Here is a 140848-nt window from a genome sequence, read left to right as displayed (position 1 = left end):
AGAAAAGACCTTTTGTTTAGTGACTTAATTCAGTTATGGTACATGAATATGCACTATCAAGAAAATTATAAATGAAACTGCATATACAAAGAATAGAGCTGTAGACTGATTCGAATACGGCGCATTTACCCTATACTTTCACTCCACTGACAGCCCAGACAGAGAGGCCGCCGGTCAAGTTCTTAGATACGGGCAGAACTTTTGCCTCGGGATAACAGGAGGATTTGAAGACAAAATGGTGAGTCATCCCGTTGGGGATCTGCTTGGGACCAGCCCTTTTGGTTTCCCTGGGGGCTAGTGGCTACCTGTGGACCCCGACAGAGAACTCGACAGCACGCGCTCCATCTCGGGCTTCCCTGTCGTTTCAGCCTGCAGCTTTTCACAGGCAGTTGTGGGCTAATTCTTTCCTCTCACTTTGCAAATTACAAAAATATGCCCTTCAAAGTTAAAGGGTAAGGGGGAAAAAAAGCCTTTTTGCAATGCAGCTGGCAAAACCAAAAATTTATACCAAATGATTGCATTATGTAATAATAATCTGACAGCTGTTTAATGTCCCTAATGCTAGGAAAGCATATCATCTGACAACTTTTTCTGACCTTTTCTTGTCAAACATCTGCCTAATTTGGGAGAAAGACAATACGAGATGCTTAAGTCTGCATAAATCAGGCAGCATAAGTCTCTGATCTTTACCTTTATTTTGGGGATTAGGAAGTGTAACAGAACCAGATAAATATGGGTTTGAATTCCAGCTGAGCTGCATATCTATGGGGTGGGACTTTGGGTAAATTATTAAACCCTTTTGCATCTTTCTCATCTACAAAATGGGGATTATTATACCTTACCACATGCTTAAGTGTTTCCCGTGTTCTTCCAAACAAGTCTATGAGGTGGGGACTATTTCACTGAAGGGGAAACTGAGGCACAAGAAGGTTGAGTGATTTTGCTCCAAGTCACTCAGCTACTAAGTGTCAGAGCTGGCACAATATAACATTTTTCATTGAATCAAAGATTCCATTATTGTATGGTGTGGAATTATTATTATTTTTGTACCACTAAGAAAGATCAATGCTTAAACTATGACATACCATACATGGTAAGCTGCAGCCTGATTTTAAATGTAGAGATTAGAGGAAATACCAAGTTGTTGAAAGACGAGAGTAACTCATCATCTTGTTATCCAGAGATTAGCACGAGTAACATTTTGGCTTATCTTCTTTTAGAAAGGGAGAGAGATCAGACTTAAAGCACAGGGAAAATACAAGCGCTACGACATTCAGATGTGATTTTTTTCTTTTCTTCTTTTTTGTTTGCCGCTCTCTCCTCTCCCTCCCCTTCCATCCCTTCTGTCCTTCTCTCCCCTGTCAATCGTCTGTTCTCCGCCTGTTTATTGATCTGGTTTACGTATCTGCTCTTTCACAGATTATACGGTTTGTCCCGTCCGTGGCTAACATGTCCTTCCATTTGTTACTCAGCTTGTAAACTGCAGCTGTTCTAATCTATTTTTGAGCAAAATCGATCAGTGTTTCTCCTTGTAACTCCTTCTGTTTCTGAGACCCTTTAAAGTCAGCTCCAAAGATGTGATAAAAAGAGAAACTCTTATTAACTTCTAGCTGTCTGCTTTTGCTTAAGCTTATTCTTTCATCCACTTCAGATTTATTTTGATAAAGGGTTGTCTGGGAACATGTAAATTTCTCCCAGATGAGGAGTCGGTGGTATCTTTTTTATTTCTTGAGTAATTATTCCTTTCTTCACGGACACATGCTGCCTCCATTAGCATGCATTAAATTATTGTACATACTCCATGCTTTTTCTGAGCTTCTTATTTTTTCCCTTTGAAGTGGCGTTGTCTATTTTTCTTGTAGAACTATGGCTTTATAATATAGTTTGACAGCTCGTAGTGTTAGTTCCATCTCATTACACTTCTTTGTCTGAATTATGTTAGGAATTAATCTTTTAGCTAAATGTAATAATTATTTTTTTCAAGTCCCTCTGCCCTTGTGGGAAAAAAAAATCACTTGGTATTTTGAATGTGATTGTAAAATTAAGTAAACTCACACATTTTGTAGCTTTACAATATATATTCTTCTAGGATGCCTCTCCATCTATTCAATTATTCTTTCACATCTCGGTAAAGGTTTGTGGTTTTTTTCACATGAGTCTGATGCCGATCTCATTAAGCCTTTTTCTTGGTATGTTCTGTTTTGGTGCTATTCACGGGACGTCCTCTTGATGGCTGCAGCAAAACTATAAGAAAGCCTTGATTTTTCTACTCACCTTTGATGACATCACTTACTCTTACTAATTCTAATAGTTTTCCAGTTGATTCCCTCATGACACCTAGGTAGACAGCCATTTCATCTTCACGTGATGGCAACTTTCTCTCTTCTCAAATTCTCCTGCCTCTCATTTCTGTTCTTTGTCTTTGAATTAGCAAGCCCTTCTGGGGCATTTATAAAAAATCTGGTGATACTGGCTTTCTAGATTTGTTCCTGACATTATTCTTTTTTTTCTTTGCATTAACAAAACAGAGTTTGTGGTTTGAGATAGATATTCTTTGCCGTTTGAAGTCCTGGTTCTCCTTGTTGCTCTGAGTGGCACCGTTATTGGGGCCAAAAAGGGCCAAAGCCGCGGTATATCTTGGACCCATCGCTCTTTCCCGCCAGCGCGCGGCTGATGGCCAAGTCCCACGGCTCTGCCTTCATCACGCAGTTTGGCCTGTCTTTTCATTCCAATGCCAGTACCTCAGGTCAGGCACCCGTAGCTTGGCCCCTCTAGTCTATCCTGACTTGAGACCATACGGGACGGGATGCTGACAGGTTGATCCTCTAAAAGCTCAGGTCTGAGCACCTCCCATCTCTATTGAAAAGTCAGCAGTGGCTCCCCAGTGCCCTCTGAATTGAGCGTTGCTGTTCACTGCGGCATTTAAGATCTTCTGTAATATGTCCCCCACTCCCTGTCTGTGCTCATCCCCTCGGGCTCCCTGTTACCACATCACCACCTCCTTGGTCTTCCCTGAGCCCCGGGAGAGCTGCTCCATCCTCTGCCCTCCTACGACCCTTGGCGTCCATGCTGGACAGCCATTCCTTACAGCTGCTGCCCATTTCTATGCTCGATGATCTCTCCTGCCAGTCAGACAACATCTTGAGGTCAGTAACTCGTTTCTGCCTTCCCCATAGCTCTTCAAGGCTCAGCTTTGCATAGGAAAGATGCTCGTTGAAAACCTATTAAAATATGCAGGAATGTCCTCCAGGTTCAGGGTGAGAGAGAGTCAATAAAGAGCTAACTAACGAGAAGCCGACATTTTGGACTTCCCAGCAGGATGGGGTGGTTCTTGGCAAAGTTGCAGGCAGCTGGAGAGCTGCCTAACGAGATTCTGAGTGTGGGCATCAACTCCAGAGGGGCGCAGACCCCCTTGAGGCTCACGAGTGACTATCAGCTGTGATGATGTTGCTTTTAAGAGCACTTCACTTCATGCAATGAGTTTCGGGCAACATTATTTGTAATAAATAGAATATTGATCTGGGTCCTCTGCCCTGAAAAAGAGGAGGAGGGGAGCAGGGACAGGATGAGAAGAGAGTTGGAGATGGAGCCTGGTGTTCAAAGAAGGGAACACAGTCTGCGGTGGCGTGGGGCCGGGGGCCTCAGCATCCCAAAACGGCATTTCTGGGGTACAGAACTGCGTGTTCTCACATGGTCAGTAAGAACAGGGCTTTGAAAACCTCTCTGAACACACCTGCCATCCAGCCAGCAGATTGCCTCTCAGTTCCCCGGCTTGTCCACTCGTGTGACATTTACATTTTTCCTCTGTCATTTCCAGTTATATTTGTCAAGCGACCACAGGACCCTGCTGAAGTCGTCCAAGAGGTCTTGGCTCCAGGAAGTGTACCTGACGGATGAGGTCTCCTACCTGAGCTGCTGGCAGGCCACGTTCCCCGACCCCCAGCTGCGCCTGGAGTACGAGGGCTTCCCGGTTCCGGTGAGCACCGCGTGGCGGGGGGACGACGTGAAGGTGCCGGCGCTCCTGGACGGATGCTGTTTACTCCTGTCTGCAGAACGGAGGCTCAGCGTAGCTCCAGGGCCTCACGCACTCTCTTCTTTCTCATTTGTAACTCGATTCTGACTCGAGGCAGCACCCTGCGTGTGGGTGTTTCTCAGCCCCGGCTGCACATCAGGGTCACCCACAGAGCTTTTTAAAAATACCGAGGCGCACGCCCCGGCCCTGAGCACAGGCTGAGAACCACGGACCCGAGACTTGAGGATTACGACGCTGCTTTCTTCCAGGCCTCTGTTACGCCCTCATTTCTGAAGAGACGGGGAAGTCTCGGGGAGTGAGGGAGACAGCAGGGCCACAGCACAGGTGGATGCAGCGGTCCACAGGCAGCATCTTTCTCCTCCTCATTGCTGAATGTTTTCTCAGGACCCCGGGGCCCTGCAGGTCGGGAGCCCAAGGCACAGTCCTGAAGGGAAGGCAGGTCTGGCCAGCACAGAGCTGTTTCGAAGGCCGGGGACCTTGCTGCGCCCTCCTGAGGGCTCCAGCAGAGGGAGAGAGAGGAACCGGCTGAAGTCACTGGGAGAGCGTGCAATTATAGCAGCAAGAATTTAAAGGGCTGGCCGGCTGAGGTGGGCTTCCAGAGAGGGGGCCCCTGTTACAGGCCACCCCACATCCTCCCACACAGTGCACTTCTCTCCCAGCTCTGCAGGTGGACCCACGTTCACAAGGCTCTTTCCCTCAGTAAGGAGAACCTGCACACGGCCCACGGTGCACACGTTACACAGGTTTCCTCTCTTCCACTGGCCTTTGCCAAGCTTTGCTCTCCTTGGAGCTGCCTCTCTTTTCCGTGATTTAAACTGTCAGTATGTCCACTTCCTTATGGGTAAAATACCCGTGAGAATAATATGTCTTTGTGAGGTTTTTCCAGGATGGAAGGGCTAGTACGTTTATAGTGCTCGTTGGAAAGTGCCCAGCCCACAGACACTGTCGCAGGCGTCAATGATGTTGTTGCTGTTATTATTATACTTGTTGGAGGAGCCGTGGCCCAGGTGCCGGGGGGTCTTCCCATCGCTCACTCGGGCCGTAGCCTGGGGCAGGCTTGAGCCTCTCTCAGATGCCCTTGCACTTCTGTGAAGTGGGGACCCTTGTGCTGTCTGAGCTGCCCTGCGGTGGTGACGTCCTCCAGCCAGAGGCCACCAGGAGCACCCGCGGGCAGACTAGGGGGCTTGATTGATGGCCGCAGTGAGGGAGGACGCACGCCTGGGGAGCCGTGGGGCATCTCAGCGAGAGGATGTGAGAGAGGACCCCGCACAGCGTCTGGGCTTTCCTTGGACGACTTTAGGGAGGGTCCTGGGAAGTGGGGCTCCGCTCTTGGTCGGATGCTGTCGGGAAGCGGGGTAATTCTGTGACTGGGCATCTCGAATCGTCTTACCCGTGGAGCGGGCAGGCCGGAGCAAGGCTAAAGCCGGCATCGTGAGGAAGCAGGGGTCACTCACATCAGGCGGGAGAGGTGGATGTTCGGTGTTTCGGTTGATGGTCGTGTTTTGTCCATGTTCAGACCCTATTACAGAGTGGTCTCGTGTTTGCCTTGACCCATCACAGTCAGAGAGTGGCCTTGTCGGATGCGGGCATTCTGTGAAGTTGATTTCGTTTGACCGCAGAACACTGAGGCCCAGCTGTGAGTGCCAGGCCGGCTCCTGGATGTCAGGGGCTGTTTTTTTTTCTTCCTCTTACAGCTTTTAGTTTACACGGGTCAGGATTTCGAAATAATATGTACTTTTTTCCTGATTATCAAATGTATATTCACTTATAGAAAATCAGAAAAGCACAAAAACTAATATGAAAATTATCAGTAGTTCCACTCTCCAGAGAAGGCCACTCTTTTGTTTTGTTTTTTTAATATCATTTCTGTCCTTATCTATGCGTATGGGTTTTTTTTGGGGGGGGGGTAATTTATTCTCTCTCTTTTTTTATGGAGTGTGGTTTTACCCACAACATTGTGTAAGTTTAAAGTGAAGAACATGTTGATGGGATCCATTTAAATTGCAATATGCTGACACCCCATCACCTCATGTAACTGTTGCTTCTTCTAGTGTAGGGAGCAATTGAAATCTAACCTCTCATCAAGTTTAATGTCTATAATACAGTTTTGTTGTCTGTAATCACTATACTGTCTCTGGGACTGACTTATTTACTAGTTGCGAGTATGTGCCCTTCGACAACCCGTCTCCCCACCCCACTCCTCAGCCCCTGGAACCACCTTTCTACCCTCCGCTTTTATGATTTCAAGTTTTCAGATTCCACATATAAGAGATACGTAGAGATTTGCCTTTCTCCGTCTGACTTACCTCATCTAGCATAACGTCCTCAAGGTCCCTCTGTGTCATTGCAGGTGGCAGGATTTCCTTCTTTCTCATGGCAGAATAATGTTCCATTGTACATATCTAGCACGTCTTCTTTATCCGCTCGTCCATTCTTGGACACTTAGGTTGTTTCCGCACCTTGGCTGTTGTGAATGATGCTTCGATGAGCATGGGGGTGCAGACATCTCTTTAGTAACCTGCTTTCATGCCCTGAAGTGGGATTGCTAGATCAGATGGTATTTTTATTTTTAATTTTTTGTGGAATCCCCATACTGTTTTCCGTAGTGGCTGCACCAGTTTGCATTCCCAGCAGCAGTGTGTGAAGGTTCCCTTTTGTCCACACCCTCTCCAACATTTGTCATCTCGTCTCCTTGGTAACAGTTGTTCTGACAGGTGCGAGGGGAATCTCTCCTTGTGGTTTTGATTCACATTTCCCTGATTCGTTTATTTTTATTTTTTATTTTACAAAATAGGACATTAAGACCTAAATTTGCCACTTAAAAACACCACTGACTGTATCTCATGCTGTCCAATATCATCTCCAATATGACTTTGAATGATTATCTAATGTTCCATCATATGTGCATCTGCAATAATGTATTTAATCAATCCATTATGGTTTGCCTTCTAGGTTATTCCATATATATATGTGTGTGTGTGTGTATATATATGTGTAATTTTTTTTAACTAAATTTAAGTGAATATATAGTATATTTCCAGATTTTTGCTTTCAGGAAATTGGAGGCCTTAACTCACAATGCAAATAACACACTTTCTTTATCTTTAAAGGCAAATGCAAAAATTCTCATCAATCATTGCCACACCAACCGGGGGCTGGTGGCGCACCGGGGTCTCTTCTTAAGGTATCGTACGCCAGGGTGTAGCAAGATGCCCCACTCGGGGGGTGGGGGCTGTGCATATGAGCAAAGAAGCTCAATTTAAAGAGTGTGGCAACGCACACAACAAGTCCTTTGATGATGAAATATTGTCCCACAGAACTTTGAAGGTGTGAGCAGTCCCCTTAGAGCTGCTTCTATTATACGGGTCCTTCCCTCACAGGAGGATGTTGTTATAACGGGATCCCAGCCGCCTCATTGCTGCCCAAACAGGGTGCAACTTCCCGGGGAATGTGTCCTGTTTCAGAGCTCCCAGTGGCTGTACCGGGCCGTCTGCCGAGTTAGCCGCCTCTGAGATGAAGCAAGCAGCTCTCTGAGAGTCGCCGTTTCCTTCCTAATCCGTGTTCCTTCTTTCCCACCCCAGAACCTATTTCGGAAAGGAAGTTGAGGTCGCCGCTCACACATACCTGGATTCACACAGAGTTGAAAAACCGAAGAACCACTGGATGCTGGTGACTGGGAACCCCAGGGAAGAGAGGTCCATCATGCTGGACCAGCCCAAACCACGGGCGGAGGAGCCCCAGGCCCCGGAGCAGGCGGCCAGCCCAGGGGAGCAGTGACACCCCGGCGCCCGGGCTCCTCCAGCATAGCTACGACATCGGCAGCCTCTGTGGTGCCTCAAGCTGTGTTTAGATAAGGCCCAGAAGGCTTTGAACGCTGTATTAAAACATAGGGTGCATCGAGAGTGTGGAATTAGTGGTGGGATCTGGGACATAGAAGGATGCTAGCTCTGGGACAGCTCGTACGTATATTTGAAGGCGGCAGAGGGTATGTCCACGTGGACAGTAAATTCGGAAGAACTCAGCTTCCTCTATTTAGAGCCTGTGTGGCAGCCGCTCCTGCAAGGACCACCTGTCACTCTTTCAAGCTGTGTCCACGTAACGAAGCTGTTGGTGCCACACTGAATTTTTGTCCCCTCCCCACTCTGTACGATGCATTAAGAATCAACCACCTGTAGCGGTGGGTCTGGCCTTTCCTTGGAGCTAAACATTTCCCCCTTCTATTTTCGTTCCTGCCTCTGGCCTTGGGGGTCAGGACCTCCACCCAGCTACTCGCTTGCTATTTTGTAATGATTTCCAGAAGGCAGACTCTCCTTACTGCTACCTTGTCTCTGAAGCTGGCATTAGTTGTGGCACCCACGTGATCGGAAAGTTCCAGACAAAATAAATATGTACCCTTCCGTGTATTGGTTCATCTAGTCATTCTCTGGCAAGCGCCCGTGATGTGGAAGGTGTTGTAATGGGAGGAAGAGACCCCCAGCCCGGTAGGTAAAGGCTGGTCCACAGGTAAATACCCCAAGGCAGAAAGCAAGTCACAGGTCTTGTAAATGCCGTTTGAATAGATGCAGCCTCAAGCCAGTATGGACAGACCCTCCCCAGGGAGGCAGGCACTTGCCGTCAAGGGTGACAGGGTTTGGGCGAGGAGGATCCAGTCCTGGGCTGGGCATTGGGTTCACTGGAGAACCTCAGCGGTGGCTGACACCTGCGCTCACCCCAGAAATGCTGATTTAATGGCCCAGGTGCAGCCTGGTCACAGGGCTTGTTCCAGGTGCGTCTCCCCTGTGTTAGGAGACGGGGAGGAAGCAATGTCCCTCGGGGGTCAGCAAAGGCTTTCCTCACCGGAGCTCACCTGGCTGCCTTCAGAGTTACCTGAGGAATGGGGAACAAGCCGAGGGCCCAGGCTGCGCCCCAGACGTTAAACCAGAGTTCCCTGGGTGGGGGGCGTTAAAAACACAGAGGCTGGCACCCACCTCCAGAGTCCTGTTTAATCCAGGCGGAGTGGAGCCACCGGTGAGTATCCTTAAAACTCATTAATTTCCTTTCGTGTTCAGCTTGGGCTGAGAAGCACTGACTCAGGTGGGCAGAGGTGGGTTTCCCTTGAGTCTTTTGGGGCGGGACCAGGATGCGATGGAGGAGGCTCGGGCCCCAAGTAGGGAGAGACGCTCTGTAATAGTTTGAAAGATCTGCGGCATCTAGACCATGAGGTCAGTGCTGCTCTTACTGTTGGTGTCCACGGAAAGCTTTCAGATGGCACCAGGACTCACGTTCCTTCCTTGAACCATCCTTCAATATTTTCTTGACTGAAAGGTTTTAGTCCACCAGGAGGCTGGCCCACACTGCATGCAGGTAGTTAGTGACAACCACATGGTCACCGCTGCCTGGGAGATGACGACTGTGGAGCACAATCATTTTAATTCAGAGATGTCGAAATGTGAACAAGGAATCCCTGAGCGTCTTGGAATAGATGAAATGCAATCAATAGCTAGAAAGGGCTATGGAACTGGGAGAACCCTCTTAGATGTGTGGCACCTGTGTGACCACATCAGAGCTGCTGCCTTGGGTCTGTTGAGAACATTACAAAATTACGAAGGGCCTTTTGTGCTCATTTTCTTATTTAATTTTCACTGTTTCTAGGGTTGGACTGGATATGGGTCATGGCTGCATCCCCATTTCTTAAGAAACATTTGTTGAGTGAATGGATGAATGAATCCGTGCCTTTTACAGAGGTAGCAATAGGTTTGCAGAAGTTAGCGACTTGCTCAAGGTCACACAGCTCGTAGAGAGCAGAACTGGGCCAGGACCAAGTCAGATCTTCCAGACCACCCAAACCCAGGTTTCCTAACCTCGGCACTCTCTCGATTTTGGGGTCCAGGTAATTCTTTGTTGTGGGGGGCTGTCCTGGGCAACATAAGATGTTTGGCAGCATCCCTGGCTTCTCCCCACTAGATGCCAGCCCCCCCACCCCACTTGCGACCACCAAGAATGTCTCTAGACATTGCTAACTGCCCCCGGGGGAAATCCTGCTGTTTGAATACCATCGCCCTCGATCGTCTAGATGTTTACTTGCCCTCCACGGAAGATGCTGTAAAGGGCTTTGTCCCTTTCTATTTTTGTTGTTGTTGCTGTTCTGTCGAGGTTAGAATATGTGACATCCAGGGCAGATCCAGGTGCACTAATCGTCAGCTGTTAGCATCCAACCTGGGCCTTGATGGAAACCTAGAATTTTGAGGCCCTCCAGCACGAGGTCACTGCCTGGACCCACGGACAATGCCTGGAATGCACACAGGACCGGAGTAGCGGCCTCCAGCGTGGGTCACACCAGACAGCCTGTTGAGATGCGAAAAGTTTAGAACTTGGATGTGCATCATTATTTTATCCTTTAAAATGCATTAATGTCTGTGTTTTCCACTGTTCAAACTGTTAGTTTCTTAAAGTACGTATAGTTCAACGGGCGTGACCAAAACTTATAAATACAAGTATAGAAAAATGTGTGTGTGTGTCTTGCGGTTGTTTGGAACTCACGGGCAACGGTGAGCAGTGACGAATTGCGGGGAGTGCTCTGTGTGCTGCGTGCAGTCGTTTGTCGTGTGTACACGAGTCGCTGTTGCTGTGCGGCTCTGTCCCGCATCAGGGACAATGGGCTGCTCCAGCCCCAAGGCTCACTGTTGCTCAGCTGAATGACCTGGTTATCCATCACTTCCTGTGCTTCACTCCTCTTGCGAGGGTGGTGGAGACAGTGCAAAACAAGGTGAAGATCCTGCACATGGGGGAGAAGAAACCACAAGTGTGAATACTCCCCTGGCCTTCTAGGGTCCCAGCAGAAGAGCCAGGAGGCCACTCATGCTGGGGACCAGCCGATACTCGAGCTAGAAAGGCCACGGAGAAGAGACTTCCAGGCAAAGGAGGTCCATCCCATGTCCCTGGAGTGTGGGCGTTTGGAGCTGTGGGGGGACCCCTTGATTTCCCCTCCATTGACTCAATAACGAAAGTGCTAATGTCTGGCCCAGGAAGGGGCCTCCAGGACCCGGCCCTGGTGCTGTGGCTCGAGTCTGTCTTGTTTGGTTCGTGTCCAGTGATATTCAGGAAAAACTGTGCAGCTTGTTAAATATTTTGAATATCACTCTTGGCTGCATGTCTCAAGTTATTGAATTCGATCTTGAAGCTGGTGCTCAGCCTTCGAGAGAGTTTGAGGAGGAAAGTGGCATGATCTTGTTTTAGACAGATTACTGTGGAAACAGCAGGGAGGTGGGGGATCCTGGGGAGACAGACGAGGCTCTGAATGAAGGCAGCGTCAGGGAACGTGGAAAGGAGAGGATGGATTAGAGAGACATCACAGAGAAAGAGAGAGAGACAGGACTCCATGACTTGGTGGACGTACGGCCAAGAGAGGACAAGAAGGTGGACACCCAGGTTTGGGGCACGTGCCCATCCCTGAGATTCAGAGCACAGAGGACGAGGAGCTGTGCAGGGAAGTTGAGGTGGTGTCCCGGGGATGACGGACCCCGAGTGGAGGCTATTTCTCTGTGGATACAGCCTCAGCCCGGCTGCAGCGGCTTCCTCCGCTCAGCGCTATCCTCTTCTGGGCTGGTCAGCCCCACCGAAAACCCAGACAATTGGTAGCAAATAAAACCACATGGTTGAGTAGTACATGTAAATTTATGCTGGGGGAGCACAGAGGAGTCCAAGCCTGGTAGCTAGGACTGGCCACTTCCTAGCTGGGAGAAGGTGACCTCTGAGAAGCAGTGCTTCGTCCATGGAACAGGGTGAGTAGTGGCCCTTGAAGGTTGCTGGGAGAACTGGATGTGCTCAGTTGTGTGAAAGCAGGTGCTCTAGTCCCTTCCCATCTCCCCTCTGCCTTCGGATGCGAACGTAGTAAGCGGACATCCAAGCCAGGAAGAGATTTGATACAGCAGGTGGAGGTCTGTACTGATGCAGCAGGGGGAGGTCTGTACCGATGCAGCAGGGGGAGGTCTGTACCGATGCAGCAGGTGGACGTCTGTACCGCTGCAGTAGGGGGAGGTCTGTACCGATGCAGCAGGGGGAGGTCTGTACTGATGCAGCAGGTGGAGGTCTGTACCGATGCAGCAGGTGGACGTCTGTACCGATGCAGTAGGGGGAGGTCTGTACCGATGCAGCAGGGGGAGGTCTGTACTGATGCAGCAGGTGGAGGTCTGTACCAATGCAGCAGGTGGACGTCTGTACCGATGCAGCAGGTGGACGTCTGTACCGATGCAGCAGGTGGACGTCTGTACCGATGCAGCAGGTGGACGTCTGTACCGATGCAGCAGGTGGACGTCTGTACCGATGCAGCAGGTGGACGTCTGTACCAAATGCAGCAGGTGGAGGTCTGTACCGATGCAGCAGGTGGAGGTCTGTACCGATGCAGCAGGGGGAGGTCTGTACCGATGCAGCAGGGGGAGGTCTGTATTATTACATGATGTGGAAATCTGTACTGATATAGTAGGAAGTGGGGAGCCACTGCATGTTTGTGAGCAGGGCAGGGGTAGGACGAGTAAGGAAGGCTCATCTGGGAGGAAGTTCAAGGTAAGTTAAAGGCAGAGGTCACTTCTGAGTCCGTAATCACACTGGTGAGGGCCTCCAAAGGCTTGAACTTAGGGAGAGTTGAGTTGCCTCTCTGATTGAAGGGCTTTAGCCGATAAGTTATTTTTTTCCTACTCTCCCTTCAACAAAGGCATAAATACTAGAAACACTGTTTTTTTTAATTATTAAATTCATTCAACATCTCTTGATAGCATCTGGAGGTTTTTAAAAGGAAAATAGCTGCTTTATTATTTTTTTCAAAGATTGGCCCTGAGCTACCATCTGTTGCCAAGATTGTTTTTTGTTTTTCCTCTTTCTTCTCCCTAAAACTCCCTAGTACATAGTTGTATATTCCAGCTGTAGGTCCTTCTAGTTCTGTTATGTGGGACGCCGCCCCAGCATGGCCTGATGAGCGGTGCCATGTCCTGGGCCACTGAAGCAGAGTGCACGAACTTAACCACTCTGCCACAGGGCTGGCCCCCATCTGCTTTATTTTTAAGAATAACCATTTAGAACCATTTACAGATTTGATTATAATTCAATATAAATTCAGTTATCATGGAAATCTGGCATGAGGAGAGCCTGACTAAATTACTGGGTTTGATTCCCAAGAGGAGACCATTGTTCAAAATAAGACAACAGGCCCGAAGTGGAGCTGCTCGTGCCAAGCCCCGCATCACCGAATCGAGACCTAACGTAATTATGGTTGCAGCCCTCCCAGAAATGGAATCCTAAATCAATCAGCCAGAAATCTCCTATACAGCACTGGTTGTGTGATCTGATGCGTTCCTGCCATGCCCTAAAGGAAAGCAATCTTTCCATAACCAACCCATTTTTTTTGCCTAGTATGACCCCTGTTTTTGCCCCCTTCTGCCTATAAAGCTCTTTCATTTTCCCCAGCCCCTCAGAGCTCATTTCTATCTGCTCCATCGGATGCTCCCCAATTCAAATTGTTTTCTTGCTGAAATAAACTCCTAAAAATTTCAACGTGCCTCAGTTTATCTCTTAACACTATGTCGTAAGGAAGGCAATTGGTTAACATATAAAGGACTCGTACAAGCTAAAGAGAAAACTACACATATCCTGTTGGAGAAATAAGGCAAAGGCCCAAAGTGGCAGTTAGGAAAGAAGTAGCTTCAGAATCCAGTAGGCATTTCAGAGCACATTCAAATGCAGACACGTGGTGGCAGCCCGTCCTCCTCCGCCTGGACAGCAGGACCGAACCACAGGGCATCAGAGCCCACGGGGACCTAAGCTGACCCAGCCTCACCAGGTCGTTTCACAGGTGAGGAAAGAGGGCTGGCTGGGGGAAGGGGCACACCCAGCCCCGGACGGAGGGCAGCCAGGCTCGGCCCGCGACCGTGACCACCAGGGTGTGGGCTGACTGACCTCGCCATCTGCTAATCCCTTTGCGGGGACCTGGGTTACAGGCTGACACACGTGTTGGCATCTCCGGGGAGAGATACCTGGTTTCTCTCAGCAGATTCTTGCAGTTTCCTGAAGTGGCCACAAGGTGTCCGTGTCGAAAATGCTACCACATCCAGCCCCGCGGTCGCTCAACTGTCTAGCTTCATTTCAAAATACGGGGGAGTTTCCCGTTTTCAAAATGTGCATTTTAAGAGGGAAAAGGCATAAAAGCGCAGTGGTCAGCGCGAGCTCATTTCTCTCCTTGTAAAAGGAACGGTGTGTCAGGCCATGTAAAAGCTGCTTCAAACAGGACTCAGGGGGCTGTGCCAAGGAGGGGCCCGGCTGAGAGCACGGCCTCCCAGGGACTCTTGACGGACACCCCGTAGCAAGTCTACAGTGCTCCCTGGGAAACTGGACTCTGAACCCCAGCCCGGGGACGCTGGGCTCCCAATCGGCCCTAAGTGACAGCAGCGTGATGTCCCAGGGGCCGTTCCAAAGCCCTCAGCTGCTCCCCAGCCTCGTCCCACCCTCCTCCTGGCCCGCCTCGTGTTTGCTGCTGGGTCCCCACGTCCCCTCAGGGTTGTTTGGAGGATGGTTACCAGCCGGCTCTAGGCTTGGACAACTCAGGGCCACACCGGTCACTTCCTCGCTGGGTGACCTTGACAGTCTCTGTGCCACTTTGAGCCCCACTCATTCCCAGGTTCAAAAAGGCTGAGACATGACCCGTCTCCTGGGCTTGCCCTGCAGATCGAGGCCGCATGTGCTGAGCATCCAACATCTGTTCTGCACCACGTCAGCAACAGTTACTGTCACGACAACCTGGGCGGCTCGCATGTCTCCGCTCTCTTGTGGTCCGCCTGGCATTGCTACATTCTAATCTTTAATATGCATTTTAATTAACATGCAACAATTTAATTAATTTGCAATGATTTAACTAGCTTGCAATTAAATTTAATTAAGATGCAATAATTTTAATATGTTTTAGTATTTAGTCGTGTGTGTTCCACATGACTGTGAGCTCTTCAAATGCAGATGCTGCACGTGCACACGTATAATTTTAATCTCTGTATCCTCAATGTTCATACTGCTAAACGTTAGCTCTTTCTTCTCTCTCATTTTACAGGTAAACAAATTAAGCCCACAGAGGTAAAGCAGCTTGCCCAGCGTTGCACAGGAATTAGCACTCCTGCTGCCACGGCGCTCGTTTCTCTGAGTCGTAGTTGTTGCTTCTCTGTCTACCATGTGTGACTACAAGCTCCCTGAGGGCAGGAAAACTTATTCCGAGTTGTGTCCCCCGTGTTAGGACATCATCATCATTGGCGCTGACATTGTGGAGCACCGACTAGGAGCCAGCTCTGTTCTGAGCGCTGTTCCTGTGTTAATCGATTGAACCCTCACATTCAGCCTGAGAGACAGGTGGCATCATTGTCTGAACTTGACAGGAGGGAGACTGAGACATGGAAAGGTCAGCTTACCTGACGCTGTACAACCAGGAAGCGGACCACGAGGCCGTCCGGTCCAGGGCCAGGGTGCCTACCCACTCTGTGGGCTGCTGTCAGGAGGAAAGCCTTTGATGCCTGTTTGCTGGGCTGAATTACACCAGTAAGACTGGAGCTCGAGCGACACTACAGCGCGTTCAGGGGAACGACCCCAGGGATGCGTGCAAGTCCTCCGTTGACTGGCTTTAAATACGCCGTCCAGGGGGACAGGAGATGCCGGTAGGTGCTGAGGCTCCTCCTGTCTTCCAGCTTCTGCAGCCAGATGGCATCCCAGTCGCCCCCACGATTGAAGGACCGGGAGGGAGGGTGCCAGCAGAGTCTCTCAGCTCAGGAACCGTCCAGTCTGGGGCAGCTGGGAGCAGCGGTGGTGTGTGGGGAGGACTGGGAGCTGCCACGAGCCCTGGTGGGACCATGGGCAGCTCCTCTGGGCAGGAGGCAGTGCTTGGTCCTCTGAGCAGCCACGAGCTGCCTCGGCACTCTGGAAACTCAGTCGCCTCGCTGCCTCCTGCCAGCCTAGGTGGAAGGCGTATGGGGCTCATCCCGGGTACCACCTCTGCCACTGAGTGGAGGTCTCTGGGGCCCTGTGTGAGCAAGACTGGGGACGGGTCCCGTATCAGCAGAGAGAACATTAGAGATGCCTCCACGTGGCCAGGAGGGGCCGTGGGCCATGTTGTAGCCAGCCAGACCCCAGGTCTCCCCTTTCTGATGGACCCAAATTCCTGCAGCCTTTTCAGGCCTCCTGGGGCCACCGGGCAGCCTGGCAGTGGGGCTGTGGGTTCCGTCCGGGAAGCTGGTGCAACAGGCTGATACACCCAGGCCTCCGCCCTGGAATACGGGCACCGTGTGCTCCACGCCCTAACTCGCCATGTGCAAGCCACTCATGAACACCCTCCCTGCCTCCTCCCCAGAGGGAGCAGGAGATGCTGGCTCCTATGGCTGTCCCCAGCTGCTGGGCAACGGGCCCCTCCCTTCCTCCCTCCCTCAGCGTCTCTGTGCTGTGTTATTGTTGGCCGACGTGAACAAGGTTGAACATCTGCCAGACATCTGCTCATGTCTCCTGAATGTGCTCCCAGCCGACGGGCAGGAAGCAGCACCACCCTTGGAGCGAAGTGCCAGGGCCTGTGGGCTGCCGTGCCGGGACGCTGCCTGGCTTGCTCGGGGGCTGGTGGGATCCCCCGGGCTGAGACCCTGTCTCCTTTGGGGTTGGGAGACCTCCTGGTTCTACATCCTTCTCCTTCACCAGAAGGGACAGTGACATTCAATATACAGACGTGCGGGTCAGGGACACTCAACAGAAGGGAGGCCTGGTGGAGACGGAAAGAGAGGGTCCCATTCTCTCCCCCCGACACCCCAGGCCCTGGGGTGTCAAACAGGGCAGGAAGTGGCCTCTACTGCTGGGATGGACGTGGAAGGAGCGCCTTCCGGGTCCCCAGGAAACAGACCTTGAGACGAGGCTGTGAGTGCAAGTGGTTGATTTGACATGAGTCCGTTAGAGATGGTGTGAAACAGAGAAGAGGGGAAGGTCAACCAGAGGTGCCTTACCAAATGGGTGACTTTGGGGGCCGCTGGGACTCATCCTGCAGAGGCAGCCGAAAGACACGATGAGCCTCAGTTCCCTCACCTGAGGATGTCTCTTGCCCCCACCCCACCCGTCTGAGATTGCAACTCCCCTCCATCCAGTTTGGTCCTTCCTACCAATCTGAAGAACGTAGCTCATTCATTCATTCAACAAGTATTTGTGGCGTGTCTACTGTGTGCCAGACACTGTCTTAGGCATTGGACAGGCAGCAGTGAGCAAGGCAATCCAGACCCCTGTGCGTGTGGGGCTTACACTCTAGTAAGAACTAGAACTAATTACTTTCCTTTCCTTTGTGCAAACACTGACATGTCAGTATTTCCCAAAGTGTTTTTTTTCTTATGATAGACATGTCACTAATTATTACGTGGAAAAAAAGTGCTTCTGTGGTCACACATGTTTAGGAAGTGCTGGCTTCCCAATAGTGAAAGAGGTTTCTTTATGGGCTGGGTTTATCACAGAGCCGTTAAGAGGCCAGAGTGCACTGTGTGTTTCCTAGAGAAGGAATGGACGGAGCTGCCCAAGCTTCTCTGACCACAGAATTGGTTGGCGTTATTATTGCACCTGGAAGCTTGTAAGCACGTACGTCTTGTAGGACTGCTGTTCCTCCTGCCCTTCCAGTTCCTGCCCACCCAGAAGACTCACTTTCAAGGTTCAGCCCAACTTGCATCCTCCAGGGTGCATCCATTGACCTCCCCAGGCAGAGGTAGGTGCTTTGTTCTCAATGCTCCTGCCGTGCCCTCTGCCCCGCAAATGATGAACCCTAGAGTGACCCTTGTTCTCCCCGTCTGTAGCCCCTGCAGGGACCCAGCGAGGAGGCATCACGGGGTGCTCACTCCAGGATCCCTAGCAAGCAGCCCAGTCCTGGCATTTAGCTCATGCTCAGTGTGTGTTTGTTAAGTGACTGAGTGGTTAGATCCCAGCCTGGCCCAGGAGGGAGCTCTGGGACGTGCTGACCGAGCAGGCCTCTTGCACAAGGACCTCAGAGACTCCTATTGAAGCTGCCATTTAGGGTCAGATCCGCTCCCCACCTCCTCGCAGTGTTGATGGATCGTAATTGGGAGCAAGAGAGAGCACAAAGCCTGGATCCGTAGACCTGAGCCTGCGACAGCGGGACTTGCAAAAGGTGGCTTTGCCTCTCGCTTTGTTTCGAACGGGCCACTGAGAGAAGCTAGGAGGTGATCTGGAGAACCGCGGCTCAGATGGACTTCTCTCCAGGGAGTCAGACATCCAGGCAGCAGGCTCTCTGGTTCCGGCTTCTATTTTCCCTTGGCGCCGTGTGTGTTTGCAACGCTTGTGCCACCTTTTGCTTTTCAGAACGCTGAGCTGTCTTCCATTCACGTCCTCTCTGCCACCTCACCGTCACCAAGTCTTCCTCAACACCCCAGACTTTCTGCTCCTCGTCCTATAGTTTTTTGAGGAGGTTAATTTTCAAGGAAAAACCTTTGGCTAGAAGGGTGTTGACTTGAGGCGGGGGGTCCGTGACCACGACTGCTATTGTTGGCCCTTTGCAGGAAGCAGGGCGGCCCAGTGCAGATGCTCACAGTGAAGGATGATGGGAACTCTACTAATTGATCCACATTTTTGGAAAATAGGGGCGAAACGGCTGCTTCAGTCCAATGGCTCCATTTTGAGGTGTGTTCATCTACTCATTTATTCATTCATTGCACCCCCGATTGTGGGCCAGGTATTGGGGGTACAAGCAACAGTTAGATACCGCTTGGCTGGCACGTTCCTGTGAAAGATTTCCTACAGCCGTCATCACACGCACCAACAGCACGCGTGAAGCGAGCTCTTGCTCCGCAGCGCCCCCCACCCACCCGGACTCCTCCGGCACCCTGCTCCACGCCCTTCTGGCCACGGACTGCGTGGCTTGTCCTGCTGTGATGCATGCCCGCCTTTAATGTTGGTTTCTATCCACAAGGATTCCCATGCTTCCTGCCTTCTTGCCCCTCACCAGGGGTCTCCCCGGACCCACAGGTGACATGTGGTACTTGAGGCTGAAGAGTTCACGATATTGTGAAGTAGATAAAGAAATGAATGCGGCAGGACTGGAATGTTTCCTCACACTCAGTTCGGGTGTGCGAAACAGAGGACTCTTATACACTGCAGCTACTATGATTTCTTTACAAACCCCAACCTCCCGTAAAGGGGTGACGGGGAGGGGGCTGACGGGGCCTCAGCCAACCCTGGAATCTTATGCCAATGCAGGAATTCAAACAGTCCCTTTGGGTAAAATTTTGATATCTTGAGTTTGTCCCCATCGTCTTTCCCTACCCCGAGCTGGCAGTTAGGGTGCACAGAGGGCTTCCTAGGTGTGCCTGGCAGCGGGGGCAAAGGTGGGTCCATCCTCTGTCCTGTTGGGTCCTCCTTGAGCTCTGCCCTGGGGCTCCTGGACCACCCTGCTCCCCGGACCTCACCTTCACTGTGAGGTGACGTCCCTCTGGGCCGTGCAGGTTGTGTCCTCCCAACAGGTGTCCCCGAGAGGCGAGTCTAGCTTGAGCCTGGCGAGAGCATTTTCCTCAACTTCCCTAAGACATCAGGGTCAATAGTCACCCCCCCACGCTTCTCCTTCCAGTCTTTCCTCCTGCCCCTCTTCCTTGGGGACCGGAGCACGGGCTCCAATGGCTCTATTTCTTCTATGTCACAGCCTCTCTCTCCAGAGCAGCATCTTAGTTCACAGTTTCTCTCAGAGGCCAGAGGGATTTTCTCTACATTCTGAAACAAACTAAGAAATTCTGCATCCAGACCTGCTTCCTGATAAGCCCGGGAGGAACAGAGGTGAAAAACCAACTGGGAAATCCCCTTCTTGCAACACGTCTAGCTGACAGGACGTTGCAACTGGAGATCCAGAAGTCGAGAGCTGAGGGACCTGCTTTGTTTCCTTCCTGGTCCCCTCACTTGCTGTTCCTCCTGCCTCCAGGCAGGTGGAGGCCTCCGGCTGTCTAGGAAAAAATGAAGACCAATGCAAGAGGGGAAAGCACATTAGCCTATTTTAAAATATTACTACCACACCTACATGCTAATATTACATAAATGGGCATGTGGGAGAATGGAGGAGGGAGGGAATCCAAGATGCTTTCATAATTAGGAAGATTTCTCCCAGCAAAGGCCGACCTGCAGGAGCAAGGGCCTACACACCAGTGCAGGACTGTCGAAACGGTCCTTGAAAGGCCCCCACGGAGAATTTGGATCCCAAAGGATAAAGGCAGCTGATCTGTTGAGACCCATACCCCGCAAGCAACTGAATTGCCTGCTGATTTAAGTACTGTAGTTTTCTTCTGATTACAGAGTGGAAGATTGATTCATCGTGGAAAATTGTGGAAAACGAAATAAGTATTGCTAATTTTCAATGTGTTTCCTTCACGTATTCTACATGCCGTCAAGGGCTGCCAGGGTCATATCAGACTTCAAGGGGGCAAGCGAGTGATGTGTTGTGTCAAACCGCTGAAGGTTGGGGTTGATTTGAGACTGTAATACGCCCGAGCTTATTCTGAATCAGTTAGAAATTGATAGTAGAAGCGAGAGGCGGCCGTAACAGAACCTCAAATACACGGCGTTGACGTATTGGTTAGGCAACGCCAGCGAGGACACTGAATCAGAGGACAACGCCAGCTCATTACGCAGTGGTGAATATTTATAAGACTAATCGCCTGAAATAACTTGGAAGGCACATTTGGTTCCTAATGGACTTGTAGCTCCAGGGCAAGAGGCTGGAAAGCAGACCGTGGTCGTGAGTGCTGGCCGTGTTTAACAAGGTGCTACAAGGAAGAGATGAGCACGGACAAGCGTTGACTGGTTTCCAAGAGTAATACAAGGGAGTGGAGCAAAGGCCGGCATGGAAGTTGGAAAAATTAAGTGCCTCTCAATGATACAGTCAGAAATGGGACTAAGAAAGACTTTGAGTGGCCAAAGGCAAATATCCGATTAAGGGTGTGGCACCCAGTTGGAATCAGGGCAAAACTCAAATGGAAGGTGTGGCTCTGACACCTGTTGTTAAAATTCCCTCTGGTTGTAACGTCTCATAGCAAATAGCATCAGACAAGGCTGGGGGCTTCACACCTATGGCTGCAGGTTTCCCCAAGGTATCCACTCTCATATGGAGTGAACGAGGCTTGGGGGCATGGAGTGAAGAAATAAAGCAGATCTGGGGCCCTAGTCTTGAAAGAACAGCGGGTGTGGTTCTTGGAAGATGAAACTGACTACTGAGTTTGAAGCATACTGCCAAAAAAAAAAAAGAAAAAAAAGAAACTAAAAGTAAAAAAAAGATTCTGGCCTTAAAAAGCTTGTGATTACTTGAGCCCTTTAACCCTATATCCACCCTGAGACTCCAACCATCAGGAGCCAGGAAACTGGCCGAGAAGGCTGTGCAGCCCCAAGGAGGACACACTTCCCAGAGTCCACATCAGGTGTGGCCAAGGGGGCCACAGAAAAGGAAGACCTTCCAGAATGTGTCCTGGAGAACAGCGCCCTCCTGAGAGCAGAAGAAAGGACGAATCAGGAACACGCCCACCCTCAAGTCAGAGATCTTCAACGGCGTTCACAGAAGATCTGTTTTCCGACAGGATTCCAGAATCTCCATGGACCGATGACTACTGGGTGCTCCCACTTTCCTCCTCTTTGAATGGCAGTGTCATGGCTGTTGTCTTGTTCCTACAGCACGACTGGATACTAGGTGTGTGGATGGCAGCTGACCTGACCTTTTTGATCAGCATGTGGCAAACCCCTGCCCGCTGGCCGAACCCAGCCTACTGCTGGTTTTTGTCAGTGAAGCCTGACTGGAACACAGCCATGCCCACTCGCTGACAGATGGCCAGTGGCTGCTTTGGGCTCCAACGGAGAGTCGAGTAGTTGCAACAGAGACCCCAGGGTCCACGAGCCTAATATGTTTACTCTCTGGGCTTTTCAGAAAAAGTTTGCCAACCTTGGCCCTAGAAAGGTAGTCTCTGGACCAAGAGGAGCCACGTGTGGCACTGGGTGTCTGCTGGAGATGCTGGTCTTTTGGGTGGGGGAGCTGAGGCTGGACGGGACTATGGGTCACCTCCCCGGAGTGGGATGTTTTCTTTCTGGGGGAAGGAAGGAGAAGAGGGATATTGGTGCAGACTATAGCTGAGGTGTTGAATGTTCGCTCAGTGTCCGTGAGCTGTTCCTCACTGCCTTGCAACTGGGCGTGGGCAGAGGACAAATTCTAGCGATAGGTTGTGAGTGAGACCGACACCTGTCACTCTGGCCCGAGGCATCGACAAGCCCCGTGCACATGGCCACTTTCTCCTTCCCTGTGGTGGAGACACAAGAAGGAGGCAGCCTGGATCCCCGGATCGCCTCTCGGAAGTTGCTGCCTTGGAGACTGGCCTGACTTTCAACAGACTTTGTGTTAATGAGAAATAAACTTCTTTTGGAGTTAAAACAATGAGATCTGAGGATTAACTTTGATATTGCCGCTGGAACTGTATGTTACATCCTCCCGTCTTAGTTATTTTATGACTGGAAGCTTGTACCTTTTGACCCCTTTCATCCATTCGCCCCCTCTAACCCCCACCTCTGGCAACAACCACCAATCTGTTCTCTGTATCTAGGAGCTTGGTTTTTTTCAGATTCTACATATGAGTGAGATAATATGGTATTTGTCTTTCTCTGTCTGACTTATTTCACTCTGCATAATGCCCTCAAGGTCCATCCACGTTGTTGCAAATGGCAAGAGTTCATTCATTTTTATGGCTGAATAATATTCCATTGTGTATGTGTATATATACACACTACATTTTCTTTATCCATTTATCCATCAATGGACACTTACATTGTTTCCATATCTTGGCTGTTGTAAGTAATGCTGCAGTGACGTGGGGCTGCATATGTCTTTTCGAGTTAGTCTTTTTGTTTTCTTCAGATAAATACCCAGAAGTGCAATTGCTGGATCATATGATAGTTCTATTTTTTATTTTTTCAGGAACCTCCATACTATTTCCCACAGTGGATGCACCATTTACATTCACGCTAACAGTACACAAGGATTCCCTTTTCTCCACATCCTCACCATCACTTGTTATTTCTTGTCTTTTTGATCATAGCCATTCTAAGAGGTGTGAGGTGATGTCTCCTTGTGGTTTTGATTTGCATTTTCCTGATGATAAGTGATGTCAGGCACCTTTTCATGTACTGAAACTGCCATTCTGACCAATACAATATACATCACACCTATGTAATCATTTAAAGTTGAGTTTACACTTGTATACAATTGATATTCAATTAAGCAATTTTATATTTGTATTATTAATGGCTTTCCTCACAATGTTAAATCATCCTTGAAAACACGACTTTTAATCACTTCCTAATATTTCATTGTATTGTTTCACTGATAATGCACGACACTTGGGAAGGTGGGGTGAGAAAGACAAGTGCATTCATTGTGTATAAAAGGCAACAGTGTGATTTTCCTGAAATGCAATTTACCAACAGGTTTATCCCCTGTGACGCCCGTAATTTTATTTCTGGAAACTTGTCCTCAGGACATAATAAGAGATGTAGACAAAAACTGATGGGCAAAGATTTTTGTTTCAGCTTTCGAATATCAAAATCAGAAATATTCTAAACGTCCAACAGCAATTCAACAGGTACACAAACGCCAGTGCCTCTCCCGGCCTCGCCTGTTTGTTGGTGCTCGTTTAGCATCAGATGCTTGCAGCTTGAGACAGAATGTGGGTCTGATCTAACAACCGACAGATCAGAGGTCAGCTTTCTCCCTGTACCTATTCGCTCCCTGCTGCCTGCCTCGGATTATGCACGGGGCTCGCCAAGCCCTGTCTCCTTTTCATTTCCCTGGCAACTCATGACTTCTGGCTGCAAAGACTCTTCAGATGGCCTCTTGGACATCAAACGGTGACAGCACAACATTTGGTTACATAAAGTGCCAATGAGTCATGAACACGTGGGTTATATTTCCGTTACAACACACAGGGATTCCGATTCATGGGAAATGGACTGTGGGCTGCACACATCAGCACTAAGTTTGTGAATTGGGTTGGATCTCTGACCGGATCCTCAGTTTAGTTGTGTCCATCTGCTCTTCCCCTCAAGTCCCCTCCTTTGCACCCTAGAAGTGACAGCTGTTGAACTCCAGGGGCTGCTAAAGGCTAGTCTTTCCTCCAAGAAAGATGGGAGGACAAATGAATTTGCCAAAGCTTCCTGGAGTTTATTTATTTTGTCCCAAAGCCAGTGAAGTCTAAACAGAACACAAATGGATCCGCCCTTCCCCTTGGCTCCTGTGTTGGAATTTTCTTAATTTTTATCTCTTTCTTCACTCTCTTCTCTGCCTTGATGTTGACATCACTTCCATTGTCGTCCCTTGACTGCTGGAATTTCCTAAGGTTTCATCCTTAGCTCGTTGTTCTTATTGCATTTTGTGGGTTATTTTCAATCTGAACCCTTGACTTGGACTACTTTGTATACACTGATGATGCTCAGATTGCTACCCCCAGCCCAGATGTCTCTCTCGACCTCAGCCCCTGCACCCACATGCCCACCGGGCGTCTCTGCTCTGTGTAGCCCACAGACGTTCCAAACTCACTCTATCTGAACTGGCCTCCCCCTCTTCCTCCTCATTCAGCCACTTTGTCTGCATTCAGTGTTCTAGTCACTGGAAGCACCAATCTTTCAATCACCATTGCCACCGTTTAATTAGTGCAGAAAACTTTGAGCTTTTGATGCATGCCAGGCACAGAGTTAGCTAAGGGGACACAAAGACGATTAAGGCCTAGTTCTTGCCCTCCATGTCCTCACAGCCTAGTGACAGGTGGACATATAAATGAATAATTATAGGACCCTGAAGAACACAGTGTTAGAAATACGCAGAAGATCTTACACGGGGGCACGAATCACATTGCTGACGGGGGCATAGAAAGAGGGTTCTAGAAGGGTGCCGGCTGAGCTGAGAGTTTGAGGCAGGCGAGCGCTTAGCGGTGGCTGCAGGCTGCACAGGGCCAGGCAATGGGGGGTCACAGCCCTTGTTCGTAGGTTTGGATTTCGTTGAATAATTCACGTGGAGTCTCAGAGGAGGGTCAGCCAGAAAGTATAAAGTTCCCATTTCTGTGGCTGTGGGAGAGCGTGAATCTGAGGAGAGGAAGGCAGAGGAAGGCAGGGAAGTTGGGAGACTGTGGGGTTATCCTGGCTGCACGGCGGAGAGCCCACCAGGAAGCCGGCACAGAGACAGTGCGTCTGAGAGCCGTTGAGGACGTGTGCCCGCAGGACTTGAACTGAAAGTGGAGATGAGGAAAAGAAGGAGTCGGTGCTGGCTTGTAGATGTCAGGTTGGAAATGGGGAACAGAGGACGGGTACTAGCAGAGCCACCCAGGGGGTCTCGGAAACGTTCTCCATGTTGGACCACGGCTCCTGCACGTGTCCTGCTTCACGTCCCTGTCCCACGGCCCACGATGACAGTTCCTCTGCTCAGACATGCTCAGCGTCCTCACTCCCCTGCCCAACTCATCAGAAAGTTGTTCTTTCTGGTTTAGAACAGAAATTCATAGCATGAAGAAACGAGGCCCCCACAGAGGGCATCTGGGCTCTGAGTCTGTGGCGGCTGTTCCCGGGGTGGTCTCAGGCCGGCTTGGCCATCCAATGGCCGCAGCATCATCTCTGGGCCCTGTGTGCCTGTTGGTGAGTGGGGGGCTTCACCTGGGCGAGGGGATGGCCAACACCCTGGAGGCAAGACCAGTGACTCCAGGGTGTGGGCTAAGGCTTTTCAGAGACCGGCTGGGAGGAGCAGGGCAGGTGGAAATCAGACAGCGGCGGGCACAGCAGGGTGTCGATGGGAGGCCACGTACAGGGAGGGCGGCTCAGGTGCGGGGCCTCACTAGCCCTTCCCTCGGTTCCTCAGCAGCTGCAAGGGGATCCTCGCGAAGAGCAAGGGCAGCAGTAGGCTAAGGCGTTGGGGGCAGAGGGTGCGGGGGCAGAGACGAGGCAGCGGAAGGAAGAGGAACGGTGCACCACGTCCCCAGAGGAGCGGGTGTCGTGCCCACCACAGAGCCCGTGGGGGCTGGTGCCGGGGAGGCGGCAGGCCTGAGAGCCTCACTGGTGATTCTGCTGGCTCTGCAGCCAGCATCAGAGGAGCGGGGGTGCAGCCTCGGGGGAGGGGGGATGCTGTGGGGCTCGGCTCAGCCTCAGATCCAGTCTGTGCTCTCGCCATCAGGTGCCTGTCTCTCTTTCGCTGAGCTCACTGTGCACCCGGAAGTCAGTCCAACCCCACACCCCCCCGCCCCATGCTGTGGCCTTAGCTCCCCCATGTCCTCCCACTCTGTCCTTTGGACACAGGGCTGGGGCTGTTCTTTGCGGCGTGGCTCTCGGGCCTCCCTGGAGAACTGAGTTCTGGCCTTTGGCGCCAACTCTCTGTCTTTCCAACTGCCTTGGAGAGGAGACCTGGCCTGGCTGGGTGGACCCTTGGCCTCTTTCGAGTTGGCATCTGCCTGAGCACATCCAGTTCCCCCTGGAGAGGGGTTCAGACGGGGTCCTTCATCTCCCTGGCTGGGCCTTCCGTGTCAGCCTCCCTCCCGGCCCCTCCTCCCCCGGGGGTCCCTGAGTACTGGGGAGTACTGAGTACTGAGTCCACTGAGGACTCTCCCCTGGAGGACCCAACAGACTTGAGGTAGGAAGGGCAGAGCTCGCTCGGCTTTCCCATGATGGGCTCACTGCCTATCCAGCTCCTCAAGGGAGAACAAAGACGGGGCACCCCAGGGCTTACCATGGGGCTGATTCTAGTCCCCAAGTCATTCCTGTGACCCCCAAACTCTGGGTCCCCTGTTGCTTCCTGCACCCCTGCCTGGGCTGGGACTGGAGTCACTGCCCTTTCTGTTCCCTGTGCTATGACAGACGGCCTGGCAGAAACCCCGCGGTCCATCAGCCAGCCGGAGAGCGGCCATGAGTGGCTGCTGACAACTTGCTGGTCCCTCCCCTGCCTTCCTGTCTAGCCCGGAGGAGACAACCAGCTTGCAGGGAGGCAATGGAGGCGCTCCTCAACGTGATGGAGACGATGCCTGTGTTAACTGAGAGACGGGATGAATGTGAACTAGCTGGTACGCTGCCTCGCGCAGAGTCAGACCCAGGAAGTGGTGTACCCACATCACCACTGTCGTCGCCACCACCACCCTCATCATTGCTGTTCATTACAAATACTCGTGTATAGTGTCTCTGTCTCCCACTGTCTGGGCTCAGTCTGGGCGATCACACCGTCGTCCGGGAGTCATTCAGGGCAGCTGGCGGCTGGTGTCTTGAATTGAAGAGTCTGAGTAGGCAGGCTTCACCCCCACAGAGAGAGAAGACGAGCTGTCGTCCAGGCAGTGAAGCTGGAGGCCCCGATGCCTGGGGGCACTGGGTCCAGTCCATCAGTGGTCAGTCTTGAGTTGGGAAGAGGTTGGAGGGGAAGAGCAAGGCTGGGACCACTGGGGCAGAGATCCTGAACAGGGGGCGGCAGTAGGAGGAGGGCTGGGGCCCGAGCCGCCTCATGAGTGCTGGCACCACTGCCATGTCCCCATCCTGCCAAGAGGCAGCCTGGGTAAGACCCGTGAGGACAGAAAGGGAGTCACTGGAGGGCGGGCACATGAGTTGCCTTGCTGCTGAGCTGGGACCCCCACGGCGTGGTGCCTGGTCAGTGCAGGTGCCCGGAAAGTCCTTGCTGCCTTGAACTGACCCACTGATGCCACTATTATTGGGAGTTTCTTCCCTGTGGCCTGTGCCTGCTTCCAGGTTGCTCCTGGGGACTTGTACGTCGTCAACTTAGTGTTCGTGGAATTTTGTGTGTTGGCCATAGGGAAATAACGATGAATATTTCCATCTGTGTGTATATATATGTGGATGTGTGTACATACACAATGTAAAACGCGCACACACAATGCAGAACTTTTGTAATAAAATAACAAAAGGGGGCCGGCTCGGTGGCGCAGTGGTTAAGTGTGCACGTTCCGCCTCGGCAGCCCAGGGTTCGCCAGTTCGGATCCCAGGTGCGGACATGGTACCACTTGGCAAGCCATGCTGTGGTAGGCATCCCACATATAAGGTAGAGGAAGATGGGCATAGATGTTAGCTCAGGGCCAGTCTTCCTCAGCAAAAAGAGGAGGATCAGCAGCAGTTAGCTCAGGGCTAATCTTCCTCAAAAACAAAGAAACAAAAAACAACAAAAGGTCTCCAGAATAAAGCTTTTATACCTTTGGATATGCAGAAAATAGTTCATGACAAATTAAAAATACAAGATGAGATATTTGTGGGTGTGGTTCCAAAAGAACGAAATGCGGGGAGGTTGGTGAAGCCGGTACTGCCCGTCTCCGTGACTTGCTGGGGTGTCTCTGCGTGGGGAGCCCTGTGGACAGAGGACACTGACCGTCATCTCTGGGCCTCTCTTTCTATCTTCGTGCAGCAGACGGTCACCAGGGTGGTTGGAAGGAGGCAGAGGAGTGGTTGGCAGCGTGGCTGTTAGGGCTCTCACATTGCTGGTCCTTGGTCCTTTTCCCCTCCAGGCCTCAGTGTCCCCACGTGTGTGATGAGACAGGGGTTTTCCAGACATGCGCAGCAGAGCTCGAGGGGCTGTGGAGGAGTCTAATGGGGAGGCTGGGGGCCGGGGCTACAGACTTCAACCAGCTTCTCCCCGATCTGTTATACCTGTGGATGTTCCGTGTGACATGTTTGATAAAATGGATCTGGGCCCCCTGGAAGTTTGCAAACTGCGTGAGTTTGCCCATCCCTAAGCCCACAGCTCTGGCTTTCACGGTTCCACGGCTGTGCTCCCCAAGGCTCGGAGCCGGCACCACCTGGGGACACGTGGGATCCTTTTCACTGATGCAGGTGTCCATTTAGTTCTTTTTTTGGTTTGTTGTTTTCAAGATTGGCCCTGAGCTAACAGCTGTTGCTGGTCATTTATTTTTCCTTTTTCTTCTTCTTCTCCCCAAAGCCCCCCAGTACATAGTTGTATTCTAGTTGTGGGTCCTTCTAGTTGTGCTTTGTGGGATGCCGCCTCAACATGGCCTGACGAGCGGTGCCATGTCTGTGCCCAGGGTCCGAACCGGCGGAACCCTGGGCTGCCGAAGCAGAGCGCGTGAACTTAACCACTCGGCCATGGGGCCGGCCCCGGTTTAGTTCTTAATTGTGAAACCATAATAGCCTCTTTTCTGGTCTTTACGTAAAAATACCAGGTGTCTCACGTCCACCATGTCTCAGTTCTGTGACCCCAGGCAAGTCGGTCAACCTCTCTGAGCCTCCATTCCCACGTCTGTAAAGTGGGGAAACAAGGACTGGAGGACGACTTGAGGGGTAGAGTGGATCTTTCTAACCTGCGGAGAACGGGTATCAACCACCATTGCAGTCAGGTGGTTAGCAGTGAAGTGGGCTGCGTGGTGTCCAGCACTGGGCCAGGTGACCTGATAGAATGTCAGGACTTCCTGGATCTGGGATCATCAAATCTGCCAGGTTAGAGAAGCAGCCTGCGCTCTTGTCCTTCTTCAAATGTTATAAGATGCTCAATTTATCCTTAAAGTAAATGTTCAAAAATCATAAAGCATTTTTTATGCCATAACTTGGCATAATGGGCTTTCTCTGGAATCTTCTGAGTGCACAAGCGCGTTTTGACGGCAGTGAACATTTAGAAATGAAAGGGTCAGTTGAATAACAAAATTGATTTTCAGGTCTGTTTGCCACCCACGTGGATGGAGACATTTGGGTTAATGATTACACGTTAGATGGAAGAACAGTTCACTGGCTCTCACGGAGCCAACCCGGGCTCCCTCGGGGTCACGGTCATGCAGGCCGTCACATGTCACTGCATGCATCTGTGAGAACGTGTGGGAAGTGGCCAGGGTTCCAGCGACAATGCTGACCTCATCTGGCGACAGAGCAGGCCGCTTGCTGCACGGGCCCCGAGGGGGAATGAAGAAGAGAAGTCCTGAAGGTTTGTGACCTTGGGAGGATGCTGGCAGGCGATGGCTCGGTTCTTTCTTAAGTGTCAGATGTGATTGGATAATATCAGCAGGAAACTCCGAGGCCCAAATGAGGGGAAATGGGAGGAAGTGGATGGTGGGAACCGGCCCCAGGGGACACCCAGAATCTGTTGTGTAACAGGGCGTGGTGGAGCTGGACTCGGGCCGGGCCGTCCACCCAGGGGAAGGGGCCCGTGCTGGAACCCGCTGGGGCAGGAGCTTGTGGTTTGGCCGAAGGGAGCAGGGGCAGGCTGCACAGTCTGGTCTCCAAGCTAGAGGTCGCTGAATTAGGTGGAATATACAGTCAAGGAAAGCGTTTAGGGCCGGTTCCAGGTCCAGCAGGGCGTGGACGGGCCAGTCAACAGAAGCAGGAGGCCGGCTTGGCAGAGCAGGCCAGCACATGGGAACTGGGAGGACGGAGGGCTTACTCCAGACACGGCCGATCCTGCACCCACAGCCTCCTGGGCTCACCAGCCGAGATCTCGGGGCCTCCAGCATCCTGGCTCCTGGTCAGAATTGTCTCAGGCTCGTGCAGGGCCCACTTTACAACTGGCGGTGTCTGTGTCTAGACCCCTGAGGGGCTGGGGACACGAGGACTAGGTGAGGAAGGGGACCCAATCCTCTGAAGTGAGCCTTATCCAGGAGGCCGACCGAGTGGCGGTGGGGGGCTCCAACGAGTGCACAGTCCTAGGACCGTCATCCTGGAGGGTCAGTACCAGCACGGCCGGGGGGCAGAGGCTGAGAGGAGGACGGAGAGCTGGAACGTGCATGGTTGGGTTATATCTCTCTCCGGGTGATTTAACTAGTAAGAGATGGGACCTCCCGTTCTTTGTTGCAGACCCCGAGCAATGAAAAGACATCCCCTCCATCACCTTATGCCGGGGAAGGGTCCCAAGGAAGTGGCTTTGTTTATGGGAAGAGGCCACATAGAAATGATAGAGGCACAAGAGAGGAGACCCTCCCAAATGTGAGACTCCCCCCCACACCATGTTCTCTCGTAACTTGCGATTATAATGGAGGTCGGGCTGTTTGACACCGTCCTTGTTCACCTGGGGTCGGGGGTTGCATCTTCTGAGAGGAAGGAGCTGTGCCAGGAAGCTTGGTGATTTGGGAAGCTTCTGCCTGGAGCTGATGGAGGCCAGAGACTCAAAATCAGTGTCAGGGCCTCCAGCTCAGACACACCATGTGGGACCCTCCAGCCTCGGGGCGGAAAGCAACGCCCTTGCTGACCCTGTAGCTCCCCACTGCTGCCGACTGCAGAACCATTAACCTCAAAGACCAGGGGGCTGAGCTAGTGGTGCCCAGTGCAGCCTCCAGAACCTTCCACCAAAGCCCCTGGGACACACAGAGCAAGACGGAAACCGTCACCATCAAGACTGAAAAGCGGATGTGCAGTTGTCTTAGCGGCACGCAGATGGGTGGCGGAAATCACCCGTCAAATATTTCTTGAATGTCTTCTATTCGCCAGGGACCATTCTAGGCTCTCGGAATAAATCAGTGAACCGAACAAAGACCGCTTCCTCACGGAGAACACAGCCTCCATTTCTACACACAGCTCTGACTTCCCACGGACAAGGCTTCAGATGTATAGATATATGTATATGTTCCCTGTTTTTTTTTTTTTTTTTTTTTTGCTAAGAAACATACCTGCTCCTTTTGGAAAAGACAAATTAGAAAGTACAGAGAAAAGTAAAGAAAAAGCTCTCATAATCCCTCTACCCAGAGAGGCCTCTGTTCACACCTTGTCATTTAACTGATCGGCTATTTACAGGAAAAAGTTGTGCATTTGTGCATGATCCTGCAACTTTCCTTATTTCTCTGTAATTGAACTTAACTCTTAAATTAACCCCCATTTCTGCGGACGATGCAAAGTTGACTTTGCTGATGCCAAGTAAGCTGAGTGGCTCCTGAGTCTGCTCGGGCTCCCTGGGTACCTGCTCAGTCAGCTCACGGTTTCCCCGCCGGGCTGCTGTGTGATGCTGTGGCTCTGGGGACGGGGCACACAACCTGGGTCCCCTCTCTGCTGGCATTCATGTGCGTGGAGCCTGTCAGCCTCTTCTTTGTCCAGGAGGTTCCACCCCCAAGCTGGCTTCTGAGCCTCTGGTTCTCTGAGCACGCAGGTCCCCCTGCTTCCTCCACGTCCAACGGTCCAGGGCTCCTCAGGTCAGCCGGTGCTTCAGGCAGTTCTGGGTACCTCTTCAAGGCACCAGGAACCTTCAGCCAGACTCCCTCCCCTCATAGCAGACTCAGGGGATGTCCCAGGATCTTGGTCTAAAAATTCCAGGTGGACATTTCCACTCTCAGTAGGCGCAGGACTCTCCCCTCCCAGCAGAGCAGGCAGGGAGTGGACACAGGTCTCTGCCCCGTTGTCCTCTGCGTGTGCTGCCGCCGTGTCTTGGTGCCAACCAGGAATGGGGCAAAGTGGGGGGCTCCTCCTCAGGCCCCAACCTGTGGCCTTTGAACCCCATCCTCCTTCCCGTTGGGCAGACTTTCATCTCCTTTTGGATAAGAAAATAGCTGCTCTTACGTTACGCCATGTTCTTCCCAAATCTCTGGGTTTATGGCGTAAATTTTGTGCCGTGAATCCTCCAGGCTTTGCTCTTCACAGTCAAAGTCAATCTTTTGGCATCGAAGAAACAAACAAAATAAAAACAAACCCTAACGTATTAGTTTCCTATTGACGCTGTAACAAACTGCTACAAAATTAGAGGCTTAAAAAAACAACAAAGTAATACTTACGGTTCTGGATGTCGGAAGTCCAAAGTTGGTCTCGCTGAGCTAAAATCAAAGTGTTGGCAGAGTTCACATCCCTCTCTGGAGGCTGGAGGGGAGCCTTCATCCCCAGCTTTTCCCAGCTTCCAGGGCCTGTGCATCCTTGGCTCAGGGCGCCTTCTCTGTCATCGAAGCCACAGCAGCTCCTTCAAGTCTCTCTCTGACTCTGGCCTCCTCGTCTTCCTCTCTCTGCCCCTTTAAGGACACTTGTGATTACATTGGGCCCATCTGGAGAACCCAGGCTACTTCCTTGATCTTAGAGTCAGCTGATTAGCAAGCTTGATCCCCCTCATGTGTAACACAAAATATTCACAGGTTCCTGAGAACATGCCTACCACATCAAATAATAATTTCTTCATCAAAAGCTTAATTCAGATGATGAAAAGCCGTGCCTTTCAAAATTATACTCTTTGCCGTTGATTTAACAAAAGCCAATGACTTGACTTAAACATTTTTTTTTTAATTTAAAAATGTTTCTATCAGTCACCCTGTGATGGTGTGAATTGAAAACTATTGCTACTGCCTGAATGTGGGGATAACGTAATGGACGACGGAAAGCCCAGTGGATATGGGAAGCTGATGGAGGAAAGACCCCTCGATTTTACGTCTCCAAATCTAATTTTGTTCATGTGTATGCATCGGACTACACACCCTGCATTTGTGACCTGATTCATTCACTTAGCAATAGAACGTAGACCTCTTTCTATGACAATAGATCTTACTTTGCCTTGTTATTTTGATTTCCGCAGAGTGGTCCCCGTTTCCCATTGTTGCCGCCCGGGTGCCACTACACCGCATGGCCGGTTTCCAGCTCTCCTGTTGCTTGCGGCTCAGTGAGTGGGGCCATCCTGCCGCCCTGGGGGCCGGGCGAGGAGGAGCTGGTGGTGGGGAGGCACCTACTCTGGATCCCAGCCCTAGTGCTGCGATGAAGATGCCTCTCAGGGAGCTGTTCTGCCTCCAGGTGCTGATGGCAGGGGTTCTCCGGGCCGTCCGTGGTGCTGCCTCAAGAAACAGTTATGTATCGTGTGTGGGGGGAGGAGAGGGGTCACAGAGACCGGGAGGGGCTTTGAGCAAAGAGATGGTGACTCTGGAGCCTGTGGCTCTTCCAGGCCCTGGGTGGTGGGAGAGCCATGGGTCAAGGTGCCAGAGGTGGCCTCGGTGGGCTCCATCCCAGGAAGACCCGGGTGCACGGCAGGTGACAGGTGCTCAGAGACCACACCGGGGTCTGTACCGCCAGCTTCCCTGGTGAGTTTTTCTCTCTCTATCAGACAAAGCAGCCTTTCCCTTCAGTCCCATCTCGCATTGCGGCGTCCCCAAAAACCGTCACATTCTTCCCCAGTTCTCAGCCCTGACTCTTCGCCACTCATTGTATATTCTTTTGGTCTTTTTGGTGGGGATTCCAAGGGTTTATTTAACCCAGCAATCAAATCGGTCGTTTAAAATAATAGCCCGTCTTGTCCAAGTCTAAAAATAAAATCTCCCGGTATGGGGAAGGCCGGCGGGGAAGTTGGGTCGAGCGGGCTGGGGACAGTTCAGGGCTCGAGGCCACCGCTCCCTCACGCGCGCCTGTCCTGACGAGGGCGGGATCAGAGCGCCTTCTGTCTGTCTTGATGGAAGTCAGCCTCCACCTTCCCGGGAGCCCCGCCGCCTTCCTGGGGACACAGGCTGCATTCACCACCAGCAGCTCTGCCCAAGCCCTTTGCAGATTTTATGAAAGGCGTTTTCACTTGGACTCAACAGGGGCTGTGTCTGTGTGCGGCGTGTGTGAGGGAGAAAATGAATCACTTCAACTTCGGGCAAGGACCGTAGGTGTTGTGTTTGTCCCTTGCAATTACATAAACACAGCAGAACTCATTAAAAAGGGGAGCCGGGAGCCGAGCCGGGCGTCGGGGAACATCTAGCCGGTGGAGCACATTTTCCCTACGTTAGACCTCAGCCGGAGTGGCGTGCAGCCCTCTCGCGACACACTCGGAGCCCAGAGGAAAAAGTTTGAGGTTTTACATTTCTGTTTGTGGTACAGAAAGAGGCGTGTGATCCGAGGGCTCGATTCGGTGAAATCACGTTGCCTTTATACACAGTTGCTTCCCCAGGAGGGCAGGAGTTGGAAGCAACCGTGCGGAGACGTTGAAGATTTGCTGGCAGAGGGAAACGGATTTTTTTTTTCCCTCCCTCCCTCCCTGCCGAGGAAAAACAGTCCTAACGGGGAGTTACTCTGTGCTTTTAACTCGTATTCAAATCCTCCCGGCCCCAGAAGCTGCTGTTGATCGCCGGTGACTTCTCCATCAGGCTCAGAGGGAACTTTCAGGGCTGCCCCTCGTCCCCAGAGAGCGGTCATGAGTTTGCAGAAGAGGATCTTCCCTCGAAGAGAGAATGGTAAGTGGAGCTTGTTCTCAGCGGATCCAGGGGGAGGTGGGGAGGAGGGTGTGACCCTCTTGACACCTTCCGGGAGGGTGGGGTGGAAGCGTGGTTTGGGTTATGCGGTGTGCGTGTGCATGTGTATGTGTGTGTGAGTGTGCATGTGTCCATGCATGTGTGTAGCAACAGGACTCAGTCCCCGTCTGTCGCCTTGTCCTTGCAGAGGCTGGCTGAGCTCTCACCAGGCTGCTTGGCAGAGGGTGTGGGGCCAGGATATCTCAGGACCCCCCCGGGGGCTGCGTGGTGGGGGGCCCGGCCACGGCAGGGGGTCTGCACGAGCCCACACGTCCTCTGTGAGTGTCGTTGGCCACACTCAGGGGCGGGGGCGCCGACGTCTAAATGCCGTAGCTGTCGGGGTCCCCACCAGCTCTGGCTTCAGGGGGAAGCAGAATGGAAGAGGGAGCGGCTCGCGGATCTGAGCGAGGGAGGGGCCCCGGGGCTCCCCAGCCAGACTCCCCGTCTTGCTGCAGGTACAGCCCAGGAGACCAGATCGTTCTTTATAACAGCCTCCTTCTTTTGCCCCAGAAACATAAATAAACAGACCTCAGGGAAAAGAATTTTAACCCCTCTGCCCAACTTTTTGAGTCGACCCTGGCAAACCTCAGCTCTGTTGTAACTTTGGCACGAGAGTGTAAACACATGGTTTTCTTTAAAAGGGAGAACGAAGCAAGTCAAAGCACATCCTGACTTTTCCGGCCCCAGGAAGACGAGGGAGATACGGCTAGAACCCTGGGGTCCACTTGGTTTGGTTCCGTTAAAGGGTCTCTGAGGTCTGAAGAAGGTGGTGGAGCGTAGGGACCTGGACCTGGGGCCGTGCCACCCAGAGGGAATCTTGACTCTGAGGTTCACGGGCGAGTTAATTTGGGGAAAGCCCTTTTATCTCTGTGCCTCAGTTTCCTCCTTTGCAAAACAGGGACCATAAACTCGCATGTCTCAGGTCTACAGAAGCGATAAACAAGACGAGCTCACGAAGGGGCCTGACAGCACGTGCGGGACACAGGGCTCGCGTGGACACCCAGGCGCCGGCTGCTCCCTCGTGGGACATGGTAGCCCTCCCAGGGCACCCGGCTTGGGGTGATGGGGGAGGACCCAAGGCCCTGGCAGCAGTGGCCTCCCTCCTTTGCAGAGAGTGGGCCAGACACAGGGGACGTCCCCTTTGGAGGAAGACCACGTGGATGCGTCCCTTACACTGAGGGTATGACGTGACCTGGTATGTCGTCCACATTCCGTGTCTGGTGGAAGCATGTCCTTTGTGGGTGTCCTGCCACTTCCCGTCCCGGCTGCGTCGCCATCGTTGGTGGGGTTCCCTGGTAGCAGACTGAGATGGAGACGCGTGTGCAGGAGGGGCGTGGGAGAGCGTCCTTGGGAACGACACCCTCAGGACAGGTGGAGAAGTCAGGCTGCGATGCTCTGGCAGACCCCATGGCATTTTGTACCCCTGTAACGAGCCGTCACGGCAGGTGGGCTGCCCCTGGGGCCAGGGCATGACCTTGGTGAGGCGGCTCTCTTCAGCTGAGGGTAATTCCAGGCAACCCGGCTGTGGAACGAGTGCTTGGTCCCAGGCTGGGAGCGTCTCAGGGCGACACCCCACAACGTCGCTCTGTAACGTTGATCCAGAGACGTCGTGTCTCTGAGTTCAGCTGTTAGAAGCTTGGGGGTTAAACGCATGGACACCTGTCCCGTTCAATTCTTACACAGCCATGTGACCTCGGATAAACCCTTTTCCATACCTGGCACTTACCATCCCGTCTGGAAAGTGGATAGAAGTGTGTTGGAGTGGAGACGGCTTCTCAGAGCCCTTCCAGCTCTGCCAGCTCACGAGTGCAGGTTCTGAGCTTGTGCCTTTGCGCGCGGTTGGTCATGTCCCTGGCGACAGTCAGGTCACGTGGTCTGCCCCACAGGTGCCCCGATTCCTTCTGCTGGAAATGGAATCAAATGCCTGGGACCCTTGTGACCTTTCAAGGCCAGCTGTCAGCAGGGAAGGCCGCACCTTACATTTCTCCCAAGGAAAAAGTAAAACCACCCGAGATGCTGCCCTACATCTTTGATAGCTAACAGCTACCTCATGTTGCCCAGGACAAGCACAGCTGTAGCTGGATTTATTTTATCACTCTCCCCAACCCAGCACCAGCTTTGTATTTATTTTTCAATCCACGAGGAATGAAGTCAGTTTCTCAAACACTTGGAATGCATTTTCAACAAATTATTTATTTAGAGCATTCGATGCTCCAGGCACTGTGCTGGGGTCTGAGGATCCAGCAGGACACGTTAGACGAACAATGGCACACACATGAATATAACGGCAAGGACGGTTAAGAGCTATGGGAGGCTCTGACGGGGAAACAGTCCTACTCTGGCAATCAGGGTGGGCCTCCCTGAGGAGGTGCTGTGCGAGCTGGTTTCTGAAGGGTGTTTGGGAGTTAGCTCAGGGCAAGGGTGGAAAAGCAAGTTGTAGGTCAAGGGAACAGCACATTGCAGAACAGGGACGAGAAAAGAGGGTCATCTCACATCCCACCAGCTTGACTAGCCACCGTGAGAGTTTTTAGGGTACTTTATCCTGTCTGTTTTCCTCAAAGCATCTTTTAGAAAATAATCACAGGGACTTGTTAGCTCAGGGAATAAGCTTTTTGCTGGCCGGGCAAGCCCTTCTCCTAAGCCCTTCTCTCCGTGTATCAGCCAGTCGTCTCTGTTCCCCACGCCTGGTGGCCAGTCTCAGTGTGCATCCTAGAAATCGCTCTGTCGTACCCGCGTCACCTCCCTCCTGAGCCCCAGGCGTGATTTAGGACCCTTATGGGCCCCGACTCATTTGATCTTCCCCCAGCCCCGGGAGGCAAGCGCTGCCATCTTTATTTTACAGGTGAACAGAAACGAGGCAGGGAGTTTATGCAAATGGCCGGGCTGAGGTTTGAACCAGGCGGGGCCGTTTCATTCTGAAGCCCGTGCTCCCCGCGTGCTGTGCCGAGGCTGGAATGTGAGATCAGAGGTCCTTCTGCGCTGCTTCGAACGCTCCTCTGTTCCTACAAAGTGATCAGACGCACCACCTCTATGGGCTCAGGAAGCCACATCTGACACCATAACTGACTTAGCCATTCCCCGAGACACTTCAGCTTGCTTGCAATTGTATCTTTTCCAAAGTATTGTTATAAAAAAATGTTCAAACACCTAGAAAAGTGGGAAGAATTGTGGTCAACCAGCGTACGCCCACTGTCTAGATCCTACAGGTAAAATTCTGCTGTGTTTGCCCTGTCACATGTCCATCCATCGGTCCATCCTCTGTCTGTCCGTGCACTCGTCCTACTTTTCTGATACTTTTCCAAGTCAGTTTCAGGCATCACTACCCTTCACTTCTAAGCACTCCCACGTGGATATAATTAACTCGAGTTCAGTATTTGTTTATGGTTCTTTTAGGTAAAATTTGCATCCAGTGAAATGTATATCTCAAGTGCACCACTCAATTAACTTTGAGAAATGGGTACACCTGTGTCAGACAAACTCTTAGCAGGACACAGAATAATCGCCTCACCCAGGAAGCTCTCCCACGCCCCGTCTCCGAAGCTTTTGGCTTTTACCAATAATATATCATGCAGCACTAAATTTAAAGGCCTCGTTCAATAAAGCACAGCACACGCTTTATCCTGCCTCGGCTGTGGGAGCACAGCCCTCGACCGTCAAGGCCCCCAACTCTGCTGGGCGGGCCTCACGGGGGTCAAAGTACAGGCTGTGGCTGGGGCTCTGGGAGAAGGGAGCAGGACCAGGCAGCAGGTATTCTGGGATGAAGGGAAACCAGATGGAGAGAGCGGTGCAGGCTGCCTCCCGGCGTGGGGTTGGGGTTGGGGCTCTGGGCTCTGACAGTGGGGTTGGGGACAGATCAGGACAGACAGATGGAGCAGGTGCCGTGTCGTGGGAGCTGGACCCCTGGGTGATGGGAGAACGTCACAGCTCTGCAGACTCTTGTGTGTTCTGGGACCTCACATGGGGCCCCACGGATCCCGAGCCAGGGGGATGGTGCCCAGCTGTTCCCACTAGGCTGCCTTATACCTCCTGCTGTGGTCCAGCCTGGCACAGGGACTGGCGGCATTTTCCACCGGGAAGATGAACGCAGAAGCAGCCAAATGGGTTGTAGTCCCTGTAGGGTGGACATCCTTTCTCCTGTCTGAGTTGCTACGATGGTGTGAGACAGAAACAGAGAGACCCAGACGAGGGGCTACTGGCTCCTGCCGTGTTGCGCTTCCCTTGCAGACAGGCCGTGGGGCGCTGGGGTGGAGTGGGGCTGAGGTGAAGGCAGAGCTGATGTTCACTGAGCCGCCATCAGGTGTCGGGCATCGCGGCATTCTCATTTAAGTCATATAAAATGCGTTTTACAAACAAGAAGTCTGAAGCTCGGAAGAGGGAGTGGCTTATTCCAGGTCACACAGCCGGTTAACAGCAGCCTGGGGACAAGGACTGAGGCCACTGGGCGCCTGGACCGGTGCTCTTTCCTTGCCTCCTGCGCCTTGAGTGGCCTGCGGTCGGTTGTATTCACTACCTATATCTGTATTCCATCCGTGTCCATGTGTCTGACCAAAAAGGTCCCTCTCCCTCTCTTTCCTTCGTGCCTTTTTCTCCTCTTTCTTTTCCTCTTTTCTTCTCTTCCTCTAACAGCTACTTAGCATCCTCTTTGTGCCAGGGACTGCACAGGGCTAGAGAGAGAGACATAAGACAGTCCCTGGTGTTAGGAAACTCAGTTACTGGAGAAGACACAGCTGAGAGAGATCAGCATGGAGAGCTGAGAGTGCACAGAAGGGCAGCTCCTAATCCAGACAGGGAGCTGGGAGGAGGTGACTTTGAGCCAAACCTTGGAAAACCTCTGAGAGGTGGCCAGGACGCGGGGGTCTGTGAGCCGGGCAGGGCAGCGTGTGCCGAGCAGCGGGGGTGGGAGGAGGCACGAAGGAGCTGGAGGAGCGGCCAGCTTGCGGGGGACATGCCTGTGACCCTCGGTAGGCATTTAAAATTCTTACTTATTGAGTCAGCTGTGTCACGGCAATAAAAAATTAAGAAAAGAAAGTGGGGATTTCTTCATCTTTAAAAATGCTGTTTTCTGATGCAAGCAGGAAGCGGCGTTGCTCAGATAACTGCGTGGGCAGCACGGGGACGAGTGGGGCCTCGCCGCCTCGCACGGCTGAGCACGCTCCGCCTCGGCTCGCCCCTTGTCCGGTCTGAGCATGTACGGGAGGGGCCGGGCCCCCCGGCTGGGGGATCTCTGGGTCCTGGAGAGACAGGAAAGATGAGGGACTCAGCCGTTTCCACGCCACAGACTGAGCGCGCCCGTCCTGCAAAGCTGAGCAGAAACGGTCTCCTTTCTCCCGCCGGGCGTGTCACTCATTAGTCGCGGCCTCTTCTTGCTGCCAGGTGGAGGGGAGGCAGGCAGTGCAAAGCATCCTAGTCTTGGCCTTGAGACAACACCACCCAATTGCCTAGCCCTCCCTCCGGGGGGTGTTTAATCCTTTCCAAACCCCTCCCTGGGGCAGGGCCGGTTGGGATGGGCAGGGAGCTCCAGATTGCTCAACCCGACACAGTTTATTCATTCAGTTTTTATTCCACAAACGAGGGTTGCCTGGCCTGTGTTCTCGGATAACCTCGGGCTCCCGTCCCAGCTCTGAGCCTCGGGAAAGCCATGTGTCAGCCCTGCTTCCTCTCCCTCCTTCCCCGTCGGGAGCGAGGTGACAGCTCAGGGCACCAGCCCTGCAGGTCAACCGTGCAGACAGGTGCTGTGTCGACAGAGCTCGGTACAGCATCCGGCCCAAGGAGAATCCTGTACAGATGGGAGTTATGACAATTCTTCGTCAGTCGAGGTTCTGCATCTCCGAGTGTTTTCCTTCATCCCATCGCTGTGGATTAAACCCACTGGCTCTGCTCGTCCGATCCAAAGGGTTACTGAAGCTCTTGGAAATAAACTCTCCTCCCTTGGACAGAACAACCTTGCTACGTCCCAATGTGTGGCCTTCAGGAACCAGGAGAGAGTGTGTGAATGTGTTTTCTTAAGTTCCATTTAAATCTGAGCCTAATCACACAAATTAGATTAAGAAAACGTCGTCAGAGCTCTTTGTAAACCCTGGAAGACAAACAAAGGCGGAAGCTCATTACATGGCATCAGCCACTTATTTATTCATTCGGTTTTGGGTTGATTCATCCAGTGAATGTTTATGGAGCCCTTAAGGGCCAGGCCTGTCCCAGAGCTGGAGGCCCTGCAGCGAACGAGGGCGGCAGATTTCTCCCCGGGGTGCTTACACTCCTATGCGACAGACAGAGGATACACGAGAACTCGAATAGATGAACAAGACACCCTCAGAAGGTGACAAGGTCTATGAAGAAAGAAAAAAGCAGGATGTAACAGGGAGTGCCTGGGGCTGGTTCAGATTATGGTGGGCAGGAAAGCCCGTGTTTAGGATATTGAGGCAGGAAGGAGCCAGTCATATAAGTTCTGAAAGTGGAACCGTCCTGGAAGGTGGAACAGCCTAGACAAAGCCTTAGGGTGACCCGGGCTTGGCTTGGTCAGGAAAGGAAGGCAAACGGGAGCGGGATCATGTAAGTCTTTTGGGACACGGTCAAGAGTTTGGACTTTATTGTGAAAGGGCGGTGAAGTCTTGGAACGGATGGATGGCAGGGCATAGGCATCTTTAGGGCAGTGGCACACCTCCTGTGTGGTGGAGTAACAGAGGATCCACGACACCGTGTGTTTGTCAAAGTCCACAGAACAAAGAGTGAACCCCAATGTCGACTATAGACTTTTGTTAATCGTAATGTCTCCATATCGATTTACCAAGTGTAAGAACATAGCACACCAACGCAAGATGCCAACAATGGGAACGACTGTGTCTGGAGCGTGAGGGAACTCTCCATACTTTCTGTACAATTTTTCTGTAAACTTAAAACTGCTCTAAAAAGCACAGCTTTTTTTTTTTAAAAAAAACGTTTTTAAAAGGCAATTCAATGTCCTTGGAGGGTTTCATGTAGGTGAGTGTCATGGTCCATTTTATATTTTCAAAAAACCCACCTGTTATTGTGTGGAAATGGCTTATGGAGGTTCACATAGGAGCCAGAAGCCCGGTCGGATGATAAATAATCAGACAGAGGCAACGGCAGCTGGGTTAAGGTGGAGAAAGATGGATTAGGGACGTCTTCTGTGGGTAGAACCAACAGGAACCGCTGACAAATTGGGGGGAATGTGGGAGGTCAGAGACAGGAAGGAATCAGGATTAATAAAAGCTGACACTCACCAAGGGCTTATTCCGGAAGGCACTTTTCTAAGAACTTCACAGGTGTTACTGCATTCAGTCCTACGGCCACCCTGTGAGCTGGTCCTAGAGCGATAACCATCCCGTAGACGCTCAGCCAGTCCACAGAGCGGTGCCTCTTCACCTGCCCTCGAGTGTGATCTGGCCAGGGACACACCTGTGACATGAATCCGGGAATTCTGGCTTCAGAGCCCATGTTCTGAACTCCTTGATACTGGGTTTTTCAGCTTGTGCAGTTGCGTGCATGATGGTGACAACTACGAACATATGGAAGCCTGGGGAGGAATATGTTTTACTGGGGAGCTCAAGAGCACGGTCGGATGGTGTTAATTTTGAAATATCTGCTAGAGCCCAGGTGGAGACGTTAAACAGGTGGTAGGAAAAGAGTGTAGAACGCAGAGGAAAGTGCAAGTCTGGAGATGTGAATTTGGGAGTTGCTCGCATGTGGGTGGCACAAACACCAGTAGGACAGGCTGCAGTGGTTTGTCCTAACTGTATACTAGTGATGAAATATTAGTTTGAAAGGGTGCAAGCCCAGAATGGACAAAGTGAAAGAAGGGAAGGCCGCAGGGAGAGCAACATGGTCTATATAGGAGTCAGCTAGAATTGTCACACGAAGTAAGATCTTTAGTTTGAATCCACATGTTGTGTTGACAACCAACTCTGTTGTCAGGGTAGGAAGGGAAGAGCCTGGAGGAGGAGTCAGGAGACCAACAAGTCCTGACCGCCTGACCCTGGGCATGACCCTGTAACTTGACCTCTATGTGACCATGTAACTTGACCCTGGGCGTGGCCATGTAACCTGACCTCGGGCCAAGAGGGCATGTAACTGGACCTCAGTGACTTCACCCATAAATGAGGACATATAACTAAATTGTAAAATCCTGGCTTCAGCTTTCTCTGATTGTGAGTTGAAAGTGTTAAATATGTAGACAACCCATTGTCATTCTATTATGTGTTACATTTCTAGTTGAAACCGTTGAATTCCATTCCACATCGTGTAACAGGGCAGTTCTCACGACCTACAGCTCACAGCATGAGGAGCTCCTGGCGGTTTTAAAGACAGCCAGGCTGCTCCTGCTTAGACCTCTGAACAGCCCGGTCAGATTACTGAATTGCTGTTCCCGTATTGTGGAGGAAGGACTGAGGTTCAGGATGGTAAAGTGACTGGCCCAAGTTCACAGAGCCGGCCGGTGCTGAGCCTGCTCTGACCCCTCGCCCTGTCCTCTTTCTTTTGCTAACCGATCAAAACAGGAGACGACCCTGTTGCGGGGTTTTAAAAAGAAAGCACTTTTCCTTTTGCCTCTGAATATTTAGATTTGCTCCAGCGAACGTGTATTTCTTTTGTAATTGGAAAAAAACCAAAGGGGAGAAAACATCAGAAGAAAACACAGACATAAACTTTCAAAAAAATAAAATAAAATGTCACCGTAAAAACAGAACTCTTGGTACAACGCCGGACGACACTGGCTCTGCTGGGGGACATGTGAGAAAGGCTCCTGGTCACCTGCTCTGGTCCTGATGGCACTACAGAGGGCTCTGGTACTTTACGCCGTGATTGTCAGCATGCCCCACGCATTATAATTAGGTTGTTAGTTGTGAAACCTTAGCAAGCGTCTGAACGCCTACCCCTCCCCAGACCTGACCAGCATCGTCGCCCGAGGATGCAGCCAAAGGGCATGAGGTACACAGACAGGCTTCCACATGCTGCTCTGCCACCGCAGCTGTGCACCCCAGGGAGGAGCTGCTCGTCTCTGAGTTCCAGGCACCTCACCTGTAAAACGGGTGTGAAAACAGAACCTACTTCACGCAGCTGATGGGAGGATGAAACGAAACCCAGTACACACGGAAGGCTATCGGCACGGGGTGGCCGTTCTTCACAGAGCTGAACATGCAGATGTGTGCGTGTGTGTGTGCACACGTGTGCAAGTACACGGGAGAGATTGCCAGGAGGAGAATTTTGATTGTTTTTCATGCTATGGAAGAATTAAAATAACGAGAAAAGGGGTGTGTGGTCATTTCTGACGCCACATCCTCATAGAGCCATTGGCTGGGTCTCTGCTTCTACCGTTTCGTTCCCTCGATGACATGAGGCTGGTAGCTTTTAGTTTTAATTCTGTTAGGTGGATGAGGAAGCTAAAGCTGAGACACGACCGAGATTCCACGGGAAGACGTCGGCCCAGCTTGGCACGCAGCGCGGCGCCCGGGTCCTCACCCTGGAGGTCGCTCCAGCCACGTCTTCCTCCCTTTCTTTCGTCAGGTGCTGATGGATGGGCCCGTGATGGAGGAAGTGGGGCGATGGGAAGACTGTCCTTTTTCGGGAGGAGGCCCTGGAGGCCACAGGTGTGACGCAGACGCCACCTGAGGTGCAAACCAGCCCACATCCGGGAGGGTCTGGGTGGGCTCTCGACCACAGGGTGGAGTCAGTTCACCTCTGAGAGTGAGTGGGAAGCATCGTCTGATGACAGAGGGGAGATAGGAACTGGATGCAGGGGCCTGCGACCAAGGAGGGTCAGGCCTGGTGTAGGAGGGAGGCCGGGGGCCCTCGCAGCCTGAGGACCTGGGGAGGGCGAGGTGGGCCCTGCAGGCCCAGGGCCCTTCCCTCAGCCATTCCTCCAGAGTGAGGCAGCCTGGGACGGATGCTGGGGCCCGAGCGTGGCTGCGCGGCACCCGGGGCACCGAGAGGGGTGGTGCTGTGAGCCGAGCAGTGGGGCCCACTCTCCCTGCGCTTGAGAAGAACTTCACCACCTCCAGACTCAGCCGTACCACGTGGAGCTGCCCCCACGCCGCTGACAAAGGAGCTTTGTGCCCAGCGTGGCCACGAGCCTGGGTCCCCGGCAGGGGCTAGATCTCCACACCCTTGAGGGGAATTCCGAGGGCCTCCCACGAGGTGGCACCTACGCCCTCATTAAAGCCCCGAGAAGCCCTGAAACATTTGGTGGTGAGCGTCGGAGAACACGCCATTCGCCAGGAGACAGGGCCACACAGGAGGCCCCGCCCGGCTCGGACAACGGCTCCCAGAGCCTGCGCATTGGAGGGACACATGGGAAGCCCTTCAGGGGGCCGATGGGCTAAATGTCACCCTTGGATCAGGCTCTCTGTGGAGATGTGTGGGGGAACAGCACCTTGGTCACTATGACAATCCCGATGGGACAGCAGAAGCGCCTGTCCCCTTAGGCTGGGGCTCCCAACATGCCCTCTGAAAGTCAGTCAGCGGCTCTCAAACCCGGGCCGGCCCCAGGTCACCTGGAGGGCTTTCGGAAAGGCAGAGCGCCAGGCCCCACCCTCCGCGTTCCTGACTCGAGAGGGCTGGGGACCAGCCTGGGAATCTGAATTTCCAGCAGGCGATGCCGCTGCTGCTGGCTTGAGGAGCAGGTTCTGAAAGCTGCTGAGCTGAGCAGCTCCCGAGAGTCAGTTTGTTACTTTGGGGAGAGCCTGGCACAGAGGGGCGACGTGACGCCTTGGGAAGAGCCAGGGCTGTCACGTCAGAGGGTCCTCGTTAGACTCCCGGCTTGAGAACTCGCTGGTTGAGTGACCCTGGGGGGATCGCTGGGTTTTGCTGAGCCTGTGACGGGCTCTGACCCCGGGTCGCCAGGGCTGGTGCACAGTGGGTGCTTGATGAACTTTTGGGCAGCGGTTCTTTCACCTGTGAAATGGGTGTAACATCGCCGGACCGAGGGCAGGGCGTGCAAGCTGGTTTGTGTAGAACTGTCACCGGGCACATTATAGGCTCTGAGTGATGCTTGTTGCCTTCCCCCCTCCCAGCCGCTTCCGGATGTCCGAGGAAGGCACGGGCAGAGGGCCCGCACGAGCAGCCTCGCTGGGGCTCTGGGTTCTGGGCCAGGCTGGCCTCCTGGGGGTTCTCTGCCAGCCCAGCAGATGGTGGACCGCGTGGCAAGGCTGGGTTTCTCAGTGCTGGCAGCCCCTTCTGGACCAAGCCTCTTCACGTGGAGAAGTCAGATGGCTCAGGCCGGGAGCCTTGGAGCAGGCCCGTGCCAGGCTGGACACATTCGCCCCGAGTCACCTGTCCAGAGCGGGTGGTGAATGCAGCGTCCGGCTCACAGCATCCCGGCCTTCGGGGCCTGGGATCTGACTCGGAGCCGGGCCTCCGTGTGAGAAAGGAGCATTTCTCCTTCCTCGCAGGCTCTGCCCCAGGCCCGGGTCCTGGCCGTCCTGGGATCCGTGGTGCCCGGATCCCTGCTGAGCAGCTGGAGAGAGTGGCGGAGGAGGAGGCAGGTGGGCTCAGGTGAGTGAGGTCCCTCCAACCAGGTGGCCGTCGCTGAGGGCAGGAGGCTGGGTGCTCTGACCACGTGGAGCAGGCTCTTGGCTGCTGGAACTTAGTTTCACATTTGTAAGCTGTGCCGGGGCCGGGCAGGAGCAGAAGCCAGGATCATTTGGGGGGCTGGAATCCTGTGCCACCGGCCACACAGCGAGGGGAGGAGAAAGCAGCTTTGAGACTTGTGGGGGTGACACGGATGTCGCTCCACCTGGCTCTGCAGCCCGGGAGCTTCTGGGTCTGGGATTTCTGGTTAACCAGCCGAGGGACTGCGGATGTGGAAGGAGGAAGAAAAGAGGGGAGGTGGGGGGAGCGGGTGCCCAGAGGAGGCCTCCCCACCTCCCGCCAGGCTCCTCCTCTCCTAGGCGGCTCGCTCATGGGTGTCTCTGACTCTGACCATGGGAGAGTGCTCCCTCTGTCCGTCTGTCACTCTGTCCACTTCAGTCAAGGGTCCTGTGACTGACGCCCCAGTGGGTTTGGTCCCAGGGTTGCTGTTGCTCTGGTCGGTGAACCTGCTTGCTTTCTGCCATTGGAGAAGGTGTTGACCCAGCAGACTCCTTGCTCCCCCGGACACAGAAGCTTCCGCTCCTCCTTCTGTTGGGAGGTGAAACCCTCCCCTTCAGGCTGAGCCCCTCAGAGGCAGCACCTTCATCCCGGGAGCCCAGCTCCAAGCCACCGCATGGCCCTCCTGCTCTGTCTGCGGCTCCCTCTGCTTTTCTCTGGCCCCCTGGGAAGGAGAGCACAGCTCCATGCTTTTCCTCCCCTCCGTTCTCCTTTTTGTCCTGCAGCTACGCGGCGGTCAACGTTTATGACCTCAGGACAGGGCACCTCCCGTATCCCAGATGTGATGAGGACGCGAACTATCGGGGTAGGCCAGACCCCTGCTGTTTGTTTATTCAGCCCCTAATGATGCTTATTAATAACACTTAATCCCCGCCCACCGCCCGTGTCTCTTCCTGCCCCGGGCTCTGGGCTAAAGTGTTCGTTTGCACCAGCTCCCTGGGGCCTCTTGTCAGTCCTGACTTAGGCTGCGTGTCCTCAAAACCAAGGGACGAGGTGACTTGCCCAGGGTCACTCAGCTCGAAAGGGGCACCCCCAGGACCTGAGCCCCAGCCTGTCTGACTCCAAAATCCATGCTCTTAACTGCTCTGCTCCTCAACAAATGTTTATATTTCCTAAACACAAAGACGGTCATATACCCACCGGGCAGAGAAAGCCCCGTTGGATGATAATCACCTACAGCAGCTGTTTTCCAGTTCTTTTTATCCACGGAAGCCTCTTTCATAATTGAAATCTTTCCTGAAAACTCCTGTCAACAGTTAGAAGCAGAATTATTCGGGCAGAGGGCAGGCCCGGGAGCTCGAGCCCCGCCCTCTTGCCAGCCTCCCCCCGACCCTTGTCTGGGCCCAGCTGTGGCACCCGGTTTGGAAGTGAAGCAGGGAGGGAGCACTTGGAAATGAAATCACCCCCCAGCGGGACAGCGTCTTCCTTCCTGAGGCGGGTCCCTGGGCTCCGTGGTCGCTCAGCGGCCTGAGCTGGCACCGCGGCCTCTTTCCTCTCTGCTCGCCCTCCGGGCTCTGATGCGAACAAGAGATTCACTCCGAGCTGAAAGCAGAGGGTCTTGCAAGCCTTCTGTCTTTGCACGTGCTCTTCTCGCTCCTTGAAATGCTCTCTCCTGAGCCTTCTGCCTTCCCTTCTTCAGCTTTCAAGCCTCAGCTCATGAGCTAATTCCTCGGTGAGGCCGCCCACAAAGTCACTTCAGACTGTGGCATGGGATTCAAACCTTTATTATTAAACTTTCCACACCAGGAATATTATCCGTGGGCACGTCTCTCTTCTCCAACAGGCTGTAAAGGACCATCTCTGCATCCTTTACATCATCAGTGCCTGACACACAGCGGATCTCAGAAAATATTTGTTGCATAAATAAATGAACAACTTAACAATAACAACAATAGCAACTATAGTAATAGTATCTTACATTTGCCTTGTCCATTTGGGCTGGCAACATGTTTTCATATGTAAGATGCTTTTGATACTAAGAGACATATCAGTGTGAACAGCAGAATCACTCTCATGTAAGAGGGAAAAGAGCATCCAGTAGGAGCCTGGAGCGGGTTAGGAAGAGAGCTTGAAATGAGGAATGTACTTCAAGCTCTTCTTTTGGATTCTGATTGAAACAAGGGCAAATCTATGCTGGTCTTGTAGGCTAGGCAAGGTTGTCCGGTGTACAGAAGAGACATCGAATGGTCTGCAAGAACGAGTGCAGAGCAGATGGGTGCCGAGGACGGCAGGGTGGAGGGGCTGAGCTGTCCGGAGCCGCTGAGCTTGCCACCCTCGGAAAGGCTGCAGGAGAGGGGGCACACCGGGCGGGAGCACTCGCAGGGCTGGCGGTGCCTCTGTGCAGTGACCTGGATGCCAGGGACCACCCAGAGCAGGGATCTCCCTGGGTCTCGCTTCTTGCTGAGACTTGACATGGATGTGGCGTGCAGAGCCGAGCCGGGACGTGGACAGGACATGCAGAGCCGAGCCAGGACGTGGACGTGGCATGCACGGCCGAGCAGGGAGTGCTCCTAAAGTGGACGGCCACAGCAGCTAGAACACGCTGCCCTCGGGTCCCCTGGAGCAGCCAGTGCAGACGCTCTTCCAGAGACCCAGAGGCCCTCCTGGCTGGGTGGTGGGCAGGGCGGGCGCGCCCCTGCTCCCGGAGCTGCTCTCCTCTGCTGAGTGAGCTAGAGCAAGCCTCTTTCCGCCGTCTTTCGTCTGCACATGAAAGACTAGAACGGGGAACTCTGGACCCCATCCCGGCTCCCATGTCTGGAGAAGCACAGGTCTCCTAGTAAACGTGAACCCACGCGGCCAAAGCAACGCCCATGTGAAAAAGACTCGGGGGCTCAGAAGGGGCCTAACGAGGAATTGCAGCCAAGACCCCACACGAAATCACCGTCGGGAATCAGAGGGAACTTTAAATCGTGGTTTTCAAACACGGCCCGTTAGTGGATTGAAAGTCAATTTAGTGGGTTGAGATCACCATTTTTAAAAAATAATAAAAATAGAATATCAGTGCGCATCAGTTTCTTAGCAAAATCGTGTTTTGCCTTTCTTTGTCATGTTTTTCATTATACGATAGCAAGGGTATTGTTTCACGAAACTTTTGTTTTAGTTATAGATATAAAATATTTATGTATATATTTATAAATATTTACCTACGTGCACATCTTTTGTGTGTTCATGTGGGATGCGTCATGATGTAAAATGTAAATTCTTACTGTAAGTCAAGATTTACAAAGTTTCAGAAACAGTGCTGTGGATCACTGGGCAGGATTTGGAATGATGGGGATGCGGAAGGACAGCGTTTTAGGCCCAAAATTTTTCTGATTTTCTCCTTCAACAAGAAGGCCTTCTCCCCATCAGTCAAGGCAGAGAGTCTAACCCTAAGCCGGCTGAGTTGATTCTCTTTCTGCTCTTACCTTCCCCTAAGTGGGTCAGAGGATCTGGAGCCATGCAGCGTGGTGGGTGGGGTGGGTGGGCAGGCAGTGTGGCCTCAGGGCCCCCTCCCGCTCCTTCTCCTCGTCCTCCCAGGGTGGTCGAACCAACTCCAGCCCCGGGAGCAGAGGCTGATGGAGGCAGGAGCCCTGTCGCGTTGGCGGAAGCAGCGTCTGGGCTGTGAGCTTCCCCTGCGTGGGGCAAACTGTCGAGAGCCGAGGACAGAAGTGTGTGTGTGTCTGTGTGTCTGTCTGTGTGTCTGTGTGGTGGGGGAAAGAGAGAAATAAAAATAATCCTGAAAGAGATGATACATAATTTCTCACCAAAACCCAAACCCCAAATAACCATTTACACACACACACACACACCCCCCAGCAGCAGTTGGACCACAAAGTCTGAAAAGTTCTTTCAGGCCAAAGACTCTGTGGTGATCTGCAGCTGTGATTTCATGTGTCTCTGACTCTCCTCTCAGTCCGACGTGGAGCCCCCGGACCTCAGTTTAACACCCCGCCATCAGCTCCCCAGGAGAGGAGCTCGGCTGTGCCCACTGGGGTGTTCTTGGCATCCTTCTTGAACCGGTTTTTCTAGCGAACAGGCCACTCTTTGGGTTTGCCTGTTTTAAATTTGTTATTTGTTTTTACCTTTTTTCTTTTTTCACTTTTAGATGGAAAATGACGTATGCAAATTTATTGCTGATTTATTATATTATTTCGTATTTTAATTTTTACTCCTAAGTTTTGCTTTTGACATAAAGGCTGTGATTAGTAAAATGTATAGTGACCAGTTTGCACCCATCCCCAGCCTGCTCATCAGAGGTAGTCACTGGTAACAGTGTGATGAGCATTCTGAGTTTTTCTCTCTCTAAAAACACAGACACACAGACACACACACACACACACACAGCCCTGCAACATTTTTTGCAGTTCTGTCCATGTAGCACAAGAAGCTTTACCTCATTTTTGTCCTCGCCTGCCAGTGGCGCATGCATCCTCATGGTCACCCAAAACCTACTGCCAATAAGCACAGACCACTCACAGATCTTTCCAGAGACGGGGTTACTACCCGAACTGTTTGTTCCCCACAAGAGGTAGCCCAGGTCTGTAAGATGTCTGTCCGGTTGTACTTTATACCTTTTACGTGGCCAGGGCACAGCTTTGTCCATCAGAGGCAGCCGTCCCTGTCATTTAACACATGTCAATGGGAGCCACCATCTGAGCCAGGCCTGGGGTTCAGCTCTGACCACGATGGACAAGACCCTGCCGTCTGGGAGCTCGGAGCTCAGTGGAGGTGACCAAGGCTGAAGGAGCCACCGAAGGGGAGTCAGCGTCATGGGGTGCTGGCGGGAGATCTAAGGAGACTTAAAGCAGCTGCCAAATATTGGTGGTTCAGTCTTAAGACAGCCATTAATGTGCTTCTTCACCTTGAGGAATCAGAAGAGGAACGAGACCCAGGAGTGCCAAGGAGCTGGAAAGCCGTGAATAAGCAAGATCCACTCTGGCATTCAGAGACCAAATGATCGGAAACTCAAGAGAAGCTATTAATAGTTACTAGAATTAATAAGAGATCTTCAAGGTTGCTAGTTATGAAAGAAGTGGGTAAAGGTCATAACTTACATATGAGCAATAACCAGCTAGAGAATACACTTTACAAACGGTTCCATCAAAAATAGGAACAAAAGTGCTGTGAAATACGCAATAAGGGATATTTAGATCCTCTATGAAGAAGAATATAAAATTTGACTGAAGATCTGAAGAGAAAATTGAAACAATCATAAAAACAAAACAATCATTAAAAAATGCTCCCAGATGGGAAGACTTTCTCCCCAAATTAATCTGTGGATCTAAGGCAATCTCTGTAAAAATTCCAACCAGATATTTTAGAATCTGGGAAAATTATTGCACAGTTAATCAGAACTACTAGTAGACAAAAATTATCCATAAACGTCAGTTGTGTTCCTCAAAATGGAAAACCTTTATTTTTCTGGTTATAATTGTGATACATGTTTTAATAAGAAATCAGGCGCAGGAAATTATGAAGTAAGAAGGAAAAGCTCCTTGTAAATATCATCCCCCAGCACCTTACTGAACCTTCCAAAAAAGTAATTATCACCAATTTCGTGTTTATTCATACAAACACATTTTTATAAATAAAACTAGTCTATACAACTATTTTGTAGTATTTCTTAGCTTTACACTGTATCGTGGCCTTCTTTCCACAGCCACATATGTAGATCTGTTTTATTCTTGTTCTTGGCTGCGTAATGTTCCCCTGTGTGAATGTACCTTAAGGCATTTAATAAATCTCCCACTGAGGTACGTTTAGGTTGTTTAAACTCCTTTACTTTTTGGATTAAACTCTTTTTCAGTCGTGCTGTGTGTCGGGCAATAAGCTAAGATGCTCTGCAGACTGTGTTCTGAAGCCCACCTAGGGGTGAGGGTGGTCCAGCTAAGCCATCAAGGTGTCACACCCTTTGCCTGTGGTGGCAGCCCTGCGTCCACACTAGGGTCACCTCGAGTCTGAGTCCTGAGCCAGGGCCTTCATCCTGCTGCTGGTTGCTCCTCCCAGCTGTCAACAACACTGTGTGGATGTCGTGTGTGGCTTTGTGCAGTTGGCCACTTATTTCCTTCTGTGTCAGTGTTTACTAGGGGCATCCTATGTGCTCTGGGCACTGGAATTTAAGGAGCAAGGAGGCTTAGTCGGTCCCTGCAGAGCCACGAGGAGTGGACGTGCCTGTCCTGAATTTATCTGCATCCTCCTTCAGGTTAATTCTGATCTCGGCCTTGCAATCTTGGAGCGAACGCATATGGAGGGGAAGGGCCTGACCTGCCTTGTCCTCTCTCAGGGGCCGCAGCCTTGTGCCTGTGCACGGATGGATTAGGGTCACCCTCCAGGATGCTGGAAGGGCGGGCCAATGTAAGGGCTCCTCCGAGGATCCGACACGCACCTCCAGTGCTGTCCTGAGGAGTCAGCTCCAGAACGTCCTTCCCAATGGTTCTTACCCGCCTTATCCTCCGAGGTGCAGCCCCTGCAGCTCCTTGTCACTTTGGTGCCAGCTGGGTCCCTGGAGTCCTTTGTCCCATGGTCCCAGGTGGATGTTTTCCCTGGTGCATGAGCCCGGGTTCTCCAGAGAAATGGAGCCAAGAGGATAAATAGACGTCTAGAAGGAGATTTATTATGAGAGGCTGGCTCACATGATCACAGAGGCTGAGACGACCCAAGACCTGCTGTCTGCAAGCTGGGGGCCCAGGAGAGCCAGCCGTGGGTGCAGCTTGAGTCCAAGCCCCGAGGCCTGTGAACGAGGGGCCGATGGTGTAAGTGCCGGTCAGAGTCCAAAGGCCCAGGAACCAGGAGCACCGGGGTCCAAGGGCGGGAGGCGGTGATGGCCCAGCTCAGCAGGGTGGATTTGCCCCTCCTGTGCCTTTTCGCTCTATTCAGCCCTCGCCGGATCGGACGACGCCCACCCACAGTGGTGAGGGCCGATCATCGTTACTCAGTCTACCGATTCAAACGCTCATCCCTTCTGGAAACATCCTCTCAGACACACTCAGAAATAATGTTGTACCAGCTGTGGGCAATGCTCAGCCCCCTTGACTCATCAAGTTAACACATCTGCAAAGCTTCCACCTTACGCTGGTGTAGGAAGGGGCAACTGACAGGGCCTTCGAGGTGCTCACCCACCGTTCATTGACTCAGGGGACATGCCAACGCCCCCACTGTGTGCCGAGGCCCAGTGAGGCTCGGGAGGAACAAGGATGATCCCTCCACTCCAGGAGGAACCCACGTGGAGGAAGAGGGTCGACGGGTACAAGACGGACTTCAACACGACCTGCTCCCTTTATTAGCTGGGCGGGGGGCCCAGAAGCTGTGCCATTCATCTGGTCCTGTGCCCCCTGCGTAGAGGCGTGCACTGGACCAGTCCCGGCCGTACATCCCACAAAATCCTGCTAAAGATGCTCTTTTAGAAAGAGAAGGAACAGTAAATTTTCTCCTGTCATTTCTTATCTCCTGTCACAGTTCAAGACGAGAAATACCCCAGGGCCGGAGTGACCAAACTTAAAAAATTCCCTTTGATGTAGGACACTGTCGGAGAATTCAGACATGGGAAACACGTTCCATCAATGAGCTCCCCCTTCCCCACACGGTTATTTACCCTCGAGAAGTTCTCCAGCGGATGAAGTGCGTTTTATCCACCAGGAAATGTGGCGGCTGCTCCCCCAGTCGGTTAGCTTTGCTCGGCTTGGGGACAGACGCTGGACAGATTCCCCACAGGTGCTGAGTGAGACAAATGAAAAGGCAGAGAGGGAGGGGAGGACAGAGAGAGGAAGGACTTATTGATCGTGCTGCCCGCACACAGTCTGGAAGTTTCTGAACCCCTTTCAAGGAAGGAAGGACCCGTTTCTCTGCAGTGCAGCCCCCTCCTTCCAGCTCGGCGCCGTCCATGCGGGTGACAACTCGGCCACAGCTGGTGTAAGCGCTGGCTGAGGGCTGCGGTGACAGTCGGTCCCTGTCCCTCTTGGTGGCACCATCCTCCCACCCCGCTCTCCAAGGGGGACACACCTGAAGGGCAGACGCCGTCGTGCTCTGGGGAAAAGCCCTCTAGGGGGCGGGAGAGCGGGTTCCCGGGGAAAAGCAGAGCCTCTGGGTTTCCCGTTGCTCCTGCACTGCAGACCTCCGCCGAGCGTCCCCCGGAGGCGCTGGAGACGCACGAGGCTGTCTCGTGGAGGATCCACGGGGGGCAGAGAAGACCTGAGAAGTGTTTGCCAAACGCTCCAGGAGCCAGGGGCAAAATCAGGGTGAGCTCGTTGGTTCCAACCTTTGAAGGACGCTGGTGCTAGGGGGCAGCTCAAGCGGCCCCCCGATCTGCTGACACCCGTTCCGTTAGGGTGCAATGGCTGTTCCCAAAGTCCTGGGCACAATCGCCAGGCCCACACGGAACCATGTGACCTCCCTGCTGTGTTTCCTATTATTCTCTTCCTTCCCTCTCTGTGCCAGGCCTGGGGAAAGCCGTCTCCCACACAAATCCGACTCTGGCTTCTCCGCTATAGCCCTTTGGCAATTGTTCCCTTTTTTTAAAAAACATTTTTCCACGGTGACAAGGCTCGTTTTGAAAACCGTCCTTGCTCCCGACCAAAAGCTGAGCCCTTGCCGCCAGCGCATCCGCAGCCTCCCATTGCCTGGGTCCTGCCGTCCCACATGAGGGCCGAGGCTGCAGAAATCGTGAGTCCCTCTGGAAAAGCTTATTTTTAAAAACTGACAGGACTCAGCAGACACTCCTGCAAATGGTCCCCTGGGATTAGCAGTTTCCACCCAGGAGTCCTAACCCTCTGTTCGTCTGGGAGCTCCATGTCGCCAGCTCATCCACCACTGAGCAGACATGGAGGAGAAAGGGAAGCGGGTTTACAGCCCGAGAATCCATGTGGATGGTGGCGATGGGGTGGAAAAAGAATGCAAGAGGCTATCCTACCAGAGCCAGCACTGGGGGCAGGAGAGTTTGGGCCTTGACTGAGCGTGACTATCTGCTTTCCTAGTCTTAGGGTGGGATAAAAGACCTTTTCAAAAGTCTCTTGGCCCTTGGATGTCACTGTTTTCCGTGCCTTATGCCAGTAGCATCAGAGAGAAGAACAATTATTCTAGGAGGATCTTTTTTCTTTTTTTAAGTAGAAAGAGGAACCTATTAGTTTGCATAACTGAATAGATAGTATGGCTTCAGGCATGGCTGGATCTAGGTGCTCATACAATATCATCTAGACTCACTCCTTCTCACCCTTTCTCTGCCCTCTTCCCCTTCTCTCGTCTTTTCGCCACACCTCTCCCTGCCTCTTCTGTACCCTCTGTGTTGGCTTCATTCTCAGGCAGCCCTCTCCGCATGGCGGCCCTCAGCAATCCCATATTTATATTCTCCCTGTTTAGCGCCAGCAAAAGTCCAGAAGGGTTTCCACACAAAACTTTGATTAACTTTCAATTGGTCAAATGCCTAATGGAGCAGTGCTGCCTGAGAGACCAACACACACACACACAGACACACACACACACACACACACACACACACTTCCTTCTCAAGAGTCCCAGCTGAACCCTGAAGAGTCCTAATGAAGCTGAACGAAGAGGAAAGAGGTTTGAATATACTGAACCTCCAGTGACGTGGGTGTTGAGAGTCACTAGTTCAGGGAAGTGAGGTTGGCAGAATGAGAAGGAGCTCCTGTGCTGGGCGACGGTGGCAGGAAGCAGGGCAGCTACAATTCGGATCTGAAAGGCGGCGTCTGGAAGTAAAGGAGAGTAACGAGAAGAGTAAAGTAACTTTAAACGCTTGACCCCTGTGTATTCCTCAGCCTGCAGACCTGAGTGTTCCTATGCCGGTCAACAAATCCTCTCAGAATAAAGCAGGGTTTAAGCAGACAGATTGTGCCCTCTGGTCTTGGGTTCATGACTTGGGGGCACGTAAAATGCAGAACGGATAAAGCGATAAAGCGAGTCTGGGCGGTTTCAGAGGGAGGGTTCTTACCACAATAAAAGAAAAAAAGGAGACATGAAGGGGACAGGACAGAGGCGGGTGACAAGAGGGGGATCCGCACTCAACATAGAGGATTCGAGTGTGTTTAAGGGCTGATGATAAAGACCCGGCACAGAGGAGAGATCGCGGCTGACGGCGAGAGAGACCATAATCGACCGCAGTATAGAGCAGAGGCTGAGGGCGCAGGCTCCAGGGTCAGAGCGCCTGGTTTAATTCCTGCTTCCACTGAGTCCTGGCTGTGTGACCTTGAAGTTCCTTAACCTCTCTGTGCTTCAGTTATATTTTTTTTTGTCAAAAGAGGATACTGATGGAGCCCACAACAGGTTTTGTGAGGACTAAATTGTAAGCAGTTAGAACAGCACCTGGTGCATCATAAGCACTAAATAAATATTAGTCGTTATTAGTTTTATCGTTGTTATGCCTGAAAAGACCAGAGGAGCAGAATCCAGAGAACGGATGGTGGACGGGCCTCAACAGGAGGGCAGCTGCGTCATCACAGAGGGTGTGCACGGTGTGGGCACACTGCAAACACGTTTGTAAATTCAGTGGCAGAAAGTGGGGGGAATTGTACCCATAACTTTTAAGTTCTTCTGGGAAGAAGGAGGCGACCTTGTCGGTTTATGACGAGGAGAGCGGTCAGTCTAATTTTTGAGAAAGTGACGTTTTGAGACAGTCGCTGCTGAGAACGTGTGATTGAGCTGACTATGGAAGCACAGGGCCGCTTGGCCAGTGCTGGGGGCCCGGCTGGGGCCGTGAATGTCTCGTGCACCAATCCGCTCAGGAGTGACCCCGGGAGCAGATGCCTGCGGTGGCCGTGCGCGTCAGCAGAGAGCTGGAGTCGTCTGGGGCTGAGGTTTTACTGTCATTTAAGGTGGAAAGACACAGAGGACGGGACTTGGGGATGTTGGTGCGAGGCTCCTCAGTGAACTGGACCAAAATTGAGTTAACTTGCACTGAAGCCTCGAGAACAGGGCCCGATACGCAGCAGGGTCTCCAATATTTACTCATTCATTTTAATTCATTGCTGTTGGTTCATCTAGATGGTTGGTGAATAAATTGATACAATTAAAAGGCTAATAGAGAAAATGATAAATTTGTGCAACTTGGCTATTAAAAAACACGTTTTTTTTTTCTTTTTTGAGGAAGATTAGCCCTGAGCTAACATCTGCTGCCAATCCTCCTCTTTTTGCTGAGGAAGACTGGCCCTGAGCTAACATCCGTGCCCATCTTCCTGTACTTTATATGTGGGATGACTGCCACAGCATGGTGTGCCAAGTGGTGCTATGTCCGCACCCGGGATCTGAAGTGGCGAACCCTGGGCTGCCGAAGTGGAACGTGCGCACTTAACCACTGTGCCACTGGGCCGGCCCCCCAAAACAGTCTTGTTTAAGAAGAAACTGTTTTTGAGGGACTCTGTGAAAGGTTCCTGTTTAATGAAATGCTGGGCGGCTCTGTGTTTTCTGTTCAGTCGTGGACGCACACAGACAGCAGCGCCAATGGCTGGGAGCATCCTGCAATCTGTCGTTCTGTTAACAGCCTCGTTCCGTGGCTTGGGCCCAAGTCACAGCCTCTTTAAACCCACATCGGGGCCCCTCTCATCACCTGCCTCCTGGGCACTGCGTGCACGGAGGCCCTCTTGGTGCACCTGAGCTGGGCTGGGCTGGGCTGCTGCGCTGAAGCGGAGGGCAGTCTCTGATTCATCGGGCTGCGAGAGTCTGATCTAGAGCAGGCGGGTGATGGAGCAGGCAACCCTGGGCCTGGCTGCGACCTGGGGTCCAGGGATGGGTGCACAGGTTCACCGAGCGCCCGTCACGTGCTGAGCCCTCGCAGGCACCTCCCTGCTGGTTCTCTGACCCCGGCATTGCCCTGCAGGTCAGCGTCAGGGGACAGCCTTTTCCCCGGCCATAGGCTCCTTGTCTGTGCACTGAGGACGTGGACTCCAGTGAGTTTCAGACCCTCCGTGAATTCGGGTCTCTTTGGAGCTGCTGGAGGAGTCACATGGGCAGAAGAGGGAGACGGGCAGGCGCTGCTTGGTCTCCCGCCCTCTCTGACCTGCTCTGTGGATGGAAGGGCGCCTAGACTTCGTCTGAGAACGGCTTTTCAGTTTAAAAGTCTCACGAGGCGCAGGTCTCTACAATTTCCAAAATCCCTTCTGGGACTCTGATTACCGGCTCTTCTGTGGGTGCCCTGTGTGGCTCTGGGTTTGCACATCCCTTCTCTGTGCCTCAGCTTCCCCTTCTGTAGAGTGATGGCTTGTAAAAGATCATCTCTGAGCTCCAAGAGGCTGGGAGTGGAGAAGTGGTGAACACCTGGGTCAACTGAGGCCCGTGTGGCCAGCAACCCGGAGGGGCTGGCCACCCATCTGTCCAGCCCCCCAGGCGCCGGGCACTCCCACCTCGGTTCCAGGACTCTGTCCAGCTCTGCTCGTAAGAGCAACTCACGTTGCTTCTTCCTGTTTCCTCTTTCCCCCAGGGACCCGTGAAGCGGTGGCTAAGCCCTGTCCAGTCGCCACTCGTCCACCGAGGTCCAGAGAGCCAGACAGGAGGAAAGGCAGCTGCACCTCGTCTCTGAGGATGGAGCCGCACAGCCGTGCCGGAAAGAGCAGAAAATCCACCAAATTCCGGTCCCTCTCCCGGTCCCTGATCCTCTGTCATGCTAAGACCAGCGACGAGGGCTCCAGCCCTGACGAGAAATATCCTGATCCCTTTGGACTTTCTCTGGGCCAGGGCGAGGAGGGGATTTTCCACTCATCTGTGCAGCTGGCAGACACGTCGGAGGCCGGGCCCAGCAGCATTCCTGATCTCGCACTGGCCTCTGAGGCCGCTCAGCTCCAGACGGCTGGGAGCGACCGAGGCAAGACCTGTAGGAGGATGTTCTTCACGAAGGTACGCCCAGATCCGTGGGGCTGGTAGAGGCTGCGATCGGTGTCTGGTGCTATCAATGAAAGTCTTTGAGCCCTTTTATTCCAAAGTCAGGAAGGCGGAGTGTTCTAATTCTGAGCAAAAGCAAAGAAAAATTCAAGGCAGGGCCCCCCTTAATGATCACAATGAGCCCGGCAGAGAATCAGGCTCAGCTAACCTCAGTTGAGAGATTCAGCAAGACGCTGTGTCGGTCCACAGTAAACTGAGCCTGGGTCCCTGCTGGAAAAGGGCAGGTGCAAGGCCAGCATCCGGAGAAGTTCTTTCCTCAGGCAGGTGACATCCAGCGAGCCGTGGGCCGGTCAGCTCACGCCCAGGAGAGAACCTGCTGGGTGCGGACTCACAGGGCCTGGAGAGAGGAGGAGCCTGGATGCCAAGCGGGATACAGAGGGCAGGATGAGCGAGTTCGCTCCCTGGATGCTGGCGGGAGTGTTTTCCAGGTCCCCTGCCAGCTCCCTCGCGGCCCACACAGTGATGTCCAGCCCCCAGGGGTTTCTCCCCTACGCTGCCCTCAAGCCCGGCTGGGCACGGGCACAGGACTGTCAACAGCATAGGGAAGGTGCTCCGGGACCTTCCAAAGGGTCTGGTACTTTTGCACAACCTGCCTCCCTGAGCAGGAAAATCGTTGCTTAACCGTAGATAGTAAACAATACCACGTACCATTGTATTACAGGTCAGGAGGTCAGGCCGGTAGAAGGCCAGCCCGGATCATCTCCAGACACAGGCAGGTCCTCGAGGGCCCCACCCAGGCCAGGCTGCTCTGTCACCTGCAATGCGACTTCCGTGACCCAAGCTCACTCATTAGGGTAGAAGGAGGGACGGGCAGCCCGGTGGGACTGGGGGAGCCCGGCCAGGCTCCTAGTCCGTCATAAATGACGTTCCAAGCAGAAGGAACAGCATGTGCAAAGACAGGAAGGAAAGAGTGCTTGTGGAGCATCAAGAACAGGAGCCTGCAGAGCGTATCAGGGGAGGGCGGGAACGTAGACGACAAAATTGGGGCCGGACGTGGAATTTTGTTCTAAGAAGGATGGGAAAACGCTGGGCGACTGAGCAGGCGGTGACACGACCCTTTTGGGGAGCACTCAGCCGCTGAGCAGAGAGCAGAGTGCAGGGAGACCATCGGAGGCCCGGAGGTGACCTGGCGGAGGCGACATAGCTCGGACTAGGATGGCGGCGGAGGCTCTGGGAACGGTCGGGGTTCACGTTCCGGGCAAAGCCAGGAGGCTGGACCCTGAGCGCGGAGAACCAGAGGGGCGCGTTTATCAGCTCCGGGAAAGGAGACGGGCATCACCAGGGGCGGGAAGGATGGCGAGGACGAGGGAGACGCTCCTCGAGTGACGCAGGGTGTGAGAAGCAGGGGTCGGGGCGAGTTCCAGCGGAGAGATGTGGGAGGAAGCCGGGAGCGCGGGGCAAGGGCCGCTGTGCGGAGGGCGCGTCCGGAGCCGGTTCTTGGACCTGTAGGCCCAGGGGGCTGGGCAGAGCCGGATGAAGGCGGTGGGGGAGGCTGGCAAGAAGTCGAAGAAACTGCACCCCTACCGCTCTTGGTGATTCACATGAGCACCACGCTTTGGTTCAAAAAGTTTTCACAGCTGTGTCTCCTTGTCTCCCTTCCCCTGCAAACCCTGGCGGGAAGGCAGGTACAGCAGCGTTAGGATTTGTGGGGCGCGGCGGTTAGGGGCTTATTAGTCTGACCGGGCAGGTTTGAGTCTAGCTTTCCCATTTAGTAGCTGTGTGATCCTGGACAACTCACTCTACCTCTCTGTGCCTCGATTTCCTCACCTATGAAATGCGGAACGTTAATAATAGTATATACCTCGAATGAGTTTTGTCAGGATGAAGGTGTAAACGTTTACATGAGCAAATGCACCCAAAACCGTCCAGCGCACACAGTAGTTGCTTAAGAAACATTGTTATTTCTGTGTTAGGACTGGACAGTGGCCTATACTGTGTAATTAAGTAACGAGTGAGTGCAATAACGTTTATTGGGCGCCTTCAACGAGGCAGCACGTAAGAGTCGGAGCTTGAGCGATGCTCAGAGGCTAACGACGGAGAGGCGACAACGGGGATCGTTCCTATTCGGGCCGCGGGTACGGACAGTGGGGGAAATCACGGACGCGGAGGAGGGACGCGCAACTCTCTTCTGGGAGGGGGGTCCTGGAGGGTGTGGAGTGAAGTGCAGACCACAGCGAGCTCCGGGGACGGCGAAGGGGGGCGGGGCGGGAACGCGGCCGGCGGCGGGAAGAGGGGAAGCGCGGTGCGCAGCGGCGTCAAGCTGGAGGCGCGATGAGCTGGTGGGGAGAGGGGCGCTGGCCGCTCAGAGCCCGGCATCTGTTTCCTTTTTCGGGGGCGCAGGTGGTCCTTTCGGATCCACTCGTGAGTTCTAAGCGAGCGAGGTTCCCCTGTCCGAGCGGATCCCGCGACGCATGAAAGCGCCGGTGCGCAAAGCTGAAGGGCGCCCGCGGGTGCCGGCGGCCCTCCCCGGGGAGCCCCAGGGCCCTCCGGAGCGCCCCCTCCCTTCTCGCGGGGACACTCGAGTCCCCGCCCCGGCTCCTGCCCTGCTCTGCGCCCGGGCGTGGCTCGCTTGGCCCAGACGGACTCAGCCTCAGCAACGCCATGGTTACGCTGATGTCAAAACAGCATCTGGAAAGATGCCCTGTGGCGTCAGCCTCCTTCTAGAAACGCCTAACAGAAAAAGCAAAGAAGAGGAAGTTAGATAAACAGCCAGAAGGGGGGAAAAAGCCTTGTTGGATGCGCTGTGTTTGGCACAACTAGGGCTGAGTAAGGCGCTGCTGGGATGCGTGGAAGCCGGGCGGGGATGTGCGTGGTCTGGAGAGACCATCTGCCCCTGGGTCGTGCGTGCACGCGCTGACCAGGGGGCACCAGACCCCTGGGGACGGATTCAAGTGGAAGAATGGTAACAGCCAGACTCCCTAACCCAACAAAAAACACAGTCGATCAGACCCGGACCTTGAAAGAAGGAAATGCACAGACTCCCTGGCTACTGCAGACCCGCCGTCTTTTTTTCAAATGGAAAAAGTATTTTAAACGCCCTCTAAGTAGGATGTTGAGGCCAGAGGGAAGGCCACCGAGGCGGGTGGAACCGAAGCTTACCAAACAGCCCCTTCTCTCTCTCCTCCTTCCTCCCTCATTCCTTTCCTCCTTTTTCCTCCAACATCGGCAAAGTACCTGCTCTGAGCTATCCTCCAGGGGTAAAGAAACACATTTAATACTATTCCTTCCCTCAGGAGCTTGCTGTCTAGAGGAGGGGACAGGAGCCAGCGAGCTTAGGTCAAGCTGAGGTCTGTCCTGTCCGTGCTCCAGGAGGCCCAGCAGAGAGGACCGAGGATGAAGACAGTGCTTCCCGGGAGAGTGAGGAGGGAGCCAGAGTGCTGGGCTGCGCAGGTGGGACTGGGGTGAAAATGCAGAGGGAGAGAGTTGGGGGGTCAAGGGAGGTGGCAGGAATGAGAGAGACACATCTCACAAGTCAAGCCTGGCTCCAGCGTGACAAAGGGAAGCTCTTAAAGAAATCATTGTTTACCCCAAGGTCATAAAGATATTTTCCCATGTTCCTGCTAGACGTTTTGTTGTTTTATCTTTCACATTTGGATCTTTAATTCGTATGAAGTCGAGTTTTGTATATGCTGTGAGGTATGCATTAAATTTTTTCCTATATGGATGTCCAGTTGTCCCAGCGGCACTGTTTTTTGAACGCCTGTGCTGGCCCCACCGCACAGCACTGCCGTCTCTCTCATGAGTCAAGGACCACATGTATCGGTGGGTCTATTTCTCATCTCTCCATTCCGATTAGTCTCATTTTTTTTTTTTTTTGCACTAATACCACACCGTTTTAATTATGGTAGTTTCATAGGAAGCTTTTTGAGATCTGGTCATGTCAGTTCTCCATCTTTGTTCTTCAGATCGACTTGGTTATTCTTGAGGTTTTTATTGGAATTGCCTTGACTCTGTGGGTCAGTCTGAAGAGAACAGATATCTTTACCATATTGAATCTTCCAATCCATTTGCATGACGTATTCCTCCGAAACTTGATTGTAGATTTTTTTGGTTTGTTTTTCAGCATACACAATCATTTTTTTTGTTCTGTTTTTGAATCATAGCTCTGTTTCTTCCTGTCAATTTTTATTACTCCCACTCCCCCATCTCACTGGCTAAGGCCTACGGCACAGTGTTGAGCAGAAGCTGTGACAGCAGGTGCCCGCATGTCATTCCTGATCTCAAGGGAAACGTTTCATTATTTGACAAATAAGTATGATGTTTGTTGTAGTATTTTTGTTGATACTTTTTATTGGGTTGAGGAAGTTTGGCTCTATTTGCAGTTGGAAAAGAAGCTTTACTTTTCCCCTCATGAATTTGTTAGGTTTTATCAAATGACTTCTTCTGCATTTATTGAGACAATCGTATGGATTTTTCTACTTTATTCTTGTGAATGTGGTGAGTCACAGTGATTGACTCTTTTGAAAGTTAAGACAATCTGCTTTCCTGGAGTATTCTCAGCTAGGTTATGAAATAGTATCCTTTTAATATAACTTTGGATTTGACATGTTAATATTTCGTTTGTGATTTTTGCCATTTGTGTTTGAGAGAGAGAGATTAACCTGAAATTTTCCTTTCTTGTAATGTCCCTGTCTGCTTTTCATATTACGGGTATGTTGGCCTCATGAAATGAGTTGGGAAATATTTCCTCTTTTCCATTCTCTGGAATAGTTTGACTAATATTGATGCTATCCTTTTTTAAATGGTTAGAAGAATTCACATATGAGCCAACTGGGCCTGGAGATTTCTTTGTGAAAAGGTTTTAAATTACTGCTGAATCTATTTAATAGATACAGGAATATTCAGACTTTTTATTTCTTCCAGTATCAGTTTTGGTAAGATACATTTTTGTTCTAGGAATTTTTTTCACCTGAATTTCCAAATTTATTAGCATAAAGTTCTTCAGAAAAATCTTAGTACATTTTAATTGAAAGATAATCATAGATTTACAGGACGTGAAGAATAACGTAGAGAGGTCCTGGGTGCCCTCTCCTGGTTTCCCCCGAAGGTAACATTTGGCAAAACTGTAGCACAATATCACAACCAGGGTGTTGACACAGACACAGCCCACTAATCTTCAAGTTTTTAATCCCTTTTGAGTTAATTTTTGTGCATGGTGTAAGGCAATGGTCTACACTTTCATTCTTTTGCACATGGCTGTCCAGTTTTCCCAACACCGTTTATTGAAGAGACTTTCCTTTGTCCACTGTATGTTCTTGGCTCCCTTGTGGAATACTAGCTGTCTACAGATGTGTGGTTTTATTTCTGGGCTCTTGATTCTGTTCCATTGATCTTTGTCTCTGTTTTTGTGCAAGTACCATGCTGTTCTGGTTGCTATAGCTTTCTAGTATATTTTGAAATCAGTGAGTGTGGTACCTCCAGCTTTGTCCTTTTATCTCAGATTCCTTTGGCTGTTCGGGGTCTTTTGTTGTTCCATATAAATTTTAGGATTCTTTGTTCTATTTCTGCGGAAAATGTTGTTGGAATTTTGATAGGAATTTCATTGAATCTGTAGATTGCTTTAAGAAGTGTGGACATTTTAACTATATTAATTCTTCCAATGCAAGAGCATGGAATATCTTTCCATTTCTTTGTGTCTTCTTCGGTTCTTTCAACAAGGTTTTATAGTTTTTTGTGTACAGGGCTTTCACCTCTTTGACTAGATTTATTCCTGGATATTTTATTCTTTTTGTTGCAATTGTAAATGGGACTGTATTCTTAATTTCTCTTTCTGCTACTTTGTTGTTAGTGTATAGAAATGCAGCTGATTTTTGTATGTTGATTTTGTATCCTGCAACATTACCATACTCATCTATTATTTCTAAAAGTTTTTTGGTGAACTTTTTAGGGTTTTCTGTATATAAAATCATGTCATCTGCAAATAGTGACGGTTTCATTCTTCCTTTCCAATTTGGATCCCTCTTATTTCTTTGTCTTGCCTGATTGCTCTGGCAAGGACTTCCAATACTATGCTAAATAAGAGTGGTGACAGTGGGCGTCCTTGTCTTGTTCCTGTTTTTAGAGGGATAGCTTTCAGCTTTTCTCCACTGAGAATGATATTAGCTGTGGATTTGTCATATATGGCCTTTATTGTGTTGAGGTAGTTTCCTTCTATACCCATTTTATCCAGAGTTTTTACCATGAATGGATGCTGTATCTTGTCAAATGCTTTCTCTGCATCTAGTGAGATGATCATGTGATTTTTATTCTTCATTTTGTTAATGTGATGCATCACATTGATAGATTTGAGGATGTTGAACCATCCCTGCATCCCTAGAATTAATCCCACTTGATCATGATGTATGATCTTTTTAATGTATTGTTGTATTAAATTTGCTAGTATTTTCTTGAGGATTTTTGCATTGATGTTCATCAGTGATATTGGCCTGTAATTTTCTTTTTCTGTGTTGTCCTTGTCTGGTTTTGGCTTGAGGGTCATGCTGGCCTCGTAGAATGAGTTTGGAAACTTCCTCTATTCGTTCATTTTTTGGCAGAGTTTGTGAAGGATAGGTATTAAATCTTCTTTGAATGTTTGGTAGAATTCACCAGCGAAGCCACCTCATCCTGGACTTTTATTTTTTGGTTATTTTGATCTCCTAACTGGTGATTGGTCTATTCAGATTCTCTATTTCTTCTTGATTCAAGTTTCGAAGGTTGTATGATTCTACATTTTGATCCATTTCTTCTAGATTATCTGATTTGTTGGCATCCAGCTTTTTGTAGTATTTTCTTATAATCTTTTGTATTTCTGAGGTGTCCATTGTAATTTCTCCTCTTTCATTTCTGATTTTATTTATTTGAGTCTTCTCTCTTTTTCTCTTGGTGAGTCTAGCTAAGGGTTTGTCAATTTTGTTTATCTTTTCAAAGAGCCAGCTCCTGGTTTCATTCTTTTTTCTATTGTTTTTTTAGTCATTTATTTATGCTCTGATTTTGTTATTTCCTTCCTTCTACTGATTTTGGGCTTTGTTTGTTCTTCTTTTTCCAGTTCCTTTAGGTGCACTGTTAGGTTGTTTATTTGAGATTTTTCTTGTTCATTGACGTAGGCCTGTATTGCTATAAACTTCTCTTTTAGTACCACTTTTGCTGTATCCCATAAATTTTTGGCATGTCATATTTTCATTTTCATTTATATTTAGGTATTTTTTTCTCCTTTGATTTCTTCATTGACCCCATTGTTGTTCAGTAGCATTTTGTTTAATCGCCACGTATCTGTGGCTTTTCCAATTTTCTTCCTGTAGCTGATTACTAGTTTCATAATACTGTGGTCATAAAGGATGCCTGGTATTATTTCAATCTTAAATTTATTGAGACTTGTTTTGTGGCCTAATATGTGATCAATCCTGGAGAATGTCCCATGAGCATTTGAAAAGAATGTGTATTCTGTGTTTTTTGGGATGAAATGTTCTATATATATCCACTAAGTCCATCTGGTCTAATGTGTCGTTTAAGGCCAGTGTTTCCTTATTGATCTTCTGTTTTGATGATCTATCCATTGGTGTAAGTGGAGAGTTAAAGTCTCCTGCTATTATTGTGTTACTGTCTATTTCTCCTTTTATGTCTGTTAACAATTGGCTTTATGTATTTAGGTGCTCCTATGTTGGGTGCGTAGATAGTTACAAGGGTTATATCCTCTTGTTGGGTTGTTCCCTTTATTATTCTGTAGTGCCCTTCTTTGTCTCTTGTTACAGTTTTTGTTTTAAAGTCTATTTTGTCTAAGTATTGCTACCCGCACTTTCTTTTCTTTGCCATTTGCATGTAGTATCTTTTTCCATCCCTTCACTTTCAGTTTGTGAGTGTGTTTAGGTCTGAGTGTGTCTTTTGTATGCACCATATATAGGAGTCTTGTTTTTTTATCCAATTGGCCATCCTGTGTCTTTGATTGGAGCATTTAGCCCATTGACATTTAAAGTAGTTATTGATAAGTATGTACTTATTGCCATTTTGTTACTTTTTTTCTGAGTGTTTTAGTAGTTCTTCTCTGATCCTTTCTTCTTCTCCTGCTCTCTTCCCTTATGGCTTGATGGCTTCCTTTAGTATTATGTTTCTGATCCTTTCTCTTAATTTTTTGTGTATTTATTATAGGCTTCTGGTTTGTGATAACCATGAGGTTCATTTATAATAACCTATGTATATAGCAAACTATACTGACTGAAGGTCTCTTTAGTTTGATCTCTTGCTAGAAGCTTTAGTCTTTTACTCTCCTCCTCCCACCTTTATGTTCTTGATATCATATCTAACCTCTTTTTTGTGCATCTGTCTCTATTACCCTCTTATCATGGAAATAGATAATTTTAGTACTTTTGTCTTTTGACCTTCATGTTAGCTTCATAGGTGGTTGATCTGCTACCTTTACTGTACATTTGCCTTTACCAGTGATTTTATTGTTTTGCTTTTTTGGGGTTTTTTGGGGGGATAATTTTCTTATTCCTATTTGTGGTCTTTTCTTTTCCACTTAAATAAATCCCATTAGCATTTCTTGTAAGCCTGGTTTCTTGGTGATAAATTCCTTTAGTTTTTGCTTGTCTGACTAACTCTTTATCTCTCTTTCCATTATGAATGATAATCTTGCCAGGAAGAGTATTCTTGGCTGTAGGTTTTTCCCTTTCAGGACTTTAAATATATTGTGCCACTCCCTTCTAGCCTGTAAGGTTTCTGCTGGGAAGTCAGCTGATAGCCTTATGGGGTTTCCTTTGTATGTCACTTGTTGCCTTTCTCTTGTGGCTTTTAGGATTCTCTCTTTATGTTTAATCCTTGACATTTTCCTTATAATGTATCTTGGTATGGAGCTCTTTGTGTTTATCTTGTTTTGTGCTCTCTGTGCTTCCTGTACCTGGATCTCTGTTTCCTTCCTTAGGTTAGGAAAGTTTTCAGGTGTTATTTCTTGAAATAGATTCTCTGCCCCGTTGTCTCTCTCTTCTTCTTCTGGGACACCTATAGTATGGATGTTTGTGTGCTTGATGTTGTCCCAGACGTCCCTTAGTCTGTCCTAGTTCTGTCTAATTCTTTTTTCTGTTTAGTTTGGGTGATTTCCTCCAGCCTTTCATCCAGCTCTCTGGTCTGTTCTTTTGTATCATATCCTCTGCTATTGAGTCTCTCTAGTGAATTTTTCATTTCCAGTATCATATTCTTCGTTTCTGATTGGTTCTTCTTTATATTTTCCAGTTCTTTGTTGACATTCTCACTGAGTTCATCCAGTCTTCTTCCAAGATCAGTGAGCATCCTTATGACTATTTGTTTTAACTCTTCATCAGGTAGATTGTTTATTTCTGTTTTGTCTAGTTCTTTTCCTGAGGATTTGTCCTGTTCCCTTACTTGAAATGTTTTCCTTTGCCTCCTCATTTGCCTTTCTCTGTGCTTATATCTATGTATTAGGTGGGTCAGTTACATCTCTTGATCTCAGAGAGGTGCCCTTACATAGGAGATGCCTTTTGAGGCCCAGCAGTGTGCTTCCTTGTCATAGCCAATTTTAAATGTTCCAGGAGTGACCCCTGTTTGGGTTGTGTGTGTCCTTCTGTTGTGGCCACGTTGCTCTTGCTGCAGGTGCCCAGGGAGACTAGGCTGTCCCCCTGACTGGTTGGTTGTAATACTCAGCTGCATGTGGCTGCTATGGACCCTCAGTCACTTTATTGGGGGTAGTGAGCCCCAGCACAGTTGGCTGCAAGGTCTAATAGCACATTCCTGTTGCAGTTTTTCTGTTAAGTGTGTAGACCCCCAGCGTGGCTGGTTGCTAGGCTCAGGGGCTCACAATTGCTGTAGGCCTTCAAGCCACAAGGCTGTTGTCAGCTCACTCAGGATTGCAGCTGGGTGGGGCTGGCCCCAGGTGAGGGAGCACCCAGTTGTTTCAGGCTTTGGAAGGCGGGGCTGATCCCCTATGTGGCTTAAGATTGCTCCCAGCCATGACGCTCTGTGGTTAGACATGTCTTTTTCCTCTCCAGAAAGGAATTTATGCCTCTTCCACCTGAGTCTAAAGTGTCCCTTGTTGGGGGGGGGGTCTTTTTATCCAGTTTTCAGTTCTCACTCAGGGGTAATTGTTCCCAGAGTAGTTGTAAATTGCTGTGTCCATGGCAGGAGATGAGTTCAGAGTCCACCTACCCCCATCTTCCCAGGAGTCCCCTGTGTTTTCTGTTGAATTTCCCTGTGTTCTTATCCCTGTTACTGCCTTTCTTCCACATTCTCTATGTCTAAGTTTTTGTCCTTTTTTTCTAGCTTTTTGAGATGAAAGTTTAGCTAATTGATTTTTAGGTTTTATTTTTTTCTAATAAATGCATTTATGGCCAAAAATTTCCCTCTATGTTCAGTAGCTTCATTCACAAATTTTGATATTCCATATTTTCATTATATATAGACAGATACAGATATGTATTTTTTCTATTGTGACTTATCATGTGACTTTTAGTTTATTTAGAAATGTATTCTTTAATTTCCATGCAGTTGAGGGTTTTCTAGTTAACCTCTCTTTCTCTCTCTCTTCCTAGATTGATTATTCTGAAGTTGGAGAAGAGAACATATTTTGAATGATTTTAATTCTAATGACCTAATCATCAGAAATTACATATCTATAATTATATAAAAATATGATATATTAATATATGTAATATACATATTTTATATATAAAAAGTATACACATATATAATGTTCTTGTTGAATGTCATGTTCTATATATGTCTCTTGGGTCAATTTGATAATCGCATTTTTCAGAACTTTTTTATCCTTACTGATTCCATTCCTCTGTTAGTTACTGAGAGAAGTGTGTTAAAGTCTCCAATTATGATTGTAGATTTGTCCATTTTAGCTCTGTCCATTTTTCTTTATATATTTTGAAGCTATGTTTTTATATGCACATTTAGTATTTTTTAAATGTTTTCCTGGTGAATTAACACTTTTATAATTTTGAAATAGTTCTTTTTTTGTCTAATGAGGACTTTTGCTAAAATTTGATCTGGTATTAGGACAGCTTCACTCCTGTCTTTCGGTTACTGTTTACATCATACATCTTTTCTCGTCCTTTTACCTTTAATCTATGTTTATATATTTAAGGCATAACTCATGTAAGCAGCATATAATCAGGTTGTTTTTCTACCATCTTCTTGTCTTTATCTTATAATAGTGGGTATTGATACCACTTACATTTAGTGTAATTTCAGATGCGTTTGGGTCTATAGCTACTCTCTTATTATTTGGTTTCTACTTGTCCCCAAAGTTTTGCACTTGGTTTTCTCTCTCTTCTTGCTCTCTTTTAGATTAACACATTTTTCGCTTCTCCATTTCCCCTTCAATTAGCTTATTTGTTATAAATTCTTTACTATTCTTTTAATCTTTAAGATGTACAACATATGTTCTTACTGTATTAGAGTCTCAGATAAATTAATGCTTTTTATCAGTTCTCAGATGATGCTAAGACCTAGAACACAAAACTCCACTTACAGCTGCCATGCTTCCTGGCGTTGTTCTCATGCATTCCAATTCTACTTATATTTAAACCCAAGAATAGGTCATCATTACTATTCTGTGGAGTCAATATTCATTTACACTAATTCATGTGTTTCCCCCGTCCATCCTTCTTCATTCCCTCCTGCATTTCTGCGTTGAGATCACTTCCTTCTGCCTGAAGCCCTCCTGCCTGTAACACGGGCAGGACCCAGGATGAGAGGACAAACGGAGATCTACAGGCCAAGTGTCTAAATATTTAAAAGTTACAGCTCAAGGTAAAATATGCTTAAAAATAAATGTTCCATCCTTCTACCTTGACAAATACACCTTTGTAAGAACTTGGGTAGCCAAGGTTCGATAAGCTCTTGGGTGTCTTGGAGTTCTGCGCTGGAATGTCGGGGGGCAGGAAGAACCATTTCCTGGCTCCTGGACACTGGCCATGATCCCCTTTCTCCTACCACTCCTGGCACTGTCCAGCCCCACACGGGGTCTCACATGCAAGCAGGTGACACCTGCAATTCTCTAATCCCAACCCCCACACCCCAGCAAACAGACCCCCTTCCCGTCTCAGCCTGTGCACTCCAGTGGTGTGGTTTGCTCTTGATACGATAGACCCAGGGTAGAGGTGGGGTTGGGGGCACAGCTCCCTTGATGCAATCCTATGCTCCTACCTCATTTGTCTTTAGGTTCCTCTCTAGCTAAATATTAGCAGGTCACCAAGTATGCCTGGAGCCCTATATTTACTCACCGTGGAACTGGTTCTCTTTTTATGGCACTGGACAAGATTGGGAACTGGCACAGAGTAACAGCTCTATAAATATTTGAGGAAAGAATCGTTGCCTAAATGAGTATAATGAGGCTGCCCCCTAAGGCAGAGGGTCTATTGACATAGCCAGAGCTTGCCTGGGTTTTTTGAGCCAACACGTGGGTTTGCACTGGGCATTGCTGTGGGTATTCCCGCTGGCTGGGGTCTAGAGTCACTGGACACTCTATCTGGGAGTAGAACAGGAACAGATGAGACCAGGCTTGTGGGAGGTCCTCCCTCTGGGGCTGCCCTCCTAAAAGGATGCAAAATGCTCTGATCCACATGGGAATGGCCTCTGTAATATGTAAAATCCTGCTTTTCTTTACAAATTCAAACTATTGTTTAGGCAAAGTCACCACTCCTGTGGCGTGACTCAGGATGCCATGAGGTCAGATCAACCGTCTGACTTTCTGGCATGTGCTGTGGGTGGAGAGAGGGTGGTCAAGGCCCATCCTTGAGCAGACAAGTCCCTTCATTTTGCTGCCTGTGAGCAGCTCAGCCTGTGGCTTTGAGGCCCAGGCTCCCTTGGCAAGTGGGAAACCCAATGCTTTGGCTGCTTGCCTCTTCCTGCCACAGAAGAGCAGCTTGTGGAGGCTGAGAGCAGCTATGGGGAGGGAAGCTCAGGGCTCCAGGACTCCCACGGAGCCGGCCACCTCCCCTGTGAGTGGGGATGGGGAGGGAAACAAGGGTGGTCCACGTGCAGGAAGCTGGAGGGACAGCCCACAGGTGTCATTAATGAGCACTTGCTGACTGTCTCCCCAACTCCACGTGAGTCCTAGCTGCTGTTTTATTTGTCAAAGACATTTGGAGCTATTTTCCTGGAGCTGGTCTTTTGAATCTTATTTGTTCTGGTAGGATATCATTTGGTTATTGGAAAGGGGTTTGATAGAAAGAAGCAGAGGAATAAGGGAAATTGGGAAAAAGTAGAAAACTGTCTACCTTTTCAATTCTGTTTCTCAATATGACCCTTCATATGGGCATTACAACCCACCCCAGGCTTCTTCCTATTCTTTGCATACAACCCACTGGTTACGGCCCCCGAGCCTCTGCCCGGAATACCTTCCTGACTCTGACCTTCGTGAACCCAAATCTTAGTCATCCTCTAAGGCCCAGCATATCTACCACAAAGGTTTTACTGACCCTCTCCTTATCCTGTACCCCTAGCTTCCACCGTCCCTATTTGAAACAATCTTCTCCCTCTGGATTTCTAGGGCATGCTGTGCCTCCCTATTTTGCTACAGTAATTTATCACAGAAACACAAAGTTACATATTCCCACTAAAGAAACACAAAGTTATGTGTTTCCACTAAAGAATGAATTCTGGGGTCATGGTGGTTAAGTTCGGGTGGTCCACTTTGGCGGCCCAGGTTCGTGGGTTTGGATCCCAGATGTGGACCTACACAACTCATCAGCCATGCTGTGGCAATGACTCACATATAAATAGAGGAAGATTGGCACAGATGTTGGCTCAGAGCAAGTCTTCCTCAGCAAGAAGAAAAAAGAAAAAAAAAAGAATGAATTCTGGGTACTAGCCGTAGGTAGGAAGAATTTACTGAATCACTTTGTGCTTCTGGCACCAGCTTAGGAGGATGACTGAAAAAATGTAAGAGGCTGCATGAGATTCCATCACATGGATTTATCATAATTTATTATTTTAGGATCTTTAAAAATATATTATTAAATATTGAGAAGATAAAAATAAATTTATAAAACGTATACTCTAAAAAGTAAAGATGCCCTGAATATCTGTATATCAATCATCAAATCGGAGAAACAAATCATACCATAAACTTTGAGGTCCTGTGAGTGCCCCTACCCAATGCCACCCCATTCCCCACCCTTTCAGAGGGAACCACTATCCCCCATCCTGAGTGCATCGTGCCTCAGCTTTTCTTTAAAATTTACCATATCTGTTTGTATACCTGAATGATGTGTTGTTTAGTTCTGCTGACTTTTGATTAATCTTTGTGTATCTTTTTTATTTTTTACTTTTGACCTACCCATGTCACTATGTTTTAAGTGAATTTCTTATAGACAGCATATAGTTGAGTCATTTTAAAGTTTTATCCACCCTGCCAATCTCTGCTCTTTAACTGGAGTATTTAGACCATTTACATTTAAAGTAATAATTAATATGTTAGGGCTTGAGTCTGCCACTTTATTATTTGTTTTCTGTCTTAAGTATTTCCTCTACATCCGTTAAGCCCCACATCAGTGATGTTATAACTTTTGCTTCAACCATAAAATATGATTAAGGAAACTCACGAAGGGAAAGATAATCTATTATGTGTATTTCTATTTTTACTCATTCTACTGTTTTTTCCTTTCTGAAGGTCTCAGCTATTTTATCATGATCTTTCTATTTGGAGAACTTCCTTTAAGAGTAAATCTTCTAGTGACACATTCTCTTCATTTTTCATTCATCTGAGAATATTTCTATTTCTCCTTCATTCCTGAAGCGTGTTTTCAATGAATATAGGATTTATAGTTGACATGAATTTTTCTGCCCATGAAAAATGTTGTGCATCCCTTCTGCCCTCCATATTTTCAGATGTGAAATCTGTCATTTAACTCAGTGTTTCTTCGTAGGTAACAGGTCATTTCTCTCTGATTGTTTTAAAGAATTCATTCTTTGTTTAATTAGGAGGCATCTTGGTGTTTATTTCTTTGGGTTTATTGTGTTTGGTTCTCTAATCTCTTTTTGCTTCTTTTAAAAACACCTTCTATTTCTTTGTTGATATCTCCTAATTTTTCATTTGTTTCAAAAGAATTGCAAATGATTCTTGAGGCATTTCTATGATGACTGCTTTACAGTCCTCATCAGATGAATCCCACGTCTGATTCATTTCTGTATCGGTGTCAGTTGTTTGCCTTTTCTTGTTCAAATTATGCATCCCTGGTTCTTGACGTTAAAAGTCACTTTTAATGGTATCTTGGACATTTTCATTATTATGTTAGAAGTCTCGTGATCTGATTTAAATCTTCTGTTTTAGCAAGCAGCCTCCTGTTTTGGTTTGGCGTGTAGTTCTGAACTGCTTTGCTGGGTTTCTGTTGTAATGACCTTTTCGTTTTCAGAGCCCTTGCAATGCTATTCTGGTCTGCTTCACTTTTCTGGCGCTGCTGGAGCTCTTGCTCAATCTGGAAGGAGCTTCCCTGGCCTGGCTGGTTTCACTGGGTGACCATCTGCTGCTCAGCGTGGGGATGGGCAGAAGCTGCTGTACCTGGGTCTCTTTTGCCACTGGGTGGAGGGCGGGAAAATGAGGCCCTCGTTGATGCTGCCCCTGCAGGTGGATCAGCCTCCTGCCTGTGCCCCAGTTACAGAGTAGGGGCTGGATCAGCCTGGGGCTCTGCTGCTGCCCCAGCTACAGGTACATGGACGACCTGCTGGCGCCCTAGCTGTGGATTGAGGGCTGGGAAATCTGCCAGGGTTTGCTGCCACCAAGGCAGGCATGTCGGACCTGCTGACAGTGCCTTGATCATGGGTCAGGGGTCTTGGGCTCCCACTAGGTCCTTGGTGAACCTCCCCCTTTCCTGGTCTTTCGGCCAGGCCAGAGAGAACATTGTTTTTGTTTCTTGTCTTTGTCTATTGGCAGTTGTGGGTTGCTGGCCTCCCCAGTGCCTAGTTGGGGTATATTGTAGTTAAAAACACAAAACAAAACAGAGAACTCACCATATTGTTATTCCTCAAGTCCTGAACTCCCTAGCCAGCTAGCTTTCTTCTTCCTGGCTCTCAGAATCCCTTGCTGTTTCTGTTGAATAATATCCAGGGTATTCAGTTGTATTTAGCAGGGAGCCAGCACCATTTTGTTCTGGAACTGGAAGTCTCAGTTCCACTTATTTTTGAACATGATTTAAATGCAATTGGACAGTGATCTCCTTGCAGTAGACTTGCTTGTACACCTCAGCGTTACTCTCCAAACATTTATTCATGCTATTTCATTGTGTCGCAGCTCATCGATTTTCACCGCTTCCTAGAGTTCTATTTTGTGAACACGTACAATTTGTTTATCCGCTCTGCTATTGATGGATATTTGTGATATTTCCTTTTCTGCTCTTTAAATAAGAGACAGTACTGCTGTGGATGTCCTCGTGCATCTCTGCAAGTTCCAATAGGATACAAGCTGGCTGTGGAGTCGGTGAGTCTTAGGGTATGATAATCTTCGTTTGTGCTCAATAATGCCAAATTTTTTTCCTAAGTGGTTGTGCCAACCTACACTTTCATTATCAGGTGTAAGTTTCTTCGTTACTCTGCATCCTCATCAATTCTTGGCATCATCAGGCTTTTAAACTTTTCCAGTCTGGGACCTATTAAATCATTTTTCATATTAATTATCATTTGTATTTTTCTAGTTAGTAGTAGGGTTGCACATATTTCCATGTGATTATGAAACTTTTGAATTTCCTCTTATGTGATACGCCCATCCAAACTTTTTCTGTTTTTCTTTTGGGTTGTTGAGTTTTTTTCTTTTTCCAGCTTTTAACTGGTCATTTTACTCTTTTAATTGATGAGTACAAGTTGTTCATTTTAGGGTGGAATTTATTCAGTCATATCTTATATACTTTGTGCCTTTTGCATCTTGTTTGAAAATTTTATCCTTTCCCAAAGTAAACACATTCTGTTATAATTCTATTCTCTTCTATTGTCTTCTGAACATTTTATAGTTTTGCCTTTTGTATTTCTGTTTTGAATCCACCTAGAATAGGTGCTTGTAAAGTATATGCTACATTGTCATTTTCCCACATGGTTAACTAGATGTCCCAGCATCCACCCTCTAGTGTGATGTTCTGAAACACACTTGACATTGTGGTCAGTAGTGTATTAAGTTTATAAACGAATCTGGGGGGAACAGACATCTATACAATATTGTGTCCCATTCTCAAGGACATGGCATATCTCTCCATTATTCAGGACTTATTTAATGCCTTTCAGTAAGTTTTGTAATTTTTTTTCTGAAAGGGCTTACATCTTTTGTTAGGCTAATTCCTAGGCATTCTTTATTTTCTGGTGAAATTGTAAATGTTATCTTTCAATAATTCCGTTTTCTAACTGCTATTTTCTTGCATATGGAAATGCCATTTTAGATTGTTTTGTAAATTGAATCCTTCATTTCAAGATTATTGTAGATTCACACGAAATTGTAAGAAAATAATACAGAGAGATCCATATACCTGAGTTTCCCCCAATGGCAACATCTTGCAACGCTGTAGCACAGTATCACCATCAGTTGCTGGTGTTGACATGTCAATATATGGGGTATTCCCATCACCACCAAGATTCCTCATGTTCCCCTTTTGTGGCCACATTCGCTTCCCTCCCACCTCCATCTTCCCTTCCCCCATGGTGGCCATTTCTATTGTATAAATCGTGTCAGACAGTATGTAACCTTTGTGGACGGGCTTTTTCACTCAACGTAATTCTCTGGAGCTCCACCCTGGTTGTGTGTGTCAGTAGTCAGCTCCTTTTTATTGCTGAGTAATAGTCCACCATATGGATGCACCACGGTTTGTTAACCATTCACCACTGAAGGACATCTGTGTTGTTTTCAGTTTCAGGCTATTATGAGTCGAGAGGATAGAAACACTCCCATACAGATTTGGTGTGAACATGAATTTTCATTTCTCCAGGATAAATGCCCAGGAGTGCCATTTTGGCTTGTACGATAGTTGCATATTTTATTTGTAAAGAAACTGCTGAACTGTTTTCCAGAGTGACTGTAACATTTTACGTTCATGTAAACAAAGTAGGAACAACCCAGTTTCTCTGCTCTGAGACAGTGTTTGATGTCCTGTTTTTATTTTAGCTGTTCTGGTAGTTCGTGTAGCGATATCTCATTGTGGCTGTAATCTGTGTTTCAGTAATGGCTGATGATGTCGAACATCTTCTCACGGGCTTCTTTGCCATCTGTGGATCCTTTCAGTCAAATGTCTGTTCTTATCTTTTGCCCATTTTCTACTTAAATTGGTTTTTTTGCTGTTGAATTTTGAGAGTTCTGTATATATCCTCGATACTAGTCCTTTGTTGGATGTGTGGTTTGCAAATATTTTCTCCCAGACTGTAGCTTGTCTTTTCATCCTCTTAATGGAGTCTTCACAGAGTGAAAGCTTTTAATTTGAACGAAGTCCAATTTATCAATTTTTCCTTTTATGAATATGCTTTTTGTGTAAACTTTAAGAATTCTTCGCCTGGCCCTAGATCCTGAAAATTTTCTCCTATTTTTTCTAAAAGTTTTATCACTCTACAGGTAAGTCCATTTTGAGTTAGTTTTTGCATAAAATAGGAGACTTGGGCCAAGTTTCTTCCTTCCTCCGTGCCCTCTGTGGCTGCTTAATTGCTACAGCACATTTTTTGAAAAGAGTATCGTTCCTCCATTGAATTGCTTTTGCACCTTTGTCATAAATCAGGCGAGCATCTTTGTGTAGATCTGTTTCTGGGTTCCCTATTCTGTGTGTATTCCCCAATACCACACATTCCTGTTTACTGTAGCTATATAATAAGTCTTGAAATAAGGTAGACTGATCGCTCCCACTTTATTCTTTTTCAAAGTTGTTTCTTCTATTCTAATCTCTTCGTATTTACATATACATTTTAGAATAATTTCGTCTATATATACAAAAAACCTTGCTGAGATTTTCATAGGGATCATATGAAAGCTGTATATTAATTTGGGGAGAGTTGATCTTTACTAGGCTGAGTTTTCCAATCCACAAATATGGTCTGTCTCTCTATTTATTTAGGTCTTTGATTTCTTTCATTAGTGTTTTTTAGTTCACGGCATACAAATCCTATACAAGTTTTGTTAGATTTATGCCCAAGTATTGTTTTGAGTCATTGTAAATGGTATACACTTTAATTTTGGTGTCCATGTGTTCATTGCTAGTGGAAAGAAATACAGCTGATTTTTATGATTATTTTGTATCCTGCAAATTGTTGAACTCATTAACTAGTTCTAGGAATTATTTTTGCAGATGCCTTGGGATTTTCTACATAGACAATCATGTCATCTGTAAGTGAGGACAGATTTATTTCTTCCCTTCTGATCTGTGTGCCTTTTATCTCCTTTCGTTGCCTTGTTGCAGTGGCAGGAACTTACAGTACCACATCGAATAGGAGAGTTGACACTGGGCCTTCTTGTTCTGTTCCCAGTCTGAGGGGGAAAGCATTCAGTTTTCATCATTAGGTGTGTTCTTAGCTGTAGGTTTTTTTGAAGATGTTCTTTATGAGGTTGAGGATGTCCTCCTCCAGTCCCAGTGTGCAGAGTTTATATTGTGAATGGGTGTTTAGTTTTGTCAGATGCTTTTCTACACTAATTGATATGGTTGTGTGATTTTTTTCTTCTTTGGCCTATTGATATGATGGATTATGTGGATTGATCTTTGAATATTGAACTATCCTTGCACCCCTGGAATAACCCACATGGTCATCACGTATAATTCTTTTTATACTTTGCTGAATTTTATTTACTAGTATTTTGTTAAGGAGTTTTGCCTCTGTATTCATGAGGGGTATTCGTCTAGAATTTTCATTTTTTGTACTGACTTTGTCTGGTTTTGGTACCAAAGTAATACTAGCTTCATAAAATGAGTTGGGAAATGTTCTCTGTTATTGTATGATGTTAATTCTTTAAACACTTAGTAGAATTCTCAGGTGAAACCATCTGGCCTTAGAGTTCTCTTGTTCGGGAGTTTTAATTTACAAACTCAACTTCCTTAATAGTTACAGGACTATTCAAATTATCTTTTTCATATTTGTTAAGTTGTGGTAGATTGTGCTTTTAGAAGAATGGGTCCATTTCATCTAAGCTGTCGAGTTTATGTGTTAGACATAGAGTTGTTTGCAGTCTTCCCTTGTTATCTTTTTGATCTCTGCAGGGTCTGTAGCGACATGTTGTGCATTCCTGTCATTGGCGATTTGTGTCTCTCTCTTTTACTGCATCAGTCTTGCTAGAAGTTCATATCATTCATTGTCACTATTGTTTTTTTTCTGTTTTCAATTTTATTGATTTCTGCTCTTATCTTTATTATTTCCTTCCTTCTACTTGTTCTGGGTCAGTTTCACTCTTTTTCTAGGTTCTCGAGATGGAAGTTTAGCTTGTTGATTTCTCTAATGCATGTATTTAGTGCTATACATCCTACTCTCAGTATTGCTTTAGCTGTATTATAAATTATGATATGTTTTATTTTAATTTTCATCCAGTTCAGTGTATTTGTTAAATTTCCCTTGAAATTTCTTTTGGGATGCATGGATTGTTTAGAAATGTGTTTAGTTTCCATGTGTTTGGAGATTTTCCTGTTATCCTTCTGTTATTGATTTCTAGTTTAATTTTATTGTGGTGGGGAAACATACTCTGAATGATTTCAATTCTTTTAAATCTACTGCAGTTTGTTTTGTGGCCCAGGAGGGGTCTATCTTGGTACATGTCTGTGAGCACTTGGCAAGAATGTGTATGATGCTGTGGGTTCTGTACATGTTGATCAGATTCTCTGGGTTGACACTGTTGTTGATTTCCCCCGTATCTGTGCTTTCTGTCTAGTTATTCTATAATTTTTGAGAGAGGGTACTGAATCTCCAGCCATAACAGTGGATTTATTTACATTTCTTTTCAGTTCCATCTGTTTTCTCTTCGCATATTTTGTGGCTCTGATGTCTGGTGCATACACATTTAGGATTCCTTCTTGATGATCCTCCATCTCTGGTAATTGTCTTTGCTCTGAAGTCTACTTTGTGTGATATTAATATAACCATTCCTGCTTCCTTTTTTTTTTTACTTTTTTTTTGAGGAAGATTAGCCCTGAGCTAACATCTGCTGCCAATCCTCTTTTTGCTGAGGAAGACTGGCCCTGAGCTAACATCTGTGCCCATCTTCCTCCACTTTGTATGTGGGACGCCTGCCACAACATGGCTTGACAAGCGGTGCCATGTCTGCACCCAGGATCTGAACCGGCGAACCCTGTGCCACTGAAGCAGAACATGCCCACTTAACTGCTGTGTCACCAGGTGGCCCTCATTCTTGCTTCCTTTTGATTACTGTTTGCATCCCGTATCTTTTCCATTCTTGTACAATCTGCCTATATTATCATATTTGAAGTGAGTTCTTGTAGGTGGAATATAGTTGGATCACGTCTTTTAACATATTCTGCCAATCTTTCTCTTTTAATTGGTGTATTTAGACCATTTATATTTAACAGTTACTAATATGTGAGGAGTTGTTTTGCCATTTTATTTTTTGTTTTCTGTTTGTTCTTTCTGTTTTTCTTTTCTGTAGAAAACTTATCTTTCTTTATAATCCTTTACCCTCCCTTGCTTATAACATAATTGTCTTAAATCTTTTTTCTACATGCATTTAGAACCACATCACAGCATTAGCATTTTTGCTTCAGCCATCAGATGTAATTGAAAACACACAAGACGAGAGTGAAATTTATTGTATTCACCCATATTTTACTTTACTGTGTCCTTTTTTCCTGCCTGATGTTCCAAGACTCTTTCTTTTATTATTTCCCTTTTGTTTAGAGAACTTCCTTTAATTGTCCTTTCAGGGTAGGTCTGCTGGTGACAAATTTTCTTAATTTTACTTTATTTCAGAATGTCTTAATTTCCTTTTTGTTTTCAAAGGATATTTTTGCTAGATAAAGAATTCTGAGTTGAGTTTTCCTTCCACTACTTGAAAAATGTGCCACTTCCGTCTCTTTCAGATAAGAAATCTGCTGTCATCTGAATTGGTTTTCCTTTATAGGTAACATGTCATTTTTTTCCTGGTTGTTTTAAAGATTATTTAGTCTTTAGTTTTCATAAGTTTAATTATGAAGTATCTTTGTATGAATTTCTTTGTGTTTATGCTGTTTGGGGATTTCTCAGCTTCTCGAATCTGTAGATTTATACCTTTTGCCAAATTTGGGAGGTATTTAGCCATTATTTCTTTGACTACTTTTTCAGCCCCACACTCTTTTTTCTCTTCTTCCAAAACCCTGATGACACAAACATTAGATCTTTTCTTATAGTTCCACAAGTCTCTGAGGCTTTGCTCATTTTTTTTCTAGTCTATTTTTCTCTTTCTTGTTCAGATTTGGTAATTTCTATTGTACTGTCTTCTAACTCATTGATTCTTTTCTCTGTCCCCTGAGCCAGTCCTTTCTGGTTTTTTAAATTTTTTATTTTAGTTGTTATACTTTTCAGTTTTAACATGTCCATTGGTTCTTTATACCTCCTATTTCTTTGCTGAGATTTTCTATTTTTTGTTTGTTTCAAGCATGTTCATAATTGCTTATTGAAACATTTTATGATGTCTGATTTAAAATCTTTGTCAGCTAATTCTACTATTTTCTTTTTTTCCTCGTGTTGGCACCTATTGATTTTTTCCACTTAATTTGAAATCTTTCTGTTTTTTTATATAGTGAATGATTTTCAAATGAACCCTGGACATTTTTGTGTTTTGTTATGCAACTCTTGATCTGTCACTTTAGCTGTCTTTCTTTGACACTATTCCTGCAGCAGAGGGGGAGGGGTCATCACCTCGTTACGGCCAGGTCAAGGTGGAAGCCCAGGTTCTCCACTTGGTCTCCGTTGACATCCAGGGTGGAGGGCTTCTCATTCCTGCTGGACAGAGATGAGAGTTACAGCCGCCCGCATGGTCTCCACTCATTCTGTGGGTAAAGAAGTCTCGTTACCAGATGGCAGGGGTCAAGGTCCCAGCACTCTACTTGGCCTTCTCTGACACCACCCTGGCGGGGAGGTCACAGCACATCATTACACACTGGCAAGGGGACGTCTAGGTTCTCATTCCACCATCACTGGCTTGGGTAGGGCTGGGGCCACCATGTTTCTTGGCTGGGGTGGAGCAGTTACTGTCTAAGTTTTCTGTCTTGCTAAGCTGCCCCTTTCCTGGTCCTTTGGCTCCAGAGAGCAGGCAATCTTTCACTGAGACTTTTTTATGAGCATCTGTTGGCAATTCCAGGTTGCTCGTTCTTCAGGGACAATTCTGGATACATGAGGCAAAAAGAATTTCCAAGAAACTCACCATCTTGCTTCTTCAGTCCCGAGGTTTCCACCTGGTCTGTCTTCTTCTCTCTACCTTTTAGAGTCTTATGTTTGTTTTGTATGCAATGTCTGGGGTTTTTATTTGTACTTAGGGGGTGGAGTAGGGAAAAGTACTCCATCTTCCCAGAAGCAGAGCTGCAATTTGTTTTTGTACGTTGGCATTATATTCAGCATCTTGCAACCTCTTATCAAATCTAATATTTTATCTATAGATTTCATTGTGTTTATTACATAGATAATCATATCACCCATGAATAATGGTAGTCCCCTTTGTAGTCCAACCATCTCTTCATCCCTAATCCTGGACAACCACGTATCTGCTCTCTGTCTTCTGTAGGCCTGCCTTTTCCAGACCGGTGTATAAAATGAATCCATATGCTCTGTAATCTTTTGCGATAATTTTTCTTCTTTAGTCTGTTCAAGTGGTAAATTATCTAACTTATTTTCCAATGTTAAACAATTCCCTGGATCTCTGGACCCAGTTGACTACCATTTTATTTATGATTTATATGTTCATGAGGGCGACTGCTCTGTAATTTCCTTTCTTGCCTGGTTCCAAGCTTATGCAGATATCAACATTTCTTTGCTTATCTCTTTTACTGGTATCAAGGTTTTTCCCCTTGTTGGGTATCTCAATTTGCTAGCCCGATAGAATGTGAAGTCTGATTCCTCCTTTAGCTAACTCTAGAATATATTGTCTATGATTGTAATTATTTATTTTTTGAATGATTTATGGAACTTACTGTTAAAACCATCTAGCACCAGTGTTCTCCTGGTGGAAAGATTTAAAACTGCCCAGTTTCTTAACTTTTACAGACCTAGGAAGGTTTCCTAGCTTTTCTTGAGTTGATTTTAATAAAGTTAATTTTTCTCATTTTATCTAATTGTTCAAATTTATTCTATAGAGTTGTTTACAATATATTCTTATCTTTTTAATCTTTACTGTGACTGTAATTATGTCCCCTTTTCGTCCTTCATGTTATTTGCGTTTTCTCTCGCTCTCTTTTTCTTTTGAGGAAGATTAGCCCTGAGCTAACTGCTGCCCATCCTCCTCTTTTTGCTGAGGAAGACTGGCCCTGAGCTAACATCCGTGCCCATCTTCCTCTACTTTCTATGTGGGATGCCTATGACAGCATGGCGTACCAAGCGGTGCCATGTCCACACCCGGGAGCCGAACTGGCGAACCCCGGGCCGCAGAGAAGCGAAATGTGTGCACTTAACCGCTGCGCTGCCGGGCTGACCCCTCTCTCTTTTTTACTTGATTAATCTTGCTGAAGGTTCATCTGTATTTTAAAATATGTTCACAGAACCAACAATTAATTTTTTCAATCCTTCTATTATATGTCTATTTTTATTTTATAAACTTTGTTCTTATCTTTATTTTATCTCTTTTCTACTTTCTTTCATGATTAGCTTATTAATTATTTTCAGGCTTTATCTTTTTTAATAGAAGCATTTAAGATGATGACTTCTCCTGTAAGTATTGCTTATCTTTAGCTGCATTTCACAAGATTTGATGTCTAGATTTTCATTATCATTCAGTTCTAAATTTCCAATATGCTTTCTTCTTTGACCCATGAGTTATTCATGTGTGTTTCTTAATTTTCAGACATATGGAATTTTCCAGTTAACGTTTTAAATAACTTTTTATTTTGAAATAATCATAGGTTCACAGGAGGTTGCAAAGATAGCACAGATAATACACCCTTCACCCAGTTTTCCCCAAGGATTACTTCTTACACAACTGATGTACAACATCAAACCCAGAAATTTGACATCAGTACCATGTACGTGTAGTTCTGTGCTGTTTTATCATCACAAAAATCTTCCTAATGCCTCCCCTTTATGGTCACACCCCCCTCACACCACCCCTAACCTCTGGCAACAGCTAATCTGTTTTCTCTCTCTCCAGTTATCTTATTTTAATGTTTTATAGTTTAAAGCATTAAACTACAGTTTATCATGTTGTCAGAAAATGTGATATGTATTATTCCAGTTCATTGAAATTGTTCAGAATTGTTTGTTTGAGGAGAAATTGTATTTTGTTGCTTTTAATTTCATTGTTTAAAAATTCTGTTTACGTACTGATTTTTATCTGCTTGGTCTAACAATTTCTTAGGGAGCAGGTCAAAAATCTTCTGAGAGATTTTCCTTGAGGTTAAGTCAATAATTTGAAGCTATGTTATAAGGCGCAAAAAAGTTTAGCCTTCTTATATCTTCTTCATGATTTCAAGCAGTTATCATTAAAATAGTGATGTTACCTCTATTAATTCCTTTTGTTTAAATCTACTTTGTTGATAAAGTGGCACCAGCTTTATTTTGATTAGTTTAGTCTATTTATCTATATCTGTCTATCTATCTATCTATCCTGTTTTTATTCTTTTGTTTCCAAATACACACACACATATATATATATATTTATATATATATATGCTTTACTTTTTAAACTTTTTCTACTACATTTTAGATGTGGAACTCTTCAGTGGTTTATGATTGGATTTAAAAAGTAAATCCATAACAACAGCATGAAACTACGTGGGGCAAAAATTGATAAGACTGCAAGCAAAAATAGATGAATCGACTATTATAGTTGGAGACTTTAGTGCCCCTCTTTCAGAAATGGGTAGATCCAGCAGGCAGAAAGTCAGTAAGGACAGAGGCAAACTCCAGACTCACAGTTTTCACCCAATTCCTGAAGGTGGGATGGATTTATTTCCAGTTCACATTTAAAATGAGGACATCATCCTTTGGGGCTCCCTCTGTTGAAGAGGAGTGTCCTAGTGGACCCCCCATTTTGAGAAGGAACCAGGACTTCCCTGCTGCTCCTATCATCCCATAAAGCTGCGGAGGACAAAGCTCAAGTCCAGCCCGTTCATCAAATGACCTCAGGGCAGCAGCCAGCTGGGGGCTCCTCTTACTTCTTGGGAAGTTCCTGGTGAAGCCTTTGTTTACTTTGTGGCCTCCAAGAATTCCTTACTCATTTGCTATTTCATTGATGTATTTACATCCCATTCAACAGTTTTACTTGTTTTTAGCAGAAGGACCAAAGTAACTAGTCCATCATCCTACCAGAAACAGAAGTCTCCTGTCATAGCCTCTTCAATCATTTCCTTATCATTGAACATTCCCCCCCATGTTTTCTATTACAAACAATGTGGCGATGGACATCTTTGTACACACATCTTTGTGTATTATGTCTAATTATTTTCTACAATAAATTTCTAGACCATGAAAAGGAAGAGACAGAGCTGAGGAATATTTGGGAAATGGACTGGCACTCCTTGGAGACTGACGAAATTCTGAACGTTCTTGCTGATCATCTAACCAGGTCCTTTGCATATATTATCTCATTTAATCCTTCCCAAAATCCCACTGGACCTAATACGATAAAAATCCCACTGAGGAGCATTTCTATTAAATAAGTAGAAATACAGACCCGGCTTTTGGAGAAAAATATCCAATTTTTTTGAAACGTGCTATTTCCTAAAATTGTTTTTAAATTTAGGGAAGCTCTCCCAAAATTAGTAAGAGGAATGATTTTTTAACTAGACCATGTGATTCTATAACATGTTTGGAAAAACAAACATATAAGAACAGTTGGGAAGAAGAGCCATGAAGGTCTGGTCCTATCAGACATTAAAAGCACTGTAGACAACCAGCTCAACGTCACTCTACTTTTGAGGTGCCCTTGGATGTGATTGGCAGAAGGAGTCCACCTTTTTTTCAGGACGCAGGTGTTTTTCATGAAATACATTTGCATCAATACAAAGGTAAATTGATTCTTGAAGAAAGCAGGGAAACAATGATGGGTGACTAATAGATAGGACAGCACACACAGAGTCCACTGGGAGGAAGTGTGACCTACTGGGGCAAGGTTGGCTTGAGTTATCCTAGGTATCAGGAGGAAGGACCTTCAATGGCATGCCAGGTAGTCTGGATTTATCTTAAATCCATCAGAGATGGATCCACCAGAGATTTAATCAGAAGTCTCATGAGTAGCATTTGCATTTTTACAAAAGCATGCTGGCAGGTGAAAAGATGGGGGGCGGGGAAATTATGAATGAATGAATGAATGAATATTTCTTCTTAAGTGATTTTATTAAAATATAACTCACATGCTATACGATTCACTCATTTAAAGTGTACTTTTAAATGTCTTTCAGTACATGCACAGAGTTGTGTGACCATCACCACTATCTGATTTTACAACATTTTCATCACCCCAAAAAGAAACCTTATACCCGTTAGTAGTCACTCCCCACCCTAATCATCCACTAATCTACTTTCTGTCTCTACAGATTTGCCTATTCTGGACATTTAATGTAAATGGGATATTATAATATGTGGCCTTTTGTGGCTGACTTTTTTCACTTACTATAATGTTTTCAAGGGTCATCCATGTTATAGCATGTATTAATACTTCATTTCTCTTTATTACCAAATAATATTCATTGTATGGAATGCGTGGGCTTACCACACTTTGTTCATCTGTTTATCTGTTGATGGACACTTGGGTTGTTTCTACAATTTGTCTGTCACAAATAATGCTGCTTTGAACATTTGTGTACAAGTTTTCATGTGGATGTGTGTTTTCATTTCTCTTGAGTATATACCTAGGAACGGAATTGCTGGACCATACGGTAATTCTATATTTAACTTTTTGAAGAACTGCCAAACTGTTTTCCAAAGCATCTCACCATTTTACATTCCCACCAGCAATGTCTGAGGTTCCGATTTTCCACATCCTTCCTATATTAGTGGATGCTAAGTGGGTGTGACCATAGCCGTCCTAGCCGGTGTGAAGTGGTATCTCATTGCGGTTTTGATTTGCATTTCCTTGCTGGCTAATGATGTTGGATATCTTTTCATGAGCTTCGTGGCTTCTTGTATATCTTCTTTGGGAAGATACCTCCTCAGATCCTTTGTCCATTTTGAAAACTGGATCATCTCTCTTTTATTGAGTTGCAAGAGTTCTTTATATATTCTTGATACAAGTCCCTTATCAGATATATGACTTGCAAATATTTTCTCCCATCCTGTGGGCTATCTTTTCACTTTCATGATGGTGTCCTTTGAAAGACAAAAGTTTTTAATTTTGATGAGGCCCATTTATCTACATTTTTTTTGTCACTCGTGCTTTTGGTGTCATATCTAACAAGTCTTTCCCTACCCGAAGGTCTTGAAGATTTACCCCTGCATTTTCTACAGAGTTTTATAGTTTTAGCTCTTACGTGTAGGTCTGTGATTCAATTGGAATTAATTTTTGTGTGTGGTGTGAGGACGGGGTCCAACTTCATTCTTTTACAGGTGGGTATCCAGATGTCCCAGACCGTTTGTTAAAGATATTTTTTAAAAAACACAACTTTTCCTAGACCCCCCTAGGCCGCTGTAACAGCCTAACCTAAAAAGGATACTATGAGCTACGGCATAGCCAGTGAGAATGGATGCGCTGGGGAAATTCGAGAAGGTTGAATTGCAAGGAGCTGGTGACTGAGGTCATGTAGGGACCACAGGGGGAGAAGGAGGCCTGGAGGGCGACTCCTAGGTCCCTGCTCTTACCCTCCACGTCAGGAGGCCTGCGGCCTCGGGATCCCACGTGACCACACGGCCATCCCTGAACCCATCTGCTGGGGCCACTTGTTTATCCTTGTGACTTCAAGATCAAAGCCTGTTGTTGCATGATCAATCCAACCACAGGAAACCAGCCTTGATCAGGAGGACAGTCGAATTACATTTCGTGGTTCCCTTAGACTGAAGCAGCCATCGCATCTCAGTTCAAAGAGAAAATGGAAAGGCTTGTATTTAAGAGGAATGCAGGCAGCAAACCCCAGAGGCATCAAGCCTCTGACAGCAAAGTCAGGGGTCCATGCACAGAACGAACACTTCTGAGGGAGCCATGGAGCCTTCTAAACCTTCAGGAGTTTATGCTCCTGAAAATCTTGTCTGTAGGACACAACACGCCAGAATTCTTTATTCTGGGTTCACTCCTCGATGACAGAGGATCTCGGGGTCTCTCCATTTCCACATTCAGTCACCAGTGGGACTGGTCAACGTAGGGGTTGCCACCCAGGCAGGGAGGGGGCATGCCACCCACTGGACTGCTGCCCGTGCCCACAATTTCCCACGAGAACAAGGGAAAATGTGTCTGGAGACGGCTTTGCCAACCCCTGACCTCAGCTCCGAGAGCAGCCCCACCTTGGGAGCAGGCACAGAAGAGGTCTGTTCTGCGTGCTGGTGAGGGAGCCGTCCGTGCAAATGTTCGCTGGGCTCCTGCAGACACTCCTTTGATGAGAACCCCTCTGCCCAGGACATCCTTGCCCAAGAGAGACCAGGCTCCCCGGGGGGCCCAGGGAGGCTGTTCTGTCCTTGTGATCATCTCCTGCCATATGATCCTTTCAGAGAGGTCAGCAGCCCTCCAGCTCTTTAAACATAATCAGCAGTTACGTTCAAAAGCATGGGGCTGAACGTGATTATAGACATTGTTTAGTTCACTCCCTCCACCCACAAAAAGGGAAACTGAGCCCAAGCAATTAAGTGACAAGCCCAGCCTCGTGAGAGATTTAAGGCTGGTGGTTTCATGGCCCTCTCTGCTCTACCCCACTGTGTATTTCTGGTGAAGAAAACATTAAGCTTACGAGGTTAATGGATTAAAGAGAAAGAACAATGCCTTGAAATGACCCCAGAATATGGATGAATGCTGGGTTCTTGTTGGTGTCCAGGAAGCGGAAGGTCCACAGAACTTGGGCATCGACTCTGTTCCGGGAGCTTTTCGGAGACACGGAGTTTTTTACGTCCAACAGGAGATTGCTACTTAGGTACTGGGTACACGGCAGAGGGGGGCCAGCCACCTGTCATCTGCATCTGGGGCAGTCTTGGTTGGAGGACAGAGCTGTGAAGAAGGACTCGTCCTTCGACCTTGTGCATGCAGAAGCACCTCCGCAACTGCCGTGTGCGCCGTGAGGCGGCTGTTCCTGGTTCCCCGGCCAGAGAAGGCGAGCCCCTGGGATGCAGAGGACGGATGGGCCGCGGGGTGGATCCGGTCCGTTCAATTTCTTTTGGATGAGGTCTTTTAATGTTCCTTCTTCTCAACGTGTCATTAACCATTTCCAGGTAATCCAGACAAAAAGAAGCTTCACTTTCTATGATTCGCCTGCCATCTATTGGCCTTACTTGCCAAGCAATTTCTAAACCATGTTTTGGACAGGGAACTTTTATAAAGAGGATTAAAAGAAAGAAATTAAACCCTAAACGCGTTTTGTCCTAAGTCTACTAGTGTGGCAATTGAAATAAATGTAAAATTAATCGTTTCTTCCTGGTCTGAGTGTAAAAGTAATATGTGCTCATATAGAAATACAGAAAGTTGTAAAAAAATAAATAAATGTGTATAATCCTATCGCCCACACACATTCCTGCCAGCTCCTGAGAGCGGGACCCCGTCTTGTCCGCCGCCATATTCTCAGCACTTGGAATAGCACCTGGTGCATAGTAAGTGCTCAGTAAAGACTTGTTGAATGAATAAATGTTACTGTTTGGTGTATTTATTTCCAGTCCTTTCTCTATGCCTATTTTGCATGATTGTAGTCAGACTCCATTCATATCATGCTATCTTTTCTTTTTTTACTTACCAAGGTAATACAGGTACATCTATACCACAAAAACCCTTTATCAACGTTGTTTTTAAAGATGTTTAGTATTCCAAGTTTTGCGTACACCTCATTTACGTTTACTCGTTTAACTTCATCTTACTAGATTTTTAGGGGAAATGCACATTTCAAAGGTACTTCGGACAAGTAGACACACTGGCTGTGTACTAGGCTCTCTTATGTTGAGTGAACCCTGAAGAGCCACTTAAATCACAATCTGTTATTTACTTCCACAGTCCCACTGGAGAGCACGAAGAAGTGGGAACAGTACAGAGGGAAGTCTTGATATGACCTCAAGGGACTATTTAGTTAAAAAAGATCTTTTAAAAAATTTAATTTAATTTAATTTTTTTATTGAGATTATGATAGTTTACAACATTGTAAAATTTCAGTTGTACATATTATTTGTTAGTCACCATACACATGTGCCACTTCACCCTTTGTGCCCACTCCCTTTCCCCTGGTAACTGCTAATCTGTTCTCTTTGTCCATGTGTTAGTTTATATTCCACATATGAGTGCAATCATGCAGTGTTTGTCTTTCTCTATCTGGCTTATTTCACTTAACATAATACCCTCAATGTCCATCCATGTTGTTGTGAATGGGACGATTTTATCATTTTTTACGGCTGAGTAGTATTCCTTTATATATATATATATATATATATATACCATATCTTTGTCCTTTCATCTGTTGATGGGCACATGGGTTGCTTCCATGTCTTGGCTATTGTGAATAATGCTGCGATGAACACAGGGGTGCATATGTCTCTTTGAATTGTTGATTTCAAGTTCTTTGGATAGATACCCAGTAGTGGGATAAGTGGGTCATATGGTATTTCTATCTTTAATTTTTTGAGGAATCTCCATACTGTTTTCCATAGTGGCTGCACCAGTTTGCCTTCCCACCAGCAGTGTGTGAGGGTTCCCTTTTCTCCACATCGTCTCCAACATTTGTTATTTTTTGTCTTGGTCATTATAGCCATTCTAATGGGTATAAGGTGATATTTTAGTGTAGTTTTGATTTGCATTTCGCTGATGATCAGTGATGATGAGCATCTTTTCATGTGCCTATTGTCTATCTGTATATCTTCTTTGGAAAATGTCTGTTCATATCCTTTGCCCATTTTTTGATCAGATTGTTTGATTTTTTCTTGTTGAGTTGTGTGAGTTCTTTATATATTATGGAGATTAACCCTTTGTCAGATATATGATTTGCAGATATTTAAGAAATATCTTTTGAATATTATATTTATGGAGCAATTAATTCAAAGAACCAGTCCTTATGCTAAGTTCTAGAAATGTAGTGCCTCAAGAATTCAACTGAACTAAACCACTTTCTATCTAATCTCTGTTCTCTCTCCTTTTAAAACGTCCCTGGATATACCCGTTAGAGAAGATAATTTTATTCAGCTTAATGTAGCGCCATCTGCTGCTGAAGAGGAAAATGAGTGCCTAGGAGAGCTGGTCTCCGATTTTAAACCCTGACGTGTAGGAGAAATAAACGGAACTGCTGTGGTTTCTTGCAGGATCCCCTTGTGTCAGAACTGGATACAGTTTTAAAAAGAAAAAAGGCTGTGAGTGGACTTCTGGCTCCAGAGCACACTTTACTAGTTCCCCTGCCCCCTTAGAAATTTCTATCAAAATTAAAAAAATACATACGAATAGGGAGAAATGCATGTCAGAACAGGGAGCCATGGAGAGGGCCAACCACATTGGGGCAGGTGGGCCGTGGGCACGTGGTGAGAGGCAACAGTGGGCCTTCCTTCCACTGTGGGAAACGCAGCAGCTGATGGAAGGCAGTGCACACCCGGCGCGAGGTTAACCAGGCACCGCCAAGCCCGGCTTCCAGTCGAGGCGGTCCTGCCAGCTAGGAGACGGTGCAGCTGCCCCTAACACACCTGTAGTGCTAGAACGCTAAATCCCAGGTAACATTTGAGCCAACTACAGTTTGCAGATCGAATAACCAATACCCAAACGTTCCATACACAGCAAATCACATGAGTGTGCCAACCACAGACAGACATTCTCAGACATGCAAATATTCAGAGAGCTCTTCACCTGCACAGCTTTCCTGAAAGAAAACACACACACACTCACTCTTAAGGATTATGGGGGTGAGTAAGGAAACCAACATAATTCAAGAATTAAGTCAAGATCATTGTGGCTGATAAAGTTATGAAATAGAAAAGCAACATAGAAAACATTTCATACCATCGTCTTCATTATCACTCTCTTTCCTCTGTCCCTAAAAATCCCAGGGTGAGGAGAGGGAACAGAGTGAAATTTGTCTCGAATTCTCGTCTTACCTGAGGAAGAGTCGTATGTTTTCTGTTTCATCAATGACCCTGATAGAGGGTTGAGCCCAGGATGCTGTGTACCGCATATAGACTCAGTACAATGGGAGAGTTTCCAAATTATTAGTATAAAACAGAAGCAAGAGAAATTTGCTCAATATGGCAAGGTAGAAAAAGAATAACAGAACAATAACAAAATATAACCCAAGAATGTCGATTTTTAAAGTCCTAAATTAAATCTTCATGGAGAGAAATCAGCAATGTAAAGAAATCATAATACTCTCAAGACAGCATGGATGGTTCAATATTAAGAAATATATTTACTTAATATTCATTCAATGAACATTTCTAAGTGCCTATGAGGTGCTGGAACCATGGCCCTTACTTGACGTCTTCTCTGAAACTCACCTCCCAGGCTCCCCGTTCGCGTCCCTTTCTAGTTCTTTTCTTTGTAGCACTTACCGTTCTCTGTAATTATCTTTCCCCTTTATTTGTTTGCTTGTTACCTTTAGTTTTCCTTTGATGAAATACCATTTCTCCACGATCAATATCCTAGTCTATGTTGTTCACTCTCTATCTCCAATGCCTGATAAAGAACCTGTCATTCGCTGACATAATCATCCAACGTTTATTGCATTAGTTCCATATTTAGGCAATATTTATTCATTCAATATTCTGTTTGAATGAATTAACGTATCTATGAATTAATGAGCGACAGTAATTCGAAACCCCTGCCCCACAGAGCATATAGCTTAGCAGAGGAGACAGACCACAAGTGCTTCCACGGTCAGCGTCAAAATCTCCGTTTTCTAGGCGCGTCTCTCTCTTCTGACTAACTTGTTGAATAAAAGACGGCAATTGTTTTGCAGGAAGCTTCTACAACTTCCTCTCGAGAACAGTCCGGAAAACTAGAAGCACAAAGCAGTAACTTCCTGCTTCCCAAAGCCTGTCACCAGAGGACACGCAGCAACTCAACCAGTAAGTGTCTCGTCAAACCGTCTTCAGGATCAGGGCCAAGCTGGTGCCGAGTATGGGGAGTATTGGCGACGTGGGGAGGTTTGGGCGAGGGTGGGTCTCTGCCCGACCAGTTGGACAAAACCAAGATGGCGGGCTGCCTGCCTCTCTGAGCGCATCCTTCATGGCGGTGCGTGTCCTGCCAGCTCGAGGGCCTCTGCTTTGGCCGTTCGGGCTCTCTGTGGTTCCGTCAACTCCTCCTCTAGCTGCCCTTCAAGTGCCACGCTGAGAAGACCTGACAGAGGATCCAAGACGCGGGCTTCGCTCCTGCTGTCTTCTGACTTGCCCCTTGACCTTAGGAAGGCCACCCTGTCTCCCAGGGCCTCTGTCACCTCACCTGTGACAGGACGGAAGTTGAAGCTGAAAAACGTCATGAGTCTTGGTTGTTGCGACTAGAATAGACTAATACACAAAGTGAGGAAAATCGGAAGAATGCAGGAAAGCATGAAGAAATTAAAACCACGCCAAATCCTAATATCAGAGACAATCTATGTTAACATTTTCAATTTCCCTGCAATATATGCCTGTAGAAAACACACACCCACACATCTTTACCTCATTGGAAATTCTTTTGTAAATGCCATTTTTAGTGGATACGTAGTATTTCGTTATACGAATGTACATAATCTGGTTCATCGACTTCCTGTTATTAGATAGTTGAGTCATTCTCAGCTTTTCACTAACAAGATCAATGTTGTTGGGGTTGCCCATGGAATTTTGTTGGAGTTTGTGGCGATTTTCCTAGGGGACGTCTAAAGGGCGCTGGCCTGGTGTGTGTTAAGGCCACACTTAGTGCCATGGTGCTGGCTCTGGATCCTGCTTCCAGAACCAATTATCTGTGTCACCTCCGGCAAGTCCCTTACACTCTCTAAGCCTCATATTATTCTGTTTTAAGAGGCACCATCATTAAATTAATCATCCCCTACTTTTGGACCACCAGTTGCTTTTTTATCACACGTTTTTACTTTCTTCTTCTTTTAGCATAATTTTCTAGAAACGGAGTTTCAAAAGGAAGCGATTCCTCGGACCTCGATCTGTGCTGCCAAGTTTCGCAGCTAACCCTCCAATGGTGTCCGTGAACACCTATTTCTTCCATCATAGCCCACACTGGATTATAATTCAAATTTTTTACTGGAGGTATAATTGGCATATAACACTGTAATCGTTTCAGGTGTACGACGTCGTGAGTCAACGTACGTATCCTTGTGAAGTCATCACAATAGGTCTAGTTGCTGTTCGTCACCATGTAAAGTTTCCTGTGTTTTTTCCCGTGATGACAACTTTTGAGTTTCACTCTCTTAGCGACTTTCAAATACCAATGCGGTATTATCGACGACAGCCACCATGCCGTACTTTACATGCCCAGGACTTACTCATCTTATAACTGGAAGTCTGTACCTCTTGACCCCCTTCACCCATTTCACCCACCCTCCACCGCCTGCCCTCTGGCACCCACCCCTCTGTTCTCTGCATCTGTGAGCTTGGTTTTGTTTGTTCCTTTGTTTTGTTTTTCAGATTCCACATATAAGTGAAATCATGTGGTACTTGTCTCTCTCTGTCTGACTTATTTTACTGGATTACAATTTTTAAAAAAATTTGCCAGGCAGGTTTTTCCTCTATTTCCCTCTTCCCTGCTTTGCACCCAGGACCATTTGTGGGGATTAGTGTAAAAGGAAAATGTGGGGCCCCTGTTTGAAAATTAGTAATTCCCACATGGCGACAGGTCCTGAAGTCTGGGACTCTGCGCTCCCCACATGTCGCACGCCCACCAAGCCAGCCCTGCGTGCGCCCCGGGCGTTGGCCCTTTCAGGCCACAGGCCCTGTCTCTCTGGTTTCCAGTTGAGTTCAGTCAAGGAGTGGATCAAGGGGAGAGTGGAGGGTGGAAGAGAGAGCCGCTGGGGTATTTCTTCCTCGGTTCCTCCCGCCTTGCCGCTGCAGCTCTGGCAGGGGCTGTGTCCCTCTGTGACTATTACATCTGGTGAGGGCACCTGCCTTCCGCGGTCCCGACGCTCGCCGGGTCTGGTAACGCCATTTCCTTCTTCTGCCCCTTCAGGCCTGGGGACATAATAGCTTCTGGCTCCTGCCAATTCCTGGGAACCTCAACAGGCCTTGTCATTTCCCTGAACTCTGTCTACCTTTTGCTTCATCCAGTCTTTTCAAAAATTCTAGCTGCCACATTTTCCGTTTGTTGTCAAAATCCTGACCCGTGTGTTTGGCTATAAAGCAGGCGGAAAGAGTTTCTCTCTGCACAGGTGCAGTTAAACGTGCCTTCATTTACTTATTTCCCCTTCCATGAGTTCACCTATATTCCTATTGGGATGATCATTTCATCATTAATTTATAAAAACCCTCTTGGTTAAATGAATATTTATTAATATTAATATAATTAACGTTTGGGTGTCAGAGCTGTTGAACACACTTTCTTCAGTTTGTTGTTTTTCTTTTAACTTTTTTTACGCGATGTTCTCATCTTTATATAATCAAATCTATTGATTTTTTTCCTTTCTAATGTTAAAGTTTCTTCCACATCCAGAGAACTATTAAACATTTGACAACATTTTCTTCTGGTTTTTAAATGATTTACCTTTTTTTTTGTTCAAACTTACTATGCCTGTAATTTATTTTTGGTGTTTGATATGAAGCAAGGATCTAGACGGATTTTGTTTTTCTAAATGGCAGCTGATTCCAGTATCACTTATTGGGAATCAGTTTCTGCCCATTTTTAAATTTGCCTCTTTCTGTTTATTTTGTTTCTCTGGCAAATATGGGCAGTTAGATCTTGAAAGCAAATTTGATAATATTTTTAAAGACAGAAACTCAAACCACTGACATTAGTATTAAGAATGGTATCTGCTTTTACTTATAGTCTTTTTATACTTTGTCTTTATACTCACTTATCATTTGTTTTCTGCCTCTTGCTGTGTGTGTGTAATTAATTTTTGCAGCAATTTGAAAGGTTTACTCAATTTTCGTCTCCACTTCTGGTTTCCTTTAAGGTAAATCAATCAATCACTTAGGTCTAATTAATAAATCAATTAACAGTTAAGACTATATTTCCCAAATTGTCCACTTTATGAAAGATGGTTATTCATCTCTAGTCCCTTTTCCCATTTATTTTTCCATTTCATCACTCAACTTAATCTTAAATTACAAACTCACATTATTACTTATTATTATACAATCATCACAATATACAGTTTCCCTTTCAAAAACCGTTTTGGCTTTTTCATTGGATTTCACAACCACATTTTGGATGAACTCACTCGACGCTGTGTGTTTAACTGGCCTCAGCTCTCTCCACTTGAGATGGTAATTTTGATGCGTTTCCCTGTGGCTGGAGCATCCTTGAGTAGTTTTCGGGAAGAGCAGAGAGCTGCTGTCCTGCCTCAGCCCGCGTCCACGCAGATCAGAATGCGCGGTGGGAGTGGGAAGGAGCCGGAGGATGGTTGGTCAGGGAGGCAGCTCAGCACGTGCCGGCTCTGCCCTGTGGGCCGCCCCACCTGGCCGCCCATGTGCTTATCCTCGTTCCCCTGAACTGAACCCTGTGCAGCCACCCCTTTGGACTGCAGGTCACCTGGCACTGCTGTGGGTGGAGGGATCCGGGCCTGGTCTTGTCTCCTCACTGACGAGGTGGAGCTGAACTCCGTCAGGGCTCCCGGAGGACCACTGATGGGCGGGCTGCATCACCCGGGAGCTGATAAACACACAGACGCCCCCAGACCCTACCTGCATAGATGTGGACTCAGGAGATCTGGGCGGGGCACTGAGTTCTGCCCCACTTTCTATAAACACTCAGATAAATATGACGCGGTGGCAGATTTAGGACAAGAGCCTCTGTGGCCCCCCTTCCGTGATGTGTCCCTTCCTTCCGGTGCATGGTTTCTGAACCTCCTGGTCCCCCTGGGAGCAACCGGTCCCTGTAAGTCAGAGAGGACCACCTCCTCGTGTGGGACGGGCTGCCGGGAGCAGGTGTCCAGGCAGGGAGATGTTTGCTGTGTGACTCTGAGCCCCATGGACCAAGACCCCTGCGTCTCCCCGTCCTCTGCCCCTTCGGGATCTCACACCCCCAGGGACGCACATCTCCTCCTCTTTCCTCAGCCCACTCTGGCCAGTGGCTTCCTTTCTTCAGCCTGTAGAGAAGCTTAAGTCTTTCCCATCCTAAGCACAAAAGCAAACCCAACCCCGGCTCGGACCTGCCTTCCCCCTGCACGATCGCCAATCTCACGCCTTCCTCTCGCGGAATTTTCCACAAAAGCCTCGTCCACCCCCTTGAGCTGAGGGACTCTAGGAGAACCCTCTCCCTCTCTGGGTCCCAGAGCCGTGCTGTCCAGTACAGTGGCTGCTAGCCACACGCTGAGCCCGTGAAACATGGCTTGTCCGAATGGAGATGCGCGGGAAGCGCCCGAGATGCACCAGGTTTAGCGATTAAGCACAAAACTGAGAAAGAATGTAAACCGTCTCTTTAATAATTTCATGTATTATTTATATGTTGAAATGACGGTAGTTTAGGCATATTGGACTAAATAAAATACATGATTAAAATGAATCTCCCTTGTTCCTTTCGACTTTTTAAATGTGGCCACTAGCAAGTGGTCAACGACGTATGTGGCTCTCGCAGCATCTCCATGGGGAAGCGCGGCTCTGACAGTGAGGAGCTTTCTTCAGCTGGAGGCAGCACAGCAGCGTTCGTGGTCCGATGAAAGGAAGTCAGGGGTCCCCAAAGAAGAGGAAGCCGATTGCTTTGTATTTTCTTAGATGCCCAAAGATTCGAGAGTTGACTCTGCCTGCCGGTGTCTGGTGTGCAGGTGCCTGTGTGTAAGAGGCGGTCACATCCTTTTGGAAGGTTGGATGCTGCCACGGCAGATCCCCAGCTTCCTGCCCGGTCTCTCCTCTGGTTCCACCTGTCCTGGCAGCCTTTGTGCTTTTCTCCTCCTCGCTCCTCCACCGGGATTGAAAGCTCCCCACCGGCAGGGCCTGGAGCTGACATAGCCTCATGGTTTCCCGAGAGCCCAGCATCTTGACTGACAGGTGGGGGATGCCTATCAAGTCTTGTTGGGTTGACCTGAGGCGGAATGGAAGCGGGAGTTCTGTCTGCAGCCTGGACGCAGAAGACACGTGTGGGGAGAATGAGAAGGCTGCCATTTCTTCCTCCCCCTCCGCGCCCCCGGCCCTGGGTGCCCAGTGGTTCGCACCCACTCTGCTCCCTGGCTGAGGAGGACTGGCAGTCGGCAGGGGCTGAGGTTGTCCTCAGTCGAGCTTTGCTTCTCGAGACCACAGACGATTTCCTCCTTTTTCCCTCTCCTCGTTTAGGTGTCAGTCCCTACTGCCCAGGAGACATTGATTTTCCGCTGACCGAGAAATCCGCAGCGTGCGCTGACCGGCAGCAGTACTCCCTCTGCAGTAACAGGAAGTCGCTCTCACAACAGCTGGACTGTCCTGCAGGAAAGGCCGTGGTAAGGATGACGGGAGGGCCCGGGAGAGGAGGGAAGGGAGGGAGGGGTCCACACGTGGCAGCGGCTGAAGAGACCATGTGGATCCCTTTACTTCACCCACACGGTGACCCCAAGAGGCGTACGAGGCAGCTGGGGCTCGCACCTGTCAGGGAATGCACACAAGCTTGGTTGCTAAGACAAGGCAGCTGGGACTGGAAGTCGGGTCAGGACTCCAAAACCTGTGCTTTTAATCCCTGGGACGTAGTGACATGCTTTGCACACTTGCCTCCGATCTGTAAGACAAGCTCAGACAGGAAGGCACGACTAGCTCTCTGTTCAGTGTAGAAGCTGAGCCTTGGTGAGCTGAGCGGCCATCTGGGTTCAGGCGTCTCAAAACCTAAGGGACCGGCATTGGCACCAAGCCCCATGTGGCTCCCAGTCCGTGCCCTTCCCGCTATGGCCCTCAGCTGGCAGACGGGAGCTACGTAGACGAGAAGCAGTGTCCCCACACGTGTCGCTGCCTCCCCCTGTGGTCCCCTCAGCCCCCACCACATGCCTGCTGTGCCATCTGTGACCCCACGGTGCCCTTGGCCTGTGGCCCGTCCTTGCTCTCATCTCTGTCCCTGGAAACAGTACCGCATCCTTCAAAACCCTCTAACACCGACTTCTCCAGTGCACGGACCTCACCCTCCTCCTCGTGCCCCTCGTAACACGTCCGCCGTCTCCTACAGCTCTCGGGCAGTGAGCTCGCTGGTGCCCTGATTCACGTCAGTGTCTTATCTCCCCAGCAGACCGTGGGCTCCGCAGTTAGGGACGTTCGATTCTCCCGCACGGGACATAGGAGACGCTTGAAAATGTCATTCCTCTCTTCCCTTCCCCTCCTTGAGTTCTCAAGTTTTTCATTCCCAAATGGGAAGCATTGGCCATCCAGTGTTAGAAAGAGATGGCTTCCGAGGGACAAGTGATTTCACAGAGGAGGAAACTGAGTCACGGAAGAGTTAAGTCACTTCCCCAAGGTCACCAGCTGATAATTGGCAGAGAAAGGAGAACAACCCAGGCCGCGGGGCTCCAAAGTTTAGGATTTCACCTATAACCTGAGCCGTGTTGTTCTCCAGGAGGCAGCTCGGTGGCACACGGAGTAGATGCCTACGTGGCAACTTTGCTTCTCCTGGGCAAGTGGTTATCACCTGTCGGCCCCCCTGGAACTTAACGTTCTGAGTCCTTAATGCTGTGGGTTCTTCCTCCTTGTCTGCCACCCTAGGCCCGGCACAGAGAGGTGTCTCGGGAAATGTGTCCTGACTTCCGTCCCGGGCATTCTTGGCGCCTGGCTTCCCACCTGCCACTTGAGGCTTTGGTGATGGGGCTCACTGTCCTGGGGCAGCGCCGTCTGTGACGCATCCCTGGACCCGCTGCCCCGGGGAGCCTCTAGCTGCTGGTCTGCAGGGAGGTGGGGTCCTCAGAGCCAGCTCCGGGGACCAACATCAGCTGCTCTCCGGCGACCTCCATCCACACCTCATCAAACTCGTCCCGGGCATCAGGCTGGGGCCCTCAGGAGAGAGGGGATCTGGGCCCTCTCCCTGGCTGGGCCGGCCCCTTCCCGAGAGGCGTGTGCTGCCCTCCCGCTGACTCCCTGTCTCCCCTCCCTGGTCCTCATTGCAGGGCGCCTCCAGACCAACGCGGTCGCTGAGCACTGCTCAGCTCCTGCAGCCCTCAGGGGGCCTCCAGGCTTCCGTCATCTCCAACATCGTGCTGATGAAGGGCCAGGCCAAGGTAAGCGAGGCCCGTGCGGGCAGCAAGGACTGGAAAAAGTGCGGTTTTTGAGATGCTGTCGTGTCCAGGGCAGGAGAAAGACGAGAGGGGCGGTTCTGGCTCACGATTTGGAGGCACCGTGGATGCAGAAGGAAGGACGGCCGGGTTGGCCCCTCACAGCTCACAGGGGGCAGTTGTTCCCAGTATGATGCTTTCCAGGAGTTACGTTCACCTGATGGTTAGAATCAATCATTTAAATTGTGTCTTAGTTCAGGCTGCCATAACAAAAATAACACAGACCTGGGGGCTTCACAACAAACATTGGTTGCTCACCGTCTGGAGGCTGGAAGTCCAAGATCAGGGTGCCGGCAGACTCAGTGTCTGTCGAGAACTCCTTTCCTGGTTCATAGGCGGTGCGTCCTCTCTGTCTGCACGAGGTGGAGGGGTGAGGGAGCTCTGTGGGGTCTCTCGTATAAGGGCACTAATCCCACCGTGGGGGCTCCACCCTCATGACCTCATTGCCTCCTATAGGTCCCACCTCCCAACCATCACATGGGAGCTCGGTTTCAACATGAATCTTGGGGGACACACGCATTCAGTCTGTACAAATAGATTTCTGCTTCCTGATTTTGCCCCCACCCTTCGGGTGTCGGCAGAATAATGCACGGACCCTCATCTAGGTATTAAAAATACATACCACCTGCTACATGTCGATCATTCAAAGGTGTGCAATGCTTTTGCTGAGATTAGCGGTTCTCTCATCGCAGGAGAGTAACTGCCCCCAATGCTGACTTTTCCCCAAACAGCCCCTCTCTCTGATGAGAAATCCACAATGCTTCCCCTCCTCGAATTTACGTAGAAGCATTTTTAAAATAGTTGACTTTTAAATAGTTTGCGATGCCCAGAAGAAGGCAAAATGGAAAAGGGCACCAAAACTCAGGCAAAGACGACCCAAAATGGTTTATGTTATCTTGGGGTATATACAATGTACATTCAGGAGGTATCCTTTATGGGCAGATGGAGCTGGCCTAGAAGGGGCTGGGGGTGGAACGAGGGAGTTACTTGCTGTGGGAGGCCTGGAGGAGAGAGCGGGGACGGGGGTGTGGACTCAGAGATACGGCCGGCCGCCCGCTCCAGCTGACACAGCCTGGGCACCTAAGCGCTCAGCACGAACAGCATGAGGGTGGGAGCGAGCCCACAGCTGATTCAGGAGGATGAGGACGAGGAAGGAGAGCTAGAAGGATCCACAGGGGTTTGAGGTGGCGTCAAAATTCAATCAAACAACAAAGCCAGCTACCCGACCCCACGCATGTGCTAAGGGCTTTGCGAGCGCAGATCCTGGAACAGCTCCCTCCCAACAGTCCTATTATTGTCAACCCTATTGGGCTGCAGGACTTGCCCCAGTTCACCTGGTTAGTAGCAGCCAAACTAAGACAATGACCCAAGACTTCCTGGCCCCTGGAGCTTGTTCTTAACCACTGCACCATCCTGCCTCACCGGGGCGGGTGAGAGTTTGTGTCTAGAGCAGTTATTTCAGCCCGGAAAAGCGGGGGGCCCACAGAGGAACCTTGAAGCCGCTCCTTCCTCTGTGCTACTCCCGGTCACGTTCACCTCTCCCCTCCTGGATGCACACTGCCCTCACCAGAGCTTCGGATCGCCCCTGGTCCATGGGGCTTTCCGACTGGCCCGTGCCCGCCTTGTCCCTTATGGCAACCCAGAGAACTGCCAGGCCCCCCACCTCTGTGGTACCGGGAGGGGATGCCCCGAATCAGCTCCAGCCTGAGAGATGCCGCGCCCGGGCAGCGGCGCTGTTACGATGGGGGCCACCACTTCGAGGGTCTGTCCAGGAGCCAGGCTGCTGTGTGACCCTCCAGCCGACCTTTGTGACTTTGCTCCACATCGCGTGCTTCCTGAGCACCTGCCAGGGGCCAGACCTGACGGATGAGAGGCGTCCTCCACCTTCAGGGGCTCACGGTCCAAGAGGGTGTCCGTTGAGACCAAGCTGAGCCTTCTCAGGGTGGAGGGAGCTCCTCAGTCTTCAGCAGATGCAGCAAGCGTGTGTGTCCCCTCCTCCCGGGGTCGGCCCAGCTCCTTCTCGTCACACCCCGCAGGTCTGCAGGGCGTGCGGCACCCTCCCTCCTGTCTTCCCGCTGTGGCCCTCACTCACCTCCCACTGGCTTCCTCTCCCTCTGGGCTTCTCTCTGCGGCCTCCCAGGTGCAGGTGCAGGATGGGAGCCATCTCCCCGAGAAGGATGGGGGGACGCAGGACAGAAGGGGAGGGAACGGCTTGGTAGGAGAAGGGGTGCTTCTTCCATTGTAAGCGCTTCTATTATTACAGTAGTTGAGGCTTCGGTTGTTGTTGCTACGTATCTCACTGAATTTTCAGACACGACCCTGGGAGCTAATGGATTCCAGCATCATTTTGCAGGTGGTAAACTGAGGCTTAGAGACGGGAAGGTATCTGCCCAGAATCGCCAGCTAGAGGGCGGAGGCAGGATGAGGACTGGTCCATACATGTCCTTCGGCGTGGGGAGCATCAGACTCGTGCAGAAGCTCCAGACCCTGCACAGCCCTCTGGCCTTAGAGTCACAGCTTTCCCCACTCCTTTGTTTAGTCCTGCGACCAAGACCAATGGCACTCTCCTCCGAGTCCTTTGTTCCGGGCCGGACTGGCCCTGGGAAATGTAGGCCCAACGGACAACAGGGAACACTCCCAAATTCGACCCCTCCTCTCTCTCCCCAGGGCCTGGGCTTCAGCATCGTTGGGGGAAAGGACAGCATCTACGGCCCCATCGGAATCTACGTTAGAACCATCTTTGCGGGTGGAGCCGCGGCAGCCGACGGACGCCTACAGGAAGGTAGGTGTCCCATCCCTCAGGGGACCGAGTGTGGGACTCGAAAGCGGAACCGCTAGGCTGGAGGAGATGCCGGCAAAGCCGGATCTGTCTGGAGTCTTTAGAATTCTGCTGGTGTGGACTCTGGGGTTGGCGGGCAGGGGCACATCCCCCTTGAAGACTCCGTCATGACTGGCGCGCTGGCTGTGTGTCTGCCCGCTCAGTCTGGTCCGGCTGCCAGCCTGGGACAAAGACTGAGGCGTCTGCCTCTGCCCCCTCTCATCTCACTGCTGCCTTTCCCTTTCCTTTCGGGGTCCCCTCTGGGCTGCTGGCATCCAACGACATCCCCCTCTCTTCATTCTCTCTGCCTTCCCCAACCACAGCCACAGGGCAACCAGGCCCAGCCCTTCTAAGGAGCTGAACAAACATCCTCCACGAGCCCACTGCATTCTAGGCTCCAGGAATATAGAGAATTATCAGACATGGTCCCTGTTGTGAGGAGCTTGTGGTCCCTCAGCTGCCGTTCCTCCTTTCTGCCCACCTTTCTCCCGTCAGCAGCCTCCTCTCGGCTCCTTCGTCTCGTCGTGGGAGGGAAGCACCTGGCTGAGCTGGCAGCAGGGGCCTGGGCGCAGAGCTGTGTCCTCCGCGCCCTGTGTCTTCTTGTCCTGGAGCGGCCGGGCTTTCTCCCCACCTCCAACTGCACCCCGAAGTCCTGTTTGGGTTATTGGGCAAGAGGCTTGGTCTGAAGGGGTCTCCAGGGTTCAAGAAGGAGGCAAAAGTCTGGGGGGGGGGGTGGGCGGTCACGTCAGAACAAAGCCACTGCAGGCCAGACACTGGGTGACACAGGGACGTTCGAGGAGAAGTGGTTTCGCAGCATCCCCGCTCTTCTCTGTCGGGCCGGTTTCTGTAGCTGTGCTGGGATCCTAAGTGCCTTTAGTAACCTAACTTGTTTAGGGTGGAGATGGTAAACCACAGCCGGATCTGGCCCACCACCTATTTTTAGACTGCTCAGAAACAAAGAATGGCTTTTTTTTTTCTTTTTGAGGAAGATTAGCCCTGAGCTGACATCTGCCGCCAATCCTCCTCTTTTTGCTGAGGAAGACTGGCCCTGAGCTAACATCCGTGCCCACCTTCCTCTACTTTATATGTGGGATGCCTACCACAGCATGGCGTGCCTAGTGGTGCTATGTCCGTACCTAGGATCTGAACTGGCAAACCCTGGGCCGCTGAAGTGGAACGTGCGAACTTAACCGCTGCACCACCAGGCCAGCCCCCAAAGAATAGTTTTTATGTTTCTAAGCAGTTAAAAAAATCAAAAGAAGTTTTGACTCTCCTGTGGCATGTGAAGATTAAATGAAATTCAGATTTCGGGGTCCATAGAGAAGCTTCACAGGGCCCGGCCGTGCTTGTTCATTTACCTGTTGTCTGCGGCCGCTTTTGTGCTACAATGCAGCATTGCGGCAGAGAACACACGGCCTGAGGAAACTCCAAGCGTGTGCTATCCGGCTGTTTACGGAGAAAGTCTGCCGAGCAGCATGACGCAGAATTACTCATGTGGATCTGCTGTGTGGACAGTGGGAGCCTTCGAAGCTTCCTACGGTTGGGAGGGAGCAGCTATGACCAGAGCTTAAGGTGATTCAGGAAGCAGAGTGTGGGAACGGAGTGGGCTGGCAAGAGACCCAAAGCAGAAAAACCAGTGAAGAAGCTGTCATGAGAGCCAGGCTCCAGCATCTCCGGGGCTGCGCATGGCAGTCACCCCAGGAGGCGGAAGATGCTGGTGGGAGAAGTCATGACCTCCGTGGAGACGGCAAATGAGGGGTGAGTCAGAGAAAACCTGAAAGTTTCTGGCCTTAGCAAACTAGAGAAAGACGACGTGTTAGGAGAAAAAGGAAAACAAACGAGGATGCTTAAGTTTGAACAGAAGAGTGGACGGTGAGGTGTCCAGGTGACCGCTAGGTGGGGCTGTCCAGCAGGCGAATGAAAATTTGGGCACCAGCTCAGGGAAGGGAGTAAGGGTTGCAAGAAGATTTTGGGGTCATGGACAGTTGGAAAGTAGCTGAAGTTACAAGTGGATGAAGGAGGCAGGGAAGAGAGGAGAGAGGAGAGGGCGAGGCCGGGTCCAGGGGAAAAGCTGAATCTAGGAGGCGGGCGCAGAAGAGGAGCGGGTGAGAGAGAGGAAGACAAGTGGGCTCAGAATGCTGAGAATGTGCCCTTGTTTACTCCATTATCTTTTGTACTTTTCTGTGTTTAAACAGGAGGTGGGGGAGGAGTCAGGGTGGCAAGAAAGGAGAGTATTGTGTTTTGTTTTCTTTCCTGAATGCGAGCCTGCCCAAGACAAGCCGCTTCTTTTTTCTTTTCTTTTTTTCTTGGTATTTGTCTCCCTCAGTTAACAGCAATCGTGAAATTCCAGTGAAGACATTCAGCTACTCCACAGTCCTTGATTCTAGCCTCCAGGAATTGACCGAATCGGTTTCTGTAACTTCTTCCAAAAGTAAAGTTCAGAATCTGCCCCTGAGTTCAAGGGGGATCCATCAGTTGCAACACAAGTTGGGTGCACAGGTCAAGGGTTTATTTGTACTCCCTTTCCAAGAAATGATTGTGTAAGGGTTATTTGGCAATACTGAGGTTACTCACCTCCCACCAGATATAGTCAAACAGGACTAAGGACTCTCTGAAGAGGCTGGGGTTGGGCTACGTGGGCCCCGTGGGGACAGATGATCCAGCAACTTGAACTTGAGCCTCTCGTGGAATTACGAGCGGGCGTTTCTGAAACCTGTTCTTTGTGCAGCCCTCCTTGAGCACGTACTTAGTCCTACTTTGGTTATTTTTAAAAATTTGTCTCTTTTCACCCCTAAGCTTGGAATCTCACGAGGACGAGGACTGAACCTTTCATTTTCACTCTAGTTTTAGCAACCTGCCAGATTACGCTGATCTGAATCCTCCCCCTGCCCCACCTCCATTTTTATTTTCAACATGTAGACATGGTGGATAAAGCAGCTCATCTGAGCTCCAAAGAAAGATGGAGACGCCCAGCTGCTGGAGAAAAAGGGAACAACTCTGCATCTGAGGGCGGCGAGCTCAGGCGCTGATGGTGTGACGGCCTGGAGAGCCGCTGCCTTAGGGCCCAAGGGTCAAGGGCTGGGACTCGATGCCCACGCAGGGACGGACACGAGGCCCTGAGCCCATGGGAGCCTCTGAGAACATGCATACGGCCTTGATATAAAGGGCTGCCCCTCACGAGAAGCCAGCAGGCCCCAGAGAACCGATGAGGACACTTAACCATGTCCATAGCTCTTGGGTGGGGAAAGAATATCTCCCACCAGAAAATTCAGACCCAAGCCTGTGTCACGTCTGAGTGCGCGGGCCACGTTCCCAGTCTCTGTAGACTGCAGGGATCCCCGAGCTGAGAAACTAGTGTGAACACTTGTCCTGAACCAGTGACACCCTTGGGGCGCCCACGACAAGTAAAGGGAAAACGATTTGGTAGCAACTTGGGGCTGTGGGAATCCCACAGAGAAACAGGCTCCCCTGAAGAATGAGTTCAAAATAAAGATTTCTTACTGTACCAGGAAACGTCCCCCATAGACGAGAGGCAGCAGCAACAACAGACGGCAGGGTCGGCCCTCAAAACCTTGACAGTCCAGAACAATCTAAAAGAGACAATAGAATTACTAGGTTTAAAAAGCTCTTTGAAAAGATAAAAGAGGGAATATAAACAAAAGGAAAGACCAGAGCACGATGAAAATATAGGCGGATGTGAAAAAAATAACATAGAAATTTAAAAAAAAAAACAATCATTGAAATAACTCGATGGATGGTTAAACAGCCAATTAAATGCAGCTATAGGAGAATCAGTGAGCTGGACATTGTCCGGCAGACCACACAGAACAGCACAGAAGAAAAAGATGAGCGTCAGAGAAACAAGGAGAATAGGCTGGGAAGGTCCAAAATGCCTGTCATAGGAGTTCCCGAAGGAAAGAACGGAGTGAACGAGAATAGGCTGAGACATAAGGGCTAAGAATTTTCCAGAACTGCTTTGAGGCACGAAACTTCAGGGTGAAGAAGTGCCTGGCAGATCATGGGGAAAACTCAGGCTTATCAAAGACAAAGAAGGGAAAGGTCTCAAAGCAATCACAGAAAAGCGATGGATTATCTACAGTGGAACCATAATTAGGTGAGGGCCAATCTCATGGATAACCATCAGGCCAGAAGTCCGTGTGCAAAACGGCAGTTGCCTCTGAATTGCCCAGCACGGTGTGGCATACAGACAAAGGCGCCCCGTTTGTGTATTAAGTAGATTGAATGAAAGGGAGAAAGTGGTTTCTGACAACACGACAATGGATTTCTGAATCAGGAGATGTTATTCTGTTAGGTGTAGGGTGTCGTGAAGAAATGACTTGGGGTAAAAAGAACCGAGTCCTGATTCTTTTTACCGCGTGACTTTGGGCTTCTCCGAGCTCACCATCCTCTCCTGTAAAATGGAGCAAACTTGCGTTCTGAAAACATCGCCTCTGACTCACACTGACCGAGTGCTTTGCAGGCCTCACCTGGAATTGGCCCTGGGGACGTAGCATCTTATAATTCAGAGCCCTGTCCCCAGGGAGCCACCAGCCTGGAGGAGGCAGACTTCCACGGGTCACTGATTGCCATGTGGGGCGATGGGTGTGCTCATGGCGGCAGATATCGGGGGCTGTGAGGAGCACAAAAGGAATGAAGGCAGCAGGGGCTGAAAGATGAAGAAGGGGCAGGTGGAGAAGGTACGAGAAGTACGTTTTAGTTGAGAAAGTGGCACAGAAATAAGCACTAACCTGCACAGACCGTGGTGGGAAGGCTGGCTGTGCTGCGTCAGAGACCGTCCCTGGGAGCAAATGGTGTGAGGCCGGGCGGACGTGACACCCAGGGGTGGGCAGGGACCATGCTGCTGCCCTGCCCGCCTCTCAGGGGCCAGCTCAGAGCGAGGAAGGGTCCTTCACGGTGCCTTGTGCCTCGTACAGATGCTGGGCAGGTCGGCGAGACCAGAGTTCAAGGAAAAGACATTGCCCCTGACCGGGAACCCTACTCTCAGCTGCCATTTCTCTGTCTCCCGATAGGCGATGAAATTCTGGAACTCAACGGTGAATCGATGGCCGGACTGACGCACCAGGATGCCCTGCAGAAGTTCAAGGTGACCACCTGTCAGCAGTATGTGGCCCAACGCTGGGCCTCGGGCACAGGAACCGGCTCCCAGCATCACGCACCTTCATTCAGCCCCACACATTCCAAACCTCATCCTTCACGGGGGGCCCAGCTGATGCTAATCTTGGCCCCATGTTGGAAAAAGACCTGACTGGGAAAATAATAGTGCAATCAGGATTATTGCAGGGGAGGTGTCAATTATTTAACATTTATAAGGACTGTTTTAAAACATTCCATGTATTTATATGGATATATTTACAAATCTGTTTTAGGTTTTTAAGACAATCACTAAAAGATATTTTTGAGTCTCTATCTAGTTTTTTCAAGACGATCTGGCATATATATGTATAGAAGCAGGTATGTCAATGTGATATGTTCTATCTATGGATATACATATAGACATGTGTCATGTATATGTTTGCACACATTCACGCATTGCCCTCTCCCTCTCACACATGTGCACACACACACACACACACACACACACTCCCTTAAAAACTGTCCTACTACTGTCACTCACGGAGGCCCATGTTCTCCACTCGCCCGGGTCGCTGCAGCTCTCTTTCTTTGCAGCAAGCCAAGAAGGGGCTCCTGACGCTCACAGTGAGAACCCGCCTGACGGCCCCCCACGCCCTGGGCGGCCCCCTGTCTCCCCCGCTGAGCCGTTCCCTGAGCTCCAGCACCTGTGTCGCCAAGGACGGCAGCGCCTTCCTCCTGGAAAGCCCCGCGGCTCCTGCCAGCACCGCCAACTATAGAATCATGCTGGAGGTGTCTCTGGAGAAAGGTAGGGGGGCCATGTTCCAGAAGGTTCTGCCAGGTTCCGCCATCCTCCCTCCTCCACACTCCCACCTGGGCCTGCCACCGCTGAGGCTCCCAGACTTCCCTCGTCTGGAATCAGTCCAGAAACAGGGCAGGCCGTTGTCTGTTAACAGATTTTACAGCTGAGCAGCGAGGTCTGGTGCTCTGTTTGTTTATAGAACCCCGTCCGTGTGTTCTGGTGCAGTAGGTAAAATAAAGCAGAACAGAGCAGACACAAAACCACACACACATGCACCGAAACGATGGACCAGGAGTTGAAGCTCTGCAGCTCACACTAAGGGACCTTGGGCAGGTCACTTCCCCGCCCTGAGACCCTTTATTCTTACTGTGGCTGGAGAATCAAGGTCTTTTCCAGCTCGCACATTTGGGGATTGACATCCACTCCCTTCGCCACCCCCAGGAGGCTGCTGACTTCAGGGGGCTCGGCAGGCCCTCTCTGCCACAGTGAGAGGGAGCCGAGCCATGAAGGTGCAGAGGAGGCAGCTGGCATGGAGCTGGGCTCCAGCAGTGGGATCAGCACGGATTCTGGGCAGAGAGGGCAGGCCAGTGTGGCTGCGCGAGGCGGGCGGGGTGAGGAACGAGGGCAGAGTGCCCAGCGGAGACAGACTCTGCAGCTGGATTCTCTTCTCATTGCAACTGGAAGTTCTTCAAGGATTTCCCAGCAGGGGAGTGGCGCAGTCAGGTTATGCTTTAAAAAATATCTCCTAGGTTCCTCTGGAGAGAGTGGCCTGAAGTGTGACAAAGGCAGAGGCTGGGGAACGAGGTGCCCCCCCTGGCTTGGAGAGGATGGGAGATGGAGAGGAGAGGGCAGGTCTGAGAAATATCACAGAAGTGGGGCGAAAAGGGTGTATGATTGGTTCCTTGCCTCGGGCCTTGTCTGGTACGTGTCTCTGCTCTGCTGGACTGAGAGCCCCCGAGGGCCACACACGTCCCAGCCTGCAGGTCTGGCCTGGCGCCTGGCACACGTCCTGGGCGCACACGGGTCCATGCAGGCACGGTGCCGACAGCTGTCTCCAGGGTTCCCACCATGAGTCTCCTGAGCAGACGAGGAACGTGGGGAGGACCCAGCTCTCCTGGCCTCCCTGTCAGGCTCTGTGACCCAGTGGGCAGCGCCTGGCCTGGGAGCGGTGTTTGCTCTGATCACGGGCATCAGGCACGCCGTAGGCAAGGCTTTGTTTGATTGTCTCATATGACGCAGCTTCTTAATTCCCACCCCCAGAGGTTTTGCTTCAACAGTGTTAGGGGTAAGGCCCAGGGGTCTGCATTTAAATAAGTACCCCAGCGATTCTGGCACCCACTGGGCTTAAGGACTCTAGCCCTAGCCAGAAAATCTGGACTGTGGTCTGACCTTTGTGGTCTGTGTCATAGCCCGAATTCCTCATTCATAAAATGGTTGCTCTCCCTCACCCGTGGCGTTCCCCGTGGTACCGTTGGCAGGACCAGCGTGGGAGGTGGAAACATTCAGGAACGTGCTTTGTAAACCATAAGTGCGGGAAGAAAGCCCCTGGAAGGTTGTTCTCCTCCTCCCTGGCCACCCCTCTAGTCCCTCTTGCTGGTGGCTCCTAGTGTCCAGTCCTGTCAGAGCTGGAGCACCCCGGGCCTGCTCCCCACACACCCTGGGGCATCAATCCAGGCCCGTGGGCTGGACACCACCTCCATGCTGCCAATTGCAAACACTTGTCTCCCACCATGCCTTCCTACTGGGGTCCGGATTCGTCTATCCAACCTCCTACTCCACACGTCCACTTGGGTGCCTTGTAGGCATCTTGAGTGCGTCATGGGCAGAACTGAACACCTGTTTTGGTAAACGGCACCATCGTCTCCCCAGTCATTCCAGCCAAAAGAGCTCTGTTATTTTTATTTTTATTCATCAAATGCCCATATTTAATCCATCAGTAAGTATCTTCAAAATATATTGCCTGTGTATCTAACGCTCCCCATCGTCCTTCCTGCCCTTCTTCCTCCCGCCCCCCAGCCCCTCCTCGCTCCTCCCTTCCTTCTCTTCTTCCTTCTTTCCTTCCTAGTCTTTCTCCTGTTGAACTTATCCCTTCAAGGTCCAAGCCGCCGTTGTCTGGCTCAGTAGAGCCTCATAACTGGTCTCCTTGCTTCCGTTTTTGACCCCTCACGGTTCTTGCTCTTCGCGGCAGTCAGTCGTTTGTAAAAGTTGAAATCGGATCGTGTCGCTCCCTGTTCGAAGCTCTCCGGTGGCGTCCGCTTCTCAGCAGAGAATAGTGTCCTTTCACTGACCCACCTTGTTTGCAAAGCCCCACGTAAGCCGGCCCTCGCCTGCCTCCCCTCCATCATCTCATACACCCTCCCTGTGACCATGACAGCCCCGTTCCGGTTACACTGGTCTCCTTTCTGGTCCCGACACACCGCACCTGTCTTCTTGCCTTTGGGCCTTTCTTTGCATTAGTGTTTCCTCTGGGGATGCTCTGCCCCCACTCCACATCCCACGTTTCTTCTTCTCATTCATATTTTAGCCTAAATGTTGCCCCTGTGAGGCCTGAAGTGGCCATCCCGGTGCTTTCTAGAACATTCCCCATTAATTCTCTGCATAGTATTTATCGCTCTCTGACATCTTTCTCTCCTCCCTTCCTCCCTCATTACTTCTTTCTTTCTTTCCTTCCTTCCTGGTCTTTCCCCACTTGAACTTATCATCCCCTATCTGCCTGGGTCACTGTTGCTGACCCCAGGGCAGGGTCCACACACAGTGGGTGCTCCATAGATAGGGGGGTTAGGGTTAGGGTTAGGGTTAGGGTTAGGGGTGGGACGAATGCCATACTGATTAAGGGACAATGACTGACCCGTGACCCCCTTTGGACACCTAACGGACGAGCATGAACCTGGGACAGCTCAGGTGCGAGTCCCCACCACCTCCCATCTCCGTTCCAGAGGCCGGCGTGGGGCTGGGCATCGGCCTGTGCAGCGTGCCCTACTTCCAGTGCATCTCCGGCATTTTCGTGCACACCCTCTCTCCGGGATCCGTGGCTCATCTGGACGGACGACTCCGGTATGCCCTTATTTCTGTTTTTGGAAAGACCCAGATTTACAACAAAGGAAAGAATTCCTTAGAATGTCAGGAGACCGACTCGGAGACGAGATATTTAGAACGATCCAGCACGAGCTGGAGCCTTGTTCCTCGAAGTGAGGTCCCTGGACCACCGGTGGGAGTTGGTTAGAAACGCAGCATCTTAGGACCCTCAGTGAAACGCTAAATCAGAACCTGCATTTTCACAAGACGCCCCGGTGTTTGCACGCACAGTGTGGTTTCAGAAGTATCGTCTCAGAGAACACCAGTCTGAGATGGAAAACATGAATTCAGATTTAACTAATTTGGAATTTATAGTGACGTAAGTAGGAGCCTTGATGAGGTTTACCTGTGTCCTCCATATGGAAAATAAAGCTTCCCACGCAAATCCAGAAGTATGAACTCAATTTCAGGCACTCCAGATATATTTCTTTACAAATAACTTCTGAAAGAAGTACAAATTTAAATTTTCTTTTCAATAAGTGATCTGAATTTGGTGACAACATTTTATCCCAGTTTAACTTGTTGCAACGCTTCATACTCAGTGCAACGTTCATGTATCGTGCGTCTTCTGTCATACGGCAGGTCCTCACGTATGTCTTTCCCACGGGGTTTGGGTTTTGCTAAATCGGAAGAGTTTTGCCGTATCTTTGAAGGTTTTCCTGCAGTTGCAGTGTATTCGAGGGAGAGCCCTGCCTAGGATGGTACCTTGGTGGGGCTTCTGAATTAGTGATGGGTTTGCTGCTGTCACGTGCAGGAGACTGACAGCTGCCTCGCTGAGCTCCTGTCCTGTTACCTGGGACACAGTTGCAGAGTCAGAGTGATGGCCTTAGTCCCAGTACCTGCAGACGGAGTCCTCTCTGCTAGAACTGCAGCCGGTGGGGATGGTTCTGGAGGCCTCCTCTTTCCTCGGCTGGGGAAACCTAACTGAAACCGTGGTCTTCAGTTACGTCGATGGAGATGTGCACGTTTTTAGCAAAGGTGGAGGGGGAGCAAGTCAGCAGATGCAGGAGGAGGCGGCAGCAGCCAGAGCAGAGGAAGAGTGAGATCAGCATCAGGGGACTTGCCTTCCAGCCCCGGCCCGGATACCCAGCTAGCCCAGGGGTCGGCAAACTGGGGCCCACCACCCGTTTCTTTAAATAAAGTTTTACTGGAACACAGCCATGCTCACTTGCGTACGTATTGTCTGTGGCTGCTGTTTTCATGCTACCACATCAGAGCTGAGTAGTTGCGACAGAGATGGTATGGCTGCAAAGTCTAAAAGATTTACCGTTTGGCCCTTTCCAGAAAAAACTTTTTGATCCCTACACTAGGTCTTACTGAGGAGATAATTTCACCCTCTGTGCCTCAGTTTCCCCATCTATGAAACAAAGGGGCTGCAATGTACAAACCCTCCATGCATTGATGCAACCCTATTTTTTCCATTTTGTTGTTTTTTTTTCTGCTTAGGTTGCCAGTAACTCACTTCCCGCCTTACAACAGGAATGAACTCCATCACCTTCTCTCCTTATTTCTTTTCCCGAGAACCTCAACTGCTCCCCTGTCCGGTTATTTCTTCTTTCCTTTTTAGCACATACCATCCGTCCTTCCTCCTAACTATTCTCCATATGGGGACACTGAGGCCCAAAGAGAGGACATGATTGGTTCAATCATAATTTGTTGGTTAATTGGTTAAAACATGCCCTCAATCCTGATGGAGGGTAGTTAAACCAGAAAGGGAGGAGGAGGGTTACAATTTGCTCATGTCCACTCACTCTGGGTAGGAAATATCTCCCACTGGGTGGTCGCACAGCTAGGGGGTGAGCCGTGCGCTGGTCCATCTGCCCTGTTCTGAGCTTCAGCCAGGTGCCTGAGGAGGTCTACTTAGGGGTGTGATTTTTAGGTCTCATCCCACAGCCCAGGCAGGAATGGGCCCCCAGGGGAGCCGCGTTGACTAGCCCGCTGACGGCATCCTGTCGGTGCTTCTGCAGGTGTGGCGATGAGATTGTGGAGATCAACGATGCCCCTGTGCACTGCATGACGCTCAATGAAGTCTATGCCATCCTGAGCCACTGTGACCCCGGTCCCGTCCCCATCATTGTCAGCCGACATCCAGACCCACAGGTAACACCCCCTGGGGCATCCTGGTCTTCCCAGGCTTACTCTTGGAGTGCCCAAATTGGAACAAGAAACGGATGAAAATGGAGACATTGCCAGTTGGGTTTGGACCTGAATTTCCACAACTTGTTCCAAGCGTCAGCAGTAACAAACGTCTGGAGCAGGGGTCCACTGACGAGCTCCTGGAACCAGAGGCAATTGGCATTAGCTTAGGGAAGCTCTTGCAACTGGGTTACAAGCTCCTGGGCAGGAAAATATAGACCCAGGGTCCCTGCTTGCAGATGGGAGAGATTCATTCATTCATCGTCTAGTGGGTACCCACTACGTGACTGTCTGGAGCCAGGCACTGAGCATGCAGGCACGAGAGCACACAGTCCTGCTCTCCCGAAGCTCCGGGTCTCGCTAGAGAGATGACACAGAAATAATTGCAAACAGGGTAGCCAGTACTATGGGAACACAGGGATACAGAAGGGAAGGTTACATAAAGCAAGAGATACCAAATTGGTTTTTCACTGGCAAGGAATTTGAGGAAGGTCATTCCAGGCAGTGGGAACACAAAGTTCAAAGCTATGGAGCGATGAGGGACCCGTCATGGAAGGAGTGGTAGGTTCTGTGGGGCTGGACGTAAGGTACTGGGTGAGAGTGTTGAGAATGGAGTTCGACAAGGCATTGGGGTTATGGCGTAAAGGGCTTTAAACAGGTGCTGAAGAGTGTGCATCTCATTCTGTGAGAGTGAGGAGCTAGGGCGGGTCTGTGGCTGTAGACAGAATGGGTCAGATTTTATTTTTTTCCACCTTTGATTGCACTGGCGAGGACAGGATGGAATAGGGGGAGCCTGGAGTATGTACGAGGAAGGAAACAGATGGTGCGGGCCTGCCCTCAACAATAGACGTGGGAAGAGAACAGAGAAGAACAGGCAACACTTGGGAAGAATCGACAATTCGTGTTGGCTGCTTAGCTCTGGGGTGAGAGCGAGGGGAGAGCCTAGGACGATCCGGGCGTTTTCAGATCGAAAGACTGAGTGATGGTATTGCCAGCACCGGTCCAGAGGATGGAAGAGGGCAGTGGGCTTGGGAGGGAAGGGAGTGACCTCATGAGACGGAGGTGCCTGTGGGACGTCCAGGTAGAGATGCCCAGTAGGCGGTTAGAGATTTAGGGCTGGTGATGGCTGGTAAGTGGGACCCAGTTTGGGGTTCGACTTGGAGTTAAAGCCATGGCGTAGTGAGATTCCTTTGGGGAACCTGGTGATTGTCACCATCACGATTTATTTCATCCTTCGTGTGCACCAGGCAGTCTCCGGGAGCCATGACATACGCGGCTGGATTTATCTGTGGAACAGCTCTCTGAAGCCGGGGTGGTTTTCCCTCCATTTCGCAGACGAGGAAGCAGTTTAGGAAGGAGAAGGAACTCGCCCTGAGGTGGAGCCACTGAGTGGAGACTTAAAACCTACGGTCTTCCCTAACGGACTCCCAAACTCCCCGCGGAAACAGGACCGAGAATGGAATAAAGGGGAAGATCGACACCAAGCCTGGGGTGGGATTCGGGCCCCGCCCTCTGCAGTTATAGAGTGTTAAGGATAAGCCAGCCAGGGAAGAGCAGACTTCTGACTTACGGTGAACATTTTGCCGAAACCTCTGGACAATGGAAGAAAAGAAAGGGATCTTAGTTAGTTGATCCTCACCTCTTGCTGCTCTTGAGTATGATGGGGAGAGAGCAAGCAGGGGGCCGGGGGCAGCGTGCAGGGCCGAGGCTGTGGCCCCCGGCCTTGAGGAGCTTGTGTTCTGGCTGGAGGCATGAGGCATACACGGAGGCCACAGAGGCCATGGGACGAGGGAGTCAGGGACCCAGCGGCTCAGATGATGGAGCCGGGTCATAGGGACAGGCAGGGTTTGGGGCAGCAGAGAGGCACGGGCATTGAGGGCAGGGGGCAGAGACCAGAGGGCGCAGGGCGTGGGGGCAGGACGCCTGTGCCCAGCTTTGCTGCTGACTTCTGGTGATGCTGGACATCGAGCTAACCTCTTGCAGCCTCTAGTTCTTCAGCTCCGAAGTGAGGGAGGGGTCTGTACCTTCCAGCACTGCCGTCATGGGTAACTCTCATCTACTGAGTGTCTAGCACTTGCCAGGCCCTGCGTCTAGCCTTGAAATGATTTACTTAGCATTACTATTTTTTTTTATTGTGATAAATACATATAACATGAAATTTACCATCTTAACCATTTTTAAGTGTGCAGTTCCATGACACGGAGGACATTCACACTGTTGGGCAACCATCACCACTATCCATCCCCAGAACTCTCTTCGTCTTGCAAAACTGAAACTCTGCACCCACTAAGCAACAGCCCCCCATTTTCCCCTCCCCCCAGCCTCTGGCAGCCGCCATTCTCTCTGTCTCTATGTGAATTTGCCCTCTCTAAGTGCCTCATTTAAGTGGAATTGTACAGTATTTGTCCTTTGGTGACTGGGTTATTTCACTTAGCGTGTCTTCAAGGTTTTCCATGTTGTAGCAAGTGACAGGAATTCCTTCCTCTTTAGGGCTGAATAATATTCCATTGCATGGATATACCACACTTTGTTTACCCACTCATCTGTTGATGGACGCTTGAGTTGCTTCCACCTTTTGGCTATTGTGAATAATTCTGCAATGAACATGAGTGTACAAATATCTGTTCAAGTGTCTGCTTTTCATTCTTTTTGGGGTATATATCCAGAATTGGGATTTATGGATCATAAGGTAATTCTATTTTTAGTTTCTTGAGGAACTGCCATGCTGTTTTCCACAGAGGCAGCATTCCCTCCAGCAGTGCACAAGCGTTCCAATTTCTCCACATCCTCACCAACCCTCGTTTTACATTCCCTCCAGCAGTGCACAAGCGTTCCAATTTCTCCACACCCTCACCAACCCTTGTTACTTTATGGTTTTTTGATAGCAGCCATCCTGATGGATGTAGGTGGAATCTCATTGTGGTTTTGATTGGCATTTCCCTAATGATTAGAGATGTCGAGCATCTTTTCAAATGCTTATTGGCCATTGTATGTCTTTTTTCGAGAAATTTCTATTCAAGCTCTTTGCCCATTCTTTCATTGGGTTGTTTGGTTTTTTGTTGTTGAGTTATAGGAGTTCTTTATATATTCTGCATCTTAACCCTCTATCAGATATGTGATTTGCAAATATTTTCTCCCATTCCATGAGTTTCTTTTTCACTTTTTTGATTGTGTCCATTGATGCATAGAAGATTTAAATTTTGACTTGGTCCAATTTGTCTACTTTTTGGTTGCCTGTGCTTTTGGTGTCAAATGATTTACTTTTTTTAAAACGCTCTGTCCTCACTGTGAGGTAGGATAACTATTGCTATTATTTTACAGAAGCAGAAATTGAGACTTAGAAGGTTAAGTAACTTGTCTAAGTGTACACAGCTAGAAAGCAGAAAAAATGGGGCTTGAACGCCAGTCCGTTTGGCTCCAAGACTCCAAGACTGTTGACTATTAGCCTAGGATGATAACAACCTGGGAGGCACAACCCAGACAATCAAATGGCGATGGCGATGGTGATGACATTGCTGTTGATGACGGTGATGATGATGTCATGACAGCATCGCCAAGAATGGAATAGCTCCCAGAGGTAAACTAGGAAGTGGTAACTTTTCCTACAGTTCTGCAGTCGGTAGAGGAGAGAAGGTTGGAGAGTTGAGACGGGCCACCTGGGAACCCCTGAGTGACGGACTTGGACTTTACCTAGAAGATGCTGGGAAACCACTGACGGCCGGCATATTTCTGGAAGTAGAATTTGTCAGCAGTTTGCAGGGTAGATTGGAAAGAAAGAAACTGGAGTCCAGGGGCCCAGCTTGGGAGCTGGTACAGGACTTGGACCCTGAGGCGTGAGTTTCCCGTTTATTTGAGGAGGTGATCGATATTTTCTAGGTCTCTGAGCAGCAGCTGAAAGCAGCAGTGGCCCAGGCCGTGGAGAATATCACGTTTGGGAAGGAGAGGCATCAGTGGAGTCTGGAAGGTAAGGGAAATAATGAACTTTGACTTGAAATAGCTTTGCCTTCTTGGAAAGCTTAGAGTTTCGCCATTAACTCACCTCCGACCCCAGGAATATCTAAGAGCAGCCGTCACAGATGAGCACAGATGAGCATGGACAAGGGTTGAAAGCTAGTGGTCCACCAGCTAGATTTGGCTCACAATTCTGCTTTATTTGGGAGGCGCGAGACTTTAAAGGCATCTGAGTTTGACTTGTTTAGATGGGCAGGTGTTCTCCAGTTCCTCATAGTACCCCCCACTCCCTGTTATCTCATACCAGGTTGCCATTCACACAGTTGCCGCCGAGGGCTTTTGAGTTTTCCAACCCTAGTTCACAATAATAGAAATAATAATATCTAATACTATGCTATTTAATGTTTATTGAGTTTTTATCATGTCAGACGCTGGGCTGACTAATGCAATATTTTACCAAATCGTCACATATAATTTTTATGCACATTTTACTGTAAAAAACGAGGCCCTGAGGGGCTCCTTTACCCAAAATCACACCACTCAGTGCCCAGAGGGTCTGGGAGGGGAACCAGGCTGGTTGCATGAGGGCCCAGGCATCCGGCGTTGGCCAAGCCTTCATGGAACGTCCACATGATACAACAGCACGCAACCATTAGCACCGATATTGACAAGGAGGTTAAACAGTCGGGCAAAACATTCAGAGAAAAGGACAGGACACAAAATTTTACTTCAGCTCTGTTCTACCCTTTGCACCCACTCAACATGCACATACACTCAGGAAAGACGGCAGAGCGACTCACCAACATTCTGACAGTGGTTATCTGTGGCTGCTGGCACCGCAGGCGAATTTTTGCTTTCATCCCTTCCTTTTTGTGGCTGAGTTTTCTCCAATGAGGATGCCCTATTTTATGACCAGGAAAAAGCAAAAGACAACTTTTTCTCTAGAGAGCATTTGAATTACGAGCTCAGCTGGCCGTTGTTCCCTCCCACGGGCTCCTCCAGCCCTCCTGGCCTCACAGACGAGCTGGAAGTTACCCAAGAGGCTGGGCCTCCATCTGCTCCCACTCCTCTGAGCCGTGATTCTGGGAAAGGGGCATCTTTGACAGTTTACCACCGGAGAGAAGGGCCTCTCGAGGATGTGCGATGGCCCCAGTGCTGGGAATATGGGAGGTGGGGTGAACTAGGAAGAAAGTCTGGACGGAGAGGGCAGAGAAAGAGGGGGCTGGGCTCAGAATCAGTGGCTTTTCTGGCCTTGCTTCAACCTCAGTCGGAAAGAAACAGGAACCTCGTGGTACGAGGGTCAAGCTCCTTCATGGACATCCTCTGTCTTTGATGCTGAGCTTCAAAACTGTGGGATCATCTTCTCTGTCTCACAGATGAGGACATGGACTGTGGCAGGCTGGGTTCTCCGGGAGGCTGACTCTGCCTCTAGCATGCAGGCTGCTTATTCAGAAGCATCCTGGGGATCACACCTGTGGAAGGGACAGAGGTAGCCGGCCCGGGCGGAGGGAGACAAGGGGCTGAGATGCACACCAGGCAGCTTCAGCCACCCCTGGAGCTGAAACTGCCCCTCCTTCATGGCCCATCTCCATCAGGCACTGGAGATGGGCTGCCCCCTGATGGAGGTGGCTCTCTGTAGCTGAGACAGTCCCTCAAGGGGCCAACAGCTGCAGGCCGTCTGCCACCGGCAGCCCCCTCACTGGGACACCAAGCGCCTCCTTGCTGGGCAAGCCGGGGGGCGCCTCTCCGTCTTCATCGCACGGAGACTCAGAAAGGTTAGCTGATTTTCCCCACCTATAGTTGTACCGCTTGCCAGGGGCCGAGCCCAAGGCTGCCAGGCTCCCCATCCAGAGTGAGCTCCCGTGAGAAGCAGACGCCTGGTGTGCACGGCGCAGCCACGAGCAAGGCCAGGGCGTCTGTCTTCCCCAGCTCAGCTGTGTGCTCCCCTCGTGCTCCCACTGCAGGTGTCAAAAGGCTGGAGAGCAGCTGGCACGGGCGGCCGACCTCGGAGAAGGAGCGCGAGAAAAGCTCTGCGCCCCCACACCGCAGGGCCCAGAAGGTCATGATCCGCTCCAGCAGTGACAGCAGCTACGTGTCCGGGTCCCCAGGGGGCAGCCCCGGCGTTGGCGGTGGCGAGCAGCAGCCCTCCGACCTGGAAGTCGGCCCGCACGGCCCCAGCCTGCCCCTGGGGCGGGGGCCAGGGGTGCCTCCCGTGGCATCACCTGGGCCCCCCCAGGAGAGTCCACCGCCCCCAGAGAGCCGGGACAGCCACCCGCCCCTGCGGCTGAAGAAGTCCTTCGAGATTCTGGTGAGGAAGCCCACATCATCCAAACCCAAGCCTCCGCCCAGAAAATACTTTAAAAGTGATGGTGAACCCCAGAAGAGTCTGCAGGAGAGAGAGGACGCCTTCTGCCCTCAGGGGCACAGCTCGCCCCCCTGTGCCCAGGTGAGAGGGCGTCTGGCTGCCTGAGGTTCTCCCCAGCTGAGCACAATGCTCTGGAGCATCAGCAGCAGCCTTCGCGGTGGTGGGAGGTGCTTCCTGCTCCATCAGAGCATGGGGCTGGCTGCGGAAAGATGGGTTCGAAGCTTGGCCCCCACAAGGTGAAGCCCCAGGCCTGCTGACTGGCTTCTGGGTGCCCATCCGGAGTACACCCGGATATGAGATTGCTTCCGTGGGGGTCGTTTTTGATGGAGCCACCCTGGAAGATCGCTCTGGGGGATGGGCAGAGGGTCTCGGGCATCGGCCTCCTGGGAGAAGACTGGCCTAGATCACTAACAGTGGACAAGAGCTTGTCACCCTTTTACAAGAGAGTTCACGATGCGCTGGTGAACAGCTGTGTCCCGTGTCTCTCCCAGGCGGCTTTGCTCTCCTGCTTCCTTAGATGCGGACTTCGGAGGGAGCCCACGGCCTCGAAACCTCAGTGTCCTTATCTGGTAACTGGGGCTGAGTTTGGTGGCTCCCCCGAGGGGATGCTGCTGTAAGCATTAAACTGAACCACTCACGTGAACGCCCAGCAGCCGCCTGGGCAAGACAGTGTTCCCTGCTGTCACTGTGCCTCCATTGCCCCTCTTCACGACCTCAGCTTCCTTCCTCTGCAGCCCTGTCCCGCCCCCCATGGGAGGGCACCCCGACAGCCAGGTGGCGCCACGTCTTGGGCCAGTTTTACACCCCAGCGCTGTACTGAGCTTTTCCTGTGCCTTGTCTCAGGTCAGCCTGACAACCAGGAGGGGTGAGGGGCCTGAGCGTGAAGAGAGGGGCCCGAGGGACTTGCTCCAGTTTCATCGCGGGGGTAGCCAACCATGCAGCTACATGGACTGTCACATCTTTACCCCGGTGGCTGCCTCCACCCAGCAGGGGGTACTGGGGCCTCTGGAAATCCCCTCTAATTATCTGTAATCAGAGTCGACAAACTTCAGGAGAGGAAGAAGCTCCCAGGCGGCGGTGACGGGTTGGGGAGAAGGTCTTGACGGGTGGGGGAGAAGGTCTTCAAGAGGAGGGAGGCAGGTTACTGAGCGGAAGTGAGCTGGGCCGAGCGCTGGCAGGATGTGGCTGGTTAGCAACACGCGATGCACTTATTGAGGCGGATCTGTGCCTGCCCCCATCCCCCCCCAAGCAAATATTTCATTTTCCTTCGGGCCTGAGACCGTGAGTCCAGAAGGGCAAATTAGGAACCGGCAGGCTGGGAAGCCAGGCTTTTTGCTTGGTTCCTGGAGACCCAGGAAAGGATGTGTGGCATTGCCAGGGCAGGTCTGTGGGGCCCACAGGGCTGACCGGTGATGCCCTTGGCCTGCCTGGCTGGGCTGGGAGTGCCCCTAGGTGAGGCGCCTGGAGCAGGAAGGGGTTTCCGCAAGGAAGGCAGACGCAAGCAAGCAGCTTTCCCTCATCTTTGGCAGCCATCGCCCCTGCCTGCACCCTCCCGCCTTCTGCAGCTGCTCTTCTCTGTCATTCTGCTTCGTCCCACGTGGCCAACAGACCCTTCTACAGCCTTTCACAAACGCACAGCCAACACAGCGTACTTTTCCTGGGCACCAGGAGTCACAGAGAAAGGATTATAGCACGAGAAAAGCAGGAAACAGCTGCTTGATGTCACTCTTCAAGTTTCCTTGGCCGTTCCTGGGGATTTCTCACTGGATGCTCTTCTCCTTGGCCCCAGTGTACAGCATCTCTCCCTCTCCTCTTCCTCCTCCCCCTTCTCTCTCTCCTCCTGCCCCTCCTGCAATCCTTTCTCTCCACGGTCCCAAGACCCTTCTAGACTGTGGTGGACAACCAAGTCTTTCCCATCCACTGTAACTCAAGGGGACTTAACTTCCACAACCAAACGACCTTCGGGGTATTTTCTCCCACAAAGGCCAATTCTCTCCCTTCTAGAAAATCAGCTCAAACTATCACTTGTGTTTAAAAAACCCTTTCCCCACTTCAAGTCCACATCTCTGGCCCCTCTCTTTCTTCCCCTCCCTCAACCACCGAGCACTGTGCTGGGGAAGACGACTTAGAGAAAAATTTGAGTAAAATCAAATTTATTTCGGGGGCTAATTAAAAAAGAAGTCGCCCCATGAAGAGGAGGCAACACCACATGTGTCGATGCAAAGACAACACACATCTGTGTCTGTTCCAAGAGGCAAAGTTGCTTTCACGACTGTGGTTGGGGCCAAGAGCGTCAGCCTATAAAAATGTCAGCAATTCATGAATGTAAACAGGTGTCACCTTACAGTCTCCCAATGGGGTAGAATTAAGTCTCAGCCACGTGTCATTTGTCCTGTGTGTGAGAGCCTTAGATGTCATCAGCCTAATATTTTAAGCTTCCAGAGCCATGGCCAAGCCTTGCTTTCTTAAAGGACTGGTTCCAGGAGCCCAATGATTCCTTTGAGTTGGTTGGTCTCTCAGTATTTCCAAAATGCTCTCCTAGAGCTTGGTTCTACAACTGGGACCTGGGGCTGGGGCCATGCTTCGTGGACACATTTCTAACCTCTGCCGAGCTTTCATTCTCGAAGAATGTTTATGGTCAACGTAGATATTACGTCTCAGTCCACAGACATTGGCTGTTTCTCTTTTAGTCCCAAATGATGCATTTACCCCTCCTTCCTTCCTTCCTCTTGGGAGGAAGCCCACAGTCCTGTCAAATAGTCGGCCCACCCTTCGCTCTGACTTGGGAGTGAACCGAACACAGAGGCCACCCGCAGGGTCGCCAAGTATCCCCCTTGCAGACGATCAAACATGGGAGGCATCGTTTCGATGACGTCTGCCTTACCCTCCTTTTTTCCCGGGCTGGTATCATGCTTGTTCCTCCCTCTGTGTATCTCTCTCTCGGGAACACGGTTTTCCTGCTTCTCTGCCTGGAAAATCCTTACTCTTTGTTCGCACACCAGACAAAAGCCCTTCTCTGTGGAGCTTTCTCCACCTGTCCGGGACAGACCTGGTGCTGATGGGTCCTCGGGCCCTGGCGGCATCTCGCTCCTGCTGGATGCAAATCCACACCCTGGTCGAGTGTTACACGGTGGCTTGGTGCCTGGTCCATCTCACCCCCAGGCCGTTTTATGAAGGAGCCTGAGACCGCATCAGGGCTCAGAGGGGAAAAATGAATCTGCCATCGATTGGCGACGTCACTTGAGGTGCTGCTGGAGGAAGCAATGGCACAGGCCCTGAGTACTCGTTGTCCTCTGCTGCATGCTCACTAAATGATGACTAACAGTGGAGAAAGTGACCGACACCCCTTCTGAGGGTTCCAGCTGGAACTCGGTGAAGCCTAGATGGCAGTTCTTTGCCCGCTTATTTCTACACTGTTCTGTCTCCTCCGGGGCGGGTGGTTCACCAGGATGCAGTGGTAGATGAAGCCGTGCCGGCCCCCTTCTGCGCCCTGAGCCCCTTTTCCCATCACTAGAGCCCGCGTACGCCAGCGGGATGAGCCCCCGTTCTGCATGCGGCTCCTGGGTCCGCGATGCAGCCAGCTCAGTGGAGGAAGGGCCTCATTATGGGACCACGATGAGCTTCTCGTGTTGCCGCTCGACAGCGGCTCTGCAGTCCCAGTCGAGGCTTGCCGGGCCGTCTCACAGCTGGAGGCCACCGTATTGACACGGTCTCGCTTCCTGTTTACACCACAGGAAGCCAGAGAGCGGCTGCCAGCACAGGAAGACGCAGCAGGGAGAGCCCCTTGTGCTGCCGTCTGCTGCCCAGGACCTGCAGCCGGCCCGCGGACAAGGTCGTCCCCAGAGGGCGAGCCGGGGAGGAGAGGAGCCGGCCCAGGTAGGCTGTCACTGAGCTCTTCTGGACAGAAGGACCTTCGGGATGAAGGTCCAGTGAGAAGGTAAGGAAGGAGCTTGCCCTGAGGATTGGAGGGCTCCACACGACACCACAGCTGGACTCGGGCTGATGACCGGTTAGGAGTCCTGAGGTGCTGGGGCAGCTGGACAGCGGGGGTGCTGTCCAGGGCGGGAACCCCCTGGTGGGGTTAGTGATGCTGCAGTGGCAGGGGATGCAGACAGTGAACGGGAGGATGGAGCCCTGAGGAGGTCCAGACACGCCCCCCAGCCACGGTGGGCAGCTGCCTCTCTGGGGTGACAGCATCCCGGCACGCTGCATCTCCAGGTCTCAGAACGCAGGGTTGGAAAGCTGTGAACAGCGTTGGCTGGCGGTCAGCACCTCTGTGAGTGACGGGAGGGGCCCGGTGCGGCCACGCGGTGCAGCTGGAGATGCTGAGAGCTGAGCCAACGATTTAGTGGCTGGTAGGAAGAGCAGGATTGGGGCTCAGGGCGACCAGGGCAGGAAAGCTAGCTCTGCCCTTCGCTGATGTGGCTCTGGGTGACTCTCGCTGCTTTTCTAAGCCACGGTTCACTCATCAGCAGGGCGTGGAAGATCACAAAGAACCCAACACACGGGTTCAATTCAGCAAGAAGGTACTGAGCGCTGCCTTTGTGAGGCCCTGTGCTGGGTGCTGCAGAGAGGGAAAGGGGGACAGGGAACAGGGGGATGGGGGGCAGAGGGAGAGGAGACAGCCCAGCCCCTATCATCAAGGAGCTCCCAGTAGTGGTGGAGAAATAAATGTGTAGGCTGCAAACCATGTGCCCGTCTGAGAAACATTCCCGAGAAGCAGGTGAACAGCTCCAGGAGGGTTAAGGGGCGTCGTGAACGGAAATATCTGGCACATCTCGCCCGGAGCAGATGCCCCTCCCTCCCCTGAGTCATCCCAATTGAGGAACAGACCGGGGAACGCCTCCATGCCACTCTCAAGAGCTCCTCACCCGCCCTGCAAAAGGCAGAACCTCTGGCTTCTGAGTCTCAGCAGCCTCCACAGCAGAGCCGTTCACAGATGCAGGACCAGGCTGGGAGGGCCGGACGCACCTGCCAAGGCCCTGGGGTCAGTGCAAACACTCAGGGCCTCTGGACTGTGCAGAGAATCTCTCTGGCGTCCTCAAGGCTTAACGCTCTGCACGGCCTGGCAGGGGAGACGAGGGACAGGGGGGTTCAGTCCTCCTCAAACGGGGTGCATTCCAGGATCAGGCACCCCCGAGCCTGAAGCAGAGCAGGACACTCTCAACCAGGGAGAGGTCCGAGCTGGGGCCACGGAAGGGCCGCACGTCCACTCGGCTTCTCCACCACGTGGGGCACAGGGGCCGGCCTCCCTCTGTCCCTGGGAAACAGAGTCAGGGGGCAGAGTCTGCCCACCCACCCAGAGCTGGTGCGCGTTCCACAGCTTCCGAGAAAGACCCCACGTGCTGCCCTGCGGGGAGGGGCTGATCTCCAGGGCGGCCCACACAGCGCAGGTGCAACCATCTGGGGAGCTGCTCACTCGCAGTGCTCCCACTGTGTCCCAGGTATTAAGTCAGGACGAGGGGTGGGTGTCAGAATACTGTAAGGCCATCCAGGTCCCACTGTGGAGCCCAGGGTGAGAACCGCCGCCACACGGCTTTTTTCTGCCTGGAAGCTTTTTCCCCTGCTCTCTGGGCCGGGAGCGCACTCCTTGCTGAGTGAGCTGGTTAATCACCTGGGAGGAGGGAGCGGAAAACTCACACGACCTCAGGGGCCAGGTGGACACGTGTGAAAAGCCGAGCGGGTGCGAGAGGGTTAGGAGCTGGGTGAAGCCGAGTGGGCCCCCGTCTGAAGGCACCCGAGTTCATGCTGCTTTTTAATGACGTGGGTGGTCCAGACCATATCCGACCGCCAACTTGCGACCTTTGGCTTAAAAGTTAAGAGGCTCGCGCTGACTTTGACAGTTTTTAATGAGCTATCTGGGAGGTTGCTTAGTGCCGTGGAAAGGACACAAAAGTGGGGAACCGGGAGACACGGGGTCCCGCCCTGGCTCGGCCTGCAGGTGGCCCCTCACCCTTCTGCATGTCGGATTCTTCCGCTGTAAAAGGCCAGACGTGGGACCAGATGTTGTCTGCCAACCTCCCAGCTCTAAGACGCTGGGATGCTGTCAAGTTAAGTCCCACCTCTGGTCCTCTGGTCTTGCCTGTTGGCCCTGCCCAGTGGCCCCCCGCCAGATGCCCACCACTTCTGCTGATCTCTCTAGAGTCCTTGTTGCTGTTCAGCTTGATACTAGGACTTGGGAAGAAAACTCACAGGTTAACCCTTGGCCTTGGCCTTGTTTCTGCTCCCCAGCGACTCAGACATCCCCAGCAAAGCACCCTCTGCTTAAGAGGCAGGCTCGGATGGACTGTAGCCTCGACTCCACCGCCGAAGACCCCTGGGTTAGAATCTCTGACTGCATCAAAAACCTCTTCAGCCCCATCATGAGTGAGAATCACGGCCACCTGCCGCTCCAGCCCAACGTCAGCCTGGGTGAGGAAGACGGGCCGCGGGGCCACCCCGATGGGACCCCGCTGAAGCTGGATGCCCCCAACGGAGCTCCCAAGCTTTACAAGCCGGCAGATGGCAGCATGGTGAAGAAGGGGCCTCCCGTGGCCCCCAAGCCAGCCTGGTTTCGCCAAAGCTTGAAAGGTCTGAGGGGTCGCGCTCCAGACCCCAGGCGGCTGCCGGATGCGGCCTCCGGAGCCCAGGCAGCACCCACCCCCAGGGAGCGCCCCGGGGTCCCCGCACGGGCCGCCTCCTCCATCAAACAGAGGATCAGCTCCTTTGAAACCTTCGGCTCCCCTCAACCGCCCGACAGAGGCCTTCAGAGACTGAGCCTCCACTCCTCCTCGGGCGAGGCGGCCAAACCCCCTGAGAGGCAAGAGGCGGGATGGGTCTCCGGCCCCGGGAGGCGAGGGGCTCCCCCCACCGCTGAGCAGACGCAGCCAGAGCAGGAGCGGCTTCCGCCCGCTTCCCCCGCAGCCTCGGAGGCTGGTGACCCCAGTGGGTCGGGGTCCCCCGCCCCGGTGCGGCAGCCCAGTCAGAAAGCCCTCCTGGCCGACCCCGACCCCCTCTCGAGGCTGCCGTCCACACCGCCTGAGGGGTCTCGGGTCACCGTGGTCAAGATGCCGAGCCAGCGGGCACGCAGCTTCCCGCTGTCCAGGACCCAGTCCTGCGAGATGCAGCCATTCGACGAGAAGACCAGCAAGCTCTACTCCATCAGCAGCCAGGTGTCCTCCGCTGTCATGAAGTCGCTGCTGTGCCTCCCGTCCTCCTTCTCCTGCGGCCAGACTGCCTGCCTCCCCAAGGAGGCGGCCTCTCCAACGTCACCGTCTGGGGAAGACCCGGCTGCCAGCAGCTCTGCCGAAACGCTGGCCTCGGACACGGGCTTCTCGCTCAAGTGAGTGTCTGCGCCGGTTTCCCCTGCTCCTTGCTCGCCTTTCTCTCATAAGCCTACATATCCTTCTGAAGTTTCCCAGGATCCTCAAGGATTGTGCCATCTGTTCCTTTACGTGTGTGTGTGTGTGTGTGAGACACCTCTGCCTCCGTATTAAGAGGTGTTTTCACAGGTGGGCTTGGGCGGGGCTGGGAGCTGGGGCAGACCTGGCCCCTGGGCGAATTACCCACAGAGACTTAGGGATGGATGCCAACCTGACATGTCCCACTGTCGCTCAGGAAGCCCAGACTGAGGCCAGGAGATGACCCCTTGGAGTTCTTGCTGCCCACCCCCCTCCCACGAAGGAGTCCACTTGCACTCTGTCCAGGGGTTCAGTTCCCCGGATGGGACGTTGGGACGTCGGGGTCCCGGTCCCAGCTCCGGCAGTGACTTCCTGACTGCGAGCGGGTTCCTTCCATGCTCAGCCTCAGCTCGAGGCGAGACTGGCTCCACCGACCGGGGTCTCCCGCGGCAGGTCTCCCCTCTAATCAGAACGAGTCTGCATTTGTTATTCTGTGGCTTGTTCCTCACTGCTGAGAAATGTTTGAGACCCATTGACCAGCCGTCCCATCGGGTTCCAGCCCCTGCAGCCAGCCCTTGAGGGGACAGGAATGACCCTCAGAGACTCACCTAGAACGGGGTCTGGGGAGCCGGCCGGTCGGTGTAGAACGGGGTGCTTACAGTGACGTCTCCCAGGCGTTTGCTCTTTCTGGCTGAGAGGCTGCTCTCCTGCTGGAACGGCAGGGCTCGCATCGGCCTCTCCTGCTGTGGGGCCCCCTTCCCCTTTAGCAGTCAAGGTCCATCAGTCAGAGGGACGAACGATCCCCTGTTACTGAAACCACAATTTCATGCAAAATGTGAAGTGTGGCTGCAAAATATAGCTACAGATAACAGAATGAGTTCCAAAGAAAGAGGAAGGCCAGTTGCTGGCCAAGGGGGCGCCTTTGCAGTCATTAGGTGCTGATACAGGACAGCCAGGCACTGGCGACACCTGTGAGGGAGGGCAGAGGGCGCGATGAGCACCAGGGCATGGTGGCTGGATCTGGCAGCAGGGTGGGTGAAATTAGTCCCAAGGCTCAGTTCCCCCGGGGCAGGTGCGGAGGGTTAGAACACGGCCTTTGGAGTCAGTCACAGAGTGATCTGTGATTTCGGATCCTGGATCTCGGCATTTCATAGCTGTGTGGCCACAGACAAGCTGTGTAGCCTCTCTGAGCCCTCATCTCCTCATCTCTGTGGTGGAAGGATGCCCACATCTACTCAGATTTGTTGCACCAAATAACGGAATGCACGCATGTGCTCAGCCCTGTGCCTGGAATAGAGTGATAATGCTTTAGACGTTAGCTCTTATTAATGCCATGATTCATCCCCTGATGCTGCTGCTTCTCCCCATGAAAGCCTTTCGGAGCTGAGAGAATACACGGAGGGTCTCAGCGAGCCCGCGGACGCCGACGACTTGGACCACTGTGCCCTTCAGTCGGGCCAGTCGGTCATCTCCCTGCTGAGCTCCGAGGAGTTGAAGAAGCTCCTGGAGGAAGTGAAGGTTCTGGATGAAGCAACGTTAAAGGTAGGTTTCTCCAGGGAGCCCCTGCGGAGACGGGGTCCGTGCTGTGAGCTGCGCCGTCACCCGGCTCAGGCGGGAGGGGAAATGACTGGAGTAGCCCAGGCTCCTTGGGGCTCGAGAGATGGCAGCGCCCAGGGGCTGACGCAGACCTGGGTTGTGTCCTGCCCGCGGTGGAGGGCGCTGCGTCCCTGGTGCACAGTGAGACTCTCCCTTTAAGGGAGTTCGTAGTTACAAAGTGCTTTCAGTCATGGGCTTGTTGCATCCTTTCGACCACCTTATGCGTGAGAAAGGTGAGCTCGAGGTCTCAGAGCCCAGGTTTTCTTTCTCCACCTTCAGTGCTATTTCCACTCCCCCCACCCGCCTTGCGCGTGTCTGCAGGGAGAGGCAGCGTGGGAGCGTGGTTCTGACTCTCACCCAGAGGACTTCCCCTCCACACCGAGAGCGACCGATCCCAGGGCTCGCCACGGCCCCCGCACTTCAGCCTAGTCATTCTGAAAGTCCCACTTCCCACGCTCTTCTGAGCCCTACCCAAAGGTGCGCGTGGAGAGGAAGTGGCCAGGCAGAGCCCAGCCAAAGGCACGAGCTGGCGGCCTGCTCCCTCCGGGGCTGCCTGCGTCTGTGCAGGCGTCTTGCGCTGGAATCATCCTGCCTGGGATAAGAAGATAAGGAGGCAACAGAGCTGGTCTTCCCCAGCTCAGGGGTGTGGGTGAGCCTGAGGGACACAAGGTGCCCTGGACCGTGGCTCCTGCCCGTCACCCTGGGAGTACCATGTCCCCAGGGCCTTGTTCAAATTAAATAACAGAGGACGGTGCTGAGTAAGCCACAAGGAGCCGTCCTGCCTCGGGTGTTACTGGGAGAGTGTTCCAGTACTGCAGCAGAGGCCGGCAGCAGGTCCGCTGGTCCCTTCCTCCCTTCTGGGTCTTGGGGCCTCCAAATCAGAGGATCATAGAGCCAGCCTCACGGCAGGAGCTCTGGTGGTGCCAGAGGGAGTAAGGCCACACACCAGTGCCCAGGTGCAAACTGGTGGTCTGAGAGCCAAGTGGATCTGCAGGTGTATTTTATCTGGCGTGCACAGTGATTTTTAAAAAATTATTAGATTCGAAGTATTATAAAACCTGGATTTTTGGGTTCTCTCATTCTTTCAAAGGGAAGGGTCTGGTGGCACCGGGTCTGCATTCACAAGCAGCAGCTGGTCCTGGAGCAGATGTGCCCCCCAGTTCTCTGCGGGTCCCCCCACCCCTAAACGTCCCCCATCTGCCCACCATGTGCATTTAAGTGGTCTGCCTTGCCCCCGTGCGCGCTTGAGTTTGAGACCCCAGATGGAGACCAGAATGGGAGTCCCTGCCTTTAGATGTGCGGAGGGACTGTTCTGGCTCTGGGTGAGCCCACGTCCAGGCTGGGAGGGACCGTGTGCCTGGGTGGGCTTATGTGTGTACATGTGTGTGTGCACGTGTTCTGGAGCAAGGTGGCAGCTGGGCTCCTAAACGCTGCTGCTGTGCCCCATGGAGAAGGGAGAGGGCAGGAGCAGGACAGCACTGACCCCTGGGTTTGCTGGCCCAACACCCTACAGGCTGACCTGTCCCACGCTGAACCATCAGAGCTGCTGTCCAACACGCTGGGACCTCCAGCCGACTTAGTGGCTCCCAGCACTGTCGGTACAAGTGTGGGTGTGGGGGGGTAAGTAGGAGAAAAATATATATATACGTGTGGATTTACACACATTTTTCTTTTCTTCTAAGCTTCCCAAGACTCCAGAAGGTACATATCCTGTCTTTACAGGTGACAGACATGTCTGAGGAGGTGACGTAACTGGGAGCACGGCCAAGCTGGGGTTCGAGACCAAAGCAGCCTGACGTTAACACGCTGCCTAATGTGTTCATGCTGCTGTGGTCAAATGTTTTCTAACGTATGTACCTCCCTCTGCAGCAACTAGACAGCATCCACGTCACCATCCTGCACAAGGAGGAAGGGGCCGGCCTTGGGTTCAGCTTGGCGGGAGGAGCGGATCTGGAAAACAAGGTGATCACGGTGAGTGGCCAGCGACGGGGGGCGTGTCAGAGCCAGAGGCCCTGGCCCTGGGAGGGGGGCCCTGCCAAGAAGGGGCCTGGTGCCGGGGACCAGGAGAATGCACGACACCAGGCCTCTGGGCAGGCAGTGAGGGCAGGACCTAAGGGGAGCCGTCGGGATGCACGCTTTTCAAGAAGTGTAGTAATCGTCACCCGTGGGACCCTGTCCAACCCTCCTTGTGGCCCTTAATTTAACAAGAAGGTCTTGGCATGCCCCAGACAACTTTAAGACACCAAAAGAAGTCCACTGAATGCCTTGTGGAGCTTTGAAAAGGATTACAGGTGTCTCAGCCTCGCTGCAGAGTGAATGAATCAGAATTTCTCCAGTTGGAGCCCCAACGCCTGTCCGAAGGGTCTGTCCGGAGGGACGTTTTCAAAATTCAACCCACTAAATGTCACGGAATGGTACACTTCAAAAAGGTGAATTGGATGTCATATGAATTCCGTCTCAACAACAACAACAAAAAGAAAACAGTTCAAAGCAAATTTTATTCAGTGTCAAGTCTCCCTTTGGAGATGAAGACCTGAAACCTGTCAGCCTCCAAACATCAGACAAGAAAGATTTGTGACCACGGGGCTGTTATGGGAGGCTGCATGGCCGGGATTGAAAGCTGGACGTGATGGGCAGCACAGCACACCGGGATGGAGAGGGGCCTCCGCTGATGGAGAGGGGGCCTCTGCTGATGGAGGGGGCCTCCGCTGATGGAGAGGGGGCCTCTGCTGATGGAGAGGGGCCTCTGCTGATGGAGAGGGGCCTCCGCTGATGGAGAGGGGCCTCCGCTGATGGAGAGGGGGCCTCTGCTGATGGAGAGGGGGCCTCCGCTGATGGAGAGGGGCCTCCGCTGATGGAGAGGGCCCTCTGCTGATGGAGAGGGGGCCTCTGCTGATGGAGAGGGGCCTCTGCTGATGGAGAGGGGGCCTCTGCTGATGGAGAGGCGTTCTCTGCTGGATGGAGAGGGGTTCTCTGCTGGATGGAGACGGGGCCTCCGCTGATGGAGAGAGGGTCTCTGCTGATGGAGAGAGGGGCCTCCGCTGATGGAGAGGGGCCTCCGCTGGATAGAGAGGGACCTCGCCTGGATGGAGAGGGGCCTCCGCTGATGGAGAGGGGCCTCCCCTGATGGAGAGAGGGGCCTCCCCTGATGGAGAGGGGGCTCCGCTGATGGAGAGTGGCCTCCCTGGGATGGAGAGGGGGCTCCCCTGGATGGAGAGGGGCCTCGGGAAGGTAGGTCCTGTCTAGGAGGCTGCTGTCCTGGTTTTGCCCCCTTGGAGAGTGGGGATATTGATGTAGACAGTTGGGAAGCTGATCCGATGGCTGGTTGAGGGCCATGGGGCCACACTGGAGAGAACAGCAGCAGTCTTGTAACCTGTTGACAGAGCACAGCCTGGGACACACCCTGAGGCTTCGGATCTCGAGGCCCAGCCCCCCGATCTCTCAGGACCTGCGGGAGCCTGGGGCAGGCGTGGGCAGGTCAGCGTCTTCTCCTGTGGACCCCATTCTTCTGGCTCACACAACCCAAGTGGCACTGGCTGCTGCCCTCTGGCCCCTCTTCAGGTCGCCGTACCCGACCCCGATGCTTCCCGTCCTCCCAGCTTCTCGGACGGAGCAGAGCTCGTCCCGCAGCTGTGCTGTCTCAGTGCCTTCCTCATCGGGCTCATCTGAATCTCCCTGCCCCGCTGAAGACAGACCCTCCCGGCACAGTGTCAGCGCGGAGTGAGCACACCGCGCCCCTCACAGAGGTGACCCGGCCGTTCCTGTCGGCCATGTCAGGGGAGCAACTTTCTTCTCTGCGGCAAGCTCTCTGCCACAACAAAGCACATAAACCAATAAGGACCTGTTTCTGCCTCTGAGCACACGGGAGAGCATCATGAAGAGGCTTCTCATTGTCAGTTTACTTTCTATTGCGGAAAGAACAGCGCTTGGATCTGTGGGTCTGCCCTGGAGCAGCCACTTCCCTCCACCCCAAGTGGCCAGCTACCCCCAGACGCTGCAGCCACTCGTAAACCAGGAGCAGAAACAGGCACCGGCCAAGTGCACGCACCGGACTTCCTCTTTCCCCTTCCATGTGTGAGCACTTCTATTCCTTCCAGTTTGTTAAAAGGGAACTAACGTTGAGCCACTGCCCAAGGCCAAGGGCCACGCCGGGCGCTCGCTGACTGACGTGTGGTCTAAATTCACGTTCCCCCGGCCCTCAGGAGGGGGAGCTGGCGGGGTTTGTGCTTCTGGAGGAGGGACAGGGGGTGCAGACCAGCACGCTTGCTTGGGTCTTACAGCCTGGGGACCTGAACCGCGTCTGACCCCATAACAGAATTTTTCCAACACCGAAACCATTCGGAGAAATAAAGACGCTTGTTCACATGACACCAGCAAAGCAGCGTGTGGCACAGTTTAGGGATTGCCCACACAGCTTTCATTCAGTCCTCTTAATCGTGCATGTCAGAATTTACCTCGTCAAAGGCTGACGAAAGACATGAGATTTGTTTTTATCCCACATATTTTGTAGCAAGAGGACCAGGACCCTTTTAACTGGAGTTAAAGGATCAGAGTTTCCCGGGCAGGCGCTTTAAAAATGTCTAGACTTCCCAGGATCCTGTTTCTCAAAAATGCCTTCTGCAGAAGATGGGGCCTGAGAATTTCTGAAAAAAGCGATTCTTTGCGGGAACACTTTTGGGGACCGCTGTATGATACTGCCCGTCCTTAGCGTGGCGTCATGCAAATTTGCACGGTAGAGTCTCTGAGACGTTATTTTTAAACTGTAGGCATTTTCAGAGTTGTTGTTCTATCCAGTGTTCTCAAATTTCTTAGACCTGAGACACCTTTTCTCATACGATACCTATAAAATGGCACAGAAACGGTGCTTCACGAAAACTACTCTTGGAAACGCGGATCTGGAACGGGTGGGACCAAAGATTTCCACTGAATGTCAGCTAGGATTGCAGTGACTTAGTCTAGGACGCTGGGTTGAGAAGGATTCTGAGGGCCACCTAGCCGTTGCTGCTGGAGTCTCTGCTCTGGGTAGAGAAGTGGGGACGCTGGCCCCTGTGACAGCAGTCCTGAGCCAGCACACAGTTTTGTTTTCTTTGGCCTGAGAATCTGCTCGATTTGACTGACTGGTCCAGATCCTCCTCCAGCGAGAATCTGGGCCCCAGGTGGGTGATCTCGGTCCCCACCCTTCGCTTTGCTCAGGTCCACAAAGTGTTCCCGAACGGCCTGGCCGCCCAGGAAGGCACGATTCAGAAGGGAAACGAGGTCCTGTCCATCAACGGCAAGTCCCTCAAAGGCGCCACGCACAATGACGCCCTGGCCATCCTCCGCCAAGCCCGGGACCCTAGGCAGGCCGTCATCGTCACCCGGAAGCCAACGCCGGAGGCCGTGCCCGATCTGAGCCACTCCACCGGCTCCGTGGGCTCAGCCTCCGTGGCCAGCGACACTCCTGCAGAGTCCAGTAAGTGCTCGCAGCTCCGCGGGGGCCCCTGGCACCAGCCCTGGGGGGCCGTTCAGTAATTTGTGGCCCCAAGGACCTGTGGCCAGCATCGCGTGCGGCCCGAGATGCGGGACTGTGTTTGCACGCACGTGTGCAGGAGCACAGCGGGCTCCCTGAGGCCTGGGCACCGGTGGCCGGGAGGGGAGGGTGTCCCGACCAAAGCCCTGTGTTCTTCTGCAGCGGAGGCCACGGTCTGCACGGTGACGCTGGAGAAGACCTCCGCGGGGCTGGGCTTCAGCCTGGAGGGCGGGAAGGGCTCCCTGCACGGGGACAAGCCTCTCACTGTTAACCGGATTTTCAAAGGTGAGGTGTGTGTACCTAGCTGTCGGCATTCTCCCCCGGTGGGGGAGGGCGGGGGCAAGCCCTCAGAAGCTTCCGGGCACCTGCAAGGCCGTGTCGGCTTCCTGTGCCCCCTGAGAGGCAGGCCGGCCTCTTAAGGACTCACTTCTTTTCTCCTTGGCTCTGACATCCTGCTAAACCCTCTATTCTGCTGGGTCCTCGTAAGCGACTGAGCCCTGGGCTCAGGGCTGGGGCATGGGGCAGGGGGGCAAGGGAGGCACCACCCTCTGTGGTGCAAAATGTAAGGTGGCCCCGACATACTCAGCCATCAGGACAAATACTATTTCAATGCGCTATTCTTAAAAGATAAATGCCCATAAGAAACAAAACATCCAAGTTTTTTCTTTTTTAAAGATTTTATTTTTTTCCTTTTTCCCCCCAAAGCCCCCCAGTACATAGTTGTATATTCTTAGTTGTGGGTCCTTCTAGTTGTGGCATGTGGGACGCTGCCTCAGCGTGGTTTGATGAGCAGTGCCAGGTCCGCGCCCAGGATTTGAATCAACGAAACACTGGGCCACCTGCAGAGGAGCGCGCGAACTTAACCACTGGGCCACGGGGCCAGCCCCACAAAATATCCAAGTTTTAAATAAAGACAGAGCCCGACTTTCCACTTGCACGCCTCGTCCCCACCGGCCTCGCCTTAGTCCTGGGTCCGTGGGCTGCTGCCCCTTGTTTAGAATTCTGATATTCGATCATCACGGATTGGGTGCAAGCCTGCCTGAGTGGCGGTCAGCTGGGTCTTCCTGCGAGAATGCGAATGGGCTACAGCTGCGGCGTGAGGCCACCCCGACTCTGCTGCTTCTCGAGGTGGAGCCTCTGAGCCACAGAGCAAGGAGAGGTGGAGAGACGAGCACGGCACGGGGAGTCGAGGGGCCTCGATTCTGGTCCCTGCTTGTGCCGAATGACCACTGCCCCCTGGCCTGAGGCCCCTCATCCATGCAAGAGGGGAGGGTGTGTGTCTACAGGCTCTTAGGGCCCCCGAGTTCCCACTCAGAGTGGCTGTTTTAGAGGATGCTCCGCTGCAGCCATGAACATGGCGAGGGCACTGGGGTGCACTCGGATGCGCCCAGGAGTCCATGTTTACCCCAGTTCTGGGACAGACATTTTAAACTTCTGAAGGTCGATTTGCAATGAGCACAGAGTTCAAAATCAAGAGACCAGGCGTCCGGTGTTGGCTCTGCCACTACTGGCAGCATGCCCTCAGGCAAGTCAGTTCGCCATCCCGGCCCCGTTTGCCTCAGTGCGGGTGAGTCCGCCCCTGCAGGGGATGTGGTACCAAGGGACGTGGATTCTGGAGCTGGAAGGTCTGGCTCAAGCCCAGGCCCCACTACTTAGCAGCATAAAGCTCTGAGCGAGTTACCTGAGTCTTTGGTTTCCTCCCCAGCAAAAGGGGAAACTAACAGCAGGTACCTTGTAGAACGGCGGCCATAATGCAACATGTTAGCACAATGCCTATTGCATATAATTGCCCAGCATACGTTAGCTATATCTGTATTGTTATCATCAGTGCCAGTATCTTCTGCTCTTAGTCAACATTTGTGAAGATCGTTGTGTCAAATGGACAGGAACATTTCTTTTGACATAAGTGGTAACTTAGCTCTCTTCCCACGGGCAGCTTTGGGAGAGCGGGAGCCAAGTATGGTCATGTCCTATTTACGTGGGCCCAGGAGTCTTCTCCAGGCTGTTCAGAGCCAAAAGCGCCGTGAAGACTGTTGCGTGAAAATCCCAGCAGCTCCCTTCCAGGCCACCCGTTGCCTGGCCACCTCATTAGAAGGGGGGACCACACGTGAGGGGTGGGATGCTGGGACGGCGTCCGAGGGAGCGTGGAAGAGCATTCAGTCCCTCAGAGTCTGCTATGACCTTGGAAGTCTCCCCAGCCAGCCTCTGTGTGGAGCTGCCCAGAGTCTCCCTTCTCTGGGGACAGTGTGGGTGACACTTCCCCAAAGGCCACAGAGAGCTAGAGCCTGGGGTGTTGACCCCTGAGTCCCCATTTTATGAGACGACTCATTTTAGAACCACCGTCCGAGGGATGGGGACCCCGCACCCTCCCGAGCTGTCCTGGCTCCTCGGAGACCAAGTGCGGGGGGCGACTTCCCTTGTTGCCCTCTGACCTGTGGGACCCATTTTCTTCTCCTCCCTCATCTCAGGGGCGGCCTCAGAGCAGAGTGAGACGGTCCAGCCTGGAGACGAGATCTTACACCTGGCTGGCACTGCCGTGCAGGGCCTCACGCGGTTTGAAGCCTGGAACGTCATCAAGGCGTTGCCCGACGGGCCCGTCACGATCGTCATCAGGAGGAAAAGCCTTCAGTCCAAGGGGACCACAGCCGTTGGTGACTCCTAGGCGGAGCACCGAGGCCAACAGCACGCGGCTCCTCACGGCCGCTCGTTCTCAGGGTCACTGCTAACCACGCCCGGTGGGGGACAGCACACGGGGGCCTCCTGGTGGATGCTGCTCTGCTCTGGACCCTCTGGGACACCCCCTGTAAGAGGGTTGTCCCAAAGGTAAGGGCGGCGTCACACTGGGGCTGACACAACTACAGACTATGTCTAGAGAGAGCGCGATGCTCATATTGTGTAGAACTGTAAATAAAGAGGATTTATTACCATTTGATCTGAAACCCGTGTCCCGCTTTGCAGATTTTCCCAGGACTTTAACTGTGTGGCCGTCCACCACAAACAGCGACATTTGTTTTTCTCATGAATGGGCAACGTGGGCAGAGCTCAGGGGGGTGGTGTGGACAGTTCATCCTGCTCACTTGGTGTCAGCAGGAGCAACTCAAAGGTTCAAAGGTCGCGCACTCGCACGCTGGCTGTTGGCTGGGAGCCCGGCAGGGTGGCTGAACACCCACTGGTGGCCTCTCCTGCGGCCTTGGCCTCCTCACAACACGGTGGCTGGGGAGTCTCTGCAGAGAATGAGACGCAGACAAGGGGCCGCATCCTTTTTCTGACCTTGCCTCGGAAGTCGAACAACGTCCCTCTGCTGAATGGTCACCAGAGCTGGGTGCGAGCGAACAGAGCTGGGGCCGCTTTGGGAGACACAATCTAACACCTTAAGCACTTGCAATACTGGTTTTGGTTGGGTTGGAGACATGCTCGCAGGCACGGGCGGGCCCGGTGGTAGAGCGAGTAAACAAGGAGGAATAGGGTGAGACCCAGAGGGCGGACGGCTGCGTCAACAGAACGCACCAGCAGGGGCGGGGGAGGGTAAGGGGAAATCGCCAGCACTGCCCACGTGTGCCAAGCTGCGTTGGCATCGAATGGACACAGTCTTCAGGGATCACGGCAGCATCACGGAAGAGTGGTGTGTCCCGTCGTATGGAGGGCACCGAGGCCCAGAGGGGGTGACTTATCTGGGAAGGAGACTCAGCTGGGAAAGGACCAGACAGAGGCCCAGGCGCCTGAGTGCAGGGTGCTGTGGGGAAAATGCTCCGAGAGCCGGGCCACAGGGAGACTGGGTCTGGTCACCTCTCCATGCCTGATTGCCAAGATCTGGACAGGGAAGACCCAGCAAAGAAAGACCACAGACGCAACACAGAAGCAGTCACACCCAGACCAGCCTCCATGGGGACACGTGAAGGGACTCTGGCAGCTTCTCCAGGGACCAGGAAGCTAAGCGTCTGTTTCCCGGCAATGAACCCTCGGCCCCACCTGGGGTCCTGATCATCACGCCGGTCCCTTTCGTTGCTGCATCTCATTGGGCGTCAGTGTGCCGTCCTAGTCACCCTGAGAAGTAACAGGCTTAGTTCGTGTCCTGCCTGTTGCCTTGTGCGTCCCTTTCTGAATGTCGTCGAACCCCAGAGCAGACAAGAACGGTGAGATGCTGTCTGTATCGGCTCTTCAGATTTACTGGAAATGCCAAAGATGAGCAGGATCTAGCAATGGAAGGTGCGACTCGATTCAACCCCCACTCCTGCGGGATGTCACCGGCCACCCGCCCAGGGCTGGGCCACGAGGCCACAGAGACTCACACCCCATCGCCACGTCTCACAGGCACGCACACAGTGACAATTCCAATCAGGCAATTGCTTTGGTCCCCCAGCCAGCCGCCAGGTGACACACGTGGATCAACCTGGGGAAGGAGAAAGTGGCTTTCCGGGAGGACCGGGAGGGGTGACACGATGGGCACAGCACTGCCCACAGGCCCGGGACACAAGAAGCCTCTTTGGGGGACCAGGCAAATTGGGTGAGCGAGTTGGGAGAGGCTAAGAACAGGGTGCAGCTGTGGGTGAGCCCACGGCCCCCCAGTGCCACCTCCCGTCTGCAGGTCCCTCCCTCCCCCAGCTCAAACAGGGCCACTGAGGACGCTACTGCGGCCCAGGATTCCAGGTTCCAGGCCGAGGGGTCTTCAGGAACCAGCAAGGAAGTCCTAAAACGAAAGCTCCTCCATTTGAGCCCCACAAGGCTGCGATTCACACGTGAGGCTGGCTCTCGGCAGCCAGCTCTTTGCAGCGACCACGGGTGCAGAAAACAATGTTTTCCATCTTCCCCAAACACCGCAAACAGCACAGCTAACAATCGCGGATCCATGTTAAATCTCCATGGAAATGAGTCCACCCAGGGGCCTGTCCCGGGCAGCCCCAGTCCTTCGCTTTGCACAGCATTTTACTGACTCACAT

At 50.5% G+C, this 140848-nt stretch overlaps 2 protein-coding genes and 1 long non-coding RNA gene across 7 annotated transcripts in view; 2 read left to right on the top strand and 1 right to left on the bottom strand.

The window, feature by feature from the left end:
* CFAP161 (cilia and flagella associated protein 161) overlaps positions 1-8436 on the top strand; it is an 11192-nt gene extending 2756 nt beyond the window's left edge. The window contains exons 4-7 of the mRNA XM_001497394.6: positions 154-238; positions 3818-3976; positions 7144-7217; positions 7615-8436. Of these exons, the coding sequence (XP_001497444.3) occupies positions 154-238; positions 3818-3976; positions 7144-7217; positions 7615-7810 (514 nt within the window). The 3' untranslated portion in view covers positions 7811-8436. The remainder of the gene's footprint in view (positions 1-153; positions 239-3817; positions 3977-7143; positions 7218-7614) is intronic.
* Positions 8437-29857: 21421 nt separating this feature from the next.
* IL16 (interleukin 16) lies at positions 29858-138850 on the top strand. 3 transcript variants are annotated; one of them, XM_070266148.1, is made up of 23 exons: positions 29858-29978; positions 33528-33611; positions 33740-33791; positions 33888-34023; positions 35030-35151; positions 59213-59625; positions 93789-93897; positions 99244-99386; positions 101025-101135; positions 103857-103971; positions 109038-109111; positions 109696-109906; positions 112837-112954; positions 114943-115075; positions 118988-119075; positions 121027-121508; positions 125162-125303; positions 127659-128748; positions 130180-130348; positions 132272-132373; positions 135596-135854; positions 136074-136196; positions 138380-138850. In XM_070266148.1, exons 5-23 carry the CDS (start codon positions 35112-35114, stop codon positions 138571-138573), a joined length of 4116 nt encoding a protein of 1371 aa, XP_070122249.1. In that variant the 5' UTR covers positions 29858-29978; positions 33528-33611; positions 33740-33791; positions 33888-34023; positions 35030-35111; the 3' UTR covers positions 138574-138850. The 3 variants fall into 3 exon arrangements, with proteins under 3 accessions (XP_070122249.1, XP_001916002.4, XP_023504952.1); XM_001915967.6 differs by lacking the exons at positions 29858-29978; positions 33528-33611; positions 33740-33791; positions 33888-34023 and having other exon boundaries at positions 34480-35151; XM_023649184.2 differs by lacking the exons at positions 29858-29978; positions 33528-33611; positions 33740-33791; positions 33888-34023; positions 35030-35151 and adding an exon at positions 45568-46713.
* LOC106782161 (uncharacterized) lies at positions 98379-109273 on the bottom strand. Of its 3 annotated transcripts, none has more exons than XR_011438347.1 (4): positions 108756-109273; positions 107509-107597; positions 101448-101542; positions 98379-101346 (listed from the first exon to the last, which is right to left on the bottom strand). It is a non-coding gene; the product is annotated as an uncharacterized lncRNA (long non-coding RNA). The 3 variants fall into 3 exon arrangements; XR_011438348.1 differs by having other exon boundaries at positions 101448-102348; positions 107514-107597; positions 108756-109096; XR_001379018.3 differs by having other exon boundaries at positions 107514-107597; positions 108756-109096.
* Positions 138851-140848: the final 1998 nt, after the last annotated feature.

The sequence above is a fragment of the Equus caballus genome, chromosome 1, assembly GCF_041296265.1.
Source record: "Equus caballus isolate H_3958 breed thoroughbred chromosome 1, TB-T2T, whole genome shotgun sequence".
NCBI lineage: Eukaryota > Metazoa > Chordata > Mammalia > Perissodactyla > Equidae > Equus > Equus caballus.
This window is presented reverse-complemented; position numbering and strand designations above follow the sequence as displayed.

What these genes read in the sequence shown, in the direction of transcription:
- IL16 (XM_070266148.1), top strand. Translation starts at nt 35,112, where the DNA reads ATGAGTTTGCAGAAGAGGATCTTCCCTCGAAGAGAGAATG. An exon ending in CGACGGACGCCTACAGGAAG is followed by an intron (nt 103,972 to 109,037) that starts GTAGGTGTCCCA and finishes GTCTCCCGATAG; the next exon opens with GCGATGAAATTCTGGAACTC. An exon ending in GACACGGGCTTCTCGCTCAA is followed by an intron (nt 128,749 to 130,179) that starts GTGAGTGTCTGC and finishes TCCCCATGAAAG; the next exon opens with CCTTTCGGAGCTGAGAGAAT.